The sequence below is a fragment of the Diadema setosum genome, chromosome 12, assembly GCF_964275005.1.
Source record: "Diadema setosum chromosome 12, eeDiaSeto1, whole genome shotgun sequence".
Lineage (NCBI taxonomy): Eukaryota > Metazoa > Echinodermata > Echinoidea > Diadematoida > Diadematidae > Diadema > Diadema setosum.
Window position 1 is genome coordinate 4,208,550 of NC_092696.1, and position 144,179 is coordinate 4,352,728.

The 144,179-nt window shown below is 38.6% G+C and overlaps 2 protein-coding genes and 4 non-coding genes across 6 annotated transcripts; 2 read left to right on the top strand and 4 right to left on the bottom strand.

Annotated features, from left to right (window-relative positions):
• Positions 1-9,571: 9,571 nt before the first annotated feature.
• LOC140236302 (uncharacterized) lies at positions 9,572-78,325 on the bottom strand. Its single transcript, XM_072316255.1, has 13 exons — positions 78,283-78,325; positions 74,002-74,627; positions 47,765-48,002; positions 46,437-46,788; positions 44,970-45,097; positions 44,329-44,403; positions 42,386-43,920; positions 40,135-40,296; positions 24,329-24,511; positions 22,862-23,041; positions 22,261-22,329; positions 18,351-18,480; positions 9,572-9,954 (listed from the first exon to the last, which is right to left on the bottom strand). Exons 1-13 carry the CDS (start codon positions 78,323-78,325, stop codon positions 9,572-9,574), a joined length of 4,104 nt encoding a protein of 1,367 aa, XP_072172356.1.
• A 22,431-nt stretch (positions 78,326-100,756) lies between these two features.
• LOC140236061 (uncharacterized) lies at positions 100,757-101,650 on the bottom strand. Its single transcript, XM_072316034.1, has one exon. It carries the CDS (start codon positions 101,648-101,650, stop codon positions 100,757-100,759), a length of 894 nt encoding a protein of 297 aa, XP_072172135.1.
• A 40,032-nt stretch (positions 101,651-141,682) lies between these two features.
• Trnat-ggu (transfer RNA threonine (anticodon GGU)) lies at positions 141,683-141,756 on the bottom strand. Its single transcript has one exon. It is a non-coding gene; the product is annotated as a tRNA-Thr (tRNA).
• Positions 141,757-142,014: 258 nt separating this feature from the next.
• On the bottom strand, positions 142,015-142,088 carry Trnat-ggu (transfer RNA threonine (anticodon GGU)). Its single transcript has one exon. It is a non-coding gene; the product is annotated as a tRNA-Thr (tRNA).
• A 503-nt stretch (positions 142,089-142,591) lies between these two features.
• Trnat-ggu (transfer RNA threonine (anticodon GGU)) lies at positions 142,592-142,665 on the top strand. The gene has a single exon. It is a non-coding gene; the product is annotated as a tRNA-Thr (tRNA).
• Positions 142,666-142,923: 258 nt separating this feature from the next.
• Trnat-ggu (transfer RNA threonine (anticodon GGU)) lies at positions 142,924-142,997 on the top strand. The gene has a single exon. It is a non-coding gene; the product is annotated as a tRNA-Thr (tRNA).
• The last annotated feature ends 1,182 nt before the right edge of the window (positions 142,998-144,179 follow it).

Sequence of the window (144,179 nt, forward strand, 5' to 3'; positions counted from 1 at the left end):
ATCAAATTTCTGGAGTTGCCTTCATAGATCTTCGGAAGGCATTTGACTCTGTAGATCATGACCTACTTTTACATAAATTAAAGTGTATAGGGTGTAGTAAGACGACTGTAGATTGGTTTAAATCCTATTTAAGTGACAGACAGCAAGTGACGCAATTCAAAGGAGCCAAGTCCCACCCTTCAACTATTCAATTGGGTGTACCTCAAGGGTCAATTCTTGGTCCCCTTTTATTTTCAATATATGTCAACAGTCTACCCGAGTGTACTTCAGAAGGTGTTATAGATATGTACGCTGACGATACGACCCTCACTGTCAGTGCTAATGACGCAACAGTTTTAGAAGAAAAGATAACTGTTGCACTAAATAAAGTAATGGGGTGGATTAAGAAAAATCGGCTCGTCCTTAACACTGACAAAACTTCTGTCATGGTTATCGGCTCCCGTGCTAATCTCGGGAAAATTGAAAATTTCAGTATCTCATAAGATGGTAGTCGGATTAAAAGAGTTCAGTTCACTAAATGTTTAGGTGTTTTAATAGATGAAGAACTGAAATGGTCTAAACAAATCGAAAATGTATGTAAACGTACCCAAAAAAAGTGTCTGCATGATAAAGAGAGCGAAGGCCTTTTTGCCCCAACAATCCCTAAAATTACTTTATAACAGTCTAGTGTTACCACAATTTGATTACTGTTCTGTTGTTTGGTCAAACAGATTTCAGTACCATACAACTAAGCTAGAAAAAATTCAAAAGAGGGCAGCAAGAATAATTTTGGACAAAACATATGACACACCGTCGGCTGATTTATTCAAAAGTCTTAAATGGATGACACTAGACAAACGTTTTGATTTCAGCCGCGTTATGATGATATATAAATGCGTCCATAACTTAGCACATTCCTACCTTCAGGTGCACTTAGTTAAGCCTAGTGATGTACATGAACATCATACAAGGCTAATAGACAGTGGAAATCTATGTGTGCCAAGATTTCGCTCTGATTGTCACAAGTGCAGCCCTATCGTATCCTCTGTACTTGAATGGAACAGGCTAGATCATTCAATTAGATCAGCTTCTTCCATATATTCATTTAAGAGATTGTTTAAGCAAAGTTGCTATTTGTAAGTAACACACGAAATTCATTCTGGGCTTTATCATTCCTGTTTATAAAATGGGTTCAAGAATGTAGCCAATAGGAAGCGCTGAAATGAGACACACCTCCTTCCTTTACTTCAGTACAACTGCACTCCCTGTAATCCTATGGTAGATTGCCGATCGTCTGTGCGCGCGGCGGCTCCTTTGATGAATTGCATGCATACGCGTACGCGCTGTCAATCCTGTAAACAACTTCTAGTTCGGGCTGCCGGCCGGCCGGCCTGTCTTCCCTTGTGCATATGGCATACGTACGCATACTGTACTACGTACACTTTGTACAGTACAGTAGACCAAGCGTTATGGGACCGGACGCGTACATGGAGTCACTTTGAAGAGCAAATCCAACGATTTAGCAGGTTAATTCTCACGCCGTTTTCAGAGTATGTTGTCTAGTAGGCCTATATGAGGAGTCTATATCAAGTCTTTAAGGTAAAGGGTGCATATTCTATGTAAAATAAGTAAGTTTTCATGCGGGTGTCCGGAAACCCAACCCCCCATTATACTTATACATGTACTGTATGTGCGGGACTTCCGCGAGTGCGACGTGCGTAAAAGTTTGGGACGAACATCTTCGGCCGTCTTGACCCACAAAGGTATGTGAAAAACGCTGAAAAATGATGTTAGTTTTCAAATTTTCGACCCATTTTATAAAACAAATGATGCACAGGATTATTTCGTGGCGTTAGTGTAGGCGTAGCTCACTCTCGGGTATTTACAATGTAGTGCAACATGCACTCGGCTTCGCCTCGTGCATGTTTCACAATTGTAAATACCCTCGAGTGCGCTACGCCTACACTAACGCACTCTATCCTGTGCATCATTTGTATAATAATAGCGTTTTTCATTGTTATTTCGGCATTCTGGTGAACTCTTGCTGTGGCATGTACTTTTATGTTACTTTGCAATGTACAGTATGCTGGTATGTATCTACACTGTATTATGTCATCTTCTGTATATACGTTTTGCTATTTAATGTACATATGTTCATCAATATTTTTCAAGGCTCCATGGAAGACCACTATTTATTGGTGAATGGACTACCCTTACAAAAGATTAGAAATAAATAAATAAATAAATAAATAAATAAATATGTAATGTTTATGTTTCTCTCAAAAAGTCAGTTATAAACCTCGTGTGTTTGTTACGCTTTCAGTAAGAATTTCAATTATTGCCCGTTAAACTGTACAGAACCTACAGATGGGTAAGTTTGAACATGTTTCGTTTACGACTCTAGGTGAAATTGATATAATTTTTTTTTTTTTTTTATCGGAGAGTGCTTACAACAATAAATAAACTGTACATAAATTATTTTCCTCTCTCTAGATTGCAAAGATAATGACAACAGATTTCAGAATAATTAGGCCCAATGATCTTGATTTGTGATAATCACTAGCACTGATGTTTTGTTCTTACTCTTGCACAATAATGTTTTAAGACAACAATATTCTTTATTAAATTAATCAAATTAATTAGATTAGACGTATTGTCGATAAATATCATGGCATAAGCGAAATAGCATTGACAGGTAGCATCAACGAGAATCAACAGCCCCATGATTCTCCTTTGAAGCACCACAATGTGTACTGACCCCCCCCCCCTCAAAAAAAGAAGGAAAATGCATTAATATCTTTGCTGAAAACAGCAACAACAACACGCTGTTCTTTTATGTGTGTACAACGTATTCGCATAGTTGATTTAGATAATTTCACACTGTGGTGTGGTTTTTCACAGAGTGTTGACAAAGTAATGTTCTGTTTACACTGTAAATTGATGATTCCCAATGTATGTGCAATGCTACAATGCTATAATTCAACACTGAATATATTTCCCAGCATATTGTGTTTACACACTGTTTCACATTGTAGGACAGTGTTGTCTGTCTAGCAGGGGTATGTCGTTAATAAGCACACTTTAATTGCGCGTATTCAATTCCGTATATTCCCCCGTTATCATTATGTGCTGACGTTCCAATAAACTGAAATAAACATGTACATTACAGAATAAGTTGTTGTGGGCTCATCTCAAAGGACGGATTTTGGTATTCAAAAAGCAGAGATGGTAGTAATTCAAGAGGATTTTTGTGCAAAGAACTGTAGAAACAACTATAAGTACAAGAAACACAAGTATCGTTGGTCTCATTTCAGTTTACCTCAAGGTAGTGGTGGCTATATCAGACCAATATAATTGTTGGGTTGGCTCTGTCGTTTTGAAGACACTTTGTTTTTATTACTCGGCTGAGAATATTGACAACGCTAAACTGAGCGCAGGATCAAGAAAACAAAATTTGTCTTACCCTGTCCAATTTGGCCACAGAAGAGAGTAACAGCACATGTTAATTAGAGAACGAGGTCGTATCTTCTATCCATCTCAGGTAGCCAAAGTTTAAGATAATTCATCAAGAATGAGTTGAATGCACGTCCTACTGTAATGACCCAAAAGACAAGACTGCGAAGTAATCACAGTTATCACAGTTTTGGAAAAGTGGCCACTATCGAACACACACAAAGCAGCGTGTCTTTCCCAGACAGACTAAATTTCTTTGTTACATGAATGCGTGGAAGTTTATGTGACACTCCTCCCCGCGATTCAATGGTTCGCTTGCTTATGTTTGTGATATCTTTGCATTTCCAACTAATGTCTCTTACAGCGTACTTTTGACACAATTGAGTTCGTATGAGACATAACTGTTTGCTCGCAACGTGTATCAATGACATCGTACAATACACGCATTCTTTTCCCAAATCCAAAGGCAGACCTTCAGTCTGAATATAGAGGAGTGGTATCTGTACAATTGGGTTGCGTTCAGTCGTTAATATCAGCAAATTGCACTGCAGGGCCATTATAAATAAATGGTGCAGGTTCACAGGCTACAGAGGGAATGTCATTTATTCGTCAAATATTTACTCTCTGGTTTACGGATTCAGATACCAGAATAGGACAGTGGCATAATCATGGGTCATATGTTGATAGCAAATCATATTCACATTTTGTAAGTACGTAGGTCTACGACATAAACTCTAGTACACACTTCATCACATAGATTATTGAACCTAAACTTTTCAAAGAAGTAGACCTAATGTTAAGTCGTACATGATGTCTTTGAAACAAAATCAAAATTGTTTTGAATTAGCAGATAATGTGATTTTTTTTTTTGGGGGGGGGGGAGGGGGTACAGTGAACAGCATATTTTTCTACCTAAGAACGTTATGAACACCTTTAAAAAATGGTTCTTCGAGGAGTCCTGGGAAAAAAACCTGGAAGAATTCGAAGAATACTCCTTGTTAAGAAATAACGAGCTTGGTATATGAAATTATGATCTTTGTTTTCTCTCAAATGCTAAGAATACTCCTAAATCTCCAGACGTATAATAACTAACAGTTACTAACACACAAGAAAATAAAGATCATCATGTTCAATATATCAACTGCTCATGGACATAATACACATAATAAAAATTATGGACTATAAACGGAGGTCTTTCTTTGATCCACTCATCACAACCGCCGCTGTCCTGATCATGTGCACCTTAACAAGTACATTCAGACGTTTGGACAATGATGATTTTGTAATTGTGCATCGTCACTGACCACAAAAAAAGAAGGTTCCCTCTATTTTATCATTTCAGTCCTGTTAGTCCATGGGCCAAGACCCGAAAAATGGGTTATTGGTACCACCTGAGGTGGCAAAACCTTTTTGGTGTCATTTTGTTTGTCGGGCATAGATATGCTTATCAAGCTATAATAGCATTTCAAAATGAGTAGCTTAGTCATAATAAATGAATTTTTAACCGATTGGGTCTCGTTTTTATATCTCTATACTTCTGAATAGAGACTAACCGCTATACCCCGTCTTAGACCCCGTTTACAGTGCGAGGCTCGGCCGCGGCTCGGCCCAGGCCCGCTTTAGTGTAAACGCGCAAAAGGCCAAATGCGAGGCCAAAATTGGCCTCGCTCTCGCTCCCGAGCCCGGCCTTTTCTCAGTGTAAACTGGGCCAAACGCGCGGTCAATCTTAGTCTGGCTTCCAAACCCTCTGCCTGTACTATTTCGCTGTTCAGGGTATTAACCCCCTCAAAGTCGAAATCTAGTATAGTTTATGGTGGTTTTGTCCTGCAAAGGATTTTTTCCTTCGGCAAAGGCCTTTGCCCGTACGGCGAATCTGTCGCAACGGAATTCAGTTGGCAAAGGGTCTGAAAACCAGACAATACCAAATTGCGTTTGTTTACAAGCAGAGCGCCACTACGACAAAATATTTAAAGGTTTGAATCAAAAGCGCGGCCGAGCCCGGCAGTGTAAACGGACAAAATTGCGGGAACCGGCCTCGCAATTGAGGCTGGGCTCGGCCGCGGCTCGGCCGCGGCTCGGCCCAGCCCCGCACTGTAAACGGGGTCCTAGGCCCAACTGTAGGTTTAAGTTTGTTTTATGTATTAATAATTTTGTAGTACGGATAATGGTTTGAGTTTGCCCAGATACAAATTGATATTGTATAGTCATATTCCTAGTGGTAAGCCGTACCCCGTATTTACTGATACCAGGACAGTTTAGAAGCCCTTCCTTACTGATTGCAGTTGTGATATGAATACAGTGTAAGTTAATTCAAGACAGTTGATATAGGGTTTTTTGTTTTGTATTCGAGTTTGATATGAGGAGGATTGCAGATAATAGTAAGGTAAAAGAGTAATTTTGAATGCTGAAGTTTGAAGTATAGTGTGTAATATGCGGAATTATATCCCCGCGTAGTGAATTGTAATGATGATGATGTAGATTTAATTGTCTGCTGTATATTTTGAGATTAGGGTACATTTGAGAGGCCCTTGTGATATTTCTGTATTTGTTACATAAATGGCTAAAATAGGCTGTTTGAATATATATAATGCCCTTATTATGCTTGTGAGTTGGTGATAGTAACAAGATGAAGGTGGTATAGAAGTTGATAATATTATTGTAAGACAGTTGTCCTGTAAGATGTTGTTTTGTTATGTTTTTCCAGACGGCTGTTAAGGGTATAGTGGAGCTCCGTTCACATGGATAAAGTCTTGAAGCTCACACAATCACCGGGTCGAGACTCCACAGGTGTCTCCTGTCCAGCTACTGCCTGAACCGTTTGCCCGGATTCCCCGTGCCGAGTTCGAGACACACCCCCTCCACAACAACGCCGGTTACACGGGGCTGGATCCGTCGCCTTCGCTGAACCGCGGTCGGCCGGTCGAAGGACGTTATTGTCGCCCTAACATACTCTCCAAGCGATCCGCGTTTGCCGTCTCCAAGGACACAAGACTGTCGTCACATATGGAAAACGCCGATCGATTTGCGGAGCAAAGTCAGTATAATGAAATTCTCTATTACTTGATAAACCGGAACCACGAGTTTGGACTGAACCGAACTGAACTCTGAACCGACATTGTGGTCAGGGATATGATTTCTTGTGGCAAGCCACAAGCCCACGCCGTCTCATATAGGTTAGTATTGTGAGAAGTGCTAAGTTATTTAGTTATTTATAATATAGTTTGTTTATAAGCCATAACGAGTAATATTGAGAGTTTTTAGTCCTGGAATTAGAAGGTTGTTAGCATTTGATGCATGAAATAACAGTTATTGAACTGTTGAATTGATATGTTTTAGCTCTAAGCTCAGAAGATTATTATATTGTCTGACTAAATGAATGATTTGATTACGTGATTCCACCTTAATAAATGCACTTATAAGTTTAACGGTACCCAATCTCTTCATATAGTTTCATTTCGGGTGATCAACCTGTCTCATCTAGATCGATAAGCTACGTGTAACACACTGTGACAGGGAGCAGCAAACCTCAAACAAGGACACATTTTGCGTCACAAAATTGGCAAATATTAAAGCGGACAGTTGCGGTCACTGCCATGTACCGTCCCTGAATGGTAAGACTTACTCTCCTTGTTTACTCTGAAACAATGTGCGACTAATGGGAAAAAAGATGACAGAGCACAGTCAACCTGCCAAATTATTTGCTTTTTTGTGTGAAGTACTTGTATTTGGCAATCGAAATTACTTTTAATAGCGATGATTTCGCATTATACCGTACAACTGCACATGCATTTTTCTTGATTTAATAGTGTTATTCTCTTCTGCATATGTTGTTTTTAGATTTCTCAAAGCGCCGTCCTGTTTTTATCCAAGATGGCTGTCGGTGGACAACATTGGATCAGGGAGGTGCTAGAGAAGGAGAGACAATTCCTCCTCTCCTTTGAAGTCATGCGCGACACCGCCGAGATGTTATGCGCTCAACTACAGGTGTTACCCATGTGCTTTGACAAAAGATAGCATGAATAATCGGGACTAGCGCTCTCGCATCAGGAAAGACCTACCCCTACTTGAATTCGCTCTCTCTTTCAATGTGATGGCAACAATGAATTTGTATACCTTGAATTGAAGCAGCGAATCAAAAATCAAATGCAATGTAAAACTGACAATTTTTACAGCAAAGAGTTTAAAAACACGCTGGAACGCGCTTTAGTCAAATGTTAGTGGATTACTTTATTTGAAAAATTAAAATATCCCAGATTAAAAGAGGGCCTAATTTTCATTTCATTTCGATTATGCACCTTCCGAAGAAACTAGAAATACATGTTTATAGTAAATAGGTACAGTGAAATTTGTGTTGTGATTGGTTGGATAGCATCACGTGATTGTGGAAAAAATCCGGCATAGTGGCACGACCGTGCCACTATACCGAACGCTTACAGTGCGTGCCTACGCTTTATGTACGCAGAGATTCGCGCAGTGAGGCCACGTAGTAGGACAAGGCCAAGTATTTCAACGTATGCGCGCGTAGAGCACTGGACGCAAAATGTAGGAGTACTGTATATACGCGAGTCTGCTCTGTGATGTACAATACGCATACGCGGCTGTACTAGCGTCGCGCGCTGTGTACATACAATGTTGTAGGTTGTGGTTAACTCTGCGTGCAAGAAATTAGTGCTGGTACGGTGAGTCTAATGTAAGATCTAGGGCCTAGACCTACGGAAAAATACATTTAGATCGAGGGACTTATTTACTATAACAATTAGTGCATGTTCTATTGATGCACCAGTACTGGACTATAGAACTCCCTCGTGCAGTTCTATTCACCTCGGCCTGCGGCCTCGGTGAACAAAACAGCACTCGGGATAATTTAGTATTTGTCGTTCTCTAATCCAATATAGTGCATCATAGAGACTGTTCTAAATCAATCCGAGCATTTCATTTAAAATCTTACTGTGAAATAAAGCTCGTAATTCAATGTAAGGTGAAACGCGTTCTTCGTCTCCAAACTTCGTCTTGCAACTAGAGCGGTGCCGAGCATGACTTACAAGGGCAGTGGAATGTTAGACATCCCATTGTCAACGCTTTGAACCCAAACATGTGTTTGCATGCATTACGAAGAGTTGCCACTCCATCTCGGTAACACATCCCTGCTCACTCGAGACCTTCCTTTTATGACCTATCAGAGAGTTGTGCCTCTCACTTGAGGGGACGACATGATAACATGCAACATTGCTCAGAAAGACTCAATCAATAAACTGTGATGTTACTTATTTTACTTTAGTGATTTTATGTTAGTGAACTTACTGTATTCTGCAGGCCTCATCAGCCTAGCGTTGTCTCGCTGTAGAGGGAGGGGGACGGTATTGACAGTTTGTCAGTTCGATGAATGAGAATCATTATGTGACCGTACAAAACCAACAATAAGTCGCATCCCTTCACTTCACGTGAAACCTCAAAAAAAAAAAAGGCGAAAAGGGTCAACCGAGTTAATCTTGTGTTTCTCATATTTTCTGAAAAAAAGCTGTCCTTCTATACGTTATTCTTAAGTTTGAGATCATAACATTAATAGGAAAGTGTGTTTTGTACAGTTTTTCTATACCTTCTTTGAGGGGGGAGTAGAATGATCAGGTATGTCTTAGAGACCCCTTTTCACTTTTTGAAATCCTCGGCACACTCTTCAATTCCAAGTGTAATAAGCCTTGAAGGAAAATGCAACTGTTTTGAACTGTTTTGAAATGCAACTGCTTTGAAAATTTCCATTGTTACGAATTTGCCCATGAAATCATTTCAGAATATAGTCCTATGTTTTATGATCATGTGTATGCGATCACACGTGCTTGATCGCGAATGTTTGTAAACACCGCCGGTTACGTAATCTTAATATTGAGTCATTCGTTTTGAACCGCAGCCCGACACTTTTCGCCCATGTTGAGTTAAATGTTGTGAATATCCTAAGCTGGGCGTGCCTGATGGAATTTTTAATGTATGTGAGAATACTTATGTTAAAAATCCATTGCTCGCGTCAGTCGACAATCGGACTCCGGTTAGAGAGGACCGTTATCACTTTCTCGGCGTTCCCGTCCACAATCTTGGGAGGAATTGCTTTCCCTTAGACAGGTACTCTGCAAACTGAGTTTAAGTGCTAAGAGGTGAGATAATCTAGGAGATGCCAACCTGCTTCTAGCTCGTTTCCCTTCGACGACGACAGCGTCGATAAGTTTTCGTTGACTTGGCCAGGCGAACCACCAGGCGGTCTGGAGCCAACACCTACCTGTGACTGTACACGGTTACTAGTGGGAGCCACGCCGAGGTCGATCCAGGGCGTCGAGACTGTGTGAGTGGCAACGCGCACCCAGCGGCCAACGCCCTTCTGCCCGGCGTGGTCGCGGAGCTGCAAGCTAACATGAGATAGCGTCGCCCGCTGATTCGACGACGTCCCCGTGCATCGACGCGCTCTCGACGTGATAGCGTCTGGCGTCGCCTCCCCGTCACGTCGCAGATGAGTTGGGCCCCGACGTTGGTGTTCTCAGGGTAAAACCCTGGCCAGGTATTACATAATCTGTCTTAAGTTATCTTTCGTTGAAACGATCCCTTCTAACCTTAAATTGCTATGGTTAATTTTGCTGTAGTGTTTTAAACGAGAATCATTATTCCGGTTGAAAACTCATTGTTAAGGACTTCCTAATAAAGCTCCGGAAGATTTGTTCATTTCAATTCACTGAGACCGCCTTGCATTCATTTGTGTGAACTTGACCGTAACGCCATTAACTCGTCATGTGCCATGGTAGAAACCACCTTTGTGCCACATTATTCTGAGACACCAACATAGGGAACACTTTTTTTTTTTTTCAAATCTATGTAACTTCTATAGATTTCTCCTGAGAAGGACAGTTAATGAGCAAAGTTGCAGAGAAAAAGCCAAGAGTTGCTTTGATGTAAATTATATGACAAATCTTTGACCATTTTTCTTTCAAATTACATATATATACATTATTGTAAAGACATGACTTGTGCACACAAAACAGTAAACATAAACTTAAAATGTAAATGCAAATCCAGGAGGGAACACTACTTGCTGGTTAATCACCACATAAAATGCAAGCTGTGTGCGAGAGAAGCGGAATCGCGAGAAATACTTTCATTATTCTGTGGTATTTGGCGATTTAGCGATCGGTTTGGGCAGGTTTGTGCGTGTGAGCAGAATATACGAAGTTGGCACGCTGTCGACTGAGTCGGGCGTGCGAACGAGGCACATAAACGGTTAACCATGGACAGGATAATTATGTTTATAGAACACGCTCAATTTCATCTTAATGCAATAATTTCTTCATTGTTGTTGCTCCGGTAATTTACATTCTATGTTTTGTCCTTTTCATCACACAGCCAGCACGGTTGGTAAAGATTAAGCGTTTTAATAGGCTAGATCCTGTATTTCAGAGCCTCTTTTCTCACTTCGGATGCACCTTTCCAGAGTATGTGCTCTCTTTCCAGTATTAAGATGGGTTAGGAAAGTTCATTTGAATCGGGTTATACATCATTTTAAAGCAAAGAATCTCCTCTTTTAGAAGAAAGAAAGAATGAAATAAATGAAATGAAATGAATGAAAAAGAATCTGCCCTGAACTAAAAATCCATTCCTGGCGACTTTTTGATGGTTTTGTCAGGCAAGGTCACATATTATTATTATACGTTAAAGATAATTTGTACTGTCCCATGGTTAAATTCATACCACTGGGATGCTCTCGTCCTCACTAGAAATGATGTGAACGGCCACAGTGATCCATCTTGTTAACGTGCATTATCATTCTGTTCCACTGCAAGACTGCAAACACCGTAACACTTCAACAGTACTTTCATGGCTCTCGACTTCGTCTCGGGGCATAGTAGCCTACTGTGGAAATCACCTCTGTGCAAGTACATGTAGTTTTAAACATAACCAATGATTTAAACATACTGACTCTTGTAAGCTGATATTAATCCTTTAAGACATCTATCAATGTGAACATTATTGTCATTGGTACTATTTCTTTTTCAGATGAACCGGACTTTAGGTCTCATTAGGTTTAAATTCAATTCATTGGAAATTTATTTAAATTATTCAGCAAAGTATAGCATAAGTTTTGTAATGTAAGCTGCCCATTGTTAGATAAACTTTGCACAACGACAGTCAGACGCCCCGATAAACCATCCATGTAGCATGGTGCGAAACATTGTGATAAATCTCCTAGGGGAACAGTTTAACTCAAGTGTTGTACAAAACACACACAAAACACACACACACATACACACGCACACAAGATAACGCTTGTAATATATGAGCCTCTCTGAAAAAGAAGAAGAAGAAGAAGAAGAAGAAGAAGAAAACAAAAACAAAAACTACCAACCCTCATACAACTATACTTGGAGTTCAGAAGCCCTTTAAAAGACAAGGGTGAAATGAAAATAGGACTATATAGGATAAAATAATGACATGAAAACACAACAGAAGAGACAGGTAAGTACAATGGAGACAGTGACCAAGAAATGTTTTTAGTAAGGGAGTTTTACCTATAAAGAACATAGGAAATGACATTTCGGAAAGGACTTGAAGACAGACAGCACTGTATTAATTTCGCTTGGGAATGAATATCATCATGGCGATGGAAACAATTTAAAGATCAGCGTAAATTCTGCAAGTGATGAAATATCTACTGTGTGACTTTATCAGATGGAATTATAAGATAACAAAATACACACACACACACACACACACACAAATCTACATCATTAATTTCCTGAATATTTCAAACAAAATACACACTATCAAAAGCAAAGGTAAAATCCAGAAAAGTGGACTTTCGAAAAAATTAGAACCACGTTTATAAAGCTTAATTAAGCAACGAATGAGTTTTATCCTCCCTGTATCCGCACACGGCAGTCTCGTGCACACAACGCCTATTCTTCCTTTGCTGTTTGGTGGCGATACCCCGAGAATTTTCACATCTTCCAAGTATTTGTTTCACAGCTTCCAAGTATTTGTTCCAAGTATTTGTTTCTGATGTTGCTTCCTGCATGTCTAATCTCACGATCAATCGTTTTTCCTTTTCTTTTTTTAAAAATAGATATTGTGGTATTTATAAATATCATTTGAGCTCCCTCGTGGAGACCTAATTAGCTCCTTTGTGGAGACAATATGAGCTCCCCATGGGGACTTAATGAGCTCCTTTGTGGAGACGATATGAGCTCCCTCGTGGAGACTTGGTACATACATACATACATACATACATATATATTCAATAATGTTCATATTTTTCTAAGATTGATAATGACTGTTTTATGTTAAGTGATGTCTGGGGCAAATTATTTGTATAGGGCCCCATTTTTCTCTTTCTTCTTTCTTTCTATAAAACAACAACAACACATCTCAAAAAGTGTGTTATACGGGGAGGATTTCACCCCCTGATAAAACCCAATGAAAAAAAAAAGAACGTTAAAGATCTGAATAATGACCCTGAATACATTAGTGTATCATCAGTGCAATGGACCTAGTTACATATAATAATCGTAAGTGTAACACTAGGGTGTTGATATTTTTGACACGTTTTCATTTATTTCATGACTGAATGGGTATTAGCAATACATTCGATATGACGAATGATCAGACTCAGTTATATAGCATGGGGGCTGTGTCGGACCATGTCCATCAAGTCTAAAACCAAATTTTATTTATCGGTGATTAGTGCAACGTTAAAGATCTGAATAATGACCCTGAATACATTAGTGTATCCTCATTGCAATGGACCTAGTTACATAATTATAATAATCGTAAGTGTAACATTAGGGTGTTGATGTCATGATATGACATATTTTGTATTTGTCACGTAATAATTTGTCTCATTGTACTACTGGTTATTATGTAGCTCATGTAAGAAATTGATGTTATGGCAATGGTTACAAAAGAAGTGCAGCTTTAAAGACAAAAGCTTGCATCAAAATAACCATATAAGGAGATGTTGCGATGCACAATCAAAGTAAAAGAGAGTGATTTGGAATTAAATGTTTTAGGGATGAGTAAACCCTACATGACGTCAAAATACGAGGAAAGGGTATCCCTGGTAGTATGCCTCATACTATCTGGTATGTGGACGTCATTCACGACGTCAAACACAAGTTTCTAGCTAGGTCAAAACAGGACCACTTCAAAGAATTTTGGTTTCCGTGGACAGGAAGTGATGACGTCAAGCAGAGGCTTGACCAATGCAAAATGAGATACTCAGGAAAGTTTTGACAGACAGAAAACGCCAACCAATAAGAAAAGGGGGTAGGACTTCTATGAAAACTTTCTAGGAAGTCACTTGACTTCATTTAATTAATTTTACATGGAGACCTATGGTCCAACAAATGTATAAATATGCAGTGTTTGGGCATAAAATTCAGATGCCACATTATTTGCGGAACACTCAGGACCAGGCTACGTTACTTCGAGATTGCGAAGTTAGAGAGTAGCAGAGTGTTATTTGGAATCAGTGTGATTCAGGGATTGTTGCATTTCGGCTTGGACAGCCTGACCGTCCAGCAGAGAATCTAGGAGGATTCGAGTGTAAACACCAACAACTGTTGTAAGTACACGATCATTTAATTGAAGTTGTTTATGCCTTGTAAGTTCCTATGTAATTCCCGATAGTGCATTGTATGTGTGATGTTTGTATGTCAAACCGAATTTTAATTGCATTGTGAAAGAAATAGAGAAGTAGAACATTGATTAGATTTTAATGGGCTGATTAATCACCCCTATTCCACATTGAAAGATAATTATCCATGGTGAAACATTATTATGGAAATTATGTGTGGCTAATCAATGTTAATATGATGGAATATACAATTATATGTTTTGTTGAAGTTATATGAATAGAATCAGGAATAACTAAAGACCACAAATTATAAGGGAGGTATCATGTTATTAAATTAACAGGGTGTTTAGGGTTCCAGGGAGAGAGCCACCGTTTAGGGTTCCAGCGAGGACCAAGTCTAGGGTTCCAGAGAGAGCCACAGTTTGCGGTTCCAGAGAGGACCAGAAGTAAGGGGAGACGACCCGCTACTTCAGGCAGGGCATCGTCTACAACCTAGAGCAACCAAGCACGGGAGCTTCTAGAATAAACCAACGAGCAGAGCAACCAAGCTCAAGATCGAGTGGAATTGGATATCTGTATTCAAGTTTGTACTATGCTATTATTGTAAACGACCATAATTTGAGACGAGTATAATAAATCTTATTGCTTGTTACATTATAAGAACACTGTGTAATTGGCTACTTATTTCGAGGCACTATAGTTGCACAAGTTGAAGGAGTTGATTGAGTGAATGGTCTGCTTAACAATTTGCTGCATTTAGAGAAAGTCAGCCTTTGACTAAAGAAAAGATCCCAGTCGCAGGGAGGACTTTCGTTCCCCACATTCAGAGGAAAGTCCCCTGTGACAGTTGATAAGGTTTGACACGTTTTCATTTATTTCATGACTGAATGGGTATTAGCAATACATTAGATATGACGAATGATCAGACTCAGTATAGCATGGGGGGCTGTGTCGGACCATGTCGATCAAGTCTAAAACCAAATTTTATTTATCGGTGATTAGTGCAAACCCCATTTAATTTCCCTATTAGGATGTCAACCAAATTCCACTGCTCGAGCAGTGTGCTTGACGCATGTTAATAGTACTGTTCTGCTGGATTGTGTAGTTCCAAGAATCATCGGGCTCATTCGATTTGAGTCAAATTCACAGTCTTATGAAAGTTTTAATCCACTATAAATGAGCGAGTCCAAGGTTTAGCTCGAAGCAAGACAGGCAGCTCATCCCAACGGAAGCCACCCCATGACCTCAAATTCCAAAACGCGAAGTCTCCACCAAATGCATACACATAACATCAATACACACATATACAAAGCACACGTTCAACATCGATACAAAAACATGATAGACATACGAGAGATAATAATATCAATGTCAATGTCAAAATTACATAACGTTAAAGAGTACAAAAGATAATAGTAGAAAAAAAACCCTGATCAAATATGAATACACAACCAGAAAATGTTCCATAAACTATAGAATGAGTAATGAAGAGCCCTGTCGCAATACACCATGTATACAATTTCAGAGAGTTGTGGGGCAAAAACATCACAACGAACACAGTTTATGTGCTTAATCCATGTACTTCAAAGTGTGCATGGTGAACTGAATTAGAGGGGACGGTTGGCGGCAACACCATGTAAACGTAGTTCCAGGGACCGTTGCTTGGTCCTTGCCAGGGCTACATACACTTGGTGTTACCGCAAACTTTTTCCCTCGAACACTTTTTAATACTATACAAAAATTATTCGGGGAAAGATGTTCTATTACAACAGCACATCTTTTTCTACATGTTTGCAATATTCTGCTAAACTACAAATACATAAAATTGTCAAACAGTCTTGCCACGAAATTTTACATAATAGGCGTTTTCACATCAGCCCGATGTTTCGAAATAGCGCGCTATTTTCTGACTAGGGAAATCAACCAGATCACGAAATAGCGCGCTATTTGATAATGTGAACACAAATTAGCACGCTAATTGTATCGCTCTGGTGGTGAAAATTTCTTGAGTCCAACTCGGGAAATTTCTGAAATAGCGGGGTAGTAGCGCGCTATTTGATAATGTGAAAACGACTCGAGAACTTAGCGCGATGCATCCCATCAATCCTAACGTGTGTGACCCGATCGATCAAGGCAAACTGCACACAAATCATGAGGAATTTTTGAAATTACACACATTACTGATGCTGTTTGTATATGCTCAGCTGTTGAATTAGCTCGAAAAAAAAGAATATCGGTCTAATTCTCTTCTGGCTGATGTGAATAAGAAATGAAATAGCGCGCTAATTCGCAATCGCGAAAAATATCTCGAACGAAATTATCAATCGTTATACAAACTTCAATACATATACTATGACAATGACAATTATTGTGATACAAACTTCGGAATCTACTTGGATGAATCAGTTTTGATGACACGAATGTGATTTTGAATGGCCTTGGGGACCTGAGTCAGATATGACAGGAGTAGAAGACTGATATTGTATTCATATTTCTATGTGCGAAATGAATGTTGTGCCGAAATTCCTGTGTGCAATGTAATATTTAATGATTATCTTTGCGTCACGCCCTCGTTCTTCATCTCCCTCGAGGCTCTAATAATACGTATTGTATTTTTGTTGTTGTTTATAAACACAATATTCATCTCATCAGAAGTAATTCGACGGTCGCTTTATAATCAGAATTAAAATGTTGTACAAAACGTAAAATACAAATTCATGAGTCAATGATAACATAAATATAATTATGTTAACCTCCTTACAACTTCGGGAGAGTATTGACATCGCTTCTTGATGTTAATATAGAAAGTGTTCGTATGAATCTTGTACCCACAGGTGGACACGTGCGAACAAAGTGAAATTGATAACGTCTTCCAAACGTGTTGCTCCTCTGCACAATGTAATTGTTTAGTACGTTGACTGTGTATGTGTGCGCGTGTGTGTGTGTGCGTGCATTTTTTTTTTGTATACTAGTACGTACATATGTCATGGAACTACTGACTCTCTGTTTACACTCTTGCTAGTGTTTGTAATTCTGCTCCTTAGAAAAGAGAGTCTCCACAAGGTATTCTGTCGCAACGTTGGAGCAGGGACTCAAGATGGTATCTCTCGTATTTGTGACTCTGCACCTCAAAACAAATAAAAAGTCGCCAGACATGAATTTTTAGTTAAGACCATATTCTGAAAAAGCAGACTTTAAGCTTTAAAATGATATATAACTCAAATCAAATGGACTCTCCTAACCTATCTAAATATTGGAAAGACAGCACAAACTCAGAAAAAGTGTGAACTGAGAAAAGAGGCTCTGAAGTACAGTGTCTATTCAAGCGCTTAATCTTTACCAAACCGTGCTGGCTGTGCGATGAATGGGACAAAAAAACAAAACAGGAAGTAAACCACCAGAGTAACAACAATGAAGGGATTATCAGATTAAAATGAAATTAAGCATGCCTCATTAACACATTCTGTTCATAATTAAGGCCAACTTTCAAAGCAGTAGCACTATCCTTTCAAAAGTTATTAGAGTTGAAAGTGAAGAGTGTGGATACGGTTTTTCAGATATGAAAAAGGGATTCTAAAGACACACCTAGTCACACTATTCTACCAAAAATGTTCGAGATAAACTGCTAAAAAAACACACTTTCCTGCCCGTTTTATGATACCAAATTTTAGCATTATGTAAAAGAAGACCCGCTCTTTCAGAAAATATGGAAAAGTCAAGTTTGGCTAGGTTGACCCATTTCACTTATTTTCAGTCCTCACGCAAAATCAGTGTGTGCGACTTTATGTTCGTTTTCAGGTGCACGGTCACATTTATGTTTGTGGGAGCTTTCTGAGGGTTTTCAACTTTCGGCAGCAAACAGGGGCATGCCTCTATCAAATCAATAATTGACCTGTCAGATTTCAATTGTGAATGTTTTAGGTCTGTGAGGCTCTCTAAGACGGGTCGCCCCTTCTCCGTTCGTACTCATTATTGTCCCTTCTCGTTTTCTTCCCCGGTTCGAATATCGCGTCAATCTCTCTATGCTGGTGCCTTTTCCTTCTCGGCCATGTCATCATCATTTTCCTTCCCCTACCCCTAACCTTACTTCTCTGCTCTCCCGCCCCCCCCCCCCCCCTCCTCCTCTTCGGTTCTTGTCTACCAATCTCTAAAGAACTTTGTGACTCTTCTTTATTGCGTTTAACCTTGATCAGTTCTACCCTCCTGTCTTGATTTCCACTTTTTTTGCCTGTTCTCTTCCCCTCTTGTATGTTTTCTATGTTTTCCTGGTCCCCTCAAGAAATCAACTTCTCGAATGGTATTATAGGCCTACTTCCATAGCTGTTTGTGTAAGATTCGTCCAGAGCCTGCATGTTTTCCTGCCCACAATCTTGGCCTGTGTCGTGGCTGCTCTCGCCTGTTGAGCTACCCTCGCCTTCCGAGCCGCTTCCATCTCTTGGTGTCTATTGGAGAGTGAGAGGAGGTATCAATAGAATGACCAGATTTTGTCAGATATCTATACATCACATCAATTTCCGTCTGATCCAAATGAGGTACATCAGTTACGCGAAACCCTATCATCAGCATGGTGCGCTAGTGTTCATTTGCAACTTCTGAAACTCGCTCTTCATGACATGAGCTGACAACAATGTTATCTGAATCTGAATTTAGCAAGCTAATTTTGAAAAGAAAATATGTAGGCACCAAAATCAGAAGGCACACTTTATTTACGTATTTCGCAGGCTGCAGTGCCCGTCGCGAAGATCACGAGAAATGGAGGTTTTGAGCGACCCATCGACGTCAAAACTGAAACTAGAGATGAGTGGTTTCAATCCATCTTAATGAATGAGTTGTTTATCTCCCCACCCATCTCCTCAAATCCATAATAACGAATTACAATTTAGCCTACTCCCTAATGTTGGAATTGAATGCATTTCTCTAACTGAAGTACATGCCCTTTGAATTTGCTTACCAGTCTTTTTTTTTTTTTTTATGCCTCCGCCACGATGTGGTGCCGGAGGCATTATGTTTTCGGGTTGTCCGTCCGTCCGTCCGTCCGTACGTCTGTACGTCCGTACGTCCGTACGTCCGTACGTACGTACGTCCGCTTTCGTTTACGCGATAACTTGAGTAATATATACTGGAATTTTACCAAACTTGGTCCAAGTATGAAGTATGATGAGGCAATGATTTGATTAGATTTTGGGTGAAATCGGCGAAAGGTCAAAGGTCAAGGTCAAATCATGAAATTGTATCCGTTTACGCGATAACTCAAGACTGGATGGAGCAAATTTCACCAAACTTTGTTGGAGGATGATGTATAATAACACAATTACTTGATTAGTTTTTCAATGAAATCGGACAGAGGTCAAAGGTCAAAGATCAAGGTCAAATCCTAAAATTTCTCTGTTTACGTGATAATTCAAAACTGGATGAAGCAGCTTTCACCAAACTTGGTCCAAGGATTATGTATGATGGGACAATTAGTTGAGTAGATTTTACTGACATTGGCAAGAGGTCAAAGGTCAAAAGGTCAAGGTCAAATGCTAAAAATGTTGCTATTTCCCCAATAGCTATGCAATGCCTTCAGTTATTTTCTTGAAACTTAGTGTAGACATGTACTACTGCGTAAAGATTCTCCTGAGAGAGTTTCATGTCATAAGGTCAAAGGTTAAAAGGTCAAAGGTTAGGTGAAAATGTTGCAATCTCACTTTTCTCGCAAATGGTTCAATGTATCTTCATGGAACTTTTACATATGAATGTACTGACTGGCAGGGATTATCTAGGGAATTCAGGGGTCATGGGTCAATAGTCAGGGGGTCAAAGGTCAAGGTCAATTCCTCAAAATGTTACTATTTCCCTCATATACTAGTATATGCAATGATTACATTATTAGTTTTAACATTTATATACATGTATTACTTAATGGAGATTCTCTTGGAAATTTCCAGCCAGAAGGTCAAAGGTTAAGGTCAAAGGTCAGGTTTAAATGCAAAAAAGGAGATATATGTGACAGTGCACCTCAAAACAAACAAAAAGTCGCCAGATATGAGTTTTTAGTTAAGACCATATTCTGAAAGACCAGACTTCAAGCTTTAAAATGATGTATAACTCAAATCAAATGGACTCTCCTAACCTATCTAAATATTGGAAAGAAAGCACAAACTCAGGAAAAGTATGAACTGAGAAAAGAGGCTCTGAAGTACAGTGTCTATTCAAGCGCTTAATCTTTACCAAACCGTGCTGGCTGTGCGATGAATGGGACAAAAAACAGGAAGTAAACCACTAGAGTAACAACAATGAAGGGATTATCAGATTAGACTGAAATTAAGGATGCCTCATTAACACATTCTGTCCATAATTAATGCCAACTTTTAAAGCAGTAGCACTATCCTTTCAAAAGTTATTAGAGTTGAAAGTGAAGAGTGTGGACAAGGTTTTACAGAAATGAAAAAGGGATTCGAAAGACGCACCTAATCACACTATTCTGCCAAAAATGTTCGAGATAAACTGCTTAAAAAACACACTTTCCTGCCCGTTTTATGATACCAAATTTTAGTATAATGTAAAAGAAGACCCGCTCTCTCAGAAAATATGAAAAAGTAAAGTTCGGCTAGGTTGACCCATTTCACTTATTTTCAGTACTCACGCAAAATCAGTGTGTGCGACTTTATGTTCGTTTTGAGGTGCACTGTCACATATTTTGTACTGTAATTACACTCTTTCTTCATACCTTGAAAATTATACTCAATGCATAAACTTATAATAAGGTCGGTCAGAAGTCAAGTAAAAATGTTCCAATTTCCCAAATATGTGTACATGCACTTTTTGATAGACAATTATAGCAAACCTAGTTCATGGAATGTGAACATTCAAGATATTTCTGACAAACCTGTCATTTCGATATTTTGCCAGTTACATGAAACTGTCATCACACATTGTGAAGACATTGTACTATACACCTATTGGGAGAATCATGCATTATGGCGGAGGCATCAGTCGCCATAGCGACATTTCTAGTTTCCTTCTAAATCTACTAGCATTTCCTCGGTAAAAACATTCATGTATCACAGTTTTTTTTTTTTATATAATTCTTTTTATTGAGCAGGGACAGAGTTATAGTAATGGGAAAGTGTACAGCACACCACTGATGTACCTACATTTTTTTCTTCATTGTTCTTACATATTACTTATTTTCTGCTTCTCTTCACTGATAACCTTTACGATAAACTTATGTAGATTATCATTCATTGAGTCGAAGTGTAACTTCCATGTTTCTCATAAATCAAATCGTTTCCAACCATTACGATATTGATGGAAATATTGAACATGATTGTACTGTATTGAGACTGAAATTCTAAATAGAATTTATTCATAAGTTATCCTCAATAAATGGAAAGTATGCGACAGAGACAACTGTCTAAATTAATTGGGGAACGCACCACTAGTAAAACCTGAACTATCTTCTTCTTCTTTTTTCCTTTTTAGCCGACTTAAGTAACAGTTTAGGATGTGTTTGGTAACGTCTGGATGTAATTCATTTTTAAAGCTACCGTTCTTTCCAAATGTAATATCCATACTCATTGTGTTTTGAGGTTTTACATATTTTCAAAGTTGTCTTGAGAATATATTTAAGCAAGGTGTGCTCTGACATGAAAATCCTATCGATGCATAAAGATCTCACGGACCAAATCGAGATGCTTGTCTTCGTGCAATCTGACAGACAAATAATGTCAAAAATTATGTCATGAATTAAAATGGACGGACTATGATTATGACATTAGTGCAAAGGAGGTGCATAAAATGCCACGGGCCAAATCTAGATACCGTCTTCGTGCAATATGGCGGACAAATTATGTCAAAAACTAAGTTGGAAATGAGAGAGGAGGGAATTTGATAACGACAGTAAAGTACATCAAGTGAGATTAGATTAGACGGGGTCTTAAGACGTACTAGTGGCAAAAATGATGTCGTCATCACAAATTGGCACAGTACACATTTTTTTTTTTCCGAGAAAAATAGGGGTATCATAGATAAAATGCACGAAATTGTCTCATAGACTTGGCTAGATGAAACGTTTTCCAAGGTGTGCAAATTTTAACGAAGCATTTAATTTATCTTTTCTTTTTCTTCGGTTTGTCCACTATTAATGTCAGCTCATTATCAATAAAGCTACGATATTTCATGACTATAACATGAGTCATAATTGATTGGTGACATTAAAAAAAAGAAAATATGTATACCTCAGTGTGTACATGGGAGTCACTCAGCAAACCGCTTAACGCCATACCATCGATGGTGATGCACTCCACCTATATCATGATGTACAATATGGAACAAGGCACATATTGTATCAACTTATATCAATATTGAATTTCTTAAAAAGTAATTATTTCGAGGCAGCATACCGAATCAGAGTTGAATCACGTGTTTTTGCTACTAATGGAATGACACATCCGCCTTCGATGCTGACAGTTATCATTTGATATTTTTCTTTATTTTTCTTTATTTTTCTTTATTGCGATTACACATGATAACAGTGTCAATGCTTGAGACCTGCAGATTAAAAAAAATAAATATTTATTATTGTTATTATCATTATTATTATTATTATTATTATGATTATTATTATCATTATTAATCTCGAACTATGTGACATTGGAATTGGGGATACGATGAGATTGCATTTATTCGGACTAACGGATTTCGGAAATCATTGCCACCCAAAGACAGAACTAGTGCAATGAATATTAACGCCGCGCTCAAGGTTATTGTTGTCTATCCCCCCCCCCAACACATTTTGAGCAAGACTGTGTTTGACAGATGACAATGACTTATACTTACTGTACAGCGTGAAGCCTGGGAGACAATCTTCCTGAAGAATGTCCTTGGCAGGTTCACCCCTTTGAGACTGACACGTGTAAGATGGGGCAGATGACACAGAAATTTAGCCAAGTTTGCTGCTGCTGACTCTGAGACGAATTGATTCCATACCAATTCACAATCCACCATTAATTCTCTGATCTGTAACAGGAACAGAAAAAAATAATATGTTACGAACTTTTGAGGAGAGTTCTCAACACTCATTTTCTTTCGTCCCATTTTCTGATTCTCGTTGTTCCAGTAATTTTCTGAGGATGGATAATGTGTAATACAAGCTTCTTTTGAACACGTAGCAATGCTATGCATTCGTATTTGTGAAAGAAGGCAACGAAGTAGAATACATTGAATTGTGTCTTTGTTACGTTATTCACGGTGAAACACATCCCAACAATTAATCACTTTCTAGTTCCAGAAACAAACAAACAAACAAATAAACAAACAAATGAATCTCACTCCCCAGAAAAGAACGGAAAAGAAAAAAAAAAAACATGCGTAAAGCCCATCCGGATAAAGTCCGGATAAAGTATCACACGTTTTGCACTTCATTATCTTTATAATTTATTCCCATGAATTTGCCATTGCATGAAAAGTGTCCGTACCTATTATTTTGTTCATACATTATAATGTCACAATGCTGAGGAGGACGGCAGTTACAATTGATATAATGTCAATATCAAGAAAAATGGAATTAATTTGCAAAAAGAATTATAATACAAAACAGGCTCTTTTATATTTCTGATAATATATACTCAATACATTACGGGTGTATATGCTCCCAAAAATAAATTACTCATATCAATTAAACTAAAAAAATAAATATCTGGCGTGATGATGCTGAGTTGTTTCCTTTTTTTTCAAGTAATTGTTTGTTAGAACGCCACACGTATACGTGTGTGTTGATGCCATAGTCTGTTGTGTTATGATGCCCTAGTCCATTTTTCCCCCTTTCTTCTCCGCCACAATACTGCATCTAGGGACCTACCCCCCCCCCCGTTCGCTCTCTCTCTCTCTTTCTATCCCCCTCTCCCTCTCTCTCTCTCTCTTTCCATCCTTGTGCACTGTTTGATTCAAAGCAGAAATTTGAGTAATCATACTTATTGGAGAGAAACGTGTGCATCATTAGAAAATTAAAGACTGTGTAAAGCCCACCGGATAAGGTTTGTATTTTAGAATTGATTATTTTTACATTTCAATACATTTTCAATGCTTGAAAAGTGTCCATACCTGTTAAGTTCTTCGTACACACATTTGATGTCATAATGCTGACGAAAAGTAGAGTTGCGAACATCATTTAATCAGTGTTAGATTCAATTAGGTTAATGTGTAAATCATACGTACCGGGTTCATTCTCATTTTTCGAAGAAGAAACTATAATACGCTTTTCACAAAATGACTCATATCAATTGTATCATATCAAAGACAACATACCTGGCATGATGATGTTGAGGCGGCGGCTGTCAAGAGGAAACTATCTGGCAAAGAGGGGCAGTTCAGTGTGAAATTGGAAAGACGTGGCATAGCACACACCCACCGGGCCATGTCTCCTCCCATCGAGGACTGATTTAGGGAATCATTATCAAGGCTACTAAAATTCAAATGTAGATCTTTAATCTGTACGGGGAAAAACATATCGAAATATTGTGAAAACTAAGCAAGAAAGAACAATGAATTAAACGAAGTGAAAATGGTGAAAAGGAATATTTGATGACGAAGAGAATAGACATAATAGCTATTATGTAAAGTTGGATCGACTGCTCGAAAATGTTATGTAATGTCCTTGCATTTAAAAGCCATATAAACTCCTAAAGAAAGTTTGGAAATCTGACTTTAGTTGTAAATTTCTCCAGTTTGTAAGCACTATACAATACATGCTTGATATAAATGGGAGGATTATTAGATTCCTTTTGAAATGATTTGCTACTCATTATGATTATGCTATCAGATAAATTCTGTACTCAAATGTGTCTGATAAGGTTAGCATTGAAAAGTTGCAAAATGAACAAGAACGGTCCTTATGAATGGGAATGGTCGTGAAGAGTAATAGAGAACATGTTCTTTTGTGTTATGTCTTCTGTACTCAACTGGTCGGCCTTGAAGGCAAATTAAGATACACATCTTAACTTCACATTCAAGTTTTAAGTGGCGCCATGCCAGGCAATTTTGATAGCTCATCAAGTTTTATGGTTGTACATCATGCCACGTGTAAGCAATGTTCAAAAAGCTCGCGCCATAGGACAAATGAAGCTGGGATGCTTCAAAAATATGTAGCAGAGAGACAAGGTGTGAGCCCTGGCATCATCACCAAAAGGAAGCAAAAATTCCGAGCTATATGAGATGTCAAGGACAGACCGAGGAGTGGACGTCTGAAGATCACAACGGAGCAGTAGAACAATTACATCAGGGCACTTGCTCTCCGGGATCGCAGGCGAACGTCACAGCTTATCAAACGATGTTTTCTGAGAAGATACAATACAAGGTTATCAGATCAAACAGTAACAAACCGTTTCCACGCTGCCCAGCTCCGAGCAAGAAAACCTGCCAAGAAACCAGCCATGAGTGCTCAACAGGAGCAGTCGCGCCTTCATTGTTGTCGCGATCATCTCCGCTGGAACAGACGTGAATGGCAGATGGTGACGTCCAGCGACGAGTCCCGCTTCCGTCTGCGGAAAGTTGATGGGCGAGCTAGGGTGTGGCATAGACGGGGTGAACGTTTTGAATATAGCTGCATAGAGCGCGTCACACCATTCGGAGGAGGGAGCGTGATGGTGTTGGGAGGAATATCCATTGCATGAAGGGCAGAGATCGTGGTCACCGACGGCAATCTCACCGCTCAGCGATATAGAGACGACATTTCCAGCCGACTGCTGCCGCGTATCGATGGAATATGGGTGAAGACGCAATCCTGCAAGATGACAACGCAAGACCACATAGGGCAAGACTTGTGCGCAACTTTCTGCATGCAGCCCCGACCTCCACCCCATTGAATATTTTTGGGATCAACTTGGCCGAGCTGTGGGGAAGAGGGTCACAAATACAACGGCATTTGCAGGACTCCGTCAGATACTGGTTGACGAGTGGAACGCCATTCCACAGCAGCGAATCACGGAGCTAATCAACAGTATGAGGACACGGTACCAGGCGGTGGTGCAAGCACGTGGGTCGTCCACCAGATACTGAGCCCCGATCATGTCCATTGACAATCAAAGACAACGTAAACATAAAGTAAAGACAAAATAAAGACTAAACGAAGACAAAATAAAGATGAAACTCCAATAAAATCTAGACCATCCCATTTCACTTCTTTATGTCTTTGTTGTGGTTAATGTGACGAGGTTCTGTGAGATGTGAGATAAGATGGTTTGAGTCATGATCGTGTGTGTGTGTGTGTGTGTGTGTGTGTCTGTTTATCTGTTTTGTTGAACGCATGCATGTTTTACTCCATAAAATGCTGATGTTACGGTAAATGAACAACAAAGAAACAATGGGGAACTAACTCATCACAAGGGAACTGCATTAGGGACGTCAAAAATTGGGCCATTTTACAGCTTTTAGATAATTCTGACTTCACATAATACAAGTGTATCTGTGTTTGTAAGCACTGCCCCTCCATGTAAACGATAATCATAACAAGTGTGGTATCATTTCAAAGATAATCAAACAATCTTTGCATGGTACTAAGCACAAATAAATCATTTCTGAGGTAAAATGAGAAATGATTGATCAAACTCAGATTTCCAAACTTTTTGGACGAGTTAGATAAATATACGAAGAGTTTGTTTGCAAAAACCGATAAGTCCATTTGTGAAAATTTTGAAGTACGGACTCTGTCATAAAGTACAAGATAATACCTTTTAAATAATATATTGGTCACAACATATAAAGGTACATTTTTGAAGTTATGGTCAAAAGAAGCAAAGTTTTTTTCTTATTATTCTCTTTATTTTTTTTTACCTTTAATCGCAAATATCTCCATTTTAGTCCAAGAGCATTAGGGTTTAACCTGGACATTTTTGGTAACAAGCTGATTTTTTCAGGAAAGGTCTAGGAATGTGTGTAAAATAACATACTAAAAGTCCTCATAAATCCTCTTTGAGCGTTTTCCGCAATCCAAGATGGCGTCCAAAATGGCCGCCATTTCATGTTTTTCTCATAACTTTGCAAGTAGGTTTCCCAAAAACACACTTTAGAAGTCTAAGTATATGTTTTGAAGTACAAGGAACTCAATAGAATACATTATAAGAGATTTAGAAGCACACAAGTACCAATATATCCGCTTGAGCTCTTCCGCAATCCAAGATGGCGTCCAAAATGGCCGCCATATAATGTTTTTCTCATAACTTTGTAATTAGGTTTCCTAAAAACACACTTTAGATGTCTAAACATATGTTTTGAAGTATGAGGGACTCATTAGAATACATCTTAAGAGATGTTGAAGCACGCAAGTACCAGTAAGACCGCTTGAGCTCTTCGCAAAATCCAAAATGGCGTCCAAAATGGCCGCCATTTCCTGTTTTTCTCAAAACTTTGCAAGTAGGTTTCCCTATAACACATTTTAAATGTCTAAACATATGTTTTGAAGTATGAGGAACTCATTAGAATACATGTTAAGAGATGTTGAAGCACGCAAGTACCAATAAGACCGCTTGAGCTCTTCCAAAAATCCAAAATGGCGTCGAAAATGACCGCCATTTCCTCTTTTTCTTATAACTTTGCAAGTAGGTTTACCTATAACACATTTTAAATGTCTAAACATATGTTTTGAAGCATAAGGAACTCAATACAATACATATCGAAAGGTTTTGAAACACACAAAAACGAATAAAACTGCTTAAGCTCTTTCCGAAATCCAAAATGGCGTCTGAAATTGCTGCCGTTTCTGTTTTTACACCAAGGTACTTCAACACACACATTAAATGTCTTAATATATGTGTTGACTCAATGAAATGAATCATATACCTATTGGGAATTTTTCAAAAACACACATTTACCAATAAAACCACTTGAGGTCATCCTGAAATTCAAAATGGCGCCCGAAATGCCCCTTTCCCTGTTGTTGTTTTCTCATAACCCTGCAACTAAGTAACCCAATTACGCACACTAAAACGTCTTTATATATGTTATGGGAGTCAAAGAATCTAGATAAATTCTTATTCGCAAATTTGAAAAACGCATATCTATACCAATAGAACCACTTGAACTCGTGCCAAAATCCAAAATGGCGCCAAAGATGGTTGCAATTTCCTGTTTTTCTCATGACCCTGCGACTAAGTTACCTCAATATGCACTTTAAATCTCTAAGTATATTATGTCTTGAGAAATAAGGAACTCATTCAGATACTTTGAAGTACAAAGGAAACAATAACACCGCTGAATTTCTTTCTGAAATTCGTAATGGTGCTCAAAATGTCCGCCACTTATCAACACACTGCTGTTTTAGCCTGTTTCAGGAGACAAAGACATTCAAAACAAGATCATGCTAGAGATTCAAACCTCAAAAGTTTCAGTTGAATCTTTACCTTACGCATGCACACACCTAGTTGCATCAGTCATTGTCTTCATCGTCGGATGCTGTATCTTCAATGTTGATGTCCTCTGAAGTTGGGGTAATATCATCGTCGGCAACTATAAGAGTCGGTGCTGTATTGTTGCAATTGAGACCACTGCATTTACTGCACATTGAGGTACAAAAGAGCCCCAGTTTCTTGCAGCTACATGTCATGCTTCTGCAACCATCTGGTTTACACCCACATGCCACCATGTTCAGCAAAGTGTCGGGTGCAACAGCATTGTCTGTTTCTACCGGGGTAAGAGTCCCGTCCTGAAATCGCCGGCCCCATTCTGTTGGAGATGTAAGGAGTTACCCATCCATTCTTGGACGGTAAGATAGGCGCGATATGAATGTTGCTTTGCTGCAGCACTAGTTGGAGGTAGACTTTCTACCTGAAAGGATGAACTCAGGGAACTGCGACCGATTGCCCGTTTGTATGCGATGTGACGGTAGTCATCAAGAGATTCAAAACTGCTGGCCCCATAAAGCTTAAGAATGAAGCCTTCCCCAGCTTTTTCTACCTCGTCATGGGTGCTTCCACTGTTGGTGAAGGTATCCAGCAAGTCGTAGTCCCGCTTCTTGTGCACCATGTTGAAAGCTTTCCGCTTGCCCTGACGATAGATTGCAGAGACCGTGTCACATCACGTCACAGCATGAAGAAACATCAAGTGATTTCTTGTGTCCCCTATGGCATGCTGAATCTCATGAATGTTGAAGACCGTGACAGGATTACTGCGGCATAGCATGTACACATCTGTGGAAGAGTTTGCCCGAGCAACTAGCATTACCAGTAAGTCTGTGTCCGTACCAACAAAAGCGACTGGCACCTGTTCTGACTCTGCCAGTGCTAGTGCTGTGGAGACAATCAGGGTGTCGGCGTCTGCTTCTGCCTGCTTGACACATATTCCAGCCATGAGCATTTTGTCACGTAGAGTTTGTATAATTCTCGCCTTATTGTTGCCGTTGGCTAAGAAAGCCGCTTGGGTTGTGGTGGTTGGCATATCATCTTCAAATATGATGTCACTAGAGGTACACTTCTGAGCTCTTCGTCTCTGCTCAGCTACCTTTGTCGAAGTTGCGCTTCCATATCCATCGAACACCACCGTTGATTGAGCTCCATAGTGTTTTAGGATGTACGAAATATACGATTGACCAACATCAGCATAGGTCGACGGCTGTGGCCAGACAACTGATTGCAGTAGGTGACCACCATCTAAAACAAAGAGACAACTTTCCGGCAGGTTGGATTCTTTGGTGAACGACTTTAGCGGGAGACCCAGAGAACTCTTTGCTGGTTTCCGCATCACCCCGTCTTTGAAAAGGGAAGGTGGCTGGGGAGCAAGTTCATAAGCAAAGAACGATTCCATCTCAGTGCTGTTATTCAGGACGCATGTGATTCTATTGAACAGTAGCGTTGAGTTGACATCAGTGCTTTGTCCCCTGATTTTCACTGTCTTACTCTTGGCACCGATGGTCTTCACCTTGTCCTTTCGATGTAGCTTGATATCTGTGAACTTCTTACCATTCATTTCGGATGCCGCTGCAAGGCCAATCTCTACAGCTTTATCACAATCGAAAGACGGGTCAGCGACGATACCAGTTGACAAGGAGACCAGGCGATCAGTTTCATACCCAGCAAATGGCGGATGTGCCTGCAGCCATCCAACAAAGATGCATCTGTCTTTATTGTCTCTTGACCTGGTACTTTGTCGTATGTCTTTGTGTTGCTCTGATGTTCCAGTGTGTACTCCGGTGAACTGTTCCAGTGCATCACAGATAGGAATACAGCGAGGAAGAGCATGAACCCACTTTGCCAACGTACTGTCTGTGATTCCACGTCCATGTGTCAGTCCTCCATGTGTTTTCAGCTGCCGCATCAGAAACTGTTCAATGGTCTGATCAGAGAAGTTTCCACCCCAGAATGAGTCAGCACGACGGATAGTGAAGTACCCCTTTTTTTGCAAACAGTGTGTATTCATTTCCTGGCATGGTCTGCTCTAGGGCTTCCATCTGTTGCAAATACAACCTGGCAGATTTGGCATAAGGAAGATGTCCTGCAGCATGGAAATGCGGTATCATGTCCATCACGCAGCTGAGATGGAGATTCCAGTCACCTGTCCTCGAATGAAACGTTGCAGAAGAGTCACTTGTCTGATATACTGCACCCAAAGCTTCCCTGTCCTACTTTGTCCTGCTGCCTGGTCAAGGAGTTGTGAAATTATCAGACTTAGCTGTTTCACACACGCCTCCTCAGCTACATTAGTTGCCTTCTTGTCCTGGTTGAGAAGTGCAACGTAAAGATTCGCTAAGTGCTCTTTATCTATGCGGTCTAAGATGCCAGGTGTATCCAGTAACACTCCAATGAGGGCAGCTGCAGTGAGAATGTGAGCACGAAGAGAATGGGAAAATGCATGACCGGACTGCATATGAATGACAGACCCTTTGGCGTACACTGTCTCCCATAGCTCTACAAGTCCACTTCCGTCCATGATGTGGCCTATGCTACCAAGATATGACATGAGGAGGTGAAATCCACCAAGACGAATGATTACTTTGTCTAGGTCTTGTGAGGAAGCTACGATCTCTGCTGCCTTGATGTACAATGGCTGGTCAAATGTTACTGCACATATTTTCAAGTCATGCTTTTCACATTGTGACTGCGCAAAGCATAGTGCCGTGTAGATGGTACTTGGATTGGACGGGTCCAAATTGATGAAGGGGAGAGCTTCTACTCTTGTCCTCTCGTACTGGTCAGTCTGCATGGCAACTTTCATGAAACCACTCCAAGAAGGGCACAAGTCTAGTTCCAGAACGTAGCCAGCCACCCAGAAGGAGTCTATGGCAATTGCGGTTCTGAGAGATGGGAGCTCCTGGTCAGGTATCTTGAGGGGATCTATTACAACAGACCGCAAGCCAGGAACAGCAGGTTTGCTGTATGTCTTGATTGGAATATGCCCAAATGCTCCAACCTTCTCAGCCGACTGCAATTTTACTGTGCGTTTGATGGGTGCGGTAGCAACGACTCCGGGCGGAGTAACACAAGCGATTCCACCCATGTTGTGGAAAGTGTTGTGACCAGTTACTGTTGCCACGTTGAAGTCGGCATTGTCGAACGCAAATTGGGTAAAGCCACATAGGTGATAGGATGGTTCATCATTTGATATGAGAGCTTGTTCAAACCGCTGCACTTCTTTATAGTCATCAGCAAAGCCCATGCTGCTCAAGATGTCTATCAGTTCACGAGATCCATACTTACGGTGTACATACACAGCTATTCCCAACAATATCGGTGACACGAATGACCTGGGCCTACTAGCAGAGATGATGGCATGTGCTATTGAGGTGTATTTCCTGTTCATAACCGGATCATTTTTGCCTTTGCCGTCCACTACGTTATGTACGAAACGCTTTAGGGACCTCGGTATTAATGTGTCTCCATTTTCAGTTCCATCTAATGTTGAGTACTCTTCACGGTTGTACACTGTCAATCTGATATCGTTGAGGATGATGGAAGCAGCCATATCTATTATACGATTACTTTGGTTCTCAACGTCTGACACTTGATCACTGCTCCACTTTTCATGAAGTATTTTGTGCGCCGAGTCACGGAAACTCACGACACTCGACTTTCCACTGATGCTGGTTAGGACTAGATCATCACCATAGTGTTCTTTGAGCTTCCGTTTGAGATGCTTCATTGAGTATCCCTCGTTTCCATCCAAAAACGTGGCCATGTACTCTGGAAGCTCTTGAACTGAGTATTGGTATTCATCACTATCATCAAGAAACTCACATAGCTTCTGAAATGCTTCCTGGAGAATACTTTCAGTTGACACCCCCTCGTACTTTCTCTTGAGGAAGGATGGGGCACATGCTCGATGATATTTTGCTTCAGCTGCAACCAGATCATATGCATGTTGCACACGATCAGAGACATCATTGCCCCACTTGTCATCTCGCTCTCTTGCACGATCTAATACTGTTGCCTGAAACTCTAAGGTCTGAACACTGCTTACTGAATCTTTCCTACGAGAAGGGTTTTTAGTGTCCTGGGTGATAGGATCTGAACAGAACATACAATCATTCTTTATATCGAATGTCTTTGAAGCAGTCGACCGTAATTGAGTCACATCTTCATCTTCTTCAAGACAGGATGATTTTCTTTTTGTAGACACTATGGAACATTTCCTTGTGTAATTCTTGCGACAAACAGCATGGATTCGTAGTGGTGTTGCATTCTGAAACATCTCATGGAAGCCATCACCACGTTCTAAACTTGACATCACAAGTGTCCTCCGCCCCTTCTCCCCAACTTCAACTGTAGCAGGTGATGTTTCTTTGCAAATGATGCAAACCACATCCATCATCTGTAATGACAGAAATATGTCATGGACATTGGTTTTTTTTTTTTTTTTTGAATGTGAAACGTACTTCACATAGCTGCTTGGAAATGATAAATCAGGTTGCTACGTTTTTGACATTAAAGATGCTTTGAGGGAAGGATATGCCATCACATGATTCAGCAATTTCAATAACACATCACAATCACAGTTCTGTAGCATGTTAACATATTGATACCTGTGAAGTTAAATTACGGATGAATCAACTCATTTTGGGGTGCCAGAATGTCTGGTAGGAATTGTATTGGGCAGAGAAAATCTCGCAAGGAAACCCGAGAGGAAAATGATGATGATAGTGGCTACTCCACAGAAATACACTGTCATGTAATATGTGACTTGAAGACTTACTTATTTTGTTATCCCTACATGTGCACTGCACTTGTACTGTCGCAGCCTGGTAATATATTTTATCTCCTATGACAACCAGGGATGACATCTCATAGCACTCTGTATCCAATGGAAAAAGCACTATGAAATGTCCACTATTATTAATAATGAATGTATACTAGCATATCACAACATAGGAATGACATGATACACAATAAATGCATCTTTTATACAAATACAGCATACATGTACCAATAGGTAGGAGTGTCATACACTCTCTGATTTCTATTATACTATAATTCATTTCATTAGTGGAAAAGTGAGCAAAGAAAATGGGATTCCATCGGGATTCGAACCCGAGACCTCCGGATTGCTAAACCGGTGCTCTACCGACTGAGTTATAGAAAGCCCTAGTGCAGTGTTCGTCCCAGAAACCCTTAATTCTCAATGCTCGGGTGGTCAGAAGCTATAGCAGTGTGTTTGTGTGTGACACACGCACACACTTGAACCTGGCATAAACCCGAAGGATAATTCAACTTGGGGATAAATGCGAGGGATCACCGAAGTGATGCAGCTTTTTTGAGTTTGTAACAAATATTTGTTATAATTCATTTCATCTACATGAAACAAATAAAATGATGCAATACAGTGTTTTAGGTGTAACGATACACTACTACACAGAAATTCCCTGTCAGGTGATATTACACAGTGCTGTGTAGTACATGCATGAAGACACAAATTTTGATCATGTATTTAGTATGAGTACCAAAAATAATAGTTTTACTTTCTTAATGATAACTGAATGTTTCAAATAGAACTCACCTCAATGTAGACATCAACTGCATCTGGTTGGTAAAAAAAGGCGAGCACAAAGTTTTCAATTTCCGAGCTTTAGGTGACGATCAAATGGACCATACGGCAAAATATGTCGCCCTGTCTGTTTAGCATCAAACTGATGGTTAAATGTTTCCCTCGTGACGTCATAAGCGATTAAGGGCACACTTCTAGACTTTAACATTCAAATTGATTTGAATACTGTATGGACAGCAACCACATTTTTAATTGAAATGTTTGTTGAATATTTTCATGATGAAATATCACGGTTTATTAATAAATGATATATATTTAAACAATTTTGAGATAAAACTGTTAATGACGGCCATTTTGGACATCATTTTGGATTTTTGGAAGAGCTCAAGCAGTTTTATTGGTACTTGCGTGCTTCAACATCTCTTAAAATGTATTCTATCGAGTTTCTTATACTTCAAAACATATATTTAGACATTTAAAGTGTGTTTTGGGGAAACCTACTTGCAAAGTTATAAGAAAAAACAGGAAATGGCGGCCATTTTGGACGCCATTTTGGATTTTTGGAAGAGCTCAAGCGGTCTTATTGGTACTTGCATGCTTCAACATCTCTTAAGATGTATTCTAATGTGTTCCTCATACTTCAAAACATATGTTTAGACATTTAAAGTGTGTTTTGGGGGAACCTACTTGCAAACTTATAAGAAAAAAACAGGAAATGGCGGCCATTTTGGACGCCATTTTGGATTTTTGGAAGAGCTCAAGCGGTCTTATTGGTACTTGCATGCTTCAACATCTCTTAAGATGTATTCTTATGAGTTCCTCATACTTCAAAACATATGTTTAGACATGTAAAGTGTGTTTTGGGGAAACCTACTTGTAAATATATGAGAAAAACAGAAGAGGCGGCCATTTTGGACGCCATCTTGGATTGCGGAAAACGCTCATGGAGGATTTATGAGGACTTTTAGTATGTTATTCTAGACATATTCCTGGACCTATCCTGAAAAAATCAGCTTGTTACCAAAAATGTCCAGGTTAAGGCCTATTTTGACCTAATGCTCTTGGACTATTTGGAAAAAAATGGACTTATCGGTTTTTGCGAACAAACTCTTCATATTTACATTTCTAGGTAAATCGTCATTTCTTGTTTAAACACCACTGTATCATATTCTAAAGCAACGGATACCTGTGGCAGTGAATGGTAGCATGACCAGTCTCAGATTGGGACATGGTAACGGTAATAATTGTCAATCAACATTCATTTTATTAATATCATTCATTTCATTGACTTGGCAAAATATAAAAAAAAAAATATGTAAATCATTACAAAGAAACTAATAGCTGGAGCTGAAGCCTAAAGCCCTCAAAAGTAAAATGCATACAACGAACAGAAATTACTGAAATGGTTATGTTACGATAACACTTAACGACAATAACAGTTTATTGAAAGCACCCCCCCCCCCAAAAAAAAATAAAAAAGAAACAGAAAACAAAGAAAAAACAACAACTGAACTTTCATTGATATATGAGTCACTTGAGTCAGTTGCTAGTAAAAAAAAAAAAATAAATAAAAATATCATTTTTCCCTGTAATTCCCCGCCGTGTTCATCACTTCAAATGACAATTGAGTGTATGAATATAAGAACGACCCAAGTCCATGGACGACCATTTCAAGTAAACTTAAAAAAAAAAAAAAACTTCATATTTTTTTTTTTTTATTTGTCCAATAATATTCTATTTAACTGTGATGGGAAAGCAACATTGTATATACAATTTAGAACATATATTATTATGACAATTAACATTGACATTAATTGTAAAGAGGCCATTTTGTGTGATGGACTTGGTCGTTCTTTGATTCATATGGACTTGGGTCGTTCTTTGATTCATATACATGATATTCTGCTATAGAGATGAGAGAAGGACGAGAGAGGGCGCTATAATATGAATGTAAGAACGACCCAAGTCCTTCATGTTTACATTCATATAAGATTTAACTCATTTATTTCAGGCACTTCCGGGGGTAATTAGGATTTATCATTTTATACACAAGATGAGTCCATGCATAAACTACAATTTCCCATGTCAAACTAAATTTGGCCAAAAATTGGACTTGGGTCGTTCTTATATTCAGGTCCTCAATTGTATTTGTTGTTTGTTTGACTTTTTTCGTAATTCCTTGTCCAGGATGTCATCAATATTGTCATAGTTACACAAATAGCATGTGCAGAAAATGAGTAAAAATCTTAACGAGCAAATATGGCCCTAGTCACGGTCGGCGCCACGTTTTGGAAAATGCGTGTGAGCTAGGATTAAGGTTAGGGTTAACAAAATAGCCTTCAACCTGCCGATTCCATTCCAGGTTTCCTCTGCGGACAAGAAAAGAAAAAGAAAAACACTACTACTTTGAAGCTATGTGTGTGTGTGGGGGGGGGGAGGGAGTGGTTACACCCTCTAATATTTATATGCATTGATTGCTAAAAAAAAAAAAAATACTGTCGTGCAACCCCCCCCCCCCCCCCTCCACTCTCCACGTTCTACCGGTGGCATATATTGTACTTGCATATTTTTTCCGGGAACCGGGGATCCATTATACTGGCCTAATTCACCAGCGATAGGTTCCCCTGGAACGGATACACTGCGCAATTATAAGCAGTCCACAGGGAAAAAAAAAATGCATTGATTGTCGAGTATCGGTAGGATTGCGATAACATGTGTTTATAATGTCAATGCATTAAAGATAGTTATATTTGTTTCTCTTTTATTGCAAATCTCACTCTATATCCTGACATTAGAAATGGGAAAGTATGCAATTTGATTCCATCTATCGTGGGATTGTTGGATTTTGGAAGTCATTTCCACCGCAAAGACATAACTGTTGTAACCACCCCCTCTTATTTTAAGCTCTACCCTGTTGGACAGATGACAGTGACTGACTCTTACTTTACAGCGTAAAGCCTGTGAGGCAACTGTTCTGAAGAATGTCTTCGGCATGCTACGCATATAGATTTTGACACGTGTAAGATGGGGCAGACAACAAAGAAATTCAGCCAAGTTTGCTGCTGCTGACTCTGAGACATATGTCTTCTCTTCCAGATAAGAACCTATTGCGAGATCGCTGATCTGTAACAGGAAGAGAAAGAAAAAAAAAATCTGTTACAGATTTTTAAGCACAGGTGCATACTTATTTTCTTTCGTCCGTGTCTAATTCTCATTTTGGTAAGTTCCTAGGCATGGATAAGGTATCATGTATAAAAAAAAAAAGGTTTCTTTGTACTAGGTCTTACAAAAGACATTTCCCACTTTGATCATTAATAATAACAGTTCTTAAACTATACTTCAGATAACACTGTAATTGATACGGGTAATTGCTGAATAGAGTACAACATATTTTTTTTTTTTGGAGGTGATTTGAATACAAAGCATGAAATAGTCTCGTATCCGTGTTATAATTTTAAAGTTAAGTTCCAGGTTTTTTATCCATGTTCCATATTCCACATTCCATACAAGTTTTGAAGTTCATTTGATTTCACAAAAAGGAAGTGTTTTTAGCACAATTGTCCGTTTGATACAAAATTGCACAAAAATGTATAAGGACGTATGATTGACGTGTAATATGAGGAACCTACTAAAAAGCTTGTAGGATGTGGGTTCAAAAATATAATAATATAGCTTTTAGTACAGCATATCAATGTCAAAAGTAACGTAACATGCAAAAAATACAAGATGTCGAGAATAAACTATAATACAATTTACGGAATGTACGAAGTATTGTATGATGTTCATGATTAAACTTAACGTTTCAATGGTAAAGGCCCGGTCACACCGCCCGAACTTTGTGGAGCGTTCCTTGAACGGTAGGGAGAGGGGGGGGGGGAGGGGGGGGGGGGCGAATTTCGACAACGTCGTCATCGCGCACAAACTGGGGAAAAAAAAATCGAAAACACAGGCGTTGCCTTAGCGGTGCACCGCTGAAGCCGGCGTTGCTTTATCGTTGGTTTAACGGTAGCGGGCGGTAGCGAGCGTTGGTTTAGCGGTGACGCTGGGGTTTGAAGGGGGTTTAAAGTTGGTTTAGCGGCATACCGCTTTTGACTACGGAGCTGAACGGATCGCTTTGATAGAAGTTCCGATAGATTTTTGATAGAAGTCGATAATTGAAGTTCATCATGCCACGTGGACAAAAGAAGAGGAAGGATGGAGAAGGAAAGGCAGCAGCCTCCAAGAAGATCTTTACTGAGCAGGCAGCTGAACCAATGGAGTCAGGTAGATATATGTGGCCCACTGGTTGTGTCAAGAAATATTTAACAACTGTGAAAAAATACTGTTATGTATTTTACTTCAATATTTGAGCAAATTCGATATAAATGAGGTCTGCACTCAACGGCAGCTCAATTCCAAATGGGCTCCTGGTCCATTTCTCCCAGTATTTATAGCCAAATTCTGGTCCCGCTCCTACACCTCCATACCAACGCCAAACCAAAGTTCATCACCGCAATGGATCGCTGTTTCAACGCCCGACACTGTTCCAGCAATCCCGTGTCCGCTCGTAAAACGCTTACAACCGCTCCACCAAAGTGGGTTGTGGAACGTTTATTCACCGCCCAGGCAAAGCTGGCGAAGCAGCAGTGGTCCAGCGTTCAAGATTTCTGCGTTGGCCGAGCGGACCCAAGCGTCCACGAACTTGCGTGTAGCGTTGCCAAGCTTTGACTGGGCGTTGTTGGAGCGGTGGTGAACTTTGCCGGAGCGGAAAATTGCCCGCTCCTCACCCCTTGCAATATTTTGTGCAGCTCAAAACTTTCGGAGCGGTAGGAGGGACCATCAGTGGTGGCCGAGCGTAAACGGCGTAAAAGGTGGTGAACGGTTACGAGCGGTGATGATTTTTTTTTTTTTTTTCACCGCAGCTCCAGGAACGCTCCAGCAAAGTTCTGGCGGTGTGACCGGGCCTTTAGAAAAGTAGCAAGTTGATCAAACAATTGACGTTCTCATAGCGAGCCATCATTTTGAGTATGCAAAAATTTTGAGTATGCAGAGATTAACGTCAAATTTGAACCGTTTGTACAAAATTGAATTTTACACAAGAACCAATGATGTGAATGTGAGTGTGTGCTTACAATGACGCGGGAAAATAGACATGGATACCACGGATACCACCTTTTCAGACCTCTGCTGACTAGACTTCTGGTCTCTTGTTCCAAGGCACATGAATACTTTATTAATAATTCATGATGGATTGCCCTGGACACTGTTAGCCTGTATTCATGGTAAATGGTAAAATGCATGCACCTGACAAATTAAAAATGAGCATATTTTTCATGTGCTTGCATACACTACATTTCAGAATGAATAAGGACTAGCTGTGATTAGGCGTTTTCACATAAGCCCGATAAAAATCCAAGCTCGAGATATTTTTCGCGATAGCAAATTAGTGCGCTATTTCATTTCCTATTAACATCAGCCCGGAGAGAATTATGCCTTTTTTTTTTTGGAGCTAATTCAACAGCTGAGTATGCGCAAACAGTGTCGGGCCATCACACAAGCTAGGTATGATGGGATGAATCGCGCTAATTTCTTGAGGCGATTTCACATTATCAAATAGCGCCCTAGTTCGCAAATTATCCCGCTATTTCGGAAATTTCCCGAGCTGGACTAGAGAAATGTTCTCGATCAGAGCGATAAAATTAGCGCATTGGGGTGTGGGGGCTCGGGCCCCCACACTTTTTTGTGCACCATACAAAGGAATACATAAAGGTTTCATCACTTTGGGCCCCCTACACTTTTTTTTTTGTTAACCCGGAAGTACGTAAGTGGCACTAAAAAGGAATAGATAGAAATCTTCAAGTGTGATCGCGGTAAGGTTATTTTTTTATTTTTTTTTTTCGCTGAGGACCCTTTTTATTGTTATCATTTTGCTTGACAGCCGAAGAAACCCGTAAGTGGAAAGGGAGAGATGAGCTGCTGAGGACTTTTTTTTTGCTTGTTAGCTCATCAAACCCGGAAGTGCCCCCACACACTTTTGAAAACGCTCCGTCGGCCTTGATCCTTACAGGTGACTTTTGAAATACCTCAGTAACATTCCGTCTGTATTCCCAGTCTGTGCAAAGTAATAAAATACGTTTTTAGAAATGCAGTGAGTAGACGTAAGGTTTTACCTGAAAACTCGAAGCTTCTGCTCGGAGGATCTTGTAGAATTCTACGTGAAATTGTGAGCTACCTATTCGTACTTTACGCAGTACACAGCTGGAACACATGCCTTCCGCCAAGTCACGTGAAACAGTTCTTCCGCACTTCACTTCGTCCATATATAACGATTGCTGATAGAATGAACATTAATTGACAATAGAGGAAAGTAATTATACCCAAAAGAATAAGGTTGATAAAGAACACGCAGTTGATTGGAGGTCTGGAGCTCAGAGTACAAGGTGTCATTTGATACACATTCGATTTATATTGTAATTTCACTAATCACAACTGAAGAAGGAAATAATTAATTCTCGATTTATTATAAGAAAGAGAAGAGGGGCGATAGATATGACTTGAATAATCAGCATCCATGTTATTTTAACCTAAACAGGTGTTTGTCTAAGATACCAAAAAGTATGTAGGCCTACTCTAAAGAGTACCCATATGATGTATCCTTTTTATGTATACACAGCGGCTCCTGTATTTCCAATGTTCCCAATATTCTCAATTGAGTACTACATGAGACTTTTTGGCGAAATTGTTACCGTCGCAAATCGGTTTGATTTTACTCGAGTATTCAAGTACATTGTTTTGTCCGTGGAATTAATCTACCATAAGGATATATTGCTTGATTCATCATAACTATTTTTGTTTTCTAAAAGCAAAAACGAAAAAAAAGTATATACATTTACAAACAACGTTCTCATTTATAACAATACATGAATGATGTGACGTGACGGTTAAAGGCCCTGTTATTCTTTGGGAGCAGTGATGAAAAAAAAAAGTTCCAGATATTCCATTTAATGCATATATGCAGGTCCGTTGTATCACAAAACACCATTATATATATATATATATATATATATATATATATATATATAATTTATATATATATATATATATATGTGACCGTGCACCTAAAAACGACCATAAAGTCGCACACACTGATTTTGCGTGAGGACTGAAAATAAGTGAAATGGGTCAACCTAGCCGAACTTGACATTTTCATATTTTCTGAAAGACCAGGTCTTCTTTTACATTATGCTAAAATTTGGTATCATAAAACGGGCAGGAAAGTGTGTGTGTTTTTTTTTAGCAGTTTATCTCGAACATTTTTGGTAGAATAAAATGATTAGGTGTGTCTTTAGAATCCCTTTTTCATTTCTGCAAAACCTTGTCCACACTCTTCACTTTCAACTCTAATAACTTTTGAAAAGATAGTGCTACTGCTTTGAAAGTTGGCATTAATTATGGAAAGAAGGTGTTAATGAGTCATGCTTAATTTCACTTTAATCTGATAACCCCTTCATTGTTGTTACTCTGGTGGTTTACTTCCTGTTTTTTGTCCCATTCATCGCACAACCAGCGCGGTTTGGTAAAGATTAAGCGCTTGAATAGACACTGTACTTCAGAGCCTCTTTTCTCAGTTCACACTTTTCCTGAGTTTTTGCTTTCTTTCAAATATTTAAATAGGTTAGGAGAGTCCATTTGATTTGAGTTATACATCATTTTAAAGCTTAAAGTCTGCTCTTTCAGAATATGGTCTTAACTAAAAATTCATGTCTGGCGACTTTTTCTTTGTTTTGAGGTGCATTTTTGCAGGGTCACATATATATATATATATATATATATATATGCAATAAAGCCTAAACTATACGAGGATATCAGTATTTTTCTCAATAAACCATAATTGTTGGTGGTTTAGTCTGGAAAAAAAATGTTATTATGAATATTGGTCACATTTTGTGTATCTAACAATACTTGGCATGTACTGTACAGATTTGAGTTTTTACAGTGGTTGTTTCTATCCATACCCCATATTTTAGAACTATTTTCCAGCACTAATGCTTGGTTTTTGTTTCATTTGCAGATGGTAAATTATGCATTAAGATTTAACTCGCACACCAATTTAGTATTCAAACAACTGTATCATGCGAGGAAGACAGTCATTCTACATTAACGATATTATATTTAGATGGATACTACAATTTTACAAGATTTTCAGAACGATTTCAGAACGATTTCCGTAATTAATAGGACGTGGTCAGGTCTTGAAACCTATTTTGAGTACAGTTGTTGAGGTTGAAGATTATGCACTCACTTTCACAAATGGAAAGACAATCACACACACACACACAGACACACACACGAAATCTTATTCTTGTTCTACACAACATTTACTGAAATATTTCAAATGAATATTCAAACTGCGTCACTCACCACTTGGTTATAGCGCACCATGAACACCACTCCTGACACTGTGTGTTCTGGTTTATTGAATAGATTGTAATCATCCCATTGTTTTCCCACTGCCCTTGCTGCCTCCTCAGTATGACATTCAAACGCAACGTCAACGCAGAAATACTTGTCAGAAGACTTCACAAGGCCCTCAATGATATCCAGGCCGAGTTCATTCCCTGAAGCCGAGGTGAAGTAGAGTACGTAGCGGAACTCCTCGGGTCGACTGAGAAGTTTGTTTTTAACCTTTTTGTACTTGGTGCGATCACTTGTGAATAAATGCACAACATATATTCCTGAAATGTATTCTTGAAAGAGTTTGTGGGGAAACGAAACTGTTGACGTAATCAAGGATGAAATGTTGACATCGCGCCGACGCTCCCTTGTGATGACATTTCTTTCTATTGTCAAAACACCCACTCTGCAGCATGTTTCCATGGCATCGTGACACTTTTTGAATTGTTCTTCGGGAAATGAAAGATTCCTGTCTAAGAGACCTTCTAGCGCTATCTCACTTATTTCTAGAATTGCCCTACCAGCTTCCTTCAAATGTTCAACAATGCTCTGATTCTGCAGATTTTCACAAACTTTTGATGCGTAGTGTTCTTTCAGGAAAGAGATCATTTCACCAAAAATCTTGGAGAAAGTTTGCAACTGTTGCATTTCCTTTCGTCTCTCCTCACTGTAGTCACTCCACATGAGACAAAGCATTGCACAGTAGATAGGAAACGGGGCCATGTTTGACCGGATGCCATCGGTTTCCTCCATAAAACTGATCAAGCTTTCTGCAAGATTATCCTTCTGTTTAATCCGAAAGTACCTCCTGATATAGCTTGATAAATTTTCTTTGTTAAATCCTTCGATTTTTAGAAAAGTGTAAGCTTCGGCGAGTCTTTTATCCATCATGAATTCATTTGTCCTCCAAGGGCGTGTAGTCACAATTACATTGCATGAATTGTTTTGCTCTGTTTCTAGAATGCGAATGAACTCACTGCTGCTTCTTTTACTTAATCGTTCATCAAATTCATCGAAACCGTCAAATATAATGAGAACCCTACTTTGATTTGCTGAAATATAGTCATCTATCATTCTCTCTGTTGCTGTATTCGAATGAGAGAGGTATGTTTTGACAATACCGCCAATACTTGTTGTGTTCTTGACATAACGAAGAGGAATTAGGAGCACCATTTCCAGATCCGGGAGAATCCGTCCCTGGCACCAGTCCCAGGCAATCTTGGAGCAAAGTGTTGTTTTCCCAACACCTCCCTCACCCTGGATCAGAAGGCGCTTTGAGAGATTTCGCTCTCCATTGTTTTCCAGAAGGTCGTAGTATGTTATTGGTGTCTTATGTTCATAACTTGGGTCTATTATACTTAAATTGGTATAAATTTCATCTAATTCAACACGTTCCATAAAGTTGAGTGGATCCACCATGACCTTGCGTCGTGACAGACAGTAATACGCCTTCAGCTCTTCCTTGCATTGCTGTACTTGTTCCTTTGTAAGCGATGATGGTTCTTAGTAGAGAAACCAACAAATAGAGAAAGCAAAAACGCAATTTTATTTATGCATTATATCAATGTACATACATACGCGCACATAGCACAATTATGTATACACAGAAAGACAGCGAAGGGGAGAGAGAGGGAGTGAGAGAGAGAGAAGGAGAGAGATTGAGAGAGAGGGAGAGAAGAAGAAGAAAAATAAAATAGGGTCTGGAATATGAGTAGTCGATAAATTTACTAGTATAAACAATAATTGCTGATAGAGGATATCATTACAAGTCACTCAATCCAACATCAGTATTACAAAATCTATTTATTTCTTTCTACTATTTGCATTTACAGTTGTATTACTGTACAACGAAAGTGATGTAAAAAGAAAACGAATACGATTGTGATTATCTACATAATTATTGTTCTTACTCAGCATCAATTCTTCTTCCTCATGAAATCTTTCTGGTATGTTTGGTCTTCGCCAGCAGAGGTTCCAGCCAGACCCTGAAATATCATCATCATTAACAACAACAAGAGCATCAATATCAGTGGTGGTTTTCAAATAATATTTGGGCACAATATATATATATATATATATATATATATATATATATATATATATATATACACACATATATATATATATATATATATATATATATATATATATATATATATATATTCATTTCCCCTCTTTCACTACCAAATCTTCAAGCATACGCTTACGATGTGTGGTCTGAAGCATTTTTTTTTTCATGAATATTTCATGTACTTAACATCCATTAATCATTGTTTATAACATATTTCAAAAGTTTTCTTTACATGGGACATGTGGGACTTTAATGATGTTATTTTTGTATCAAAATCAAGCAAATATACTATCTTTAAAACAATAAAAAATCACATACGTACTCACACACACAGAAACACACGCACTCACTACACACACTCATACACAAACAAACAAACACACACACACACACACACACACACACAAACAGACACACACACACACACACACACATTCAGACAATGAATGCAATATAATTTACAGAAATTTAGACCAATACGTTTTCGCCGTAGGTAGTCCGGATGATTTTTCTGAAGATAGTTTCCAACAAGGGGAAATAGAATAACTATGACAACAGACACACCAATGGTTAGTCCGATGATGACACCCGCAGTAACACGTTTTCCTGAAATTTGATATAGAAACATAATAATGAATAAAACATGTTTTCCTTTATTACTCCATTAAATGAACAGTAAAATAAACATAATGAATATTTATAATAATACGGTACACGTATAAACACCTACAACGTTAGCGTTTTGGTGTACATGTGTGTGTGAGTGGGAGGGGGTTGTCTTTGATAGTGCCAACGAAATGGTCGATGGCATGAATATAACTATAAGCATTATAAATTTAACATGGTGACACATAAATTATTCAATGGACATATTCTTTATTGAGTCGTCCTAAGAGACCGACACGCGCGAGTCATACGGCCAACGAACTCAAAATTGATGAAAGGTCCAGGTACATGAGTCAAACTGCTTACGAGTCATACTGCCTGTCAGCTTCACAGACTTCTTCCACTTTGTTATTTTTTGTATCTACGATGATTCAATTTATCTTTCCATCGATGTTCTTTTCCAGAGGGTCAACATACTACAAGCTCGGTCTTTTTAGTGGGTCCCTCCATTTTTCGCACTTTAAGCAACGGTATACATATACTTCACTTTTATCACTTCTGTTTCTTTTTTTTTTACTATAAAATGTATGATTACTATAGGTCCTCAATTGTTGTACAGTCTTTTCATTTCACTATGTTCTATTTACCTTATTCTCTGCTATCAAAGGAAGCGAAACATATGTTTTGTCGTAAAATGAAATAAACTTTGAATTGAATTGAATTGGACATTAGGTTAAAGAAAAAAGCTCCTTCAGTCCGACACTGGCAAACAAGGCCTACGAGTCTAACCCCAGCCAAAAAAAAAAAAAAACCAAAACAAAACAAAACAAAAAAAAAACAAAATATAACATAACAAAACAAAAACAAAAACTGTTCATGAGACCAAAACGGCATGCCTGCATGCATTAAGCCAAGCAATGATCAACTATAGTAAAATGTAATACGTGTCTAACTCTTGGGTCATTTTAGGGCCTTTCTTGTCTTGAAGTATCGATACCACGGATTGTGGGCTGTATAACTCCTTTTGGTATGGCTTGTGATGCGTGAATCTGTCAATGTCAATAGCAGTAAGAATTTTTTTTTCTTCTTCTTTTTATGCATTGAAATTGTTTAATATTTTTCCTGCTTTTTGTTTTGTAATTTTCTTGCCGTTTTTGATAATAGATCGGAAAAGTGTAAAGCGGAAATCTTTTTTTTTTGTACATGGAGATTACTTTGCTCAAACTATGAATACGCAAATTATACTTCTCCGCAACCAATCTCAATCGGAACATTGGTTTAAGCAAGATCATTAATGGGTACACCAGTTACTATGTTCAAATTAATGTGGAATTGACATTTTTCATGATACCTGGTACAGGGAGAATGATGATTTCTATGATTGACGTTCCATTCAGCGATTCACCGGTAGCCACGCAAATGAAGGTTTGCTCTGTCCCATATTTGACTGAAACCGTGATTGTCTCAAACCTCTCGTATGTGCCGTCAGAAAGTGTGTTCTGTTGTGAAACAACGGAATCCAGTCCCTTTCCCGACTCCTCTGTCCATAGCATGGAAACGTTAGGCTTGAATCCACTCACGACACACGTAAGATTAAAAGAAGGGGTGTTGGAGGGAGATTGGTATGCACACTGGTTGTGACGAAATTGACTTCTATCAGCGCATTCCTCAATTGTATGTCTGGATGCCATCGCTTGGGAAATAGAAAGGCATATTTTAAATTGGCATACTATTATATTTTGTATTCGAATCAAGATTTTAATTCAGCGAATGTGCACAAAGATTTTGTGCCAGCATTTATATGATATTTTTTCTCTTTTTTTTAACGGAAAAGAGCATTTCATCAAATACTACGTAATTCGAAGAGTTACGATTGAAACTAGATTTTTTAGAATGGCATTTACAAGTAGTTATTATCAATCGAACAAAAATAGGAACTGATATGTTTGATCTTTATGTATGTCATTTACAGATATAACTTTGTGATGTAATACCAAATAGCTGTTAGCAAATCGATAAAGCGATAGAGAGCTTTAAAGATGCTATCAAAATAAAAAAGGAATAGAATATCAAATGAACTAATTCCTTATCACAAGGAAAAATAGTAGAGATACAACAGTAAGGCGAAAAACGAGTTACCTTGTCGTTGCATTGTACATAGTTTTAATCACACGTCGTTTGTGGGATACAATTGATTCTGCCATGGTAACTCCTGATTTGTGTGTGTGTGTTTGTTTTTTAGTTTTTCTTATGAAATAATGAATGAGATTCTTATTTTAAAACATTAGCTTACAGTACCCTATTTTGTACAATTGTAGAAAATTTAGCGTCTTTACTTGCCGTATGATATAAGATTTACAACGTCCACAACTTTGCATGTGTCAAGGTTTATCAATTCCCTTGAAACAAAACTCGTGATTCAGATCAAGAATTCAGTTATCAAATTGTAAAGCTAGTATTATATATGACGCCATGACAGATGAGTAAATATTGACAAGGCATTGATTTCTGTATTGTTACTGTATTCATTTAGCTTGCTTGTGCGCCAAACATTGTTTTTTCTATTTTCACTTTTAGATAAGTGAGACGACTTTCATTTTTTTTTTCCAGTCTAAGAGTGTCTCCCAGTAATGAATAGCACAGAGGAATAAAAAGAAAGCATTACTCACAGCTAATCAACATGATAGTAGAATTTTCAAAGCTTTGGGTATTCTTCAGCAGCACCTGGCAATAGTAATGACCTTCATCTGCCACCTGTAAGTCGCTGATGACGAGGCTAAAGTTCTTGTCAATGTCGAACCGTTTCTCCAGGCTCTCAAAATTTCTATCTGCGAATCTAGCCTTTATCGTCCTCTGCTGCTGACCTAAGATTCTCTCCTTGACCCAGAGAGCAATGAGAGGCTCCTCCTGGATGGCACACGGTAATCGGATGTCTTCTCCTTTCCATCCTTGAACGTTGGGTGCAGTGCCTATTACTGAGGCTGTACGTTGAAATTTAGAGCGATGTAGGTACATGTCATGTATGCATTACTGAACTCTAGATTGGAAGTGACGTTACTCGCTGCAGTGCTTGAAGCCAGCACTTTCTTTTAGTTGGCGCTGCAATTTAATAGGACTCCACCTTTAGGCCCCGTTCACTTTACTATACGCTTATGTTATGCAGAGGATACGCAGAAGAAGCGTACGTTCCTCAATGGAAAATCACTTTGCTGTAAATATGTGGGGCGCCAAGTATCGCATGGGCTATTTTGATACGAAATGTCTCCATAGATATAGTCGGAAAAATGAACATGTCCTAACAAAACAACTAGGTTTATAACAAAATGAACATTATTTCTCCAATGAAAAGACTGATTTCAAAATGCCATTTTGTAGACTAAATGATACTACTCATTTCGTAATGAAATATACAGCAAACACATGATGCTTTCAGAACGTTTACTTAACTTTATTTTGAGGCTCCGTACGTCTTCTGATAAAATGGACGTTTTTAAAACGTACATAAAACGTCAAAGTTGGGTCTTAGCATTTACCCCAAGGCAGACATCTTTTTTTTTCCTTTTTTTTGGGGGGGGGGATAAAACTGTAAAAATTTCAATGGTCGTTACAAAAAAGGGTTTTTTTTTTTTATAATGACTGCTACGTCTTCGTCCTTTATAAACGTCCACAAAACGTTTTTTTTTTAGGTGTGCTTCGTCGACTTCGTCTTTAATGAACGTTTAAAAAACGTTTTTATTTGGTCCGCTACGTGTATGTCATAGTTTTCTTTATCATGGATATTCTTGACTATAATGAATATTCAAATAAGAAAATAAATTATAAAAATCGAAAACTAGTAGAAATATATAAAAGACATTGCAATATAAAAATATATGCTTTGTTCAAATTTTCTGTGTGAAAAGTGAACTTACGGACGTTATTGTTCAGGGTTTTTTTTTTTATAATTTATAATTGAGTATATGAATATAAGAACGACCCAAGTCCATGGATGACCATTTCAAGTAAACTTAAAAAAAAAACTTCATATTTTTTTTTTATTTGTCCAATAATATTCTATTTAACTGTGATGGGAAGGCAACATTGTATATACAATTTAGAACATATATTATTATGACAATTAACATTTACATTAATTGTGGAGAGGCCATTTTGTGCGATGGACTTGGGTCGTTCTTTGATTCATATGGACTTGGGTCGTTCTTTGATTCATATACATGATATTCTGCTATAGAGATGAGAGAAGGACGAGAGAGGGCGCTATAATGTGAATGTAAGAACGACCCAAGTCCTTCATGTTTACATTCATATAAGATTTAACTCATTTATTTCTGGCACTTCCGGGGGTAATTAGGATTTATCATTTATACACAAGATGAGTCCATGCATAAGCTGCAATTTCCCATGTCAAACTAAATTTGGCCAAAAATTGGACTTGGGTCGTTCTTATATTCATATACTCAATTGTGTTATGAAGAGCTATTTTCATATTTCAATAGGCCTAATTAAGGTGTGTGTGATCTAATTCTAGTAACCTTGTCTTCATGCATTACAACATTTTGCTGGTATATAAAAGAATGTAATACAGATTCATCAATTGGGGATAGGATGTAGTATAGGCATAAGTGGTAGGACATTCGAAACAGGTTAGGAAAGGCTTAAATTTAGGGTATATCAATCCCAAACCGTGCCTGTATGTTTTCATAACTATACTTTTTTTTAGAGGGGGGGGGGGATATCAAATAAAAAATACGCATTAGACTTTCTTAAAAAAGGTTTTCTGGACGTTCTAGACATATGTGAAAGGTTCTCTAAACGCTCTGGAAAGGGTCATAAGATTTTTTTTTAGACATTTTGAATATTGTTAAACAGGTTTTACCGTCGTCTATAACGTCCAAAATGTTTTCTGAAGGTCCTTGGAAATTCCGAAAGTTTTATTTCATTGTCTTTTTTTTTTTGTTGTTGTATAACGTCCATTTGAAACGTTTTGAATACGTCGAAAACCCTCCACAAAAGACGTTCTGATAACGTTTTGACAAAACGTCCAAATAACGAACTTGGGACGCTTCAAGAACGTTCAGAAAACGTCCAAATGTTGGCTGGGTAGCCATGTGACACTTTGCACCTTATTGGTGCCCAATAACAAAGTCCGAAAAAATGACCCCCACCTTGCCAGCACTTCCGGTGGCTTCAAACTTGTTCAAACAATGCAACCGATCGTTTTGGCTTTTTCGGTGTGTAATGCGCGCTAAGTGCGCACAGCGCCCCTTCCACTATACAGTTCAGTGGTATGCATGCATTATTAAGCTACACATACTTCCAAGTGTCACCTCCGCATTTGTCTCCTCCTTAAGTTTTATGACCAATTTTGGCATCGGATTAAACATATCCCACAATTATATAATATATGTGATTATATATATATATTATATTATAATATATTATATTATATCATAATATATTATATAATATATTTTATATTATATATTATATAATATTATATATAATATATAATATATTAAATTATATTATATTATATATGTGACCGTGCACATCATAACGAACATAAAGTCGCACACACTGATTTTGCGTGAGGACTGAAAATAAGTGAAATGGGTCAACCTAGCCGAACTTGACTTTTTCATATTTTCTGAAAGAGCGGATCTTCTTTTACATTACGCTAAAATTTGGTATCATATAACGGGCAGGAAAGTGTGTTTTTTAGCAGTTTATCTCGAACATTTTTTGTAGAACAGTGTGATTATGTGTGTCTTTAGAATCTCTTTTTCATTTCTGAAAAACCTTGTCCACACTCTTCACTTTCAACTCTAATAACTTTTGAAAAGATAGTGTTGCTGCTTTGACAGTTGACATTAATTATGGACAGAATGTTTTAATGAGGCATGCTTAATTTCAGTTTAATCTGATAATCCCTTCATTGTTGTTACTCTGGTTGTTTACTTCTTGTTTTTTTGTACCATTCATCGCACAGCCAGCACGGTTTGGTAAGGATTAAGCGCTTGAATAGACACTGTACTTCAGAGCCTCTTTTCTCAGTTCACACTTTTCCTGAGTTTGTGCTTTCTTTCCAATATTTAGATAGGTTAGGAGAGTCCATTTGATTTGAGTTATACATCATTTTAAAGCTTAAAGTCTGCTCTTTCAGAATATGGTCTTAACTAAAGATTCATGTCTGGCGACTTTTTGTTTGTTTTGAGGTGCAGGGTCACATATTATATATAATATGACATTATATATAATATATAAATTATATATAATATTATATATTATATATCATATTATATTATATTATTGCATTATATATTATATTATGTTATATATTATATTTTGAGATTCCATGATTGATGATTCTGAATTCCATATCGATGATTATGTCCTATTACGTAGAGACCGTACAAGACATGGTGGCAGTGTGGCTGTATATATTTCCAAAAGATTCAACTATAAAATAAGAGACGATTTGAATTCATCTACTTTAGAATGCCTTTGGTTAGAATTGCATTATCCAAATAAGCCTTCCATCCTTGTAGGGGAATTTTACAGACCTCCGAATTCTCACGTCGATTTCTTTGACGAATTAGACAGGACTTTTGACTCTGCTCTCTCGGAACATATGAGTTGTATTATATTAGGTGATTTCAATTGTAATTATATGCCACACCAATATGATGTGAATGCCGAAAAAGTTATGTTTTATACAAATATGTACGGACTAAGTCAATTAATTGATACTGCCACAAGAGTTACAAATACTGCTTCTACTTTAATTGATTTGATATTTGTATCAGACAAAGAACGTTACAGTGAATGGGAAATATTTGAGACTAGCATTAGCGATCATTATTTGGTATATGCTATTAGGGACTTCAGTGCAAAGATCCATCAAAAATCTGAATGTGCGGAATTTCGCTCATTCAAAAATCTTAATTAGGAGGAATTTTATAGTGATTTGAGAAGTGCTCCGTGGCAGGTCATAAAAGATATAGACGGCGTTGATGATGCGTGGGATATGTGGTTGACTCTTTTCAATGATGTTATCAACAAGCACATACCTTTGCGCAAAAAGCGGATAAGAAAACATGCATGTCCATGGATATCTGATGAGATTGTTAAGCTCATGACGGAACGTGATAAAGTTCTCAAAGCTGCTAAATCTAACAATAGTGATGATCTTTGGAATACCTATAAATATCTAAAAAACAAAGTTACTCATCTCATGAGAATAAGAAAAAAAAACAGTATAACACTGACCAAATTTTACAAAATCGTAACAACAGTAAGAAAATGTGGAAGAGCTTGAGGGAACTTACGCCTAAATCATCACCCATTTCTCCCAATACCATAAAGGTTGATGATGCAGAAGTATCGGACAACGCAAGTATTGCTGAAGCATTCAACAATTTTTTTTTATATCTAATGCTACTAAAATTACAAAAGAACTGCTGATGAATACTTCGCAAATGATATTTGATGAGGACAAAGGCTTTGTCCATCTCATTCTCAATTTAATTTAAGTATGATAACGAGAGATTTTTTTATTGAGACAGATTGAGCTTCTTGGCATAGATAAAGCAACCGGAGAAGATCACATCGGCTGCAAACTTTTAAAGATGACAAAGAATGTTATTGCAGAATCTCTTTGCGATATTATCAGCAAATCCCTGTCTACGGGAGTTGTTCCACGTGAATGGAAAAAGGCTCGGGTAGTACCGATATTTAAAGTAGGAGATATTTCTTCGTTGAATAAGTACCGCCCCATCTCAATCTTACCAACAGTGAGTAAAATTATCGAAAGGGCCGTACATCAACAACTGAGCAAATTCATGAATGCGAATGATTTACTACACCATAACCAATCTGGTTTTAGACCATTTCATTCCACATCAACTGCTCTTGCAAAACTTGTGAATCAGTGGTCTTTGAATATAGATAATAATCAAATTTCTGGAGTTGCCTTCATAGATCTTCGGAAGGCATTTGACACTGTAGATCATGACCTACTTTTACATAAATTAAAGTGTATACGGTGTAGTAAGACGACTGTAGATTGGTTTAAATCCTATTTAAGTGACAGACAGCAAGTGATGCAATTCAAAGGAGCCAAGTCCCACCCTTCAACTATTCAATTGGGTGTACCTCAAGGGTCAATTCTTGGTCCCCTTTTATTTTCAATGTATGTCAACAGTCTACCCGAGTGTACTTCAGAAGGTGTTATAGATATGTACGCTGACGATACGACCCTCACTGTCAGTGCTAATGACGCAACAGTTTTAGAAGAAAAGATAACTGTTGCATTAAATAAAGTAATGGGGTGGATTAAGAAAAATCGGTTCGTCCTTAACACTGACAAAACTTCTGTCATGGTTATCGGCTCCCGTGCTAATCTCGGGAAAATTGAAAATTTCAGTATCCCATTAGATGGTAGTCGGATTAAAAGAGTTCAGTTCACTAAATGTTTAGGTGTTTTAATAGATGAAGAACTGAAATAGTCTAAACAAATCGAAAATTTATGTAAACGTACCCAAAAAAGTGTCTGCATGATAAAGAGAGCGAAGGCCTTTTTGCCCCAACAATCACTACAATTACTTTATAATAGTCTAGTGTTACCACAATTTGATTACTGTTCTGTTGTTTGGTCAAACAGATTTCAATACCATACAACTAAGCTTGAAAAAATTCAAAAGAGGGCAGCAAGAATAATTTTGGACAAAACATATGACACACCGTCGGCTGATTTATTCAAAAGTCTTAAATGGATGACACTAGACAAACGTTTTGATTTCAGCCGCGTTATGATGATATATAAATGCGTCCATAACTTACCACCTTCGTACCTTCAGGTGCACTTAGTTAAGCCTAGTGATGTACATGAACATCATACAAGGCTAATAGACAGTGGAAATCTATGTGTGCCAAGATTTCGCTCTGATTGTCACAAGTGCAGCCCAATCGTATCCTCTGTACTTGAATGGAACAGGCTAGATCATTCAATTAGATCAGCTTCTTCCATATATTCATTTAAGAGATTGTTTAAGCAAAGTTGCTATTTGTAAGTAACACACGAAATTCATTCTGGGCTTTATCATTCCTGTATAATAGCGTTTTTCATTGTCATTTCGGCATTCTGGTGAACTCTTGCTGTGGCATGTACTTTTATGTTACTTTGCAATGTACAGTATGCTGGTATGTATCTACACTGTATTATGTCATCTTCTGTATCAATACGTTTTGCTATTCAATGTACATATGTTGATCAATATTATTCAGGGCTCCATGGAAGACCACTATTTATTGGTCAATGGACTACCCTTACAAAAGATTAGAAATAAATAAATAAATAAATATTATATGTAATGTTTATGTTTCTCTCAAAAAGTCAGTTAAAAACCTCGTGTGTTTGTTACGCTTTCAGTAAGAATTTCAATTATTGCCCGTTAAACTGTACAGAACCTACAGATGGGTAAGTTTGAACATGTTTCGTTTACGACTCAAGGTCAAATTGATATAAACTTTTTTTTTATCCGAGAGTGCTTACAACAATAAATAAACTCTACATAAATTATTTTCCTCTCTCTAGATTGCAAAGATAATGACAACAGATTTCAGAATAATTAGGCCCAATGATCTTGATTTGTGATAATCACTAGCACTGATGTTTTGTTCTTACTCTTGCACAATAATGTTTTAAGACAACAATATTCTTTATTACATTAATCAAATTAATTAGATTAAACGTATTGTCGATAAATATCATGGCATAAGCGAAATGGCATTGACAGGTAGCATCAACGAGAATCAACAGCCCCATGATTCTCCTTTGAAGCACCACAATGTGTACTGACCCCCCCCCCTCAAACAAAAGAAGGAAAATGCATTAATATCTTTGCTGAAAACAGCAACAACAACACGCTGTTCTTTTATGTGTGTACAACGTATTCACATAGTTGATTTAGATAATTTCACACTGTGGTGTGGTTTTTCACAGAGTGTTGACAAAGTAATGTTCTGTTCACACTGTAAATTGATGATTCCCAATGTATGTGCAATGCTACAATGCTATAATTCAACACTGAATATATTTCCCAGCATATTGTGTTTACACACTGTTTCACATTGTAGGACAGTGTTGTCTGTCTAGCAGGGGTATGTCGTTAATAAGCACACTTTAATTGCGCGTATTTAATTCCGTATATTCCCCCGTTATCATTATGTGCTGACGTTCCAATAAACTGAAATAAACATGTACATTACAGAATAAGTTGTTGTGGGCTCATCTCAAAGGACGGATTTTGGTATTCAAAAAGCAGAGATGGTATTAATTCAAGAGGATTTTTGTGCAAAGAACTGTAGAAACAACTATAAGTACAAGAAACAAGAAGAAAGTATCGTTGGTCTCATTTCAGTTTACCGCAAGGTAGTGGTGACTATATCAGACCAATATTCAAATTGTGTACAGAAAATAATGCACGGTAAACAAACCTAATTCATACACAGTGAGAGGCTTGTTAATTGTTGGGTTGGCTCTGTCGTTTTGAAGACACTTTGTTTTTATTACTCGGCTGAGAATTGACAACGCTAGACTGAGCGCAGGATCAAGAAAACAAAATTTGTCTTACCCTGTCCAATTTGGCCACAGAAGAGAGTAACAGCACATGTTAATAAGAGAACGAGGTCGTATCTTCTATCCATCTCAGGTAGTCAAAGTTTAAGATAATTCATCAAGAATGAGTTGAATGCACGTCCTACTGTAATGACCCAAAAGACAAGACTGCGAAGTAATCACAGTTATCACAATTTTCGAAAAGTGGCCACTATCGAACACACACAAAGCAGCGTGTCTTTCCCAGACAGACTAAATTTCTTTGTTACATGAATGCGTGGAAGTTTATGTGACACTCCTCCCCGCGTTTCAATGGTTCGCTTGCTTATGTTTGTGATATCTTTGCATTTCCAACTAATGTCTCTTACAGCGTACTTTTGACACAATTGAGTTCGTAGGAGACATAACTGTTTGCTCGCAACGTGTATGAATGACATCGTACAATACACGCATTATTTTCCTAAATCCAAAGGCAGACATTCAATCTGAATATAGAGGAGTGGTATCTGTACAATTGGATTGCGTTCAGTCGTTAATATCAGCAAATTGCACTGCAGGGCCATTATAAATAAATGGTGCAGGTTCACAGGCTTACAGAGGGAATGTCATTTATTTGTCAAATATTTACTCGCTGGTTTACGGATTCAGATACCAGAATAGAACAGTGGCATAATCATGGGTCATATTCTGATACCAAATCATATTCACATTTAGTAAGTACGTAGGCCTACGACATGAACTCTACCGATAGTACACACTTCATCACATAGATTATTGAACCTAAACTTTTCAAAGAAGTAGACGTAATGTTAAGTCGTACATGATGTCTTTGAAACAAAATCAAAATTGTTTTGAATTAGCAGATAATGTGATTTTTTTCTTTTGGGGGGGGGGAGGGGGTACAGTGAACAGCATATTTTTCTACCTAAGAACGTTATGAACACCTTTAAAAAATGGTTCTTCGAGGAGTCCTGGGAAAAAAAACTTGGAAGAATTCGAAGAATACTCCTTGTTAAGAAATAACGAGCTTGGTATATGAAATTATGATTTGTGTTTTCTCTCAAATGCTAAGAATACTCCTAATTCTCGAGACGTATAATAACTAACAGTTACTAACACACAAGAAAATAAAGATCCTCATGATCAATATATCAACTGCTCATGGACATACTACACATAATAAAAATTATGGACTATAAACGGAGGTCTTTCTTTGATCCACTCATCACAACCGCCACTGTCCTGATCATGTGCACCTTAACAAGTACATTCAGACGTTTGGACAATGATGATTTTGTAATTGTGCATCGTCACTGACCACAAAAAAGGTTCCCTCTATTTTATCATTTCAGTCCTGTTAGTTCATGGGCCAAGACCCGAAAAATGGGTTATTGGTACCACCTGAGGTGGCAAAACCTTTTTGGTGTCATTTTGTTTGTCGGGCATAGATATGCTTATCAAGCTATGATAGCATTTCAAAATGAGTAGCTTAGTCATAATAAATGAATTTTTAACCGATTGGGACTCGTTTTCATATCCCTATACTTCTGAATAGAGACTAACCGCTATACCCCGTCTTAGACCCCGTTTACAGTGCGAGGCTCGGCCGCGGCTCGGCCCAGGCCCGCTTTAGTGTAAACGCGCAAAAGGCCAAATGCGAGGCCAAAATTGGCCTCGCTCTCGCTCCCGAGCCCGGCCTTTTCTCAGTGTAAACTGGGCCAAACGCGCGGTCAAACTTAGTCTGGCTTCCAAACTCTCTGCCTGTACTATTTCGCTGTTCAGGGTATTAACCCCCTCAAAGTCGAAATCTAGTATAGTTTATGGTGGTTTTGTCCTGCAAAGGATTTTTTCCTTCGGCAAAGGCCTTTGCCCGTACGGCGAATCTGTCGCCACGGAATTCAGTTGGCAAAGGGTCTGAAAACCAGACAATACCAAATTGCGTTTGTTTACAAGCAGAGCGCCACTACGACAAAATATTTAAAGGTTTGAATCAAAAGCGCGGCCGCCGAGCCCGGCAGTGTAAACGGACAAAATTGCGGGAACCGGCCTCGCAATTGAGGCTGGGCTCGGCCGCGGCTCGGCCGCGGCTCGGCCGCGGCTCGGCCCAGCCCCGCACTGTAAACGGGGTCCTAGGCCAAACTGTAGGTTTAAGTTTGTTTTATTTATTAACAATTTTGTAGTACGGATAATGGTTTGAGTTTGCCCAGATACAAATTGATATTGTATAGTCATATTCCTGTTGGTAAGCCGTACCCCGTATTTACTGATACCAGGACAGTTTAGAAGCCCTTCCTTACTGATTGCAGTTGTGATATGAATACAGTGTAAGTTAATTCAAGACAGTTGATATAGGGTTTTTTGTTTTGTATTCGAGTTTGATATGAGGATTGCAGATAATAATAAGGTAAAAGAGTAATTTTGAATTCTGAAGTTTCAAGTATAGTGTGTAATATGCGGAATTATATCCCCGCGTAGTGAATTGTAATGATGATGATGTAGATTTATATATTTATTTATTTATTTAATCATATTTATACAGGGTGGCCCTATCAGCAGTCAACGCACTGTTCTCCCTAGAGGCCCTGTGTCACAAACTCATTCATAAAAGTCAAACGAAACAGACAAATAACACTACAGAAATATACAACAGAGATTACAGGAAATGGACCTAACAAGATCAACAATAATATCAGATAACAAATAACCCAGGTTATGAGGCGAAATGTTTCAAATAATTACAGCAAAAGGTAGCTTTTGAAGGAGAACTGCGTATAATTGCAGGAAGTGCATTCCAAAGCATAGCTCCAGAGAAAGAAAAAGCCCTTTTCCCACTCTCAGAGGTGACTCTGGGCAAAACAAGACCATGTGTGCCCGCCCTTCTTGTCCTGTACCGATGTGTACTACTGCATAGCGTGAAGCGATCAATCAAATAGGATGGAGCAGAACCATTAATTACATCATAATAAGAGCTTAGCCCGATGGAACCGCCAACGTTCCTCCATGGGAATACAGTGCAAAGTTTTGAACATTTGAGAGGAAGGTGTTAAAGGATTTGCTGTCAGTATTATCCTTGCCATTTGTTTATGTTGTTTGATCAGTATCGACCTGTTGCGCTGATTGCAATTCGTCAAGGCATTACAACAATAGTCAAAGTAAGGTAAGACCAGTGCATTACCAAGCAATCTAGCGCTGTCAAGAGTTAGATATTTTCTAACTCTTCTGAGTAATGCTAATCTGGCTGCTATCTTTTTTGAGGTATATTTGATTTGCTCTTGCCAGCTAAGATGCTGGTCCATCCAGACCCCTAAATACTTCACACTTTGGACCTGTTTGATAATTACATCATTCACCTTAACGACCATATTCAGATTGGATGTTGCGACACGGATTGTCGCCCCTACACGGATTGTCGCCTCCTGCTCGGGGCGACAATCCGTGATGGGCGTTGGCGGCACGGATTGTCGCCCCCTACACGGATTGTCGCCCGCCCTCGAAGCACATTTTGCTGGGTAATATCGTTCTGGACATAATCATTGAAATACTAACACATAACTTACATGGCTACATCCATGCAAACATGCCATGTAAAAAGTCATGGTGAGGTTTCAAGGAAGTGTGTATGTGCGCGTGCACATGATAATTTAGTGTCCGTTTGTGCGTGTGCGTGTGTGCGTGTGTGTGTGTGTGTGTGTGTGATGGAAGAATGTGTTTATTACGTCAGTTTTTTGCGTATGTGTTTTTTAGCTGCGCGTGGGGAGGGATACCTAGTAAGCTGTTGCTGGCATAAACACTGATATTGATTTTATCAGCAGCTTTCAATTTGATGAGTTTGTTTGGCAGATTTGTATATGAATTCGGAGTGGAGCTTGCGTGCAGGCGGATGCTGCTTTTCTGCATACGGTCCATTATGTCTTATTTATCAACATTGGGAAATCGTTTCATCAGGAAGGATGTGGTATCGGTTCGGGTGTGCGTCGGTATGTGGGAAGGGGGTTACATTTCGTTATTGCAAAAGTTTGTTATTCTGAAGGCTCATTCGTCCGAAGGGTCATTATTCCGAAGGTTGGTTATTCCGAATTTCATTTTTGGATCAACGAACCACTAGGTATTGGGAATTGTGTGTTTCGGATAAATGAAGCCTCGGAAAAAAACGAAACTTCGGAATAACGAACCTTCGTGTGTGTGTGTGTGTGTGTGTGTGTGTGTGTGTGTGTGTATGTATGTATGTATGTATTTGGGTCGGTGTATGTGGGTGTGGGATGATTTAGGTTTTGTTTAATCAGGGGTTGGTGGGTTGGGGATTGGATTTGAAGAAGGATAGTTATAAATGGTATGACGGATGTTGGTAGGATTTAATATTTGGGATAGATGTAGGCCCTAGATTTGTTTCGGTTTGGGAGGGGAGGGGGTGGTGGGGTTTTTTTATGACTGATTTCATTCTAGATTTGTGTAATATATTTGTGTGTTTTTTATGTATATGCCCTTTTAAGTAAGAAGGTGTTACATGATCCAAACCAATATATTCAAGGAATATAGGTTTGGTAGGGCCCTATACATGTCAAAACTTTCTCATGAAGAAATTATTAGTAGGGTTAGTCTATAATCGAGTTATCTATGTTGAAGTGAGATTATTTGTGGTATAAATTGACGCATGGATTTGCTTTTGTTTCGAATTGCCATTTGTAACTTTTTTTTGTTCATGTTGCACCCAGAATGGGTCGATTTATGAATGATTTGAATGAAATCAATAAATATTAAGGGAAAAAGTGTTGAGTTGGTTTGTTTGCATTATGAGGTTTGTTTCAGTGTTTGTTGGTGTTTGTTTGTATTACGTATGTATTAGCGGTGTGCAATGGCAGTTCGTTTGTGCTAATTAATCAAGTAACGATTGACAATTTTTTTACGGAGTGTGGAAATTATTCGCTCATGCATAAAGCATGACAAACCTATTCTGGGACAAAGAATATTGGTATGGACGTTCTAGTTTATAAGACTGATGGAAGAAAATGACTGCAGGGAAAAATAAACAAAGACAAATAACATTTGGGGAGGGTACCTCCCTCGTATGTATTTTCTCTCGGTCTCTCTCTCTCGCCTAGCCCGCCTCACCGCTGATATTTGGTTGACACACCCACACTATTTTTAGATCAACGCTGGTGTGAATTCTTTAAACACGTGCTCATACACTCTGAAGGCGTTTGTATTGCTACAGTAGCGCCACTATATTCCACATACGCACGTAAACATACAGGCACACGTATACACACAGACAAACAAACCACTACCACTATGTAACCACCACACATGCACAGTTTCTACATATTGTATTATTATACTCCAAACACACACACAAACACACACACACACACACACACACACACAACAAATCATACACATCACATATCATGCAGCTCACAATACACACACACACACACACACACACACACACACACACATACGCATAACTTACCAGTCATACCCATCCCACCAAAGCTTAACACCGGAGGAACCACCCCGAGCCCGGGGCGACAATCCGTGACGGGGCGACAATCCGTGTCGCAACAAATTTTTTGTCAACACGGATTGTCGCCTTCGAGGTCAAAAACTGGGAACTGCACAAGCGTCAACATTGGACTGAACAAACTTCTGTCGTGTGCCAACAACAAGTACCTGTGTTTTATCTACATTGAGTGTGAGGTGATTCTCATCTAACCAAGACTTCACTTTCTTGAGTTCTCGGTTCAAAACCATTTCTTTTCTTTCAGGATTTGGATCACTGAACATCATAACAGTATCATCTGCATACATCATTTAGATTTAATTGTCTGCTGTATATTTTGAGAATAGGGTACATTTGAGAGGCCCTTGTGATATTTCTGTATTTGTTACATAAATGGCTAAAATAGGCTGTTTGAATAATACCCTTATTATGCTTGTGAGTTGGTTATAGTAACAAGATGAAGGTGATATAGAAGTTGATAATATTATTGTAAGACAGTTGTCCTGTAAGATGTTGTTTTGTTAGGTTTTTCCAGACGGCTGTTAAGGGTATAGTGGAGCTCCGTTCACATGGATAAAGTCTTGAAGCTCACACAATCACCGGGTCGAGACTCCACAGGTGTCTCCTGTCCAGCTACTGCCTGAACCGATTCCCCGTGCCGAGTTCGAGACACACCCCCTCCACAACAACGCCGGTTACAAGGGGCTGGATCCGTCGCCTTCTCTGAACCGCGGTCGGCCGGTCGAAGGACGTTATTGTCGCCCTAACATACTCTCCAAGCGATCCGCGTTTGCCGTCTCCAAGGACACAAGACTGTCGTCACATATTGAAAACGCCGATCGATTTGCGGAGCAAAGTCAGCATAATGAAATTCTATATTATTTGATAAACCGGAACCACGAGTTTGGACTGAACTCTGAACCGACATTGTGGTCAGGGATATGATTTCTTGTGGCAAGCCACAATCCCACGCCGTCTCATATAGGTTAGTATTGTGAGAAGTGCTAAGTTATTTAGTTATTTATAATATAGTTAGTTTATAAGCCATAACGAGTAATATTGAGAGTTTTTAGTCCTGGAATTAGAAGGTTGTTAGTATTTGATGCATGAAATAACAGTTATTGAACTGTTGAATTGATATGTTTTAGCTCTAAGCTCAGAAGATTATTATATTGTGTGACTAAATGAATGATTTGATTACGTGATTCCACCTTAATAAATGCACTTATAAGTTTAACGGTACCCAATCTCTTCATATAGTTTCATTTCGGGTGATCAACCTGTCTCATCTAGATCGATAAGCTATGTGTAACACACTGTGACAGGGAGCAGCAAACCTCAAACAAGGACACATTTTGCGTCACAAAATTGGCAAATAATAAAGCGGACAGTTGCGGTCACTGCCATGTAACGTCCCTGAATGGTAAGACTTACTCTCCTTGTTTACTCTGAAACAATGTACGACTAATGGGGAAAAAAGATGACAGAGCACAGTCAACCTGCCTAATCATTTGTGTTTTTTTTTTTTTGTGTGAAGTACTTGTATTTGGCAATCGAAATTACTTTTAATAGCGATGATTTCGCAGTACACCCTACAACTGCACATGCATTTTTCTTGATTTAATAGTGTTATTCTCTTCTGCATATGTTGTTTTTAGATTTCTCAAAGCGCCGTCCTGTTTTTATCCAAGCTGGCTGCCGGTGGACAACATTGGATCAGGGGGAGGTGCTAGAGAAGGAGAGACAATTCCTCCTCTCCTTTGAAGTCATGCGCGACACCGCCGAGAAGTTATGCGCTCAACTACAGGTGTTTTGACAAATGTGCTTTGACAAATTTAAGAGAGCATCAATAATCGGGACTAGCGCTCTCGCATCAGGAAAGACTTACCCCTACTGCAATTCGCTCTCTCTTTCAATGTGATGGTAACAATTAATTTTTGTGTACCCTGAATTGAAGCAGCGAATCGAAATGAAATGTAAAACTAACATTTTTTTTTTTTTACTGCAAAAAGTTTAAAAACACGCTGGAACACGCTTTAGTGGAGTACTTTATTTGAAAGATCAAAATATCCCAGATTAGAAGATAGAAAACTAACATGTGCAAATGTGCGCATCATAGAAAAATATTGGGTTTTCAAGAGGGCCTAATTTTCATTTCATTTCGATTATGCACCTTCCGAAGAAACTAGAAATACACATGTTTATAGTATTGAATTCTTTCCTAATCTGTTCTAAATCAATCCGAGCATTTCATTTAAGCTCTTACTGTAAAATAAAACTTGTAATTTAATGTAAGGTGAAACGCGTTCTTCGTCTCCAAACTTCGTCTTGCAACTAGAGCGGTGCCGAGCATGACTTACAAGCGTAGTGGAATGTTAGGCCTCCCATTGTCAAGGCTTTGAACCAAAACATGTGTTTGCATGCATTGCGAAGAGTTGCCACTCCATCTCTGTAACGCATCCCTGCTCACTCGAGACCTTCATTTTATGACCTATCAGAGAGTTGTGCCTCTCACTGCTGGGTACAACATGATAACATGTAACATTGCTCACAAAGACTCGACAAAAGGGATGTGAACCCTCCATCTATCATTCGATTTGAACCCGGTGGGATATATATTATGGCAACTGACTGAGCCACCTCGCCCAAGATAGTTCTTTCAGAAAATATGAAAAAAAACACCAAGATTAACTAGGTCGACCCGTTTCACATTTTGAAGCCCTTTGTCTTTTCTTTAATGCACGGTGACATATAGGGCCTATGAACTAGGAATCCTCCATTCTGATTGGGCGAATGTGCGGTCACTAGCTTTCCTAACTTTCACGCAGTAATCTAACAGATTTTCTTACATTACAATCGGAGATTGATTTTAACTTGAAACTGTGATGTTACTTATTTTACTTTAGTGATTTTATGTTAGTGAACTTACTGTATTCTGCAGGTCTCATCAGCCTAGCGTTGTCTCGCTGTAGAGTTTGTATTGACAGTTTGTCAGTTCGAGGAATGAGAAGCATTATGTGACCGTACAAAACCAACAAAAATTCGCACCCCTTGATATCACGTGAGACCTCAAAAAGGCGAAACCGAGGTCAACCGAGTCAATATTGAGTTTCTCATATTTTCTGAAAGAAAAAACTGTCCTTCTATACGTTATTCTTACGTTTAAGATCACAACATTAATAAGAAATTGTCTTTTGAACAGTTTTTCTACAACCCTTTTTTGAGGGGGGGGGATAGAATGATCAGGTATGTTTTAGAGGCCCCTTTTCACTTCTTGAAATCCTTGGCACATTCTTCAATTCCAAGTACACTAAGTCTTGAAGGAAAACGCCACTGTTTTGAAATTTTCTAGTAACTCTTCGTGCCATGGTAGAAACCCCCTTTGTGCCACATTATTCTGAGACATCAACATAGTCATGCTTTGGGAACACTTTTTGTTTCTCAAATCTTTGTAACTTCAATAGATTTCTCCTGAGAAGGACAGTTAGTGAGCAAAACTGCAGAGAAAATACCAAGAGTTGCTTTGATGTAAATTGTATGACAAATCTTTGACCATTTTCCTTTCAAATTACATATATATACATTATTGCAAAGGCATGACTTGTGCACACAAAAACAGTAAACAGAAACTTAGAATTTAAATGCAAATCCAGGAGGGAACACCACTTGTTGGTTAATCACCACATAAAATGCAAACTGTGTGCCAGAGGAACGGAATCGCGAGAAATACTTTCATTATTCTGTGGTATTTAGCGATTTTTTGACGTTTTTATACGATTGTTCTTTTCAGTTTAGCTTTGCACAGGGTCATGTCCGGTTATTCATCTATCTGTCAAGTACTATTCCGTGTTGTTCTCTTTCTATATGTGACCCTGCACCTCAAAACAAACAAAAAGTTGCCAGACATGAATTTTTTGTTAAGACCATATTCTAAAAGAGCAGACTTTAAGCTTTAAAATGATGTATAACTCAAATCAAATGGACTCTCCTAACCTATCTAAATATTGGAAAGAAAGCACAAACTCAGGAAAAGTGTGAACTGAGAAAAGAGGCGCTGATGTACATTGTACAGTGTCTGTTCAAGCGCTTAATCTTTACCAAACCGTGCTGGCTGTGCGATGAATGGGACATAAAACAGGAAGTAAACCACCAGAGTAACAACAACGAAGGGATTATCAGATTAAACTGAAATTAAGCATCCTCATTAACACATTGTGTCCATAATTAATGCCAACTTTCAAAGCAGTATAGCACTATGCTTTCAAAAGTTATTAGAGTTGAAAGTGAAGAGTGTGGACAAGGTTTTCAGAAATGAGAAAGGGATTCTAAAGACACATCTAATCACACTATTCTACCAAAAATGTTCGAGATAAACTGCTATAAAAACATACTTTCCTGCCCGTTTTATGATACCAAATTTTAGCACAATGTAAAAGAAGACCCGCTCTTTCCGCAAATATAAAAAAGTCAAGTTCGGCTAGGTTGACCCATTTCATTTATTTTCAGTCCTCACGCAAAATAAGTGTGTGCGACTTTATGTTCGTTTTGAGGTGCACGGTCACATATTATACTGTATTTTGTTATGCTTTGTCATTTATATGTAAAAATCCCGAAATGAGTTTCCTGTGATGCGTTTTATTGGACGAATAAAAATGAATTGAATTGAATTGAATTGAATTTAGCGATCGGATTGGGCAGGTTTGTGCGTGTGAGCAGAATATACGAAGTTGGCACGCTGTCGACTGAGTCGGGCGTGCGAACGTGGCACATAAACGGTTAATCATGGACAGGATATGTTTATTGAGCATGCTCAATTCCATCTTAATGTAATAATTTCTTCATTGTTGTTGCTCCGGTAGTTTACATTCTGTGTTTTGTCCTTTTCATCACACAGCCGTATCTATTTTAAGTTTAAATTCAATTTATTGGAAATGTATTTTAAACATTAAGCGTTTTAATAGATCCTGTATTTCAGAACCTCTTTTGTCACTTTGCATGCACTTTTCCATAGTATGTGCTTTCTTTCCAGTATTAAGATGGGTTAGGAAAGTTCATTTGAATTGAGTTATACATCATTTTAAAGCAAAGATTCTCCTCTTTTAAAAGAAAGAAAGAATGCAATAAATGAAATGAAATGAAATGAATGAAAAAGAATCTGCCCTTAACTAAAACTCCATGCCTGGCGACTTTTTGTTGGTTTTGTCAGGCAAGGTCACGTATTATTATACGTTAAAGATAATTTGTACTATCCCATGGTTAAATTCAGGCCACTGGGATGCTCTCGTCCTCACTGGATGTGAATGGCCACAGTGATCCATCTTGTTAATTATCATTCTGTCCTACTGCAAGACTGCCAACACCCTTACACTTCAACAGTACTTTCATGGCTCTCGACTTCGTCTCGGGGCATAGTAGCCTACTGTGAAAATCACCTCTGTGCAAGTACATGTAGTTTTAACCATTAACAATGATTTAAACATACTGCGTCTCAATGGCTGATATTATCTTTAAGACATTTATCGATGTGAACATTGTTGTCATTGGTACTATTCTTTTTAAATGAACCGGACTATATGTCTCATTAAGTTTCAAATTCAATTTATTGGAAATTTATTTTAATTATTCAGTAAAGTATAGCATAAATTTCGTATTGTAAGCTGCCCATTGTTAGACAAACTTTGCACAACGATAGTCAGACACCCCGATACACCATCCATGTAACATTGTGCGAAACGTGATAAATCTCCTAGGAGAACAATTAAACTCAAGTGTTGTACAAGAAGTGGATGGACCCACACAAGAAAAGATAACGCCTTATAATATGGGACTCTCTGAAGAAGAAGAAGAAAGAAGAAAAAAAAAACAACAACAACAACCAACCCTCAATACAATATACTTTGAGTTCAGAGGCCCTTTAAGAGACAGAGGTAAAATGAAAATATGACTATAGGATAAAAGACTGAAATGACAACACAACAGAAGAGACAGATAAATACAATGATGGAGACAATGACCAAGAAATAGGGAGGGAGCGGTACTTATAAAGAACATAGAAAATGAAAACATTTCGGACAAGACTTGGGAATGAATAAAATGGTAGTACAAACAAAATAACGATCAGCGTAAATTTTGCAAGTGATGAAATATCTACAGTGTAACTCTATCAGGTAGAATTATAAAATAGCAAAATACACACACACAAGCACACACACACACACACTCACCCACCCACACACACAAACACACACACACACATACACACAAATCTACATCATCATTAATTTCCTAAATATTTAAAACAAAATACACACTATCAAAAGCAAAGCTAGAATCCAGAAAAGTGGATTTTTAATAATCAGAACAAAATTTCTAAAACTAAGTTCTGCAAAGCATAATGACTTAGCTCAGGTTCTGAAAGTTCTTGACTGAGTTTTATCCTCCCAGCCTGTATACCGCACACGGCAGTCTCACATACAACACCTGTGCTTTTTTTGTCGCTTGGTGGCGATGTACCCCAAGAATTTGCACACCTGAAAAAAGTGCGGTATACAGGGAGGATCGCACCCCCTGATAAAACCCAATCAAAAAACGTTAAAAATCTGAACTAATATTGACCCTGAATTCAATAGTGTATCATCAGTCCAATGGACCTAGTTATGATATCGTAAGTGTAACATTAAGGTATAAGTAAGATTTTACACGTTTTCATTTATTTCATGACTGAATGTGTACAGCAATACATTTGAAGACCTGAATATAAGAATGACCCAAGTCCAATTTTTGGCCAAATTCAGTTTGACATGGGAAATTGTAGCTTATGCATGGACTCATCTTGTGTTTAAATGATAAATCCTAATTACCCCCGGAAGTGCCTGAAATAACTGAGTTAAATCTTATATGAATGTAAGAATGAGGGACTTGGGTCATTCTTACATTAATATTATAGCGCGCTCTCTCGTCCTCCTCTCATCTCTATAGCAGAATGAATCAGAGAACGACCCAAGTCCATATGAATCAAAGAACGACCCAAGTCCATCACACAAAATGGCCTCTCCATAATTAATGTAAATGTTAATTGTCATAATAGTATATGTTCTAATTTGTATATACAATGTTGCCTTTCAATCAGAGTTAAATAGAATATTATTGGACAAATAAAAAAGATATGAAGTTTTTTTAAGTTTACTCGAAATGATCTTCCATGGACTTGGGTCGTTCTTATATTCATATACTCACTTGATAAGACGAATCAGACTCAATTTAGCATTATGGGGGGGGGGGAGGCGTCGGATATGACTTGAATGTATAGAAATAAACTCTTTTCTCAATTCCATTGTTTAAAAAGAGTGTAAACTCATGCTCACTTCTCAGACCCACCGTAACTCCATTACTCTGAATGGTGCAATCCCAAATCCACTATTTGAGCAGGGTCCAAATCAAATTTCACTTCTCGAGCAAGTCTCAAACCCAATTTTATTAATGGAGTAGAAAGCAAATCCAACCTCATTTTTTCAATCAGGTTGTAAACCCAATTCAAATGGTCGACGCACGAAAACAGTACTCTCCTGCTGGATTGTGTAGTTCCATGAATCATTGGGTTCATTCGATTTGAGTCAAATTCACAGGCTTATGGGAATAATAATCCACTCTCTATAAAGAACGAGTCCAAGGCTTAGTCCGAAGTGGGGTTGGAAGCTCATCCCAACAGAAGCCATGCCTATGACCTCGAATTCCAAAACGCGAAATATCCATCAAATGCGTAAACATATAGAGTGTACATATAGATTCAATTCAATTCGATTTTATTGCCTATTCCGGGAAATTTGTTTTGTTTGAATGCATAATTATATAATTATATCGGTACACACATTATACAAAGCACACATTTAACATACATGCATAGACATGATAGACATACAAAAGATAATTATACAGCAATATGATATCAATGTCATTGTCGAAATTCAATTACTTTAAGCAGAAGAAAAGACAAAGGTAGAAAATTTAGTTAACGAGCAGAAAACGTCGTTGCTTAGTCCTTGCCAGGGCTACCTAATAACACACATGGTGTTACCGCAAATCCTTTCCTTTCGAACACTTTTTTAAAAACTTTACCCCAAAAAAAAAGTATTCGGTGAAAAGTGTTCTATTACAACAGCACATTTTTTTTTCTACATGCTTGCAATATGCAGCTAAATTACAAATGCATTATGACAATGGTGACACAAACTTCGAAATGTACTTGTGCGAATCGGTTTTGATGAGACGAATATCATTCCGAAGGGCATGGGGGACTTGAGTATTACAACTTTCGAGTATTCAGATCTATTGTTCTATGGATATTGTCTCATTAGGTGGCTACTTGCGAAACTAGTGAAATGGGGAACATGATCCAGACTCACTGTTTTGTTTGTTTTTTTTAGCAATGTAATTTGTTCTGTACGTTGCCTGGTGTATTTGTTTCAGTGTGTGTATGTGTGTGTGTGTGCGTGTGTGTTTGCGTGTGTATGTGTGTGTGTTTCTCAGTATGCGTATATCCATGGAGCCTCTAGTTCAATGCTTATAGTGTTGTAAATTGTTCGCATAATTCCTGTTCCTCGGAAACCGACAAATTGATCATCGTGCGTGACACAAATAAAAGGTCCTCGAAAACAGAAAATTATCATACCTAACAGAAACACACACGCACGCACGCACACACACACACACAAAATAAGTACAACAATAATTAAAGGAAACACATGAAACAAAATTGTATCCACAAGATCGGTCAACAAGGTACAGCTGTATATTTTTCAGCCATAATAGATCATCTTCGCAAGTTACGGTTACAATGCAGGAGCAGTAACTCAATATTATGCTATTCGTCCTATCTAAGTTTGTGAGCGTTTTCTATTTTCTTTCAATGTTGGTGTGTAAACAGGCACATGCCTCCAGTGAATCGATAGAGCTCTCTATCCCTCTATCTGCGAGAATCACCACGCCCTTTTATTCCAATAATGATGGAGGAATCCTCCCCTATGCTTGGCTGCAGTCTGTCATCTATGCTATCAAGACCTAATGCGTGCCAGCACCACTTCCAATTTATTTGAATGAAAATGAACACATAATTAAATACATAGGCAGTATACCAATTATTGCTATCTGACTATAAATTACAAAGTGGAAAGTGTCCCGAAAATTCAAGCCATATACCGTGTGTGTTCTTACTAAGTTTTTGTCACTTCTATTTATAGATGATTATCATCTTCAAAATGTGATAGAGTCAAGAAAACTCGTTCTCATTGCTTCATATACTTGTGCGGTCTCACATTACAGTACTTTTCAATCTAAAATGTGCCCACATCAACATATCGATATTACGACTGACCAATGCAGTTTGCCTCTGGCTCACTTCCTATCCATCACACCACCACACACAGCATTCATCCAGTGAATCGATAGAACTCTCGGTCATTGTTATTTCAGCTCAGCTTACTGAGGCTGTCTGAGTCCTGGGCGTGGGGTCGTCGAGTACGTGGATTCTTCACTAGTGATTTCTTGCAATGTTTCACTACACGTACCGTCCTCCGTTCTTACTCATTCTTGTCCCTTCTCGCTTCCTCTCCTGATTCGAATGTTGCTTCAATGTCTTTCTGCTGGCGCCTATTCGTTCTGGTCCATGTTGTCATCCTCTTCTTTTTTTTTTCCTCTTTTCCTTTTTTAACACTGGCTGTCCAAACTAGGCAATGCAACCTTATGCTTAATAAGCTATCATTTATTTATTTATTCATGTTTTCTTTAAAAGCAGGGTTGTCCCGTTCAGAGCCCTAATGGCCTGCTTTGCAAGGGAGCCCTGCATCACATACAAAGGTTACAAAATCAAACACGAATTACAAATAATATCGGGTAACATATATACAAATAGAAAAAAAAAACAACAACAACAAATGAAAACATAGTACGACATAATACAAATGGTGGTCATATGAAATAATAAATAAATCAAAAGATAGACTGGTGAAGCCGGAGGCGTTTCTTGAAAACTGGTAATGAAGGGGATGATTGAACGGAAATTGGTAGTGAGTTGAACATTTTACAAGCGGAGTATGAGAAGGAACGTTTCTTATTGTCTGTTTTTGGCTTAGGTAAATATAACTGATTTGTTAGGACATGTCTGGTAGGATATATATTATTACGTCGGGATAGAAGGCTACAAAGATAAGATGGGGCTGCGTCATTAACTATTTTATAGGCCAATATACAATACTTATATTCTAATCTCTTTTCAATGGATTGCAGTTTCAGTGTATCTAATAAGCTAACTGTTGATGTTCTATATTCTGCATTTAATACCATACGAGAATATTTATTTTAACATATTTGAAGTCTATGAATGTTCTTCTTAGTTAAGGATCCCCATACTGTGCAACAATAATCAACATGAGGGAGAATCAAAGAATAATATAATTGAATAAACATATCTTTTGTTAATCAATGCTTGATTCTACGTATACACATTGTAACATACGAAACTTTTCTTATAACTTCATTTACCTGAGGAGACCAGTCGAGGTTTTGGTCAACCGTCACACCGAGGTATTTAAACTTTGTAACATTCTCAAGTCTTCTCTCGTTCATGGTAATTTCTAACTCGGAGAAACTCTTTTTCTTTCGGGATTTAAATAATATTACTTTTGTTTTGTTTGTATTAACCACCATTCTATTTTCCATAAACCATTTACTTAACACATGTATATCTGTTTGAAGCTGTTTTTGCTCTGACTTCACGCCAAACCCTGAGGAAAAGACGGCAGTATCATCTGCAAAGGGATATATTTGTTTGGGGGTGAAGAGGAAGGTGAGCTATATCATTGATATACATACAAAATAGTAGGGGACCTAAAATGGATCCCTGCGGAACCCCCGCATAGACTGGAAGAAAATCACTCGTAACTCCCCTAAATGTGACACATTGTTGTCTACCTGTTACGTAAGATTCAAACCATGCCAATTCCACCTCTTTAATACCAAAACAATACAGCTTCTTAATGTTTATCACACAGCTTTGAGAACACAAATACAATTTTTTTTCAGTTTTGAGTCTACATCGTCTTGTAGCAGAAACACATCATTCCAATTTATACCTTCTAAGTCACACAAAAAAACGTTTTCATCAAAAGTTCTAAATGATCGAAAACAACAAATTTAAGGAGTTAATCTTGGAGATATAGCCTTTAACAACACATATACCAACGAATGGTCACTGATGCATATTGACTGAACACCATATTGTAATTCTCGAAAGGAATTTGAAACAAATTAGATCAATTAAGGTGGTGCTATTCGGGGTTACTCGAGTTGGTTCTTGAACTAGCTGTTGCAATCCCATCAATCTGCACAAGTTATTCAGTTTCTTTGACAGGGGATTGACTGTTAACATGTTGCAATTAAAGTCCCCGAGTAATACAATTCTATCAGAAACAGAAGTGACAGTATCAAGATGGTTTTCCAATACATCAAAAAAGACACAGAGCTGTTAGGTGGTCTGTATATTACACCTACTAAGAGGCTAGTCTCATGTCTAGGCTTCAGTTCAATCCATAAAATTTCTAAATCATCTTGTTCTAACTCAGATCTTCTTGTGTATGGTATGTCTTCACGAATATAGCATCCAACTCCCCCTCCGTATCGCTCTCTGTTTTTTGTTTCAAATTTATAACTTTCAATCAATACCGTGCTACAACATACATCTTTTTCTAACCACGTTTCTGCGAGCGACATCAGATCATAGGGAGAGTGCTTTAAAAAATGTCCTAACTCATCCTTGTTATTTCGCAAACTTCGTATGTTCAAATGTGCTACCTTTAACCCTCTCCCTCCTGGAAATTTATCATCAAAATTTTGTTCATAATTGAGTATATGAATATAAGAACGACCCAAGTCCATGGATGACCATTTCAAGTAAACTTAAAAAAACTTCATATTTTTTTTTATTTGTCCAATAATATTCTATTTAACTGTGATGGGAAGGCAACATTGTATATACAATTTAGAACATATATTATTATGACAATTAACATTTACATTAATTGTGGAGAGGCCATTTTGTGTGATGGACTTGGGTCGTTCTTTGATTCATATGGACTTGGGTCGTTCTTTGATTCATATACATGATATTCTGCTATAGAGATGAGAGAAGGACGAGAGAGGGCGCTATAATATGAATGTAAGAACGACCCAAGTCCTTAATGTTTACATTCATATAAGATTTAACTCATTTATTTCTGGCACTTCAGGGGGTAATTAGGATTTATCATTTATACACAAGATGAGTCCATGCATAAGCTACAATTTCCCATGTCAAACTAAATTTGGCCAAAAATTGGACTTGGGTCGTTCTTATATTCATATACTCAATTAAGTTTGCGTTCATTTTCCTGCCCAGTGTTGTGTGCAGTTGCACTCTCATGGTTTTCTGGGAACATATCACAACAAAACGGTAGATGAGAAAATAGACATTTAGAGCATTGCCAGTTCACGAAATTTTCAGTGGGGTCGTCATATACTTGTTTTGATATACCTGCGCATTTTGTATGTACCGATTCATTACACAGTAGACATAACAAAGCCTTTTGATTACATTTAATTGATTGTTTACAGAGAGCGCACGGGTATAAGATGACCATATAATACACACCAAATGAGGACTAAACAATACAAAATATATAATATATCAAAAAGTTGAATGAAAAATTGTTTTACACTGCAAAGTGTTTGTACACTTGTTCGGGTAATGTTTAACTGACGTTCAAGTCGGACAGTTTGGCAAGATCGCTCTCTCGAGTTACCTTGGTGCGTCCGCCTTTGGAGTCTTTGACGATGATCACGCCGTCTTGTGTCCATATTTGGTTGGTTCTGTTCCTGATGGCTTTCTTTATCCTCCAGAAGAGATTCGACCGCGTTTTCGTTAAGTTTTCATTGATGAACACGGGGATGGCTGACGAAGAATCGCGAAGTTTCGTCCTGGCGCCGTAGACCTTTTTACGGATCCTGTAGTTCGTAAATTTCACAATGATGTTCCGATGTCGTTTCTTTCGTCGAGAAGGTATGTTGGGCTGCCGGTTGTCTGGACCACCGTCAGGCAGATGAGATCCCAGGCGATGACTCCGATCGACGTCTCCATCGTCCAGTTCGACGTCGAGTTCGTTTCGGCAAATGTCCTTGATGATGACGTCTGTACTTTCGCCATCTTTCTCCTCTACCCCAGCGAATATCAGACAGTTCCGTCTGGAGTATTGCTCCGAGTCGTCTATGGCTGATTTCAGACTTCTGACGTCTTTCTCAAGCGCCGCGATCTTGGAGTCGCGAGTCTCAATTTCGAAGTTTAGTGCAATTTTATTCTTCTTCTTCTTCTTCTGGTTAAGTCTGCGTCCTTGTAAGTTGAAGATTCTTGCAGACTGTGTTATTTACATTATAGTACACTGTATTTTAAGATATTTACAAGCACATAGTAAAATCAAAGAACAATGACTAGTCACTGTGATAAACCGTTAGTCGGTTACAGAACTATCCCACACCATCTCCTGGCGCTGCAACAATTTCCAAGGACAGGGAATTCCAGCTCCTTACGGTTCAGTTCTAGAGTAAGGTATCTGGTAGGTATATGGTGGGGTGGCTCTCGTCGTCTGAGTAACCCGTTTGGTATTATAGTCTTGAGCTGAAAGATGAACTAGATTATTGTGTAGTTTTAAATCATAGTTAGCCTGTTATTTTCCCAATACTGTTCCAGAGTGGTCCTATGAAGTTATTGCAGCATCTGCTTTTATGGCTATAACATGTGTCAAATTAAAATTAATTAGATAAACATGCAATACGTATACCTATGTGCCTTCTTGATTGTCAAGCAGCAACTCGCTTAACGGTTTGCCATCAATGGATATGCACTCCACCTGCAGCATGATGAACAATATGAAAAAGGCACATATTTTATATCAGTACATATCAAATTTGATTTCCAAAGCAAAATTGTTTCACGGAAGCATGCCGAATAAAATCGAATGACTTGTTAAATATGAAATGAGACACCCCCTTTTTGATGCAGAAAGTTATCATTTTTGGCAGTAAGTTAACTCAGTCGGTAGCGCGTCTGCCGTACGATCTAAAGGACCGTAGTTCGATTCGCGAGTCCCACTGAGCATTGTTGTGTGTAATCATACCGTCCTGTCTAGTAAGAAATAAATATACACTCTGTCCTTCGGATGGGATATAAAATGAAGGTCCCATGTGTGAGTGTCACAACTCATGCACGTAAGAGATCCCGAGCTTCATTTATTCATCGTGAAGAGCAGGGCGTTTAACCCGGTGAAGTGGTCCCACCTAATGTCCAACTGGACCCCATGGAAGACTAGCTATTGCAGCTAAATACGGGCTATCCAACCATCTTCTTAGGTGGAAACAAACAAACAAGACACAATTTTGATAGATTTTCTCTGATTCAATAAAATTCATATAAATGATTGTTGAGTGTCGGGCCGAATGCTTTTACACGTGATTACAATGGCAATGCTTGAAATATTATGACCGTACACCACAAAACGAACAAAACTTCGCACCCATTGGTTTTATGTAGGGACTCAAAAAAGATGAAACCAAGCCAATATTGGGTTTTTCATATTTTCTGGAAAAACTACCCTTCTTCTATATTATTCCTAAGTTTGGGATCATAAAATAAATGGGAAAGTGTATTTTCAGCAGTTTGATACAACTATCTTTGTAGAGTAGTGAGATCAGGTATGTCTTAGACTCAGAGGCCTCATTTGATTTTAAACTCTTTACATACTCTTCACTTTCAAGTCTAATTTTTAGAGGGATAAGGTTACTTCTTCGAAAGTCGGCATTAATTATGAACATAATGTGTTACTAGACAATATTTGATTTCAGCCTAATCTGCTAATCCCTTCCTTGTTGTTGCTCCGGTGGTTTACAGCCTGTTGTTTGGCCCATTCATTGCGATGCCACGGTTTGGTGAAGATTAAATGAGAGCCTCTTTTCTCAGTTCACACTTTTCCAGAGTGTGTGCTTTCTTTCCAATATTTAAATAGGTTAGGAGAGTCCATTTCAATTGAGTCATACATCATTTTAAAGCTTAGGGTCTGCTCTAGCAGAATTTGCCCTTAACTAAGAATCTGTATCTGTCGACGTTTTGTTAATTTTGTGATATATATATATATATATATATATATATATACATTTTTTGGTTTATAATTTAAAATCTCACTTTATCTGACATTGAGAAGGGGGGATACGATTAGATTACATCTATTCGGATTGACAGATTTCAGAAATCATTGCTACCGTAAAGACATAACTTGTGCAATAATTCTTAATTTGTGCTTAAGGTAACTGCTGTTTATTCGAAACTCCCTCCCCTTTTTGAACAAGACAACGTTGGACAGACGGCAATGGCCGATTCTTACTCTACAGCGTGAAGCCTGCAAGGCAATTGTCCTGAAGAATGTCCTTGGCAGGTTGAACCGTTCGAGATTGGCACGTGTAAGATGAGGCAGACGACACAGAAACTCAGCCAAGTTTGCTGCTCCTGATGCTAAGACGCTTTGCCTTTCTGATGGCATGAGAGAACCTATTTCTAATTCACTAATCTGTAACAGGAAAAGAAAAAAAAAACAGTTATGAACTTTTAAGGTTGAGATGTACTTATTTTCTTTCTTTCATTTCTAGTTCTCTTTCTCGTAATTTTCTTAGCATGGGTAATGTATCATGTAAGAAGGTTTATTTGTAAATGTAACCATACTACAAATTAGTTCTGTTCTGTGGAGGACAACGACATACAAGAATTAGGAATATATTTGTTACGCTCTTCGCGGTAAAACAAATCGCAACAGTTAATCGGTTTCTATTACAAATTAAAGAGAATTGTGACTTACCACGAATACACAACGTTATCATAGTATTGAGTATTTCACTGAAGCCCGGCTATTCGACATAATAGCTGTAGTTAAAGGGACAGTACAGTATTGGTGGAGATAAGAATTGGGCTTTTAACTTTTTGTGAGATACCAAGAAAACACTTATGAAATAGTACAGAGCATACCATTTTAAGAGGAATTCAAAGCTTGTTTGATGAAAATTGGGTTTGGAATGACCGAAACATCCAAAAACAAAGTAAAACAAAGCGATAATAATAAAGTGTGGGTCCCACACTTATTAGAATGGCTCTGTTTTGGATATCTCAGCCATTTCAATACCAATTTTTATCAAATAAACGTTGCATTCCGCATTGAATTACATGCTCTTTCATATTTCATGAGGTTTCTCATTATCTAAACTAAAAATGTTAGAAACCTGAAATTAGGTCTCAACCAGAACTATACGATCCCTTTAAGATAACCTGTCACTCTCTATGACTGGTCAATGACAGCGGCAAAACATTGTAAAGCCTGGAGCCAATAAACCGTTTTGACAAAATACCAGGTAAAGGTGTCACATTGCTTTCTCGGTTATTATTGATACTGTATGAATTGGCGTCATCGTAGCCTTCGTATAACAGGTTATAGTGTCACCATCTACATTCAAATAGTGATTTGTGACTTACTAATGCCAATCTCCACCACCTTGCCTATTCTGGTCTTTGCGACCGTGGAAGTACACAGACAGCTCTCGTAATAACACGCAGAGTTGTCCAGTGTCATTTTATGTCAGTCCTGAAAACCCGCTCACGAGTCGTGTTCCCCCATATGAACACGAGGCCAGCCGAGAGCCTCATGAGGCCTCCGGTTAGAGAGACTCAAGAAGTTCCCTGTTTACTTTTTATTCATCTCACATCTGACATAAATTCTTGGAACTTTGCACGGTGATTTTTTGTTACACACACATGTCCACTATCAATGATGAAAAGAAGAAAATATTTTTTTTTAAAACAAATATCGAGTTTTAATCAACCGATGCACAGCGACCCATCAAAACACGTGCGCCAGCGTGTTCGCACAATCATTATGCAAGACTGCCGCACCTAGCGGCCCGATCCGACTAAACATTTTCTGTGCTTTTTTTTTTTCTGCGGCTCTCACCTCTCCGCGCACGAATCAGCCTCGTGAAGCTGAAGTCTGACATCTTTTTACAAAAATTCGTAACGACAAAAACAAAATCAGTACTAACCTGATCTTGTGCATGCATTCCAAATTACTACTCCACGCTGATAGAGTGGGGGGGGGGGGGTACTCCAGGTTGTAAGCAAAATAATCACTTTGCAGGTATGACGGGTTCACTCTCTTCGTGTGTGTATGTGTGTGTGTGTGTGTTTTCCTTAGAAATTGCAGGAGGACTCTTACTCTAAATGTGGAATCCGTGTGCCAAATTTGATGCTTTTATCCACCGTGTATATAGCAAGACGATAAAAAAAAAGGTACGCAACAGAACAAGCGAACCACTACTTTTTAAGTTCAGGGCTGCCCCATTTGCCCTACCCTTCCCCCAGCCGTTCAGAGACTTTACATTACGCCAGAATAAACAATGCTCTTACCGCGATGTCCAACTTTAGGTTTTAAGCCAAACCAAAAATAAAGATATAATATTATACTAATATTGTCATCGTATCACCTGAAATCACATGAAAAGTGAGGGGTTTGCCATAAATGTCGGCCATTTTGGAATTTGATCCTGTTTGTGTGTGTGTGTATGTGATTGTGTGTGTATGTGTGTGTGTATGTGGTTAGTCAAATATTATCTCCTAGTCCTCATGGAATCCGTGCGCCAAATGGTATGTTTTTATCCCCCGCGTATAGAGCAAAACGAGAAAAAAAAAAGCACGCATAAGAAAAAGCAAACAACAACCATTTTTTAAAGGGGGGAGGGGGGAGGGTCCCGCCCCTTTTGCCCTACTCCTCCCCCAGCAGTTCAGAGACTTTACATTATAAACGTACAAGAATATATTGCTCCTAACGCAATCTTCTAGCCAAGGTTCTAAAGCAAACCAAAAATACAGACACAAATGTAATATATTGTCATCGTATCACCCATATGACATGAAAAGTAAGGATTTTGCAAATTAAGTGTCGGCCATTTAGAGATTTGATCTTTTTAGTGTTTTTTCTAAAATAATCCCGGAGGACTCCTACTCGAAAATAGTATAATAGTCCTTAAGGAAAAAAATGATGCTTTTATCTGCCGTGTAATGGTAATTTCGCTAAGCGACCTGACTATTACTTTCGTGATACAGTATATATATATATATATATATATATATATATATATATATATATATATGCGTGTGTGTGTGTGTGTGTGTGTGTGTGTGTTTATAGCATATTATTATAAAGAAATATCAATATTTAGTATTTTCACCTTATAAATCGAAAAATTCCAGAGGGCTGCTACTCTAATATCAATGAGTAGGTCCTAGGGAACAACCTCTCCAAATTTGGTGCTTTTATCCACTCTGTAACGGTAAGCCCAAATTTTGACATTAAGCGACCTGACTAATTAATATGGGTGCCACCTAAAAAGAAATTTCGTAACTCGACCATTCAGTGGTTCTGCCCCTCCACTGCTCCGACTGTGTTGCAGTATTCCTTCAGATATAATGCCCTGCAGCTTAGCAACACGGGTGGTGTAGTTTCCAACGAGTCTCTGTTGCCATTGAAGAGGAAAATGGAAAACGTCAAAGGACGCAATTGTCCGCAGCATCCGTAACTGTTCGTAAATGTCCGTAAGCGGTCGTAAGTGTTGTGATACGTTAACTTGCGATTGATTTCGGATACTAACAGTGGTCGGGAATAAATGCAAGTGGACGGGAGGTAAAATTATTTGCGGATGGTTGTTAGCTTCGGATCGTTACGTTCAGTTAAGGATAGTTACATTTAGTTACGGTTACTTGCGTAAGTCTGCTTCCATGGAGTCCCTCTGCGAAATTTTGAACATTAAATGTTCAACATTTAACATTTTCAGAATGTCGCAGGCTTGGTCCTATCATTTTGCGTTCCTTCAAGCCCCAGTCACATCATGCTCTGCGTCCGGCGTTACGTCCAAAAAAGTCATTTTTTTCCGCGGACCCCCGCGGATCCTTTGCCGTCACCAGAAATGTGTACAAAACATGCGGGCAAAAAATGCGGGCGATACGGACAGATACGACCAGATGCGAATACTTGCGTCCACTTGCGGATATTCTTACGAATTAGCACATAATAGTTCTGAACACTTGCGGAGAGTTGCGGATATTTTTGGATAGTTACGGATAGTTACATATTGTTATTAATAATTATGGACAATTTGGTTTTCTCTTACGATTCCTGCTAAGTCAGTGTATTATGACAGCAAGGTTATCACATTTTATTTCATTTATTTATTCATTTTATCTATTCATTCTCCACTCATGGGATGGATTGTCCTGGTCAGCTAAAAGCTGGTTTTCACAGGGGTCCAACCAAAATACAAAACATGCCATAAGTACAAACAACAAATCAATCAATCATATACAACTAAAATTACATAAAAAGCCAGAATGGCATGAGCTATACAATTTAACTAAGGGAAAAAAAACCTACATACTAAGAAATTAGAAACAATATGATATAATCAACATCAAAAATCGGGGAATTGGGGTGGGGGATGGGTGAGAAAATCGTTCTCGTACAATCTCAAATAATCTACTAATTGCGTTGACTCATTATCCTGCAAAAATGGGTATGTCGGGGCTGTGATTTACGTAACGTTTGAATGCTTCAATTAATACAATTGTTGAAGAGGGATAATTAAGCTCATTCCAAAGTTTGGCCCCCCGATAAGATAGGGACCGTTTACCATAGTTGGTCTTCGGTTGAATGAGTTTCAATTTGGATGGGCCGGACCTTGTGCTATGAGCAGTCTGTCGAAAACAAAACTTTTGATTTAAATAGGGAGGGTATAATTCATGTAATGAACAGTACATTGTACATGCTAGTTGTTTAGCCCATCTTACATGTAGCCGATCTAATTTCAATGTATCATATAAATTATCAGAAGGATGCATATAATCAACATTCATAACAATACGAAGTGATCTATTTTGTAGTATTTGTAATTGCGAAAGGTAAGATTTGGAGGCATTTGCCAAAACCGGACTACAATAATCATTTTGGACTGTCTTACATTATACTGGGGAAAATTGAAATTGTATTACGTACAAGTTGTGAAAAAAAAAATCGTAATCCTTTAATTTGCTTTACAATAATGAAATATATATGACATTTTGATCTTGAAGTTTGAATTTTTTTGTGCAACTCAAATATGAAAAAAACGTCATGAATGTAAAGAATATATTGTGACCGTGCATCACAAAACGAACAAAAAGTCGCACACACTGATTTTGTTTGAGGAGTGAAAATAGGTGAAATGGGTCAACCGAGCCGATCTTGACTTGGCTACCCTGGGTAAATAAGGCTTTATCGTTATCATTATCATTATTATTAATTTCAGTTTAATCTGATAATCCCCTCATTGTTGTTACTCCGGTGGTTTCCATCCTGTTTTTTGTCCCATTCATCGCACAACCAGCACGGCTTGATAAAGATAAAGCGCTTGAATAGACACTGTACTTCAGAGCCTCTTTTCTCAGTTTACACTTTTTCTGAGTGTGTGCATTCTTTCCACTATTTAGATAGGTTAGGAGAGTCCATTTGATTTGAGTAATACATCATTTTAAAGCTAAAAGTCTGCTCTTTCAGAATATGCTCTCAACTAAAATTTCATGTGTGGCGACTTTTTGTGTGTTTTGTGGTGCAGGGTCACATATAACATCACTATACCACAAATAAAATACAATACAGATCGAAAAGTTAAACATTAGAGTAAGAAAATATTACTTGCAGTCATGGAATAGACAAACTGTGGTTACGCTGTCATTGTTCAGCGATATTCATGACTTACTGGGTTATGTTCAGGAGATATTTATGTTAAAGCAATGCTTATCAAATTTACAGAAAAAAAAAAGACATCAAAACTTTCAAACACCCCTCCCACACTCAAATACAATATCAAGTCATCTCTTGAAGTATTGTATTTCATGTTTGAATTTCTTGTATGCATGTCATTTTGTAATGCGCAGTAAAGTATATTATTATAGTAGCTGCGCAATATAAATGTCCTTTATTATTATTATTATTATTATTATTATTATTATTATTATCACACACACACACACAAAATGTAATACACATTCGATGGAGCGTAAAGTGCATGGGTAAGACTATAGAGAAATACTAAATTCGTTCTCATTTTAATAGTTGCCCCTGTCCCACACCTTCCCCGGCCAGAAAAGTGAATAAAATGCTATCACCCCATCCCCTGCCCAAAATGTTGCTTTTTTCGAAAAATATACATTCGAAGAGTACAAGAAAAAAAAAAGTTCAGCACCAAGAGTCAACCGATGTCATGAGTATACATGGTATATGGGTGCCACTTAAAATGACCAGTATGTGGGGGAAATTTCATAATTTGACCATGCAGTTCTGCCTCTCCACCGCTCCGACTGTGTTGTAGTATTCCTTCAGGTAAAGGCGCTGCAGCTTGGCAACAGGAGTAGTGTGCCTTCCCACGAGTCTCTGTGTTCCCATGCGAGTGGAAAACGGAAAACGTCGAAGGACGTAATTGTCCGCAACATCCGTAGCTGTCCGTAAATATCCGTAAGCGGAGGAAACTGTTGTGATACGTTAACTTGCGGTTAATTTCTAATACTTACGGTGGACGTAAGCGAACGCAAACGGACGGAAGGTAAATTTTTTTTTGCGGATGGTCTGCGTCCAAGCCACGGGTAGTTACGTTCAGTTACGGATAGTTACGTTTGGTTACGGTTACTTGCGTAAGTTTGCGTCCGTGGCGTCCCTCTGCGAAATTTTGAACATTTCAAAATTTCGCAGGTTCGGCGACGTCATTTTGCGTTTCTTTACGGATGAGCTACGGACAGTTACGTCTACATACGTCCATGCAGATGCCTGCGTCCACGCTGCGTCCCCCTGCGTCCACTCATTCGTATCTATTCGTGGCGGACGTAATCCATCGTAAAGCACTGTGTGACTGGGGCATTACCTATTCGTTATATGGACAGTTACGTCTACATACGACCGTGAGGGTGCCTGCGTCCACTCATTCGTAGGCCTATCTATCCGCGGCAGACGTATCCCACTGGGGCATTCTGTACGCGTGCATTTCAATTGGCGACTTACCGCTAGCGAACGGTTTTGTTGCGATATGGATACAATTTTCTGCATTCTAACCTAGTTACTGTGAGTAGTTCGATTGCACAATGTGAGAAACGTACCCCATATATTGCTGCATAATGTGTCATGTCATGTCAAACTTGTTTATTAAAAAGATGTATGAAATTGGGTTTATGGTAACGTTTGGTCTGTGTGCAACCGCTGGCAGAGCATCAATACAGGAGCCAGTATAGAATAGCCTTCAGTCCGTATAGGAAAGGACCCATGAAGCCAGACGCACTCTCAGCGGAACATATCCCAGATGACAAGATACAGACCGATCTTTCGGTCAAATCATTCACGATCTTTCTCCCCACCGCCCCCCCCCCCCCTCCTCTGCGATTCCTCACTCCCTCCCTCTCTCCCCCTGTCTCTCTCTTTCTCAGAAATTTCATAATAAAACTTTGAAACATTGCATTGTCAGAAAAGTAAAGACTGCGCAATGCCCATCCGGAGAAAGCATTATTATTATAATAATAATTGTTAGTTCATACTTCCTTTTCATATTCAAATAAATTCTTTTTTTATTGCATGAAGTGCCAACACGTATTTTTCGTTCATACTTTTACCTTGAATGTCATTATGCTATCAAAGGAAGACTACAGGTAAATAAAATGTTAAGTAAATGTTACAGAGGGTGGGATTAATTTGCAAAGGAATAACTAACCGACAAATATGATACAAAAACAGGTTCTTGTCATTTTTCAAATAAGAAATTATACTCAGCTTCCAACACTACATGACTCATATCCTGGTCACATCAATTGTCAAAGACTACATACCCGGCATGACGATGCTGAGGCGACGGCTGTAGAGAGGAAACTATCGGGCAAGCACGGGCATTGCAGTTCGAACTTCGAAAGACGTGGCATAGCACACACCCACTTGGCGAAGGCTTCTCCCATCGAGGACTGGTTTAGGAAATCATCATCCTCGCTACTGAGATACAAGATCAGCTCTTCAATCTGTAGAAGAAAAAAAAAAACAAACATATCGAAATATTGCGGAAACTAACAAAGGTGGAATAATTATATATTGTGAAAATGGCGTGAAGGAAAAATTGAAAAACGAAATCAAAATAGAAATGTAGGTGGATCGACTGCTGGAATATGCCATGTAATGTACATGTACATGCATTTTAAAGCCATGAATATTAGATCAAACTACATGTATTTTATTTTACATTTCTATAATGTTAATCGTCAGGTCTTGTTGAAATTAAGAGTTCGGTTTCAAAAGATACTACATCCATAATTTCAAGTTCTGAGAAAAACGCAATTTTTAATTATCATATTTAGCAAGCTCAGACTGGAATGATATATTTGCCCCTATTATACTGCTAGATGGTACAACACTAAAACCACTCACTAAGAAAATCCAGGTCCATTCATTAATCTTTTTTAATGAATTAAACATTTTGATATTTTTGTGGATGTAGTACCTTTTAAAACCGAAATTTCACGTGCCAGATATATTATATTTAGTGTGATGTTATGACATGTTTCGCGGATTTATTTTTTCAGCAATGGTATTGATGGGGATGGGATACGAGGTCAAGTGGGCCTTGGTAATTGACAATGCCCTGTCCTATTAAGCATCAAGAATAACAAACCAGTGTGCATCGCTAATGCCCCACTTCTCCCTTGCTGACTAATATTTTGAATTAATGACTGTCATTGGTCAGAAGCATGGGGGGGGGGGATCCATTATGCATGAACGGTACTGTTTGGGAGGGGTCACAGTATCTCACCAGGTGATTTCTCTCCTCCCTTTTCTCCTTTTGTTTTTCTCTCACGAGCTTTATCTCATAATTTCTTATCTTTTTCCTCTTTGTATTAAATTTTTGGTTATTTTTCTCTCTGTGAATTCTCCCTTCACGTGTGTCAAGAATACTGTATTCATAATCTTTTCTTAAAGGGGCATTCCGGACGATTTTCATAATTTCACATCATGAAGTACATAAATCAACAGCTTCATGTATAGATTTGTAGAATTTATTGTGGTTCTTGAGCAGAGAAACAGTACTTTCAAAAACCTTAAACAAATTACACTGAAAAAAGATGATGACATAGGAGCCTCACATATCTCAGAAATGTAGCAGTGTCATTCCATTACAATACCGCATGCTTGCAAGCTCACCTGTGTGTAATCTATGCATGCCTTCTTCTTTTGTGCTGCTTCCTTGAGCCACATCTCATGCATTCTTATGGTGAGGCTGCCATGTCAGATTCGGCTTGTTCATTGCAATTTGTTATAAACTTCGAAAACATTCTTATTTTTCATCCCAATCATTATAAATCCTCAAACTCTGTACCCAGTATAACTAATTTATATATGTGACCCGCTACAACAAAAAGGTCCTAAAGTCGCGCACGGTCGAAGCCTTGAAAATCGAGTTTGAAGTCAGAGCATCATAATTGTATACGATTTTCTGATTTTGACATATTATTGGAGTCTGACATGTCTTCTATCATCTGTCGAAATTTTGAAGCAAAATTATGAAAGGAAAGACCAAAAAATAGCGTTTTCTGGGCCATGTTTTTTGGCGTTTCAATGGAAGCAGAAACTGGTTCGAAAATTTGGATTGAGCGCCACAGATAGGCTCCGCCCCTAACAACGACCGGAGTGATCTCATTGGTCAGTTTGCTGCTTGCCGCTAACCGAAGCGTGAAGCTCGCACACTGCCAAGTCGACTGGAGCGTGCGGGCGGGGTGCGCTATGCCCACCCGCTTCTCCTGGCATCCTGGTCACTGATTGGTCGGTGAGGAGACGGCCGACGCTGTGCTTAAATGAGCATTTCGAAGGTTGCTAGGGTTTACCTTCTATTGTCCGTAGGTGAAAACTATAAACTTGCGTGTCCCTTGATCGCGATTGTGTCGCAAGGAAAACTTTCAGGGCGCTTTTTTCGAAACAGTGATTTCCCAGACGTCTCGACATGCTCTCTTTTAAACATCGATATCTCCGCAGCCGATTATTTTCATAACATGAGTTATATATCAATTTAAAGCAGAAAGATTAGGAAATTTTGTCATGCAATCTTCAAATATCGACCTCGCCCGACTTTAGGATCATTTTGTTGTAGCGGGTCACATATGTTCAAATGTAAAAAATTGAAAATCATCCGGAGGTCTCCTTTAAAGGGAAGCAGTCCTGAGATTTTCACTGTACTGATAATTAAGAAGAGTAAAAAATATAAACTTTCACCAATTTATACGCTTGGACATCAAAAATTGTCTCCGTACGCGATTTTTGAAAAATAATTCCTGCAAGCGATCGTGAAAGAGCCGGCAAAAAGATGCTACGTAGTGCATGCCCTACTCACCAAGTTGACAGCCGTGCCTCTAAAAACCAATGAGTGTTTAAATGATTAGTTGCAATATTATCATATAACGTGAAAGTTTGTGGTTTTATAATTTTAAACAAAATATTCTAAGCTTAGATATATATAATTAACGAAAAATTAATATTGTAAACATAAATTTATATGTATTTTTAAACCAAATATACCATGAACTTGACATCAAATAGGCACGGTCGTTTTCTAGCTTCCGTCCGTGTTGCATACTTCTTAGCGTAGAAACCACTCTCGCGCGCAAATCCTTACCATATACCAATGTATACATACACAGTACACTCGACTCCGTCCAGTCGATTTTGGCATTCAAACCGAAGATAACCTGTGCATGAGAGAGTCGAATTCTTCAAAGAAAATATTGTTTGTATCTCAATATTTCTGTAAGTAGTCAGATAATCGCCTTTCCTCGGAAAAAAAAAAATGACGTGAGCCGGGAAGGGTAAACACAGGGGTCGTAGGGATATGATTTCGCTCCACTTTGCCGTGCATGTCCAGTCGGGACTGGCAGCAGCTAGCTCAGTGGCACTGTACTGCAGTCCAACCCCGGCTGCAGGCCCACGGTAAATCAAACATAGCTACATTGTAGCCACTTTCCTTACCTCTCTACGCTTTTTTCCCTCGGTTCTCTTCGAAGTCGATGCTCGAGGTGTTTCTGTTTTATAACTCATGTGAGCAAATGGTCAGGATTGCATCTGGTTTCAGGAGTTTTCTCGGTTTATAACCGAGGGCCACAGCCTGCCGGTCCACGTAAAAACATCGCTTCACAAATTGTCCACGCACAGGTAGGTCACAACACGATTTCGAGATTTTGTAGGCCCTAAGTTTCTTATGTTCGGCATCGTTGTACCGATATTTCCCAGCCATACAGCTCACCTTTCACGATACTTTTGTTGGTCTGGGACGGAAAAAGGGATTTTCCTGGGAAATTTTCTCTGCACGATTCGAGCAAAACTACTGATGTAAGATAGCCTGACCAGACGACGCTGAATGCGGTCGCCCCTGTAGTGTACTAGCAGGCCTGTGTAGAATCGTTTCTACCTACAAATATGTACACTCTGTACGTACTATAGAACATGCATGAGCGGCGACAGGTAGGGCTGCAGCTGCGCTTGAGACTGGAAAAGTGCGAAGGGCAAACCGCGTACGGGGTGCGTACGCGTATCTACCGTAGATCTATCATCTAGTTGTACCGTCCACACGTGCGAATATAATACACAATACATACACACACACACACACACAAACACACACACACACACACACACAACGTAGAAACAATGTCAAATACGAGTCGGAGTAGCCACCGACGTCTTCATGCATCCGGGTAAACTAGGGAGCGTACGGATAACGAGCAGAACACGGCTGGGAAGAGTTGTGCATCGACGACGTATGACTCTCCGCCAAGACTTGCTCATTAGCATATTCACCATGCAGAGTCACACTTTTTCAACCAAAATGTACGAGCTTATTTGGTGATTTTAAAGTTTGTTTTTGGTGAAAGTAGTTATTTGGAGGTACCAACAACAACATATCTTTTTAAATTTCGTGAGGACTGTGTCCCTTTAAAGGGTTGAAAGGCAATATCAGAATGTGCTGTAGTTTCTCAACGCTGTAATTACATTCATTACATGAATTTCATTCTTGACTGTTCCTTTTTCAGGTAAGATGAATCTGATAATCTAATAGCTGATAAAAATCAAGACCATCGATGAGTAATATGACCACCTATACTAAACGCACATTTTGTATTACCTTTGTGGCATTGTATATCAAAGTAAAAGGTGTCATTTACAAGAATGAATATAAATCTTGTGCTCAAAGCTGTATGTCACTATGTACTTTTAAGCCATGGTACTTGACATCATGCACGTATAGAATAGCACAGCATGCCCACAGGTAAAGCACTGTTGGTAGGGATGTCAGAATTTCATGTCATTGTATACATTTAACAAAGTAACTTTGCTTTCAGATTAGTTGCCAAACACTTATTAGCTGTGAAGCTATTTATGTAAGAAATAGAGTATACCTACAAAGTGTCTCTACTTTATTCCGGGGACAATTTATTGCTCAAACTCAACACCCCAGCAGTAACGCAACGTACCGGTAAGAAACAGTAAATGCAGTACGTGGGACTACATGAGAGTCGCGTAATTTCTCCAGTTTCTCCGCCGTTTCTCCTTTGCTCTTGTCTACTGTTTTTAATTCCTGATCCTTATCTTGGGATAGTTTGCTTTGTTAATGGGTCCTTCTTCATTTTTCTCCGTTGCTTGATGGAAATGTGATGAGTTTTGCAAGATATTGGTCAGATTTGCGTGGTGAAAAGCCAAAACGCCAAAAGCCAACTTCTATTGTTTACATATTAAGTCAGTAGACAATGGTAGAGGGTCAAGCCAATGCTTTATTTATTTATTCATTTATTTAGTCATATTTATACAGGGTGACCCTATCAGTAGTCAATACACTGTTCTCCCTATATAGAGGCCCTGTGTCACAAACTCATTCATAAAAGTCAAACGAAACAGACAAATAACACTACAGAAATATAGAAACAAAGATTACAGAAAATGGATCTAACAAAATCTACATATATCAGATAGCAAATAAAACAGGTTATGAGGCGAAATGTTTCAAATAATTACAGCAAAAGGTAGCTTTTGAAGGAGAACTGCGTATAACTGCAGGAAGTGCATTCCAAAGCCTTCTGCTGCTTTCTGATTGGTCAATTCCCCGACGATGTCATTAGAGTGGATGTAGTACCTTTTGAAACCGAACTGACTTTTTAAATGTAATTCTTTTAACACTTACCGGTTGGAAATTCAGCTTTTCGTTAGTATAGGTGTAAAGAGGTCCTAAAAATGAGTACATCAAGACCAAAAAGTGGATTTTGATGGACAATGGATGTAGTACCTTTTGCAACTGAGCTCTTCAAATGCCTCTTTAACCTGTTCTAAAAGCCCCCTCACACCTGAGCGAATGTAGGGGGACGAAGGGGGACGAATGGGAAAAACGCACGAAATGCGCAGGATTCAACGATTTCAAATAAGATTGCCTTCAAATCATCCGATTATAAACTAAAGTCAAATATGATTAACGAACGGTAAGCGAAGGATAAATATGACACGCGAAGGATAACGGTTTTTCGGTTCACTTCTTTGAGTAAATTGCGGCCGAAGGCGAGCGAAGGATACTGAATATCATGAACGCGACTTAACCCGAGCGAGCGGAGCGAGCGAGGGGGGGGGGGGGAGGGTGTGGTTGGGAGGGGGGTTCCCCCCTCCCACGGTAAGAACTTTTTGCATTTTGATTTTGCAAATGGTGCAATTTGAAGCATGTTTTTGCGCGTTTTATTGACGTAAAACAGTCCCACTTGTTGAAGGTAGCAGTATATTTTAGCGTAGATTATTATTGACCATTTTGCCTATAAAATTGTGTAATTCCAATACACTTCTTGTATTAATTCTTTTTCACTATCATGAACGCGACTTAACCCGAGCGAGTGGAGCGAACGAGGGGGTATAGGGGAGGGTGTGGGAGGGGGGTGTCCCCCCTCCCACGGTAAGAACTTTTTGCATTTTGATGTTGCAAATGGTGCAATTTGATGCATGTTTTTGCGTGTTTTAACGAGTTGAAACAGTCCCACTTGTTTAATAAGGTTGCAGTATATTTTAGTGTAGATTATTATTGAACAATTTGCCTATAAAATAGTATAATTTACATACACTAGTCTTCTTGTATATTCTTACACTGAATATCATGAACGCTGTCTGTGCAGCAATCAAACAGAAAAAGCATGCACACGAGGGTGTAGATAGGGGCGTATCCCCTCCCACACGAAGGTGATTTTGCGTTTTCAGACCTGAAATTCAGCGATCTGGTGTAAATTTTTGGTGCACTACTTTTTCATCGAAGTGTTAAAATCACGGAATTTAGCTCTTATTCCGAATGTGGAAGGGGGATTCCCCCTCCCGCTCGCGGAGCTTTTGCGTTTTTAGAATTGAAATAAAGCGATCTGGGTATAGCCAAAGTCTACTTCTTTGCATGGCGGGGGGGGGGGGGGGAAGCAGGGAGAAGGCGTGGGCGAGTATTATCTCCACTCTTCCCTTCCGATGGAGCTTTTATCTTTTTAAGGTTGAAATTGAGATATCTCGCAAACGCATATTTGATGGAAGCAACATTTGGGAAATCACACACACACACACACACACACACACACAAGAAAAAAAAAACTGATGGGGGGTGGGCTGAGGGAGGAAAGGGTCGATTAAAAGCCCCCCCCCCCCCCCCCCGGCTACGCCAGTGCAATGAGCAATGGTTTGATATGACGTGCGATTGGAAACGAAGACGAAAGAATAGATCAGGCGTTCTCGTACGTGTGTGTGCGCTCCTCGGGGAGTATAAAAGCGACCAGGTACGTCCAGAGTTCAGTGCGATGACGAGTTGGGTAGATAGGAAGAGAGTTATTTCCTATGAACATATGTGCAAAAATGTCAGAAAGCTCATCAAGTGAAAATTTATACATAAAAATGCCAACATTATAATGAAACAAATCAATTAATTTCAGATGTTTGCTTCTACACAAAAGATCATTCGTGTGAAATAAATATCCAACATTATTAATTATTCTTAAAGCACGTGTTTGAAGAAAAAAAAAAGGTATCAAGCAAAAACTGGGATGAATTGCCCCAATTGATATCATTTTAGCAAAAAAAAAATATATTGAAACAGTAACAATGGAGGTGAGGTGATAACAAATCTGACGAGCCCCTAAATTGACTCGACCTACCCCCTTTCCCCTATTGTATCATACCTACTTATCACCAACATCGCACCAGACAAATTTGTAGTCACTGTCCACTATAGCTAACAGGATTACACTAAAAAAGCCCTTGTAGTTGTAGTATAGCGAGCCAGACAGAGGAGGCTTTCTGATGGCCACATGCTTGTCATCAATAGCTGCCACACAGTGGGGAAAATTCCATCGCTTGTAGAATCCACCAGCAAGTTGTCTCCATCCATCAGGGGTTGAAGGGGCTGTCATGACTTCATCTGCATACTCGTAACAATATAGCCGGACACACCTTCCTGACCACAACAGATATGGTGTTTTCAGGCACCCTCCATCCATACTGCATGTCGGAGTACTTGGTGCCAGACACAAGATGACGGAGAGTAGCTGCCAACTTGAGACCTTCTTCCAGCGGCTCCCTGTACCAGGTGTACTGCCTCCTGATTCTTCCTCTGACCCTCTCCAGGATTTCATCGTAAAGTTCAGGGGGTATGCAGAGAAATTTCTTGAAAGTCGAAGGGTCTTCTCTTCAGAGCTCAACCAACAGCTGGTCGTAGATTCCAAAAGTCCTTACTCTGGCAGGTTCAGCCACGTCCTTCTCCAGATACGACGCGACGTCGTCTAAAGCCTCGTCTCCTGGCATCTCAAGCGACCTCTGATAAACTGGTGTAGGTTCAGCTGCTGATGTATAACTTCATTCTGAGCCATTGTCAGTAAATACTGGACTCTGAGGCGGGCTGCATCTTCCATTTTTCTGAAGAAACTTTGAGACTTTCGGGTGCAATGTTATAGCCTATATGAGTAACGTGGTAAGTGGCTGGTCACAGAGAGCAGCTCAGCATTCGCCAATTTTTTCGTCAGGTCATTCGCTCGTATTCGTATCACTTCGCTATCCATAGTTTGTCATAGTATCTCTTAGACTTGCCTTCGTGTATGCATCGCTATTCAAATTTAGTAAAATTCAATCTTGGTTTCCCTTCGTATAGAAGATGACAAGGGAAAATTAGTTTGTCATAGTATCTTCGTTTCTATGCGCAAGTCATATTTAGTCATCGTGTTGCTTCGTTTAGGGTTCTTTCGAGATCGGTCCACCTTGGCAAAAGTGCGATGAGGGACTATGCCTGACAATAGCACACGAATGATAAACAAACGATTACCGCAGACTAAATAAGAGATGCAAATTCAAGCAAATGACAGACGATTTTTCAATTCGACGTGAAATTTTAAACATGTTCAAAAATCCCGTGCGAATTTGAATAATCGCAATAACTGTTAATTCAGAAGGTGTACGAACCCAAACACGAAGGGTAAATATGATTTATTATCAATTACCATTGAAAACGATTTTTCAAAAAAAAAAATGCCTTTCGCCAGCCATAGCAAGTCATATTTCAGGCGATTCGCTCAGGTGTGAGGGGGCCTTAAAGGAACAACTGCTTGTGGCAGTTGGAATGGTAGCCCAAACATTGGTGCATGGAGGTAGTGGCCATTGATAATCATCATACTTACATGATCATGGTGAGAGCGCCCTTGCTGGCGACCCCTCTTTCATTTCATTTCATTTTTTATTTCATTTCCGGCCAAACCATATAATATGACATTGCATATACACAAAGTCAGTACAAAGTAACTTTTACATGTCCAAATGAAATTTAAATACACGTCATTTGTTTACATGAAACAAAAAACATATTTTGGTAGAAGAAGTACAAGGACAAAATGTGACTGAATCACAACAAAGAAAAGGTCGGAAATGGAGGGGACTGCTAAAAAGCCAAGCTTGTAGAATGCAGTCCCCTCGGAGTCGCTTTATAATAGTAATACACGAGACATTTTAACATAATCCACGGGAACCAGAACACAAAACGAGTACGCACTCAAACGCACACACATATAACACAGTAGCAAAGCAGCTCTCTTACATACACGTGGAAAGGATAAAAAGGAGATAGAAAGGGACAGGAAGACAGAGGGAAGGACAAAGGAGAAGAGTATTGGGGGTCGATGCAGGACACAGGAAGTTGTTTTCATATGAATGATATAACATAATGGTTATGAAATAAAGTAAACAAAATAAAGGCGTTAGCAGCAAAAGAAATCAGTTAGGAGCTTTCAGAATGCAAATCCCCAGTAATATAAGAATTAATAAGCATTTTCTTTAATTTTAAAGTAAAAGTGTTGAAACTTAGAGATTCTTTTATACTGCTGTCAAGGGAATTCCAGAGTTTAGGTCCAGCGAAGGAGAACATAGACTTTGCAAAAATTGTCCTAAACAATGGTAAATGGAATTCATTGGTTTGTCTAGTGGGGTATGAATGTACAGTTTTATTTTGGATAAACATAGAGTCAAACACCAAAGGAAGGGAGTGATTTATTAATTTGTACATAAACTGACCTAAATTCAAACAATATAAATCCTTAATTTTTAAAATATTATTTTGATGAAACAAGTCATTAGTATGACATCTCCACGATTCTCTACAAATGATACGAAGAGCTTTTTTCTGCAATAATAATATTCTTTCTAAATATGAGGAGTAAGTGTTGCCCCAGGCGAGAATGCCATAGTTCAGATAGGGTAAGATCAAAGATGAATATAACATTAACAAAACATTTTTCGGAAAATAGAATTTAACTTTATTGATAACACCCACATTTCTAGAAATTGTGCGGCAAATTGAATCGATATGCAAATTCCAGGTGAGTTTATTATCAAGAGTCAAGCCTAAAAATGTAATTGAGGAAACTTCTTCTATGGCTATATTGTCTAAATAAATATTCTGAGATAACTTTTCTAAAGAATTACTGAAAAGCATACATTTAGTTTTTTGAAGATTAATTGACAATTTGTTAGCTCTAGTCCAATGAAGTAACTTTTTTATCTCGATGTTCATAGTATCGATTAAATACACTGGATCAGAGCTAGAAAGGAACACATTTGTATCATCAGCAAATAATAAAAAGGAAAGAATACTTGATGAATTTATGATATCATTGATGTAAACCACAAATAAAAGTGGTCCAAGTAAACTTCCTTGCGGTACACCACAAGTGATATCATGCGTAGCAGATTTGTGACCATTAATATAAACAAATTGTTTGCGATTGGTAAGGTAACTCCTGAACCACTCCAAGGCCATGCCACGAATACCATAATGAGATAATTTGTAAAGGAGTATTTTGTGGTCAATGGTATCGAAGGCCTTGGAGAAGTCCAGGAACACACCTATAGTATGATGATAATTATCAATGGCTTTGGAGACTTTGTCTAGGAAAGTGAGAACTACATGGGATGTGTTGTGTTGTTGCCGGAAACCAAATTGATTATTTGAAATAATCTTGTGCTTATTGAGAAAATCCAGGAGTCTAAAATGTACAACTTTTTCTAATAATTTAGAGATAATGGATAACAAAGATATTGGTCTATAATTACTGATGTCTTCCCTATCCCCTTTTTTAAAAATTGGAATAACCTTAGATACTTTCATTTCCTCGGGGACAACACCATTACTTAAAGACAAATTAAACACATGAACCAAAGGATCCACAATGCAGTTTATAATGTGTTTTAAAAGAACATTATCAATATTATCATAACCAACACTTTTTTTACTCTTTAAATTCTGAACTATATCAATTAGTTCATTCCGGTGAGGGGGAGCAAAAAAACAGGAGCTAGAATTGGGCGTAAGTAAAAAATCGACAAATAACTTTTGGGACTTGGGAATCTTTCTAGCAAAACTATTTCCTATTTGTGAAAAATATTGATTAAAAACATCAGCTATAGACCTTGGGTCAACAATAATAAGATCATTATGTTTGATTGTAGTAATACGGGATGTTGGTTTGTTTCTATTAATGGCAGAATCAATAACTTTCCAAGTATTTTGGATATCATGTTTAAAATAATATATCTGGTCACTGAAATATTTTCGCTTTGCACAGCGCAAAATTTGAGTGAGAACATTCTTATATGAAATATATTTATGACGAGATTCCTCAGTGTGTTTGATTTTATCGGCATAATACAAATTATTTTTTCGGTTAATTGACCGCAGCAAAGACTTCGATATCCACGGAAGTCTCGGGGATCTTTTATAATTGCTATTATTTTTCTTAACTAAAGGAACATACTCATCTAAAAGTGAATTCAATTTTCTCATGAATAAATCATAAGCATTATTTGGGTCCTCAGCATCATATACCTCAGACCAATCTACTTCATTAAGGCCATTTTGCAACCTAGCTACATTATCGGGGGTAATCTTTCGAAAATACATTGCAGAGGAATTCAGATTACGTTTGCGATTATAAGGAATATGGGTAAATATGGGGTAATGGTCGGACAAATCTGATAAAACAATGCCAGAAAAGGGTAAGGGGTTAATATTACAAAATATGTTGTCAATTAGAGTTGCTGAGTGATCAGTTACTCGAGTTGGCTTTGTTATAAGGGGTAAAAAGGATGAGGACATCATAATATCTAATAAATTCTGAGCTGAGTTTAATGTCTGAAACTTAGATAAATCTATGTTAAAATCTCCCATGATATAACAATCTTTATTGTTTAAAAGTGGACTTTGCAGTAATGATTGCAAATAACTAAAAAAACCTTGCATCTCAGAATTTGGGGGTCGATAAATGACTAATACAAGTATATTCCTAGAACAAGGCACGTTAACTTCAATAAAGAGTGATTCTACAGCTTCACTCATGCAGTTCAATCCACTGTGAATAATGTAATCAAGGTCTTTCTTTACGTATAGGGCAACTCCTCCGCCTTTCTTGTGCTGACGACTGTTTTCTATGAAGTCATAACCGGGAAGAGAGAACGTAGGGATAGAAGTCGGACTGATCCATGTTTCACTCAGTCCAATTACAGAGAAAGATGATTCATGAATGTCATTCATAAAACAGCAAAAATTATCGAAATTACGATTCAAACTCCTTATATTGAGTTGCATCAAGGAAAAACTTTGAGATAATTCAGTTAAAGCTTTGAATTGATTAATTGTAAAATATTCAGAACTAAGATATTGTTCATTATTATCTCCACCAAAAGCTACACTTCTAATATGAGAATTAAAATCATAATTTGCGTGGAAACATTTACTGTCGGATTCATTCATTGCATGAGATAACGAGCCATGATTAAACATATCAAAAAAATCTTCATTGTTTAGAGAGTGAAAAGGAAAATTCACAACCTGTGACGTACTATCCATCATAAATAAATGGAATTACAACATTCGCTGGTGGTAAGAACAAAGGTACATTCAAGTGTACGAGGCAAAGACCCAGAGAGAAGTGCAGAAGAAGCAGGGGCAGAAATGTAAGTGATATACGGAATGCAAGAGAGCGGCGCATCGACATTTTGAACTCACAATACAATACTAGACAAACACACGAAAAAAAATAAGCGAAACAAGGAATACATGTTACATAATGGTAGGAGTAGAAGCTATGAATATAAACTATATACACACTCGACATACAAGGAACTGCCGCCACTCGCTAAAATTGATGAATGTCTGGAGGGTACAAATGCAGTGGAATACACTGGAATGTAATGTAAGCACAGTGATACAATACTCAAGTCTGTGACTTACAGACCATGGAATTAACTAGGTGTTATATAATAACAGCGGAGCAGTAGTGAAACGTGGGCAGAGAGAAAAAAAACACACAGATAAGTAAAATTATCAGTAAAGACGATTTATATCCCTGTCCCGAGTGTTGCTTTAGAGTAGGAGATATCATGAGGGCAATGACGTTAATACCAAATACACCGAATTTAACCTTCATACCTTAAATGGTCTATTTAAATACATAGATGAGTGGTTACCATGGCAACACATTTTCCTTATACTAACACATTGGTGTCTTGCAAAACTACACTTCTAAATCAAAATGCATGCTAAATTTGACTTGAATTTCTTGAATACTGTAGGTGACACATTGTACAGACAGTCATCCTGCTGTATTTATGTATTCAATGTCATGCCTTATGATGAAGAGTAGCAATATACATGTACAATATCATGACATACGAATTGGCTTTAGCTTGTACGATGGATGTGGAACAATACTTTTCAATTATTCATAACTCTCATTAGGCAGTTAATTGATTAAAGAGGGTGGAGAAGATAAAGAACCCAGTTGGTTACCTGCATTTCGCCTCAGACTATCTGAATCACAGAAATTAACTGAGTGATGTATCTGCAATATTGGAATGTGGGTAGAAAGTTAAAAAAAAAAGCAACTATCTCTACACACAGACACCGGTAAATAAAGGTACTGTAGCTGTAACTGCGGAATGCCATCTTGGAGGAAGTATAGTTCAATCACAAGCATTTGGAGTAATATAAAATGAAAATAAAAAATCGGTTATAGCCCTGACAATATAACAAGCTCACAGGTATGAAACAAATAGGCCTAATGTTTATACGATGTGCTTTAAAAAGACAGTTCCGAGGGAAATTGTCGCAGTGGCAGTGCGCCAGGAAAGAAGACTACCCAGTGAATCAGTCAATCAGATTATTTCGGTATAATACCAAAATACCAAAACATGAATTAGCAAGGAAAACACAACAACAAAAGAAAAGTAACTGTCCTTTATACCACAAGGTGTAAAAGAGGATAACATTAGGCGATGTAGTACAGGTCATAGATGAAAACAAGACGACATTTAAAACCTTAAAGACTTGCACGGAAAAAAAAGTTGTCCAATTTACGAATGGTGATGTTCGATCGATGCATAAGCTGATCGTCGGGCATATAAGAGAAAAACACGTGGTACAAATGTAGTGCATATCCCCTCAAGCTGGCCGGTATGGCAGGGGAATACACCGAATAATGAAAACAATATTCTGATATTCGAAACTGTTATTGCGATGCAGATGAAATTTGGAAACAACTCGTATGGTTTTAGCATTTGTTTCCGTATGTACATCAGTGGTAAATACAGAGTTGTTCATAATAATTGCAGCTGCACTAATTACTGTCTAAGAAATGGATCGAATCAGGAAACGAATTACAGACAGGTGCTTACTGAAGATCTACATGCATGCATATTGTATGTCTACACGCATATAATATGATATGTAACAGAAAGCATGCATCCGTGTTATCAATCCAAATTTCACAGCTTCAAATTTTATGTCAAAATATAATCAGGACAAACTTTACTTCCAAATAAAACATTATATCCTGAACTTCATACTCAGGCGACCGATTACAGTATGGTCAAATTATGCCATAGAAAAAAAAAAAAAAAAGATTGTGTTAATGTATGATGTTCCACAACGCGTGAGCATGAATGTACAGTCAACAGCGTTCAAGTACTAGTACTTTGCTTTGGATGGTGGTACTGCAGCCAGAAATGTAATTGCTCGTGACATTCACCTGGTGTTTACCGCATAGGGTGGTTTAAGAAAAAAAAAAAATAGCGAAACCCAGGTGGATACCTGCATGCCGACTTGCTGTAAACAGTAATCATGGGCCAGTCGATCAATACCAATGCGGTAAAATTAAACAATAGAAAAAAGAAAAAGAAAAAGTGCTTGCGTTCGTGTAGAATTTCACGGAGCTTCATACTAGGAATGTACAAGATACAGAGTCATAGAATGCAATATTGTACTCTTAGGCATGGTGGTATTACAGCCAGCAATGCATTTGTTCGTGACATTCACCTGGTGTTTGCTGCATAGGGTCGAAAGAAAGAAGAAGAAGAAGACGAAAAAAAAAAAAAAAAACGAATCCAGGACTTGTGGTTACATACAATTGTACATATCATCTCAAACTCTCTGAACTGAGATCTGTGTGATATTTAACTGTCCCAAAGCAATCATTGCACTGCAATGGCATGCGGGTTCGAAAGAAAAACGACTGAAGTGATTTTTTTTTTTCGTGTGTGTACGTGTGTAGGTCAATCACAGCAATAAGGGCATATTGCTCACCAAAGCACCCCCTCGATACAGTAATTAACATTATTATGCCGGTTCTTAAAAACCGGGAGACGCCATAAGTATATAATAAGCTCAGAGGATCAATATGGGTAGGGGAAAAGAGTATATCTCCGAGTAGTAAACACTACAGTCCGTACTATCTTCTGATTAGTTCACATAGTTGGAAAAACTGATAAAAGCTGTACCATTTTTCAAAGAAAAAAAGAAAAAAAAAGAAAAAGCGCCCCCTCGATACAATAATTAACATTATCATGCTGGTTGTTAAATACCGGGAGACGCCATGTGTATAATAAGCTCAAAAGATCAATATGGGTAGGGAAAAAAGAGCATAAATATCTTTTTTGAGCAGTAAACATAGAGTCATTACTGTCTTCAGATTAGTTCACATGGTTGGAAAAATTGATAAAAGCTGTACCATTCATCCAAAGAAAGAAAAGGAATTCAAAAACGGTCATCGGTGTTCATACATCTGTTTATCAAATAAATGAAAAGCTGGGAAATTTGTGTTGTAAGGTAGGCGTGTTTATCAACAAACTATTTGTGGAATATCTGGAAACTACTGTAGAAAAAATAGGTTAGAAAAAAAAAGGTTTATTTTCAAGAGTAAAAACTCTTATTGGCTGTGACGGAGACTTGAAACAAACAGAATGGACGTTAATTACCTGAATAACAGTCATATCATTATGATAACTCATATCAAACAGGGTTTTGTGTAGGTACTGGAGAAGCCAACAGGCTGGATAGGTGACGCACCAGGTATAGGCCTCATAGCTCTATGATTTTCACTGTGAAATGACGGACACATAAACGGCGTGTGGGTTGCACCATTAAATCCAAGTAGTCCAGAGTGAACGTCCTAAACTCATTAAATCGTAATTGTTTCTTATACAATGAATCAAGTCATAACAATCCAACAAATGAACATTTGGTACATAACACTTCAATTAAACATGTCTTTTGACCTGTATACTGTATAGGACATAAGGTCAATCGTCAAAATGACATCCGAACAATCTGCCAGATTACAACCACGATCACTATGGCCCACAAAAACCAAACAAAAAAAAAAGTAAGTACATAAATTATACACAGTCTAAGCCTATTTTATTCTTCTTCTTTTTTTTTTGTAGTTTCCGTTGTGTTATGGGATGAAATTTCAACAAGACAGTATGGTTATAGGGCCTAGTCCTCATCAAAGCTCACCATTCATTCTTTGTATGGTTGCCACTCTGTAGCACTCTTTGCTTTGGAGAATAACAGGACCCTGGTACCAACGACAACGATCTTGGTGGAGAGATTTTGTTCCTTCCTGAGCTTATAGGCGACGGCAGCAAGGTTGCCACGCTCAGCCTTGAGAGCCGGAGGAAGGTCGGTGCGCACACTGATTCTGAGCGGCCTGGGCTGAACGATTCCGGGTTGAGCGGGAACGGGATGTCGTGGTCGTTTTTCGAAGGCGGAGAGTACTCGATTCCGTTGGGACATGTACACGAACTTCGCGATGATCGGTTGGGGAGCCTTATTTGCGTCGTTACGCCTCGGAAGTCGGTGAGCGTTGACTAGGGCAACTGACTGGGCTTCTTCGTCGCTCAAGCCGAGACACACAAAAGCTTCTCGGAGCACGTTTTCCACATTTTCTTCTGATTTTTTCTCCAAGCCGTAGAACAGGAGATTCGACTTTCGTTGGTAAATCTCCGATAGCACCAGCTTCTCTTTCAGGGATTCAATCTCCTTCTGGAGTTTTTCCTCCAATAGGGGGAGCCTGCCTTTCTCCAGATCTAATACACGAGCAGAATTATCTTCCACTGCAGCCTCTAGGTCAATCATTTTCTTCTTCATAGAAGATATATCTGCATGGATGTCATCAAGCTTGGCACATACCTTGCTCGAGAAGTCGACGAGTTTTTTCTGCACGTCTGATAGCGTTGGCTCCATGTCCGTTTTGTCACCAGATTGCTGGCGAGACGGTGGCACTGGCGCTGCGGCTTTTTGCGTGGATGGAGGGACGGGTGACTTAGGGCGTGGGCACTGTGCACTGGTACTGGTGGAACGCTGAGATTGACCAGGCATGGTTTTGCGCCTTAAGTCATAGGTTTTCCTCATTGAGAAAGAAGCAAAAAGCAGTAACGAATTGTTCTACAGGTGCGAAAATGTAATTTTACCCCTTTTGCAGCGTCAATAGTTACCTCCAGGCATTGAAAATAGTATTGTTTCTTGAGGAGAGGACGGAGTTCAAAGATGGCGCGTCTACTCCATTCGGCTGCGCATGCGCACACTTCACTTTTGACCCCCCGCCCCCTAATTTGTTGGCTTTTTGTATTGCCAGCTGTGATTGGTGAGTTTGTGAGTGCTTCTAGTTGACCAGTTTGATACCAGGATACCACTGGACATCAAACTGATCGATATGGAATTCCATATCCTTAGAAATTTCCGGAGTTAATTTTTCACTTTGTGGTCCTATTAGACTTTTACCTTCCTGCCTGTCCCATGTGTGCTTTTTCATGCCTTGTTCTGAAGTTCATGGGCTTTATTATCTATTAATTTATTTTATCTATTAATTTATTTTTTTTTTCAAGAGGATAGTCCTTTCAGTTAAAAAAAAACTACTCTACCCTGCACAATACAAAAATACAACATACACAATAAAACAATAAAATGCAGCATAAACAACGCGAGTTACAATACAACTACAACAACAACAACAACAACAAAACGATGTTGGTGGAATGGAGATTTGATTTGTAGAAGGATAGTTATAAATGGTATGATAGATATTGATAGGATTTAATGTTAGGATAGATGAAGTTTGTTTCGGTTGGAAGAGGAAGGGTTGGTCGGGCTTTTTACGAATGATTTCAATCTAGATGTTTATGTATATGCTCGTGTAAGTGAGGAGTTACATGGTCCATGATATTCAAGAGCTATAGGACTAGGTACATGTAAAAACTTTCTTATGGATAAATTCTTCGTAGGGACGATTTATAACCGAGATATCTAAATTGAAGTGAGATCATTTGTAGAATAAATTGACAATTGGAATTGTTTGTGTTTTGAATTGCATTTGTACCGTTTTTGTTCATTTTACACCCAGAATGGATAGATTTGTGAATGATTTGAATGAAATCAATAAATATAAAGGAAAACAAAAAGAAAGAGTTGAGGTGTTTTATATGCATTATGAGGATTTGTTTGAGTGTTTGTTAAAATTGGTGTTTGTTTATAAATACGTCTGTATTTTCGGTGTGCTAACGATTTAAAAATCATTAACGGCGTGGCGAAATTATTCGCTCATTCATAAAGCATGCCAAACTTTTCCTGGGTCAATAAAAGTGATATGGAGGTTGAAAGTTAAGACTGATAGAAGAATATGACTGCAGTGAAAACAAAATGAATGAACAAAGACAGATACCATTTATGGAGGGTACCTTCCTCGTATGCCTTTTCTCTCGGTCTCTCTCTCCTAATTTGCCTAACCCACCTCACTGTCCGCTGAAACCAACACGCCCATACTATTTTCAAACCAACGCCGCTGTGAACTCTTTAAACACGTTGCAGACATTTTCATTGCGCAGTAGCATCTGCATAATATTACCGCATCTAGGGATCCCCTACTCCTCTCTTTTCATTTCCCTCCCCCCCCCCCCCCCCTCCTTCTCATCTCCCCATACTTTAACATACATTTAATCAGGGAGAAATATTTCATCACCAGAAAAAAAAAAAAAAAAAAAAAACTGTGTAAAGCAAAAGGAATCGCCACCCTTAAAGGTAATACCAAACAGGTTTTTCTATCATTTCTGGAAAAAAAACTAATAATTACGCTCCGAACAATAAATCCCTCATATCAATAATGTTGTCAAAGACTACATACCCGGCATGACGCTGCTGAGGCGACGGCTGTTGAGAGGAAACTATCGGGGAAGTGGGGGAATTCCAGTTTGAACTTCAAAAGACAAGGCAAAGCACACACCCACTGGGCCAGGTATCGCCCCACCGAAGACTGGTTTAGGATACCATCATTAAAGATGCTAAAATGCAAGCAAAGATCTTCAATCTGTCGAAGGAAGAAAAAAAGAGAATCGCAACGTTGTGAAAACTAACAAACAGAGAATTATGAAATGATGTGAAAATAGCGAGAAAGAAACATATTGAAGACGGAACGACGTAAAAAACAAACAAAACAAAACGAATGTAAAGGAGGATCAACTGCTGCCTATGTCATCTAATATCTTTGCATTATAAAGCCACAGATATTAGATTATACTCTGTTATTTTACATGTTTAAGCTAATCATCACTCGTCTTCAAAGTTGTATCCCATTCTGGAGGAACAGCTGCTGGTGGCAGAGGGTATAGTAGCCCGATATGTATACCTTCAGATCTCGGCCGCTGATGTCGCAATTGCCGCAAAAGTTTGCCTGAGCATAGAGCCGGATGCCATCTATATACGAGATAACATTATCACATGATGGAAAATATTGATTTTCTTTTTAACTTTTTCATATATTTATGCATTGAATATGTATTTTCACCTGTAAGTCCATAAAAAAACGCATGAAGGATCGCTTAATTTTTGTGTCAGAATTCCTTCAGACACATCATACTTTTTTTTTTTAAGAAAGCAATATTAAAATCATTTGAGTATATGAATATAAGAACGACCCCAGTCCATGGAAGATCATTTCGAGTAAACTAAAAAAAACTTCATATCTTTTTTATTTGTCCAATAATATTCTATTCAACTGTAATGAGAAGGCAACATTGTATATACAAATTAGAACATATATTATTATGACAATTAACATTTACATTAATTGTGGAGAGGCCATTTTGTGTGGTGGACTTGGGTCGTTCTTTGATTCATATGGACTTGGGTCGTTCTTTGATTCATATACATGATATTCTGCTATAGAGATGGGAGAAGGATGAGAGAGGGCGCTATTATATGAATGTAAGAATGACCCAAGTCCTTTGTTCTTACATTGATGTAAGATTTAACTCATTCATTTCAGGCACTTCCGGGGGTAATTAGGATTTATCATTTACGCACAAGATGAGTCCATGCATAAGCTGCAATTTCCCACGTCAAACTAAATTTGGCCAAAAATTGGACTTGGGTCGTTCTTATATTCATATACTCATTTCCTTTTTTCATTAATTTCTCATGTATATTATTTTTTCGACGCTTTATTTTGTATTTTTTTACTATTTTTTGCACGCAATTTCTGAAGCTTATCTACATTAGAATTGATTAATTTTCAGGATAAAAATGGAAATAATCTAATTTATATCAACACACACACACACAATTTGGAATTGCACACTCTATTGCAAATATTTCATCTGTTTTCCGGTCGACAAGCATATGCAAATAGTTAGGTAACTTCAAAATGGTGTACCTAAAAGTCGCAACTTTGGTCTCAAAATATGCGGGAGACTTAAATAAAAATAATAAAGAAATGACGCAGCAGCATCGCTGCGCCTTGCAGAATCGTAGCGCAAAATGTCGGGGGGGGGGGGGGGAAATCAAATTGAGCCCCCCCAACCATTTAGAATAGGGTCAATTTCTAGGACAGGTTTTTAACAATCTTTTCATAGTCATAAGAACATCATGGGCTCAAAAAAAAAAAAAAAGTAGAATTCTTATGAGAGTAAAGATGGCCCTAATGGACCAACAAAGGCAGGTCCCAATGTAAAGTAAAGACTGTGCAAAACGTGTTTTTTTTTTTTTTTTTTTTTTTTTTTTTTTTACAATTACAAACGTGCTCCAAAGTAAAGACTAGAGCAAAATTAATGGCTGAAGGTATTATTTCTTAGGAAGAGATGGGTATAATAGCAGATAAAAGTACCATTTAACATGGTCTCATTTGATTTGACTTACTGGTTCCTGCATTATATCATTGGTCATGCAGATACATACACATATATTATATATTATATACATTGCTGGTGCCATTCACAATGTGCCCGTGCATCCAGACGAGCAAAAAGTCGCATCCATTGATTTTACGTGAGGACTCAAAAAAGGTAAAACAGGTTTTCATATTTTCTGAAAGAGATATTCTTCTTCTACATTATTCCTAAGTTTGGGATCACAAATCGAACTGGAAAGTGTATTTGTAGCAGATTTTTTTTTCTTTTACCATTTTTCTCAGAGTAGTGAGATTAGGTTCGTCTTAGAGGCCTTTTTTCATTTCTTGAAATTCCTTTGCACATCATTTTCAATCCCCCTCAAAAAAAAAAAAATTGAAAGGAAGATGCTACTGCTTTGAAAGTTGGCATTATCAGAATGTGTTGACAAAGCATGCTTGATTTCTGCTTAATCTAATAATCCCTTCATTGTTGTTGCTTGCGTGGTTTACATCCTGTTTTTGTCCCATTTATCGCACATCTAACATGGTTTGGCAAAGATTAAACGTTTGAAAAGATCCTGTACTTCAAGGCCTCTCTCCTCAGTTCTTACTTTTCCAGAGTGTGTGTTGTTGTTGTTTTTTTTTCAAAATTTAAATAGGTTAAGAGAGTCCAATTGCATTGAGTTGTACATAATTTTACAGGTTAGAGTCTGCTCTTTCAGAATCTGCTTTAAATTAAAAATCCATATCTGGCGACTTTTTGTTTGTTTGTAGTGCAGGGGCACATACCCTGTAACAAAGTTTAAGGATTGGTCGCAGAGATCCCACTCACGACATCAATGTGTAGCAAATAAAGCTTGTAGTCGTAGATGTGTGTTAATAGATTGGTATCAGATGAGACCCTACGACGAAACTTTGATCAGGATGACTGAGCTAGGCGTTGCATCGATTGGCCGCAGTATACGACCAAGGATACCAGTTAATTCATGTCTACCAGTTCTTGTCTACCAGTTCTTGTCTACCAGTTCATGTCTACCAGTTCATGTCTACCAGTTTATGTCTACCAGTTCCGAACTACCATCAGCTCCATCATCAGTCCAGCACCGCTCCACACATCATTCTTTATAATTCTATTAAAAATCTTAACTACCAGTCGCCACTACCAATCACCACTAATCACGCTTTCCTGCACTTGCACAGGACTTGTTGGTAGAAAAGACCACTCTTCCCGTCCTTGTGTAACTTCAACAGCTAATTCGTAGTATTTTATTCGAGAAATACTGCACAACATCAGTCCAGCTCCTTCCCGGAATGTACGTACACAATTCACTTCTACCACTAGGCAGACCCGGTCCAGTACCTCTTCCAAGTCCCGTCCCGGTCTGCTACGTACGTTACACAGATCTAGGCTGCAGCCAGAACTACCCCCATCCTGCACTGACCAGTCTCTCCTGTAGACCTGCATGTACATCTCTACCGTGTCTGTCCCAACTCGACTCGACCCAACTTCTTTTACATGAGCTGCTGAACGTACCCGACACGTCAGATCCCAGCTAAGGCATCCATGAGACGAAGCGTACACCTCTACTGGATGATTGACCCACCTCGACCTATAGCATGGAGTGCTGCCTGAATCCACCCGATCCGTACGTTCCCATCTTGGGCCATCCATGGAACGAGGTGTACGTCTCTACCAGATGGTTGACTCACCTCGACCACCACGATGCCCAACCAGCGCTGCACAATCCCCTTCACACATCACTCGACACTTCCACCGTATCCGTCGCAACCCGACGAGGTCCCCGATTATTTTACATGGACAGCCGAATCAACCCATCTGTTCGATCCCAGCCCAGGGTGTCCATGGGACGGGCGTACAGATCTTTTTTGGATGACTGCGTTATCCCAGCCTCTACTCTGTATCATTACTACCTTGTTATATCACACCCCATTAAATGTTTCCGTAGTTATACAAATCATACCTTCGACCACTATAAAAACACTAATTTTTGGAATAGTTCTGGCCGAACCCCTACAAATTTGGTATCAAAATACTGGTATCTATTACCTCTATCCAAATCCGTGCGAACTTACCCCCCTCAAAGCCCCTATCTTACATAATATCCAAAAACTGACCGAGACCGTGATTTGGGATCTCGCTTTAACAACGTATCCGTTTTTTCCCCATAACCTTTAATTGGTTCCATATTCAAAACAAATTCATGACAACTCAAATCACATATATTACATAATCCACGATCAGCATAACACAATGATAATGAAATCAAGTCAAGCTGTACTTTCAGCAAACCAGTACACTCGTAAAGAATATACAATGCACTGAAAAAACAACAACATACACTACGAACTTACTTTAATTAAAGTCAAATCGAGCTGTACTTTCAGCAAGACGGTACATTCATTGAAAAAAAAAATGACAAGTCATCGATCTATCCACACCAAAAGTGGATTTTTTTTTTATTACCTCCCTCCGCTTATAATCCAATACCCCCATCAAATCATTCTTCCTATACATACCTCCTCCCCCATCCCTTTCCCTTTCCCTGTGGACGTCTGCCTCCGGGACCTTCCATATTTATGTTATTTTTTTTATAAATGAAATAAATATATCATTTAAGGGGTGAAGTTTCAGGTATGAGTTTCTTCAGTTTGTCTCCCTCTACAAATTAATTTGTAGAGGGAGACAATGAGAAGAAAGTCATACCTGAACCTTGTATTTTATACTTTCAAATTTTCCCATTTACTGAAATGAATGGTTGATGCTAATTTCTTTTCCTCAAATCTATCCTCTAAAATATCATATTTGTATTTCACTACATGTAGGCGGCTTTCCACAGTCTCTACTTTTACAAATCAAATATTTAACCAAAATTAAAATATGATTTAACAGTTGGTGTTTCCCCGTAAGGTATTACTGCCCTCCTTCCTCCCGTCCAGAATTTCTTCCCAAGTACAATTCTTTGTTTAATCAATATCATGTGTCATTCCCTCACATAATTTCAAGGTCAATTTCACAGCAAATAATTATTTGTATCAGTTCGCAACAAATTTTTCAAGGACAGCAATAGATACATTTTGCACATCTAGGTACGCCTTGGGAATAGGGTGGTCACATGTGCGAACTTGAAGTCATTAATGAAAAAAAAAAGCTGAAAAAATTTGCTGAATAAAAAAATATGTATGATTTTCATTCAAAAGGAATTAGACCCCGACTAAAAAAATCATTTAAAACAGTCTCATTTTTCTCTTTTATTCGAGGAAGAAAATGATAAAACGCTTTCCAAAGACTCATATCATTTATTGTCAAAGACTAAATACCTTGAATGATGATGCCGAGGCGGCGGCAGCTGAAACGAAACCATCGGGCAAGTAGGAACACGACAGAGTAAACTTCGAAAGATGCGGCATACGACAAATCCACTGGGCCAAGTCTTCTCCCATCGAGGGCTGATCAAAGCTGCTAAGATGCAAGATCAACTCTTTAACCTGTAGTAGAAGAAGAAGAAAATAAGTGCAATTTGAAATAATTTGCTAAAACTAACAAACAAAGAACTAGACTTGAAATTTGTCAACACTGACAAATTAGGTGATCCGATCTGTTCGGAAATCAATGATTTGAGTAATGATCCAAATAGGCATGGCCATACAGGTTTCATCGGTGTTGAGGGGACATTGGCCGTGTGATGTTTGGATTCTCATTTAGAAAAGGGAGTCAGACCTGCCATCTTTGGTACCGAATTCCGTATACGCTAACGAAGATGCAGAATGTAGTATATTTGACCTCTGACCCCACTTTGCACACCCAAGATGGCGTCTGCTAAAAAATTGGTTATTTTATGAAATGATCCTTGTACCATGATCTTTGCGTGTGCAAAATATGGGAAAGATAGGACATGTATATACAAAGATACAGGATGAAACATTTATGACCTTTGACCCTAATTTACATACCGAAGATGGTGTCCGATCAAGTAGTTGTTATCTTATGAAATAATGTACGTGAAATGAACTAAGCATATGCAAATAATGAGGGCGATAGGGGCTTTTTTTCCTGAGTTATTGCAAATATGTTGCAGAAAGAAAGAAATATCTCAGTACATCGAAGATAAGCTTTGATTTAAACCAAGTTTTTTTGATGTGATGTCGACATCGTATGAAAAAAAAAATGAGGGTACAAGACGATAGCCCAAAGTCTCAGTTACAACATATTAACCGTTCCTTCCGCAATTCTCTGAGTGCCTTTAATGCCCCCAAACGAGATTCTTTTCGCCCGTCGACAGAGAGGCACACAGGTTGGTAATCCAGCTGTGTGAAGGCAGTCAAGCGATTCATGTGTGTCCCCCTTTCTACGGTCAACTACATGTGCCCGTGCACAATGGAAATATCGATCGGGCGCGAGGTATGAATAGACAGTCTACCGGCAGCGTTCGCTCGCGCTGTGCAAAACGAGAAAATTTTATTTTTCGTCTCGCGAAAGATCGCGTGCAGATTTCACTGCACGAGATTATGGGAGAAGACAAGATGCTTTGCGAGATCAATTGCTGGTGTCTTCTAGAAATACACTGATCGCATTCTTTTTAGATAAATAATGAAATAATATATTTCAATATATATATATATATATATATATATATATATATATATATGTATATATATATATATATGTGTGTGTGTGTGTGTATTTTTGAATAGATATTATTAAGTAGAAAACAATTTATGTGAGGAAGAAAATCAGCTTATTTTTTTTTTCTGTGATTTGTAAGCTGTCAGACTTTGCTGGATCCTGACCCTGTTACAAATTGGACGGTAACGCCAAGTGCATCGTTGGAAAGCCATAACTCTAGCGATGATTTTGATACCAGTCTCGTTTGGGCTAAAAAATGAAAAAAAATTGCTATTTGTCTTCAAAGTGGCGGAAATTTTACATAATGATGCGGACTCTGCAACCGGCTTCCACAGTAACTCATCGGTACGTGTCCGTATTACGTCACTTATCCGCTATTTTTATAGCCTCCGCCACGAAGTGGCGCCGGAGGCATTATGTTTTCGGGTTGTCCGTCCGTCCGTCCTTCCGTCCGTCCTTCCGTCCGTCCGTAATGAATTTTGTGGACAGGGTAACTATCAAAACATTTTGAGGTATCCTAATGAAACTTGGCATGTATGTGTATTGGGAGGGGGGGGGGGAGTTGTGCCTATCAACTTTTGGGTGCACATACTCAAGGTCAAATGCTTAAGATTTCACTATTTCCCCCATATCTATGCAATGCCTGAAGATATTTTCTTGAAACTAAGTGTATGCATGTATTTCCCAATTCAGATTCTCTGTTACAAGTTTGGGGTCATGAGGTCAAAAGGTCAAAGGTCAAAATGTCAAGTAAAATTTTAAAATTTCACCTTTTTCTCTCTATCTTGGAAATTGTTCAAGGTATCTTTATGGAACAAAGTATATACATGTACTGACTGGCAGTGGTTATGTAGGGAATTTGGGGTTCGTGGGGTCAAAGGTCAAGGGCAATACTTCAAAATTTTACTATTTTCCTTATATTTATGCAATGCCAGCAGGATTATTTTTTTTCAACTTGATGTATGCATGTATAACCCACTAGATATTCTCTGGGATTTTTTTTTTCTTTTGCCAAGAAGGTCAAAGGTCAAAAGGTCAAAGATCAAGTGAAAGTGCTGAACTTACTTCTTTCTCCATATCTCGGAAGTGGCTTAAGTTATCTTTATTAGTACATATTTATGTATGTTCTGCCTGACAGTGATTCTCTTATGAATCAAAGGCCAGATGAAAGTGATAACAATTTACTGATCAATACAGAAATTGCACTTTTACACCATACCTTAAGGGGGGATCCAATGCAATGCAATGCTAAGTCTAGTTATGGAGTTATTCTGTTGATTTCTATAATGGTTCTCCGTACATAATCATTGAAGTCAAGCATTAAAAGTTAAATAAGCATTTTTTTTATGAATATGGTGTCAGGTCTCTTTATGATAGAACAGTTGCTAGGTCACTCAGTTTAAGAAAATTTGGTATGAATTGATCTTGCTATCTTGCTATGACCAGAACTCAGCAATTCATAATTAGTCATATCACATCTCCATGCAGAGGTACTTCTGGAAACGTGCACACAAGCAAACAGCCATGTGCACATATGCTCACATACACGTTCACACATTTTTATACATTTTTAAATATTGTGTGAACGATTGAATGACGTCAATCACCTGTATTGCTTTGTATATTTACACTTGCAACACATGTATTATGTTATCCTGAATTTGAGTTCTGTAATTTCACTGATAGATTTATGTATAATCAGGAAATCACAAAGCTTTTGATTTAATGTTACATGAGAATGTCTCATAGTATTGATATGAAATATACAGTATGTACATGTATGTGGAAAAAGATAACTCTTCTGGGCTGATTTGATTTCAAATGTGGATGTCACTCATGCGTGCTTGACTAGCAAGCTGCCATTGTTCCAGTGGAATAAGTCCCATTTTGTTCCAACATTAGGATATGGAGATAACACACTGGTAGGGTTTTACAATCTCATTCCTGTAAGTACACTCCCCCATCTTTTCGTCATTCCCGGAGACTAATTTTCTTTGGTCTCCTATCCATACACACATCACATCAACACACACACACTCACACACACACACACACACACACACACACACACACACCCTTTGCCATACTACACGCATACCCACAAACACTTTCAAACAGGCATCATTGGAACACTCCCACCAACATGCAAATTGCACACAGATGTACAATTCCATAAAAATCTTAGGGGAATATTATCCATTCCATGAAGGGGGCATCAGACAAACATAGGGCAAATATATCAATGATATATTTGTCCTATGTGTTTCTGATGTTGGTGTGTGTTTGTGCATGGATATGCATGAGTGTACTGAGGGTGAGTGTATATGTGAATGTTTTTGCATTTCCATGTGTCTGTATGATGCTAATCTATTTCTTTTTTATATAAGGAAGAATTTACACTACATGTACTTTATTAATACAACACTATGTATAGAAAACACAACACACCTTTTTTTTTTCCATTTGCTCACAAAATACAATTAGTGTAATCAGTTGGAAGGAACGTTTGACAAATGAATACTGGTTCATGACAGAACATTACTATATGAGCCAGTTACATTCCAGTTCAATGAGTTCGTAACTAGACTTGGTCCTGTTCGCTAATTAGAGGCTGTGAAGCTATTGCCGGAAAGGCCACAGCATCTTAATTGTATCAGATCATTATCTATTTCTTCTGACCATGATTGACAACATAGCTGTTCAACGTGTCAATTCTACACAATCAAAATTACCTTCAGCTGTATGGTTGTGAAAGAATCATTTTCCAATTGCTAAAACATGCAGTAGGCCTACACTACAAAAGAGAGAGGGAGAGCATATAGCAAGATTAAGAATTGAGGCAAGAGTGCATTTGACATGAAGTTGAACCTTCTTATAATCAGGTCCATGGGCCCAGAGATATCACCCCTATAGATCTTGTTATAACTACCGTTTGTCATATCAGTGCTTATAATATTGGGGTTCCACTGAACATGCATTCATAAATCAAAACAAAATAATACATGATCATTTGTACAGAGAGACTGAAGTCCAACAGCATGTTTCCCAGCGGTTTATGGAAGCTGCATATCATCAGTATGACCAACATAATGGACAAGGTGTCTGACAAAGTATACATGTGACATTTACGTTCCCGTTACGCAGATCGCAATGTAACAAGTTGTCACATTCTACACCCAATATTAGTGCTGCATATACAGTCTTATTACAGCCTATGCAAAATGAAAACATGTCACTCTTTCTGATGGATAAGTTTATCAGATTTTCCTCACAGCAGACGGTCAGTAGGACTCTCACATTTTGGCCCACAAATTTCCAGCATCATCGCACCAGTTGCCGGTATGCAACATGTCTTGATCACCTGATATTGAAAAGAAAATGAAACGAAATGGAATGCAAAAGGAGTACAATCTGATAATCCTTTTATATGACATCATGTGTTCATCTAAAAATTTATCTTGAGAATAGGATTTAAATTAGACAATGTGAATGGGACCCATGGAGTACGGTAGTCATTATTTTGGGTACGTCTGTAGAATGGCAGCATAAAATATATCTTACATGTAATTTTGCACAATTTACCAAGACGGGTCCAATATATTTGAATAATTTACTGGAGTACAGGACTGAAATCACACATTGTCAATGAGATATTGCATACTTTTGATGGGTGCAATAATTGCAAATTGGCAGTATAAACAGCATATTGTCAATGGAATATAAAATGATAAATTTCCATTATTTCAGAAGAAAAATTGAAAAATTTGACAAACAAACTCACTCATTATCTGTGGCATCTGTTCTGGCACCTTCTCCATACTGTTGAGCATATTGGTGATAAGCAGCTTCGAACACCCATTCATCAAGGCAAATGGTGAAACATCCTGGGTGTGCTGTTACAGGGTATACAGTTTATTTGAGCATCTGCATGTCGGTCATTGTACTGCTCGACCTTCTCTAAGACAGGGTCAGCCTGCACAATGACTCCCGTGTTGTAGGCATTGGCACGCAGTTCCCATATTGGCACCTGAAGAAAGAAATACAGGTAAATTCAGGTTTACTTGTTGTGTAACTTAGTTTTAGTTATGTAGTACTGAGTTGTCACAAAATGAGAAATTGAGACCAGTCCTTCAAGTTCAACATGGCAACTATTGCCACAGAGATTTACATCTACACCAGCCTCTTCAGTACTTTAGTCTTTAGTGACTTTACTGTCTTGTCCACACATTCCAAATAGCAGTAAGTCACTAAGTAGTAACTAACTGTGGTATTGGTAAAGACTTGTAGAGGGTCTAGAATATTGTTACAATTTACAAGCAGCAGTTTTGTATTTTCAACATTCATGACGCATACTATTTGGCCTATAGATATACTACTAGAATAATTGAGTTACTAAGGTTTTATATAATATAGACTCTCAAGCAGAGAATTACCTTGGTATATGTACCAATCGTTATTCCCCTATCCTGCGGGCTCGTTGTCATCATCCCGACCCTGAACTTCCTCACCGCCGACTGCTCCGGAGGCGGGAGGTGCAGCGTCTGGATCATACTGATACGGGAGTAAACCCAATCGCTGTTGAGGCCGACCAACGCCAACGGCTGAGTACTTCTCCTGCTTGATCTTCGTCCTCACCATCTTGCTCGACATTCGACTCTGACTCCCGCTCTGACTCACTCGAAACGGAAGCGGGGCTTGAAATGGGCGACTCGATCTCGCCGTCTAAATCCATCATTTATTATTCACACGTATCTTAGAACTATCATCGACAGAGCTAGAGCTGAGGAGAGCGCTAGTGAGCGCTAGCGCTCGCTAACAAGATACTCACGATCGATTAACATTCTAACATCTACCTTGGATCGCGATATAAATTTAGACTGTTAACCAGTCTCCCGTAACAATATGTTGTAACGATCTGCACACGCACTCACCAGTTGCAATATACATTCAGCAATTAAGAGGCTGTCACACACGCCTACTTGTCTTGTTTCCTGAAGGAAATGTTTATTTTTTTTCCAAAATGTAACCATGATCCAAAATGACAAATTATTATAGGTAAAATGCTCGAAAAATGTCCGAGTCGCCGTTAAGTCGCTACTGGAATATATGTGACCGGCGACAACGGTTTCAGGCAAAAGTCGGGAATTTTGAAAAATCATTTTTTCACTGGATCACATTGCCCATCTCCTAAGCTTTGCATTGATATCAAACACTTATATTCTTCGGCACCATAAGTGGACATAGAAAGAGAAATAAAATACACTTTTTAAAATGTTAGCCTGACAAAATTGCGAGAAAACAGGCTTTGAAGATTCACCTCTCTCAAAGACAATGTCCGAGCGACGATGCGAGGGGAGAATCACCCATCCGTACGATGGTGCCGATCGATGTTAAGCTCCGCCTCTAGCAACCACATCACCTTCTGATTGGCTCACTGAGAGATTAAAATTTCCCGGGCACCTTCCTCGGAGCTCAGCGTATGGAGCCGAAAAACAATGCGTTTCGCTCACTGATCTCCAGATCAGTGGTTTCGCTCGGGTTTGTTAACCAGTACGTCTTTCAAGATGACGAATACGATAATTGCACGTATGGTGTACATGTACATGTGTATGGTGCACGCATTACGCAATGACATCCACACGCCATGACCGTGTGCATGTGACAGGAGCGGTGGCGAATCCACATTTACAAATCGCGTTTTCATTGTGGTTGATTTGTCTTTATCATTGGGGACCCTTTTGAAGGCAGAAAATTGCTAGTGCTGGCAAAGGTCACGCTTCATGTTTGTTTTGCTTTTACAAAACATGCAAACAAACAAACAAACACGACTCGTTAGTTTGGTGCGATCTTGACGTGTAGTATTTGAATATAATTAGTCACATGTGACCGCTCCTTTCCTCTCATCTACCTTCGATTGAGTCAGTCTGCTGTAATAATTCTTACTACATGTACAAGTAGACAAAATTGAGAATATTTAGTTTTCTTTTCACACGATTATGTCATGCTACATGATTTTTGTTTCACTTCCATTACGGTAGAATAGTTTGGATAGAAAGCCAAACGAAGAACACGCACTACAGAGCGAGCGTATAATCCACTATAGCAAAAACAATGGGGCATGTAATCGTGCACGCGTGGACAAAGCATTCCCCAAACAGCAACTGGTGTCTCGGAAAGCCGAATTATGTAAATGTATGCGACGCACCAGCCAATCGCATGCGAGACCCTGCGCCGTAGCAACACTGGGGATATTGGCGCGGCGTTCGAAAGAAGCTCCAAACTGACATAGGGTGCTTAAGATTCAATTTTCGATAGGAAAGACTTAGTCTTATGCTATGAAATTTAGTGTAGATTTAGATAACATATCAAAGATTCGAAATCAACAAAAATAATGGTCAAAATCTTGGTACCCCGCCTAGGAGGGAATTTGCTCTTGCGACTTTTGCCTGAAACCGTTGTCGCGGGTCACATATAAACAACATATTTACATCCTTTCTTGGGATGTGCTACTCGGAAAAATTGTGTATTTTGTGATTCAAAAGTTGAATCTCTATCTATCATAGCCAAGCTAGGGCAATGGTGAGAACTTCTTGCCTTCGCGGGGGGCTTCCTGTTGGTACGTCAAATCGCACTAGCCAATCAGCGGACAATTTTATGGGGCGTTCCCACATTTGGGTGGTTTAGAGCGATTTCTGACTACTGGTATACTGTTTAAAATCTAAAAATGTCGAAATCGTGTTAGTGGACCTGTATAGAGTCTTTGTAGCCCCAATGTTCACCGCCCTTTAAAAAATGAAAATAACTGGATGGGTTTGTGTTTTAGGTATCTCAGCTGTTAATTCCACTGCCAAGGAAAATAGGCATACATGACTCTTTTCACCTAAAAACGCTTAATGCATATGGAATGGAAATACCTTGGGGCTATACCTGTCAAGGGCCCTGCATCCGGGCTAATTTCGCACCTCTTTTAATCGAATTCTTTAATGCTGAATTAAATTTAGCAAAGATTTCGCCTATATGACATGGTAGTTCAATGTCATGATCTCTTCATTCAACTTCATTTTAAAACATTCACATTACCTCTATTGCCCTATTCTAAATGACACTTTTTCAACTGAAATCCATATATAAGACAAGCACCATTCCCTATCCGATCATTCATAAATTCATAAAGGTATAGTCACGTGATCACATGCTGCGCTCGTTCATTCAAATTGATTTCTGGGCATCTAATTTAACATGTTCTGCAGTCAATTAAACAGATATGCTCATGCTTCACCTCTTTCCTTATTTTCTTTCATCGTAGTTATTGCTTTGTAAGCATCATAACATTTCATGTTTTCGTATTCGTTTAAGAGACTTTGAAAACAGTTTTTTTTTTCTTTTTTAACGTGCTTATTGAATCCGAAGAAGTAACCGATGAGTATAAAGGAGCCACAAATTATCTTGCCGTTACGAGCACTTTATTACGAGCGGTCGGCCAGTTCCAGGAAGTCAAGGTTATGATCCTCAAATATATATTTTTTAATAATTTTTTCCATGTCTTCTAGAGATATACGTCTGTATCTATTATGCTGTCATGACTATAAAACATGAAGTTAAAGGGATTGTACAGTTTTGGCTGAGACCTAATTTCGGGTTTCTAACATTGTTTTGGTGAAATAATGAGAAACCTCTTATGAAATGTGAAAGAGCATGTAATTCTACGAGGAATTCAACGTTTATTTGATGAAAATTGGTTTTGAAATGGCTGAGATATCCAAAAAAGAGCAATTCTAAAAAGTGTGGGACCCACACTTTATTACGATCTCTTTGTTTTACTTTGTTTTGGATGTTTCAGTAATTCAAAACCCGATTTTCATCAAATAAACTTTCAAGTCCTCTTAAAATGGTATGCTGTGTACTATATCATAAGTGTTTTCTTGGTATCTCGCAAAAAGTTAAAAGCCCAATTCTCATCTCCACCAATACTGAACCATCCCTTTAATGTGCATTACTGGTACACGTATAGACCTATAATGACATGTATATGAACGAGAAGGAGCGTTACAGAACAACCAAATCCAATTATACTAGATAAAAAATATGCTACTTTTACTGCTTTATAACAGTAATTTATAGATGAAACAAAAACACAAATAGAAAGACACGTTAAAATGATCTCACCTTTAAAAACAAAGAAATAGCATGATGTAAATTTGAATTTGACTGTCTTTTACGAAATTCAATGACTGAAATACCATTTTCGGCAAGTCAAGGCAAATTTGAATGAACGTAGGGTACTAGCCAATTTGAATACCCATTTTACGAATTCGAACCTTCTATCAAATGAACCGACAAAAGTGCGAAATTGGCTGGGGAAAACCTAACTGGCTTTGATGTTTTGGGTATCTATGATGTAAACTGATGCCTACTTCGATTGTAAAATAAAAACTATGACTCTTTTCAGATAAATGATGTCATAATAATTATGTGGGGGAGGGGCACTTTATGGCTACAACTGTACCTGGCCCAGTACAGGATGAAATGACTGGTTTTCGTAATATGGTCATCTCGGTTGTGCACTATACAGAAGTACGCTTCCTTTGCAAATTTCTTGGGTGTTTTGCTACTGTAACCTATAGGACCCCGTATATAGGATAAGATGACTTGCTTTGGTGTTTGTGATATCTCTGTTCAGTAGGCCCTGATATTTACGTTACAAAGCTGATTAACAGTGTAGTATAATGGATGGGACACTGTGGAGCTACTGTCTGGGGCTCCGTAGAGGATAAAATAACTGGCCTTGGTGTGTTGAATATCTCTGATAGGTACTTCTTCCAGTGAAAACAAGATATTACCCGTCTTTGGGGCTATTCTGTCTGGGGCCCCGTACAGGATAAAATAACTGGCTTTGGTATTTGAATACCTCTAATGGGTACTACTTCCATTGCAAAAGAAATTAGCCGTGACTCTTTTCAGCTGAATGAAACTAATGTGTGTGTGTGTGGGGGGGGGGTGGCACTTTTGGGGCTACTATCTTTGGCCCCGTAGAGGATAAAATAACTGGCTTTGCATGTTGCTTTGGATATCTTTGATGGGTACTACACTCCCATTGCAAAAGAAATTAGCCGTGACCCTTTTCGGGTGAATGAAACTAATGTGCTACTGTCTGGGGCCCCGTCCAAGATGAAATAACTGGCTTTAGTGTTTTGGATACCTCTGATGAGTATGCCCACTACTTCCGATTGCAAAAGAGAGTAGCCATGATCTTTTTCAGCTGAATAAAATCAATGTGTGTGGGGGAGGGGGAGGGGGAGGGGAAGGGGGAAGGGAGCAATCTAGGGCTACTGACTGGGGCCCCTTGCAGAATAAAATAGCTGGCTTTGGTATTTTGGATATCTCTGATGGGTACTACTTCCATTGCAAAAGAAATTAGCCATTGTCCTTTTCTGCTGAATGAAATCAATGTGTGTGTGTGTGTGTGAGGGGGGGGGGGGGGATTTGGGGCCACTGTCCGGGGCCCCGTGTAGGATAAGATAAATGGCTTTGGTATTTTGGATATCTCTGATGGGTACTACTTTCATTGCAAAAGAAATTAGCCGTGCGCCTTTTATAGCTGAATGAAACTAATGCGTGTGTGTGCCGGGGGGGGGGGGGTCCGTTTGGGCTACTGTCCGAGGCCTCTTACTTGATAAAATAGCTGGCTTTGGTGTTTTTGGATACCTCTGATGGATACTCCTTCCATTGCAAAAAAAAAAAAAAAAAATAGCCGTGATTATTTTCAGCTGAATAAAATCAATGTTTGTGTGTGTTTGTACGTATAGGGCCTATGGGGGGGGGGTGGGGCACTTTGGGGCTACTGTCTGGGGCCCCGTTCATGATAAAATAGCTGGCATTAGTGTTTTGGATATCTCTGATTGAAACTACTTCCATTGCAAAAGAAATTAGCAGTGACCCTTTTCAGTTGAATAACACCATATTTGTGGGACCCTTTGGGGCTAATGTCTGGGGCCCCGTACAGGATAAAATAGCTGCCATTGCTGTTTTCATGATAAGTAGACCCAAAGGAACAATATCCACCAACTTTTGTCCGTGACCCCCTTTGGCTGAATAAATCTATTTTTCGGGGCCCCTTTTTGTGGCCCCTAGGCTTACGCCGTACAGGATGTGACTTGCCAGCAATTCATTTTATTGACCCTTGGCCACATCCTTATATGATGAGACCATCACAAAGTGTGACCCTTTTCAGCTGAATAAATCTTCTGGGCCCCTGGTCTAATTGTGCGTGGTCGTGGCTTTCGATGCGAGACTGAGGAGCTCGTCTGTCCGTTTACTTAATTTTTATTGATTTATGTATCTATTTCTAACCTTTTGTCAGGGTAGCCCATTCACCAATAAATAGTGGTATTTCATGGAGCCCTGAATAATATTGATGAACATACTGTACATTAAATAGCAAAACATATACAGAAGATGACATATGCAGTGTAGATGGGTGAGAATTTTGAACGATGTACAATTGCCAATTTTCGCACCTTATGACATTCTTTCCCTTAGAACACGTCAGGATGATCTAAGAAACCAGATTTTTTTCATGTCATCTCAAAGAGTGGTAAATTTACTTTTAGGAAATGTATGGTTTGGTTGACTTTTGCCTGATGTTTTTCATTTGACAAGGACTTAAAGCTTAAAAATACGGTAAAAACGCTATTTTCACAATAATTTCTGTTTTTCAAACTAATGATGTGCCTTTTTATGGTACGTGGCATCTGAAATCTGACCATGTTCTGGATCTGACATTTCATGGGTATGTACCACAAAATTATAAGAAATGTATGAGCACGTATAAAATTACAGAGAACAACTGAAATATCAAAGCCCTAAACAGACGAACGTCTGTGATGCTTTTATTTCTATCGCTGCTGCAAATTCCACTTTGTTGTCCCAACTGTAATGTATACGAAAATTAGGTGGTCCACCTAATGAACATATCCTGCAAAAATTGTACGTCTGCTGGTTGTACATGGGACGTAGCATTCTTTTATGCAAAAATTATACTCAGTGTTAGTCACGGATGTGCTTCCGCTATTTTCTAATAAAGATCGTAGCCCATTAAACGTTATTGGCGATATTGCTCTGAGTCCTAATCAACTAAGATCTAGCCACACGATAATATGTTTGTTTTGAGTTTCTGTCCATTCTTTGTCAAATAGAAACTGATATTATATTTTTAGACGAACCTCCGAGAAAAAAAAAAAAAAAAAAAACCCGTCCGAGATGATTAAAACGTTTTCGAGTGGGACACCATCTTGCTTTGATGGCGAAGGTACATTTTACCTTTGGCTCTCTAGCCGAGGAGTTGCATGTCATGTTTGGAGCGGACTGAGGCTCGTCCGCAGTTTTTGGACCATGCAATTCACCGAAAATCAAGCAAATAATTAATATTTTCTTGGAAAATTCACCTCCTGATCCCCCTCTGAGCAATGCATATGTTGTAAGGATGTCAAATTTCTTATAATTTGCACTGACAATACCTTTTCAACTTTTTTGAAAGAGTTAGGAAGGCTAGTTACTCTCTGCCGATTTATTATCCGTCCTGGAACATGACCCTAGTAGTAGAACGAACGTCCTTGACAATTCCAGCGAACGTCCGTGACGTATGCAATCCCACCGATAGGGATAACTTGTCCAGAAAGTGTGATATATTCTTTAAAACTTTTGGCTCCAATAGCGACAAATAAAGTTTTCCAAAGTAAACAATGAGTTTAGAGCAGTAGTTTCAGAATTTTTAAGGCGTTATGTGATCAGGATGAACAAATACTTGAAAATTTACTCACAATTTTACGCTTGTTTCTCTCTGATTATACAAAAACAGCTTAACACTGAAAACAAAGTTATAAGAAAATGGAATTTGGCGTAATCTGTAATTTCTGCGCATTTAAATTTCTTTCTATTGAGGTTCTGAAGACAATTTGTACTGTTACAGGCTCTGAAACTTTCTCTCACGGACGTTCTGTCCAAGAAAGGACATGTCTGATAATTACAAATATATCACTGCACATTAAATTAACGTTAAAATATACCAAATCACCGAGTCGCTCATACCCAAACATACCCAAAAGTGAATAACGTTCAGCACTCAATTTACCTGTAATAACAAACGGAAAACGTTTTGGTCACGGATGTTCGTTGGTAGAATAAGTTAATGATTACATAGTAGGAGACAGAAGAACAGTTCCACTTTTTAGTGACAGATGCTCTAAGTGTTCATCCTTTGAGTATGGTAGTTGCCATCTCAAACAAAAACAAAAAAACTAACAAAAACATCCAGTTTTGGTCTCCATAACGGACGTTCGCTGTAATTGTCATGATATTAAATGCCTTAATTCATTCGTATTTTTCTCTTCATGACGATTTTTCTCTCATTCCCTCAATAGCCTGAACATGCCTCGACCTAACAGAAAACAAAAACAAAATAAAACAAACCAAAACAAATCCGACAAGTGCTACGCAATCACATTCAGGATAATGACGGAAGAAGTCTGTAATGGGCATGTGTTGAATAAGAAACGGAAAAGTTCCAAAAGGACGTGAAAGCAGTTAAATGAAAATGACTGGAAAAAAAAGAGAAGGGATCGAGCTCCAACACACAGAGAAAAGAATTGTCAGTGCACTTCCGTTATAACAAATTCCTCCGGAGGAGTTTTTATTAGGTGATACGCTATCAGCGTATCACCTATTGTGATTGTCAAAATCTCTCTTTATTTTTTTTTATTCTTCTTTCTTTCTGGACAATTTTGTGTCGTCAATATCTCAAGAATGACATTACGAAATAACATGAGATTTTCAGTCGACATGTCTCATGACAAAATCTAGCCACAATAAGGTTTTCATGACAGCAACATATCTATGACGTCATCTAGGCGCCATTTTGTGATTTTCGGACCTTGTCACATGATCGATCATAACTTCATAACTAGATGTCATTTCTGTATCATTTTCGGTGGACATGAGGTTCAGGTCACGCTCTATCTTACTTTTTAACGCTAGTTACCCAGGTCATCATTACGCGCGCGTAAGCGCGCGTCAAAATTTTAAAAGGCTCAAAACGACTTCCCAATGGGAAATCTCGAAATTTCAGACAATTTTAAGCGTTTCAAACATTTTCTCGCGTGCGCGTCCGTCCGCGCAATTTCGCGCGCAGAGCCCGGAAGCAACATGAAAATGCATTTTTTTTGACTGATTTGGATTCCTGATACTTTGAGTAATAATATCCATTGATTTCCGATCGATTTCGACCTATAACAAAGGAATGCACTGGCGTCAAAGTTGAAATTCCGCGTGCGCGTCTTTCTGCAAATATAGTGAAAAAACATGTCTTTGTTTATTTCGCCATAGCTCTTTAAATCGTCCGTTGACCCTATATTTATATTGCATATTACAAAAGTATATGAATTGTAAATAACATTCCAAGTATCAGTATTGCCAGGTAAACGCGATGACGTCATCATATCGTCATTTTAAATCAAAAAAGTGGAATTGATTTTTTTGAGGTACTGTTTCTGACATTCATTTGCTCGTATCTCTGTTGTTTAAGCTCAATATTACCCCAAATTCAGATATGATGCACTTTGAACATTTGCCTTTCAAGTCCATGTAATGGTTTTGAAATATGATGACGTCATCATACTAGAAATTGTGATTAAAGGTAAAGACTCAAAATCAGACAAGTTTACGTGTTATGTCTATGGGAGGTGATTTTTTTTTAAACCATGCATTGACTTGACAACGTTTAAGCACCTTTACCTCATCTGATTTTACTCCATTTCCTCTGAAACATAAATATGTCGTAGCTGAGACAATAAGCTTTAGTAATCATGCATTTTATGTTTTCAAATCTCCTCATCAGGTTGACAATTTTGCAATTTAAAACTGAAAATGAGAATGCAATCTGTACGGAACGATTCCCAATTTTTCTTTGCAACTGTATATTGATCGAATCCACGCTGCCACTTGTGGGAAGTTGAATAGCGCCATCACAAGTCAACACTGTCACGATAGTATATAGATTTAAGTTTCGCACTCGATCTTCAGGACAGCCATGTGGCATAATCGGTTAGCGCGCTGGTTGTTCATAACGCCATACCGGAAGGCGAGAGGTTCGAATCCCGCAGGACTTTTATCCGTTCTTTCTTTTTTTCTCTTTTTTTTCGGCAGTTCAGCTTTACTCCGATGTCATTAATCGTATTATTTTATCAAGTGTACGTAACCCGTGAACACGGCTGCTCTATTTCCCTTGTTTTGTATTGGAGTTTGGAGATTGGGTTTGCTTCATTTTGTCACACTTAATGTTGTAAATTGCCCCTTGTTACAGTGTCCCGCTTGCCACCTTTCGTTTGCTCTTTCCTTTTCTCTTCATTGGTTATTGTTATACTGTAACAGGATAGGTAGGAACATGTACGTTTAAATAACTTGCAGGAATGGGAGCTGAATTGATTAACTCTAGTCCAGGTGTATGGCGTCTCGCTCATCTCTTTGAAATTCCAGGTTGTTATTGTTTGACCCAATAACGGAGTTGTAAACAGGTTATATGTTGCTATAGAGGTATCTTGTGCCACATGAATGGAAAGCATCACTGTTTAGTAGTAGTAATGAACTTTTTTCATGTTGTATATGGTATAAATATTTAAGATAAATATATATATATATATATATAAAGATTAAAGATAAATTTCACATCCAATCTTCGGTACAGCCGTGTGGCTTTATAGTCACTTAGCGCGCTGCATGGTCATTATGCACTACCTTAGGACGAGATGTTCGAGACCCGCAGGACGCTATCATTTTTTTTTCTCTCTCTTTCTTTGTGTTTCTTTTGGCAGTTCAGCTTTATTCCGATCGATGTCATTTATCGTATTATCTTATCAATTATACTACCCCACGACACACAGTCGCTCAAGTTCCTTTTTTTTTTTTTTGTCGGAGGCTGGAGGTTGGATTTGCTTCATTTATCATACGTATTGTTTAAATTGCCCTTGGTACAGTGCCCCGCTTGCCACCTTTCCTTTTCCCTTTCCTTTTCTCTACGTTTGTTCCTGTTATATTGTCACAAGACAGGTCGGAAAATAATTTGCATAACTCAACTGGAGCAGGAATGGCAACTGAATGAATTAACTCTAGGCCAGGTGTATGGCGTCTCGCTCATCTCTTTGAAATTCCAGGATGTTATTGTTTGACGCAATAACGGAGTTGTAGACAGGTTTTATGTTGCTATAGAGGTATCTTGTGCCACATGAGTAGAAGGCATCACTGTTTAGTAGTAGTAATGAACTTTTTCATGTCCATCCATGTCAATTATAGTGTGGTTTAAAGGGGTTGTGTGTCTATCTGCCAAAGAAAAGAAATAACTTATTTTCGTCATGGCTGTTTCTCTATACGTAGCCGTAGGTAATGAGTGTTGTTGGTATCTGAGCAGTGAAGAACAGAGCATCAGGCTAAAATTCCCCTTAGTTATACGCGCTAAGCGTTCAATTTGATATATCTTTCTTTATGTAGTCAATTCCTGCTAATGGAGTTACAGAATTATGTTATGACACGTTTCACTGTAAAAAGTTTGTAAAGCAAAGTTTATGGACAAGGCAAGCAATTGTACATGAATAATACCTACCATTGATTTCAGAGGGAAATTATGGTATGCCTAAATGTAAGGTATTATTGCTTTGGAATTGCTGAGACAATATGCTTGGCACGGGGGCTTCCACTTGTAATAACTGATCCCTTTGAAGATGTGTCGGTCACGGGTGATCGTCATGATTCATCTTTCACGTAGAAGCTTACGTTCCACACTCTTGGTTCGAGAAGACTTACCATCATACTTCAAATTGTTATTAATGGTAAAGACTCAAAATCAGACAAGTTTACGTGTTATGTCTATGGGAGGTGATTTTTTTTTTAATGTGCATTGACTTGACAACGTTTAAGCACCTTTATCTCAGCTGATTTTGCTCCATTTCCTCTGTAACTTAAGTATGTGGTAACTGAGACAATAAGCTGCAGTAATCATGCATTTTATTCTTTGAAATCTCCTCATCAGTTTGACAATTTTGCAGTTTAAAACTGAAAATGAGAATGGAATGTGGACAAAACGATTCCTGATTCATCTTTCACATACATAAGTTTACGTTCCTCATATTTTCTCGTCGAGACGTATGGCCGAGTGGTTAAAGGCGACGTCTCAGAGACGTGAGGTTGCACACGTGCGGGTTCGAACCCCACAAGATCACGAAACAAAATACTTAGCTATTTTACTTTTTTTTTCTTCAATTTTGTATTACATATTCGTCCATGTAGAAATCACATTCGTATATAAACGCACCTATACACACACACAGACACACACACACACACACACACACACCATATCCCTCTTTGTGTTGGAGACCAAATTGCTTCGACTGCTGCAAAATTTTGCAGGCTGACTTTGTCAAACCGATCATAGTATGTAATGACGACGACGGAGGTGTTGTACTTTGAACAATTGTCTTTCAAGACCATGTCATTGTTTTGTATTTTGATGACGTCATCACACTGAAAATTGTGATTAAAGGCAAGGTATCAAAACCAGCCGATTACAGGTTTTATGTTTACGGCACGTATTTTTCCCAAGTTGCCAGAAATGGCATAGCGACATCAGTAGTTACAAGGCCGCATTTCCGTCTAGCAATGCAATACAATGTCATGTTCACGCGGCCACGTTGGTTGAGTGGGCATTGATTTTCTCCCTGTAATATCTATACATTTCTTTTTTGCCTTACCATTTCCGTGGATGTCCCGTGGCCGAGAGGTTAGAGAAACGGTTTTGCATGCACGCTCAATATAACTTCAATGTGCCTATATCACATTCTTTCCTTTGTCGATCACAGATGACCGACATCTGATGACCCCAAGCGTATCACCTAACTCGTCAGTCTGACGAGTTTCATATCTCGTTTTTATTTTGTTTTAATTCATCGAAATGCCGTCACAAGCAAACAAAAATAATGCAATATACAGTTATTTTCCGATGAATAAATGCAATTTCTCCGCTTATCATGATGTAGTGTTTTGTATGCTCATCAATGAAAGGCAATATTTTGTAATTCTTTCCGAGATTTTTTTTTTCATTTTACATTTAACAGACAGACAGATCGTCATTTTTTTTGTGTGTGTGTGTGTTTGTGCTTACTTTGAAAACACATGCTAAAAAAAAGTAATGATTAGGAATAGGTTTAAGGTCGCACTTTGATACATTCACTCTTCCAAAGATTCGTTACTCCGAATGTCCAAAAGTTTGTTATTCCGAAAATGGAAAAAAAAAAAGATGTGCGTTGTTAATTCAGGAGGTTTCTTATCAAAAATGTTCTTATTCCGAAAGTTTGTTTGTCCGAAAATTAGATATTAAGGTTAATTAATTTTAGGTTCGTTCTTCTAAAAAAGGAATGGGCCTGATATAGTGAAAACGGTTTTCATGAGGTTTTGAAATGTGGAAGATTTTGTTGTTAACTTGTTTCTCCACATTTGGATAAGCGAACCTGATTTTTCATGTTCCAATTAATAAATCTTTCGATTAACCTTCGGAGATTCCTATCCTTTACCGAATAAAAAATCTTCATGATTATACGAACTCTATCAATATTCGGATTGACAAACTGCATGAATAACGATCCTCCGAAATGACGCGCTAAAAAATGTTTGTTATAACAAACCATATTGTATAATATCGAAGTCACAAACATACATCTAAGTTATATGGACTTATTTTGTCTTGGTATGACGAAACTTCGCAGTATGGAATCTATCATCATTTCTGACTTATATAATAACACAAATTCTCTTCGGTAACAGTGTGTAGCACAAGGAGCAAACGAAGAGGAATTTCTTCCTGACGTATTCGTTTGCCCTCCCCAGCTAAACTTCGTATTTCTATAACGGAGCACATTTCTTTTGTTTTTCTATGTTAATTCTTTGTCATATTTACCTGTTACAATGTTCGTTATAAGCAAATTTTGCATTGTAGACTTAAGATAATATATTTAGGACCTCAATCTCTACTTCGTGATAACGAAATTTTGATAAATATATTCGTTCTCAAGGATGGACTACGTCACTGAGATTACACGTTCGTTTGCACGTTCATTTACAAGAGATGGAAAATTGTTTTCTTTGATTCCTCAGTATGAGAAGATAACAAGCTTTTATAATTGAGAATTGGTAATATCTATTAAGGATTTTGCGGAGGAGTTTATTCTCGACATGAAATTGCTGTTTGTTGCGAATAGAATGCGTTTACAACTCTAGAGAGCTGCATTGTTCAATATCTTGTTTGTTCCGAACGCCCGTGAGGTATATGCGAACCTCTGCGATGAAACTATGCTATGTTTGTTGGGTTATAGAGACTGCCTAGATCAGAAACATCTTAAAAAAGTATGTTATTATTTGGGAGTGAGGATTAAAGTATGGGATAGTGAAATAAGAGGTCAAGATATTGAGTTTTCTGTAAAATGCGCGTAAAGTGGAGAAAGTGTTTAGCGGAAGAGTAATATTTCAACAGAAATGACGAATTTGGTTAAATCATCAGGTGTCTACCATTACGTACAGGCTGAGAGTACGAGCTTAATATTCTGCCCACACGTACACATGTCCCTTAAGATATTTCGTTACGATTTTGAACTGAAACTATGTTAAATGGTATTCAAATGTATGTGCAGTAGGGGCCTACTATTCCGCACGGACGTTCCCTGCTCTGGACATGGTAAACTTCCGCAGTGAATAAAAATTTGTTCCTCTGGGAAAATACTAGTATAATTGGGTTCATATTAAAGCTTGAGTTATATTCTTTCAGGTAAGATAAATGACTCGGAGAATTTCCTTCTTTTTTAAAATTTTGCCTTGTTTTGGCTATATTGTACATTGTTCAAAATTCTGACCCAGATACATACCAGCATACTGTACATTGCAAAGTAACATAAAAAAGTACATGCCACAGCAAGAGTTCACCAGAATGCCGAAATAACAATTAAAACACTATTATACAGGAATGATAAAGGCCAGAATGAATTTCGTGTGTTACTTACAAATAGCAACTTTGCTTATTTAAACAATCTCTTTAATGAATATATGGAAGAAGATGATCTACCCGTTCCATTCAAGTACAGAGGATACAATTGGGCTGCACTTGTGACAATCACAGCGAAATCTTGGCACACGTAGATTTCCACTGTCTATTAGCCTTGTATGATGTTCATGTACATCACTACGCTTAACTGAGTGCACCTGAAGGTACGTAGGTGCCAAGTTATGGACGCATTTATATATCATAACGCGGCTGAAATCAAAACGTTTGTCTAGTGTCATCCATTTAAGACTTTTGAATAAATCAGCCGACGGTGTGTGATATGTTTTGTCCAAAATTATTCTTTTTGCCCTCTTTTGAATTTTTTCTAGCTTTAACTAGTTGTAAGGGATTGGAATCTGTTTGACCAAATAACAGAACAGTAATCAAATTGTGGTAACACTAGACTATTATAATGTAATTTAGGGATTGTTGGGGCAAAAAGGCCTTCGCTCTCTTTATCATGCAGACACTTTTTTGGGTACGTTTACATACATTTTCGATTTGTTTAGAGCATTTCAGTTCTTCATCTATTTAAACACCTAAACATTTAGTGAACTGAACTCTTTTAAACTGACTACCATCTAATGAAATACTGAAATTTTCAAATTTCCCGAGATTAGCAAGGTAGCAGATAATCAGGACAGAAGTTTTCTTAATCCATCCCATTACTTTATTTAGTGCAACAGTTATCTTTTCTTCTAAAACTGTTGCGTCATTAGCACTGACAGTGAGGGTCGTATCGTCTGCGTACATATCTATAACACCTTCTGAAGTACACTCGGGTAGACTGTTGACATATATTGAAAATAAAAGGGGACCAAGAATTGACCCTTGAGGTACAGCCAATTTGATAGTTGAAGGGTGGGACTTGGCTCCTTTGAATTGCGTCACTTGCTGCCTGTCACTTAAATAGGATTTGAACCAATGTACAGTCGTCTTGCTACACCCTATACACTTTGATTTATGTAAAAGTAGGCCATGATCTCCAGTGTCAAATGCCTTCCGAAGATCTTTGAAGGCAACTCCAGAAATTTGATTATTATCTATATTCAACGACCACTGATTAACAAGTTTTGCAAGAGCAGTTGATGTGGAATGAAATGGTCTGAAACCAGATTGATTAGTGTGTAGCAAATCATTCGCATTCATGAATTCGCTCAGTTGTTGATGTACGGTCCTTTCGATAATTTTACTCACTGTTGGTAAGATTGAGATGGGGCGGTAGTTATTCAACAAAGAAAGATCTCTTGCTTTAAATATTTGTACTACCCAAGCCTTTTTCCATTCACGTGGAACAACTCCCGTAGACAGGGAATTATCGCAAAGAGATTCTGCTATGATATTCTTTGTCATCTTAAATAGTTTGCAGCCGATGTGATCTTCTCCGGTTGCTTTACCTATGCCAAGAAGCTCAATCTGTCTCAATACAAAATCTCTCGTTATCATACTTAAATTAAACTGAGAATGAGATGGAACAAAGCCTTTGTTCCTATCTAATATCAGTTGAGAAGTATTCCTCTGCAGGTCTTTTGTAATTTTAGTAGCATTAGATTTGAAAAAAAAAAAATGTTGAATGCTTCAGCAATACTTGCGTTGTCCGATACTTCTGCATCACCAACCTTTATGGTATTGGGAGAAATGGGTGATGATTTGTAAATAGGCGTTAGTTCCCTCAAGCTCTTCCACATTTTCTTACTGTTGTTACGATTTTGTAAAATTTGGTCAGTGTTATACTGTTTTTTTCTTATTCTCATGAGATGAGTAACTTTGTTTTTTAGATATTTATAGGTATTCCAAAGATCACCATTGCAGGTACGCCTCTGTCAGTCAAAAACCTACGAAGTTGGGGGACAGTCATCCTCTGCAAATCTCTTTTCTCAGAACCGTCCATAATGACGGATGAAACGACAAAACAAACTGATAAAATTCGATGAATTCTCCGTGTAGTAATTCTCAAGCCGAGTATACTCATACATACCGGAAGTACACAGCACAACCGGTAACTCCATCCATGATAGCTAGAACGCACGGCGACCAATCCAAAATAAGCATTTGATACAGCCCTCTCGCGGCTAAACACTTATATTTATTGTCGATCCCTTGGTCACAAATAGCCAAATAAGAATATTGTAGTGTTAATAGGTCTCAAACACGAATCTGATGCATTTAGTCTTTCACCTACATGTACGTTGCTTTCTCCTAAATCCGATTTAGCCTCAATTTGGACGAGACGTAGGCCTATGTACATGCACGATGGCCGTAAGAGATATTAACTGATCAGATTTTTGAAATTACTACCCGTTAACTGTGATTGCAGTGGAAATGCTCATACAATGGAAACATTCTTGGAAAGCAAAATACATTTGATCTGATAACCAGACAGCGGTGGCCGTCATTAGTTAACATAATCCTCCTAGGCTCCTAGTTAACATTCCTCGAAGCAGATTTTCTAATTCAGGAATAACGATACAAAGCGAGGAACGTACGCACCCCATATACGGATGTAGACATATTATGTCTACATCCGTATATGGGGTGCGTACGTTCTTCGCTTTGTATTGTTATTCCTGAAGTAGCAAATCTGCTAGGAGGAACATGTGCCAGGAGTTGCTGATGATAATATTCGACTCTCTGTCTCGCTTTCAGACGGAGAAGTTCCTTAGCCTGGCTTAGACTTGGATCTCGGGGACTCCCCCGTCCTTTCAATCTGTGAAACAGCTTCTTACAGAGTGACAAACCTTGTAGGGCAACATCTAAAGAGAAACAAATGCCAGTACTCAAATGATTCACTTCACTCATCATGACATAAAATGCGAAATGGAATTTTGACTGTTAACCCGTTCCTTACGGGAACCTGGTTTACCAGGTTCCCGTTGGAGCAACTGATATACAGGAACCTGGTTTACCAGGTTCCCAAAATGAAGACAAGGGTGCCTGCTTCAGTGGCCTAAATTCATGTTTCTTTGTGTTAAAATGCTCAGAAAAGTGGGTTTGATAAAAAGATCAGAGTTTATTCTATCAGGATTTGTTCTCCTGCTGTTTTTTTTTTTTTTTTTTTTTTTTTTGCGAAATACCTATCACAGATCAAATCCTTGTATTAAATTCTTGTATGTATTGGTACCGATATTCAGCAAAGACAATGTGATTTGGCGTCCTCGTAGAATCAGACACACCGTATAGTATCTTTCGTGTCACGGTTAGTGTCTCGGTCTACATTTAAATAGTGATTTGTGGTTAATGAATATAAACTACTGTTCCACCAGTGCACCGCCTTGCCTATTTCTGTCTTTGTGAGTGATGGAGTGATCACAAACACTTATCTCACTGAAAAACACAGATTCGTCGAGCACCATTCTAGGTCAGAATGTAAGCTGATATTTGTTTTCCCATTTCATCTGAAAAGTTGGACTCATTGTGCTGCTATAGTGTGTACAGTGCACCTCCGTTGTAACGAACACGCTTAGAAAGACATTCCACTTACAACGAAATGGAAATTCACACCTGAGCATCGCAATTTCACCTTCCATGCATTCTTGCACACTCTTACCTGAGAACATTGGAAACTTCGGTCTGCATACATGGATCCCCCCCCCCCCCGCTCACCTCTAGGGTGGGTGGGGGGGGGGGGGGGCGGAGGCAGCCCTGGATCTGCAATGAACAAACTTGGAACTAAAGTCATCAATGTACAAACTCATGGTATTAACTTTGCTTTATCATTGCTGGTTCTAGAGTAGAAGATTTCAAATATTCCTTAATGTGGGATGGGGGGCCCTAGGAGCCCCCCGAGAGGGACAGAGTACCCATTTGAAAGAATTGAGATTCTATCCCCTCATGGATGCTACCTGCTAAGTTTGGTCAAAATCCATCATGAGGTTTTCAAAAAGAAGATGAATATGTACAATCTAGGCCCCATTAGGACCCATTCCCATCCCCTCTCCTGGGTCGCAAGTAAGGGGGGGGGACCCCTGATCCCGACAATTCCATGAACAAACTTGAAACTACAGTCATCAATGTACTAACTCATAGTATTATCTAAGCCCCATCCATTCTGGTTCTAGAGAGGATTTTTAAGGATTCCTTAATTTTAGGGGTTTGGGCCCCCCTGCGGGGCCCTCCAGGTGGGCCATGGTGCCTACTTGAATAAATTAAGATCCTTTCCCCCTCGGGATGCTACCTACCAAGTTTGGTGAAAATCAGACGTGGGGATCTCAAAGTGAAGATGAAAATGTACAATTTAGGCCCCATTAGGACCCCTCCCCACTCCCCTCCCCTGGGTCCCAAGGGGGGGCACCCCTAATTCCCCCATGAAAAAGCTTGAAACTACAGTCATCAATGTACTAACTCATAGTATTAACTAAGCCCTGTCACTTCTGGTTCTAGAGAAGAAGATTTTTAAAGATTCCCCAATTTTAGGGGGTTTGGGCACCCTGGGACCCCCCAGGTGGGCCATGGTGCCCATTTAAACAAATTGAGATCCTATCCCTTAGGGATGCTACCTGCCAGGATTGGTGAAAACCGGTCATGGGGTTCTCAAGAAGAAGATGAAAATGTAAAAAGTTTACGCACGACGGACGACGGACGACGGACGCCGGACGAAGAGCGATCAAAATAGCTCACTTAAGCCTTCGGCTCAGGTGAGCTGAAACGTTAAGACTGTGTAAAAGCCCATCCGGCTATGGTTTGTATTTTGGAATTGATTATCTTTACATTTCAACACATTTTTCATTCCATGAGCAGTGTCCATGATATTCAATTCAATTCAAACTATTTATTTTCATACTTCTCTTTGTGAATATTACAACAGAAATGATGATACAAGTTTCTTTTTTAACCTTGCAGTGTTTCCCAAACAACATGGTAACAACACAGCATAAAGCCATGTACAATCTGGTACAAATGACCTTTCTGTTTTTCTCAGTTGGTTAGGCACTTTACTCGTTTTCAAAGCGGCATAATGCATATGGATGCCCGACTTTACAATTTATGGAATTTATGTCCAAACAAAGAATGAACATAGGTTTAGATCAGATGATCAGAATACCCCATCAGTTGAGCATTTAGCAGGCATCCATTTCATTGTTTTCTATTGAATGCAGTAACAGCCTATTTCCTTTTATATTGCGAAATACTATTTTTGCTGTCAAGTGGATGCGGTGGCAAGCACCATTTAGATGAGGATCACATGAATAATCATCGCATCGCAGATGCTTATCTCAGTGAATTTACAAACAAAAATGATTGTTGGTACAAATGACCTTTTTCCTGCTCATGCGCAAAGTGAAATTACGAACTGGTCTATTGTAATGATATATAACTGGTCGAAATCGAAATGTGGCTGATCAAAAAGAAATATGGCGGGACCTACATGAAAGTAAGGCTATTATAGCTGTGAGCCCCGAGTTTGCAGTGTTTGTGAATAAGAAACGGAGAGCGGATAGAAGATAAGACCAGACGATTTAATGGTACCATGGCAGCGGGCTATGCCATGTGATAAAAAAAGATGTACTAAAATGCAAACCATTGTTGTGACCGAGCTGTCATTCGCTTTCGGAGTAGAAAATTATTTGCATATAGATCCTACTTTGGTGTACACTATAAACAGCTGTTGCATAATAATGCTTTCACATTGAAAGTCATAATGCTGCATGAGGACTAGAGTTATAAACTTTGTTTCATCACCGCGATAAATAGAGAGAGGTTAATTGCAATGGAATTATAGGACGACAAATAGATCATTCGTTCATACTTTTCGAAGAAGACTTATTGCTCTTCCCACACTTAACGACTCATACCAATTATGGTCAAAGACTGAGTACGTACCTGGCATGATGATGATGAAGTGACGGCTGTTGACAAGAATCTATCGGGCAAGTAAGGACAGAACAGACTGAACTTCAAAAGACGTGGAATAGCAAACACCCATTGAGCAAGAACTTCTCCCATCGAGGACTGCTTTTGGGGACCATTATCTAGGTCTGAAAAACCTATGGTCAGATCTATAATCTGAGGGGGAAAAGACAAATCAAAATATTGTGAAGACTTATAAACGATGGAGTAATGAAATCACGTTAAAGTGGCAAGAATGCATAATCGAATACGTGGCGATAAGACCTGTGTACAGGTGGATTGAAGGCTGGAATAGTATTCCATATAAGGTTGTACTAGTATTTTGAAGTAATATCTTAGCTTGCCGCATGAAAGCAATACGAATTCACCAGACATAATTATATTTCTAGTTAATTCCACTCTCTTTCTCTCTCTCTCATTAAAAAAAAAAAAAATACGCTTCTTATACACTTAATGACTCGTATCAATTAGGGTCCATAGTGAATGACTACACACCTGACACGACGTTGCAGAGACGGCGGCTGTTGAGAGGAAACTATCGGGCAAGCAGGGACATTCCAGACTAAACTTTGAAAGCCTTGGCATAGTAAACACCCACTTGGCCAAGTCTCCACCCATTGATGACTGCTTGTGTAAATCACTATCAAAGTTGGAAACACCTATGGTCAGATCTTCAATCTGAGGAATAAAAAAAAAAACGGAATTAAAATATTGTAAAAACATGAAAGCTAATAATTAATGAGATCATGTGAAAATGGAGAGAAAGAAAAATGGAAGACGATGCAAAGAGACCTGTGTAAAGGTTGACTGAATTTTGGAGTATTCCAAGCAATGGCTACTTGTATCTTAAAGTCATAATATCATATGACCCCGCGTCACGGTACCAACAAAAACTTGCCAGTCTTAACGTATATTCAACTCTTGCGACTTGTTCTTCCTTTTGTAATGCACGGTCACATATATAACAAAAGAGGAAACTATATTGTTCTACTTTTTTCAACTTAATGGCCAGGTCTTGTTTAGATATATGCCACCTAACCCTATTCGACAGGAATGGATGCTCTTGGCAGTGGAAATAGTACCCGACTTTTCTCACATTGTGGCATGGTAGTAGTGGCCTCTTTTAAATTATCATAGTACTTACTAGTACCATGCTCACATGATTATGTAAGGATAGCATTAACCCTAAAAGGGCCGGGGCGAAATCCGCCCCCTCGACGTTTCACGCTATAATTCTGTAACGCGAGAAGACCTCGTCGCGAGGCTTCTTGACTTTGTTTGTTCAAGTCTCGCGCAACTTTTGAGACCAAATTTGCGACGTCCGCGCATACTTTTGCGAAGCCACGCCCGTTTTTGCCCCAAAACGGGCATAATTTTGTGATTGTTTTTTTGTACATTTCCTATGGAAAACAGGGCTCTGTCATGAAAGTCATAAAAAGCTGATTAGTTTTACAATTAATCACTTTCATTGATTAGTTTTGTGCTAATTATGGTAGAAAAGTGGTCAGTGACAATTTCCAATGAAAAAAAAGTTGAAAAACAGTGAAATACATAAGAATTTCTGAAAACAATAAGATACATAAGAATTGAAATGAGTTTTGGAAGTTTTTGTGATGTACAAATGTTTAATATGCTAAAACAGATTTACAGATCAAAAATTAGACTCTCAATGCTTTTGATTAGGCTAAAATATAACCTTGAGCTTAATTTTTATAATGAATTAATTTAAATTAGAAATTGATTGTTTCAAAAAATCTTATGACACAATCTTGTAGATTATGACGCGGGTCCCACGCATGGAAAATTTCATCGCGATTGCATCACCGATGGCCGAGATCTGGGGGGGGGGGGGAGGGGGCGGAATCCACCCCCCGGTCTGAGCATAGCCAAAAAAGCCCGGTCTATTTAGGGTTAAATGGCATTATCAAGATATTGAAACAGTAAAAATAGGTACTCTCCTTTATGCATTGAGAGAGAGAAAAAGGAGTGTACAGATCCAGTCGGTTGAGTGAGTATAAGAAGAAAAATATTAATTTTCCTTTTCGTTATCATTCTCCGTGGTCATTGTATTTGATGACCGTTGTATTTCTTTTTCTCTTGGTCAGGTGATTTTGTATGGAGGTACTGTCCACATTTAAAGAACAGAGTTAAAAGGGCCGCGAAACCCACAAATTTGAGCTCTTAAGTGGCTACGATGTGTTTATTCTTTGATACTCTTTCACCAATTGTTTGTAGAGAACACCTGTGTGAGAGAGAAACCACTTTTGCCACCTTCGTATTGCACATCTCCAAGTTCCTAATACCTGCCCCTAAAAAAAAAAAAAATCAACTTTCGACAAACATGAGTCCAGTGACCGCATACGTCATCTCAAGAATGTAGCTTTCGTAGCGGACGAAAGCTGACTGCATTTAGCCAGTGTCCGAGGCTCCCGTACCGCGTATACCGCTGTCGCCGTGTGTTGATGGCTCACAAGATGTCGGGTTGTAAAACGTTCGATTGCAAGAAAGATATTGTTTTAGGAAATCTTAGCTGCACCTTGTAAATCATGCCTATAGACGATCCATCGTTGCAGGGTGTAGTAACGCGACAAATGATGGGATCAGTCTTCACTTCCATAAGATCCAAAATAATGAAAATTTGGCCAGCAAAAGTAAAGCTGACGAGGGTCGAAGGGGACGGGCCCAGCAGCTCAAGCTTGGTATGCAACGCCTACTTCCCGGAGGAAGCCTTCGAATGGGGCTACACACCCAGTTTGCTATCAAGCGCATCAGAAGGCTGAAACCCGATGCTGCGCCTGCCATTCAAGGCATGGCTTGCACTACATTGTTACTTGTTGCAGTAATCCCATTCGCAGCTCCAAAGAAGCTATACTGGGATGAAAATCGTGTCATGTGCCAATGGAGGTGCCAATGTGACAAGGTTGTCCATGTCTCTCTTATGTACAATAAAAGTGAGATTGTCTGTGTAAGTAAAACCAATGGTCCGTTTCTACTGCCCGTACAGCATGTTGACCGCAGCAGGAACATGAGGTTGCATCCTGTTCATGAAGGGCAGTGCAACTTCTCTCAAGATGGCTGGGTTTGGAGTGAGTACCATAGATCCTGGTAAATTATTAGATAGTCTGAATGATCTAGGGAAAGTTGCAAATTTGAATGCGTCTATTGTGGTACGGGGAATGACATATTTGGCTGAGTGAACATGTATTCCTTAGTAAGTTGCTGGTATGATTCCCTTAGGAAAATGTATGAAGACCATGCAGTTGATGATGTAATCGATGGAAAAAAAGAGCACTGAGAGAGAAGCCGGCGAGAATGGAGGCTGCGAATCCTAGGCCTGAAACCAAGGTTGAGGAGGACGTTGTTCTCCTGTAGTCACAGTCGACGAACCGAGCCGCTGATCTTTGTACTTGTTCGAGTAAGTTAACAGCTGTGACAGTGTGTGCGGTTCCATGTACTTCAGTTGAGGACGTACTAAGGCAGTGTAGGCCTTGGATTTCACCTCTCTAGAGCATGGTGACAGAGTTGTGCGAACGAGCCCAAGTGCACGACTTGCCTTATTCCTGATGTTCTGGCAATGTTGATTCCATCGCAGGTCTGTAGTCACTGTCACTCCTTGGTATCTGTATTCTTTGGCTCTAGGTATTACATCTTGGCCAAGACGGTACATGTAGATGTGAGGAGTGCGTTTACGGGTGATGGAGAGGACGGCACATTTTTCAACATTAAACTTCATTTGCCATGTAGTAGACCATGATGACAGCTGCAGGAGGTCTTGCTGCAGAATGTGATGGTCATCATCAGACAAGATTTCTTTGCAGATGACACAGTCATGCAAACAGCCGAAGTGAAGACTTGAGGTTTTCTTGGATGTCATTTATGAAGATGAGGAAGAGAGTCGGACCAATGACTGAGCCTAGAAGGACTCCAGATGAACGTTCTGCCATGATGACTTAGAACCATCGACAACCACATACTGTGTTCTGTCTGAGAGGATTGTCGTTATCCAGTTATAAAGTGTTTCACCTGGAATGCCATAATATTGGAGCTGGATGCAAATTCGTTGGTGGGGGGGGGGGGCAGTGGGGCATTCACTCAAACGCTTTTCGTAGGTCCAAGAATATGATATCAACTTGGCGGGTCCATTTCTGGAGGATGTATCAGACCATTCATGCACTGCAGATGATAGCTGTATGGTAGCTGATAAGCCCTGACGAAAGCCGCGTTGGCATCAGTGAGAATCTTGTTGATGCCAGATGTTCGGAGACATGGCTGATGATTACATGCTCCATAATTATTACTGGCAATGCAGATGAGAGAGATGGGATGATAGTTGGAAGGGCCATTCTCACCTAACTTGTGAATCGGGGAGACAAGGGCCTGTTTCCACTGAGATTGTATTGTGCCGGTGTTTGTTGAAACAAGAAGGACACAACAGGAGCAATTTCATGGGCCATAAGCTTCAGAAGCTTGGGTGGAATTTCGTCAGGTCCGCTGACTTTGGAAGGGTTTAGCTGCTGCAAATCCTCTCCTATCAAAGGGAAGATATCTGATGGGCAAATTAAGAGACTGGTCGTTTGATGATACTTTCTGCATGTCTTCTTTGGTAAAAGTGGTGTGGAAGAAGTTATTTAATACTTCTGACTTATCTGCAGCTGCAGAACATAGTTTTGCAGCAGTGCACAGGGGAGGTATTCCAATCACTTCAGTACCGCACTTTCTGATGTGGGACCAGAAGACTTTGGGATTGTCTTGCAAACTTGTTCCAATTATGTCGCTAATGTAGTTTTCATGGGCATTATGGGCAAATTTAGCCACTTGATTTCGAAACTTTTGAAGTCTTTCCACGCAGCTGTAATGCCTTGCTGGAAAGCTTTCTTTAACAATATGTTACGTTTTCTCATCTTCTGTTTGATGCCTTGTGTAATTCATGGGGATGTTTCTTTCCTTTGCTCATCTTTGATGGAATTAGTTCAATCAAATACATGTAAAGGAAATTTAAGATCATCCAGTTAGTTTCAACAGGACCCTTTCCAGGATCAGAGAGATTGTATGTAACAAGTTCACTCGGCCAATACTTGCAATCCCGCCCCCCCCTCATAATAATACACTAGAAGTAATATATAGCATGTGTCACGTTCTCACGCCTGACTTAGTCGACGACGTGCCAAATTCGTGTATTCTGCTCAACGGCACAAACCCCGCTCAGACCAGTCGATAAATTACCAAAAGCACAGTAGAATGTGGAACAGTTTCTTTAGATGCTATTCCTGTCATGTGTAGCTTGCATTTTCTGTGATGACTGAATATCAAGCTGTGTTTCTTATGGGCTTTGTGAGTAAATTCCAGATTTATGTGGATGTTTTGTATACAAAATCCAGGCCTCTATAACAAGGAAAAGTAGAAATTACGCGGTGCGTAATATATGTCCCCGCAGGAAGTAGCATTTTGTAGCAAAATGTACAATATAGGTCAAAAATCACAAAGGTAAAGGAAGTCAAAGGTTAAAATTATGTGTAGAAGTTTTGAAGCCCTCACCTAGTGCCATTACATAAAGCAAACGGAATCGAAATCGGGTTAGAATTGGCGGCGGAGTAGCATTTTGTAGCCAATGTAAAATATAGGTCAAAAATCAAGGTCAAAGGTCAAATCTCTGTGTAGAAGTTTTGAAGCCCTCAACTTAGTGCCATCACATAAAGCAACTGGAATCGAAATCGGGTTAGAAATGGCGAAGGAGTAGCATTTTGTATCAAAATGTACAATATAGGTCAAAAAATCAAGGTCAGAGGTCAATATTCTGTGTAGAAGTCTTGAAGCCCTCAACTAGTGCCATGACATAAAGCAAACGGAATCGAAATCGGGTTAGAAATGGCGAAGGAGTAGCATTTTCTAGCAAAATGTACAATATAGGTCAAAGGTCAAGGTCAAAGGTCACAACTGAAATACTGTGTAGAAGTTTCAAAGCTCCCATGTAGTGCTCTCATATAAAGCAAACAATCAAAATTGGCTCATAAACGACAGAGAAGTAGCAAATTGAACATTTTGATCACACATGGACGCACACACGGACACACGGACACACACACGGACACACGGACACACACACACACATACGGAGCCCGTTTCATAGTCCCCTGCTCGAACTCGTTCGGCGGGGACAATAATGTAGTTATTGGTACTTTGAAAGAAAAAAAAAATTGAACTGTCACACCATTTACAACGTCAAAGCTTGGGATATTCTCTGCAACTATTCATTACATGTCCAGGGTAACACTAATACATATATAACGAAAATACAGTTACATAGGTTTGAAAAACAGAACATTTTTCACAGAGCATGACTACGTTGGAGTCTCAGAAGAATGTGGCACACAGGGGTTTGTACCATGGCACAGCGACAAAGAGTTGATAGCAGAATGATAGATGAAGTAAAAAAAAATGATGATACTAATATCAATAAAGCAGACGTTACTTGTAACAATAAATAAAGACTTTGCTCTGAAATTGGAATGATCAGAGTTTGTCTCCTTAGGTGACATGAATAACCATAAGAAATACTACAATTGTTGAACAACTGCAAAAAATCCATATATAGATCTACACGTATTTTGCTTTTCTTATATATGTATGTATATATAGCGAAAACTTTGAGCAAAGAAAATGGGTTTTCATCGGGATTCGAACCCGAGACCTCCGGATTACCAGACCGGTGCTCTACCGACTGAGCTATTGAAAGTCCTAGATCGGTGTTCGTCCCAAACCCTTAACTCTCTTTGCTCGTGTGGTCAGAAGCTATAGTGTGTGTATGTGTGCCACACACACACACATTAACCTGACATAGACCCAAAGGACGTAAATCAACTTTGGAATAAATGCGAGGGATCACCGAAGCGATGCAGCTTTTTTTTTTATTTTTGGAATATAAATTGAAACAAGAAAGGGAAAACTGACCAGAAACAAATAATAAATGGCGAAAACTTTGAGCAAAGAAAATGGGTTTTCATCGGGATTCGAACCCGAGACCTCCGGATTACCAGACCGGTGCTCTACCCACTGAGCTATTGAAAGCCCTAGATCGGTTTTCGTCCCAAACCCTTAACTCTCTTTGCTCGTGTGGTCAGAAGCTATAGTGTGTGTATGTGTGCCACACACACACACATTAACCTGACATAGACCCAAAGGACGTAAATCAACTTTGGAATAAATGCGAGGGATCACCGAAGCGATGCAGCTTTTTTTTTTTTTTTTTGTAATATAAATTAAAACAAGAAAGGGAAAACTGACCAGAAACAAATAATAAATGGCGAAAACTTTGAGCAAAGAAAATGGGTTTTCGCCATTTATTATTTGTTTCTGGTCAGTTTTCCCTTTCTTGTTTCAATTTATATTACAAAAATAAAAAAAAAAAAGCTGCATCGCTTCGGTGATCCCTCGCATTTATTCCAAAGTTGATTTACGTCCTTTGGGTCTATGTCAGGTTAATGTGTGTGTGTGTGGCACACATACACACACTATAGCTTCTGACCACACGAGCAAAGAGAGTTAAGGGTTTGGGACGAAAACCGATCTAGGGCTTTCAATAGCTCAGTGGGTAGAGCACCGGTCTGGTAATCCGGAGGTCTCGGGTTCGAATCCCGATGAAAACCCATTTTCTTTGCTCAAAGTTTTCGCCATTTATTATTTGTTTCTGGTCAGTTTTCCCTTTCTTGTTTCAATTTATATTACAAAAATAAAAAAAAGCTGCATCGCTTCGGTGATCCCTCGCATTTATTCCAAAGTTGATTTACGTCCTTTGGGTCTATGTCAGGTTAATGTGTGTGTGTGTGTGGCACACATACACACACTATAGCTTCTGACCACACGAGCAAAGAGAGTTAAGGGTTTGGGACGAACACCGATCTATTGCTTTCAATAGCTCAGTCGGTAGAGCACCGGTCTGGTAATCCGGAGGTCTCGGGTTCGAATCCCGATGAAAACCCATTTTCTTTGCTCAAAGTTTTCGCCATTTATTATTTGTTTCTGGTCAGTTTTCCCTTTCTTGTTTCAATTTGTATGTATATATATATATATATATATATATATATATATATATATATATATAAGAGTCTGTTCGCAAAAACCGATAAGTCCATTTTTGAAGATTTTGAAGTACGGTCTCTGTCATAAAGTACAACATAATACCTTTTAAATGATATATTTTACACTACATATAAAGGTACATTTTTTGAAGTTATTGTCAAAATAAGTAAAATTTTTCGTATTATTCTTTTTGTTTTTCTTGACTTTTAATCGCAAATATCTCCATTAGGCAAATATGGACTTATCGTTTTTTTTTTTTTGCGAACAAACTCTTCATATATATATATATATATATATATAAATGATAAAGTTATGATTATATTATAGATTAAAATATAATTCTAATAAGTCTTTTCAGAAGGAATAACAGGTCTGAATATAATTTTGTTTATGTGAATATGCAAAAATTCCTGATTTTGGCTTTATGATCAGATAAAAAGCGGGAATAACTAATGCAATGAAACATTATCATTCATCATCATGTACAGTGCAGGCACAAGATACTGTTGTTGGTCGTACATCAGCATCAGGAAACCGCCGTGGCGCGCCGGGCCTGAGCTGATGGGAGCCCGATGAATGCATAATCCCCACAATAATAATGTGTGTTTTTGTTTTGTTTTTCATAGACCATTGCCGTAATTCAACCTCATGCCTTGATTACGTAAATATGATTGCTGAAAGTTCCAAGAAATTATTTTTATCATTTTGTTTCCAAGCGAAGCAAATATTAATTGTGTTCATGCAGTTCGAGTTCGTAGGTCAGATCATTAAAAACAAAAAGAAGATAAATGCTGAGGCTAAGCCTCGTTACGTATTACAACTGAGGCCAACAAGGCTCGGTCAAAGTGATTTTGATGATCTGACTTCAAACTCGATTTTCGCTGCTCCACCGTTATCATCTTTAGGCTTTTTTTTATTTTGTTTAAATAATTTAGTTTTTATTCAGATAAATCAGAGAGATTACAAAATTTAAAACAGATTGGAACAATTGAAAAATGATTAAGAGCAAATTGCTATGGCGGGTCATATTTATCATTTCAAATCGACCTTTAAAAGAAAGCTGATACCTTGCTGCCATGAC

Coding starts and splice junctions, on each gene's coding strand:
- LOC140236302 (XM_072316255.1), bottom strand. CDS start 78,325: ATGTCAGACTTCAGCTTCACGAGGCTGATTCGTGCGCGGAGAG. Junction 46,789..47,764: donor TACTATCATGTTGATTAGCT/GTGAGTAATGCT, acceptor CTATTTCCCAAG/CGATGGCATCCAGACATACA. Junction 23,042..24,328: donor CCTCAACATCATCATGCCAG/GTATGTTGTCTT, acceptor TTCCTGTTACAG/ATCAGAGAATTAATGGTGGA.
- LOC140236061 (XM_072316034.1), bottom strand. CDS start 101,650: ATGAGGAAAACCTATGACTTAAGGCGCAAAACCATGCCTGGTCAATCT.